Here is a 144,179-nt window from a genome sequence, read left to right on the forward strand (position 1 = left end):
TGTGGAAACATGCTGGACTCATGGCACATGGATGCCCACAAAGGGCTTTAGAGACAAGCTGAAAACACCATGCAACTATGGAACAAAATACCCAGGTTTTTAACTGCTGATATAAGCTTCACTAGACTAGTAAGGGTGGGGGATGGAGGTTAATCTGCCACAGAGACCCTCTGAGGAGTCCTGTGAAGATGGCCTTAGGCCTGAGCCTACACAACTCTATTTTAAAAATTCTAGTTTCAAACCTGCAGTCTCACCAGGCACACACACACACACAGAGCACTCCAGTATGGCCCCAAACAAGTTATTTCCCCTCAACCTGATAAATAGAGTGAAGCCCCTGGCAGGATCTCCTAGCCTGATAAGAGAGAAAGGCAAAAATATCAGGGTGGAGACCACCAGACAAGATGTTTCTGACTCCAGGGTAAATGATAATGAGAAACCTGGTAGAAGCTGAAGAAGATTGCAAGGGGGGGTCAAAAAGCCCAAATTTTTATGTAAATAATAGAGCTAATAAACAGGGATTCAGCCAGCCAAAACAAAGATGCACTTGAGATGGATAGCCTGATGAGGACCTGACACCCCATTAGTTGTCTTCATTTCCTGATCCTCTGCATAATACTCACCACTCTCCAAGTCTATGCCGTTTTATAGACCCTGGTGAGAGCTGCAACTTCTCCCTATCATCCTCTCCTCATCCAGTCATCTGCTCCACACCAGGAAAGCCCTGCCTTGGTTTTTGTCCTGATCACCCTGGTCTGAGTGACTTTGCATATGCTGGACATAAAGCCTAAGGCTTGAGACTTTTGAACTTAGCATGTAGAGGGAATGTCTGTAATTAGCCTGTCATTATTACGTGTGCTTTGCAGTGCTTAAAATTAATTTATAATTGTTAGCTCTGAATGGATTCTGTCTATTGCAGTACCTAGCATTAAGAATTGTTGTTTTCTTGATTAAGAACCTATAGAGTGAAATTATGTTGAGTAATTGAATGAATAAAGCGTTGAAAGGGACAGAAGTGCAAGGAAATTCTTTATTTCTCTCCTGTACTGCATATATCACAACAAGTCCCTAGCCACAATTTTCATTTTCCGCCATTGCCACTCTTGCCAGCTTCAAACAACCTACTTATCTAGTCTCAAGATAACAAGGCACACTTATCATTTTATTGCTTTCAGGGTTTTCAGAGTTCTCCCTGTGGTTTGTTTTCAGCTTCTTCTTTTTTTTAATATTTATTTTTTTAGTTATCGGCGGATACAACATCTTTGTTTGTATGTGGTGCTGAGGATCAAACCCGGGCCACACGCATGCCAGGCGAGCACACTACCGCTTGAGCCATAACCCCAGCCTCATGTTTTCAGCTTCTTCTTGGCACAGAAATTTAGGCTCCTGATCCATGACAGAAAGCCTACAAAATGATTAAAAGAATGGCACCTAAGAGACTGATTGGACAAGTCTTCAGGCACTGACTCAAACCTAAGCCTAGGGGGCCCAGAATCAAGTCCAAAAGGCAAGCTGGTCTATTTTCATTGTTAAAAGACTAAGGATAAGGGCTGGGAATATAAACTTAAATAAAAGAAATTAAAGTACTGCTTGTAAGATATCTGCTGTTTTCCAGATATTCACTGTACCACATATGATTAAAACCTGACATTTTCCCTCCAGTGGGTATATTGTTGTCTATAACTGTATAAGAAGTCACTCTAAAACTTACTAGATCACATTTGGTTTGAACTGAATTCATCTGCAATATTTTTGCTGCATCTGTTTAGCTGTTAAAATTACTGAACTTCAGAGGGTGATCTGGCTGCCAAAAAAAGCACCCTGAATCTTCTTCACATGATATATCAGAATCTAATAATGAAAGGGTAAAATTTATAAACTGGAAGGCTTGAATTAAAATATAAAAATTAGGTATTATTGAGTTCCTCTGTTACACCCAGATTCCTGAGATAGTTAAGACAACACCCTACTAGCCATTTAGCCTAGGGCCCTGTACAGTTTGTCACAGGGCCTGAACCAATCAGTTTGAATGTGTACCCCCCCCCCTTAGGAATGACCAATCACCCCTGCCCAAGCTGTTCCCACCAATGAATTTGTCAATCACGTCTCAGAGTTGTTGTTCAATGTCCCCGCGCCTCATGATGATTTGTTCTGATGTATGCAAAGCCCACCACCCTCTCCAAAAAGTGTACTTAAGCTCTGCTTGACCTTTGCTCTGGGCTCTGGGCTGCTCTCCCTCCTTGAGTGAGCACAGAGTCCCAGCGCACTGGAATGGATCCCCAATAAATATCCCCTTTTGCCAATTGCATGGAGTCAGTCTCTTGGGTGGTCTCTCCCTTCGACGTTTCACCAGACCCTTACAAGGGGAGGGGGGTTACACACATATGTACCTCATGTCAGCAATCTTAATAATTTGGGAGACTTAAGCAGAAGAATCACAATTTCAAATTCACCCTAATTAATATGAGAGGGTCCTAAGAAACTAAGCAAGACTTTGTGTGAAAACTAAAAATAAAATAAAATACAATTTAAAAAGCCTGAAGATATAGGAGTTTAGGAGAACTATCCTGGGTTAAGTATTCATTCCTCTCCCCTTAAAAAAAGAAAAGAAATTATAAAAAAAGAAAACCAAAATTTTTACATCTGATGAACTTTTTATTCAATGGGGATAATATGTTTGAGAAAAACGTCTAAAGCTTATAGCAGGATTTAAAATAAACTTGGGAAATTGCTGAAAATTGGATGAAAAATCAAGAACAAGCAATATTTTTAAAATTTCTTATCAGGAGAAATTTGAAAAGAACCATATTTTATTTCAGTCATGATGAAAATGCAGGATGCTATGGGAACTGCAAAAAAAGGACTGTATCTGTATCACAAAAGTTTTGTAAATGGAGAATATGAAACACTACATTAAAAAAGCGAGGGTGAGACAACATTAAGGCCATATTTGTAATCTAAAATAAATAATATACTAAATCACCACTATATGAATTTTATCTGGGAGTATGTCTACAAAACAACACAATACTCCTTGCATAAAGCAGAGGATTTGTGATAGTCTCAAATTAAAAATGATTTCACATCTGTGGCTATTGTGTAGGGGCTTATATCAAAAAAGCAGGGTTTGGGGCTCAAGCAGTTGAATGAAGATGTGAGAAACTTTTGGGATGGTAGGCATGCTACTTTTGAAGGCAGCAATAGCCCATAACCAAACTCTAGCTTCTATCCCTCAGCCCCCCAAATTATTAAATAGAACTTTTTTTTTAAATGCAGGTAAGACAAAGAAGGCATATCAACAACATTTTACTGATGTAAGAGCATGCTCACAAACAAAATGTTTCTGACCTTGAGTACATAGATTGAATATGAATGTTTATGACCTTGGTTACTTGCTAAAAATACAGCCCTCTGGAAGCCTCACCAGCTACTAACATACTTGGTTTTTTTTGTCCTTAAATGCCTCATGGCATTGAGCATTTCACAACTTCTACTGTAAGGAGCAATGCTAACCTCTCCATTCTTAAGGTGCAACACAGAGTGCTGTTTATCTCTATTCTTAGAGACAAAAAATAATAATCTTTCTCCTGCCACCTGGGTAAATTATTTTTAAAAGTCCACCAGTTCTGCTTAACAGGTAAAATGGGGTAAATTTGGATACCTAGGCTGGTCATGCCAGTTGTTCACTGGAGCCATTGGCTGCTGTTGTTTCATTTTATGCATCATCCATTGACTGGACTTGAAGGCCTTTATCCTTCTTCTTCTCCCCAAACTCAATCATCACAATGGAGAAGGTTGATGAGTATTTTCAAAATACAGGGATCTTACTCTACTGAATATACTTTGGATTCCTATACTTCTTGATTATTTTGCAATTTCTCATTCTGGTAGTCTCTCATACACTTGCATCAATTTTTGCTGTCAAATCTATAGAAACCATTCATCCCATGACCAGAGCAGATGCACATGACTCATTTGACTACTTCTCCAAATCATCTACGCCACTGCTGTCACTTTTTTCTTTCACCAGGGGCTGAGGCCTGGGCTTCAGCGGTTCAACTTTCAAGGTTTATTTTTGCACACAGTGCAGTCAAAATCCTTATTTTTGTTTATAAAGAACTAATCCCACTATGTAACAGCTCTCCACAGGAGTTCACTGCAATTGGACTGAGGCAACAAAATGTTGTATGCTTCTTCGTGTTCATAGTTGCCACTACTCCCCTAAAAATCTCCATTAATCTATCAGGACTGAGTTATCTCTCACCTGCAAACGTCCTAAAGACTAAACGAGTTGCTGTGTGGGTGTTGAGACCCAGGATGTAAAATTTTGGTCTCTAGCAATTGAGAGATGTGAGGAAGAGTTGGCATTGTAGTCATGCTTATGCAGAGGTAACAATAGCTCCCAGGTAGCCCAGAGCATTCAGCCCTCAGAATCTTGCATCATTCCATAGGCCCTTTCATATATAGGCTAGAAAACAAAGGTGCATGATCAATATTTTACATAGTGAATACATTCTCAGAAGAAAATGTTTATGACAATGAATGTATACACTTAATCAAGGTATTCATTACTTAAATAAATGATAATAATACTTATAATAATCATCATCAAAATAATAGCAATAACCTTTTGGAAGCATCAACAACAGAGTAGCTATAGCCATGTTTGGCCTTTCCAATGATCCACTCTTATAGGTTTCATCATCAAAAAATCTACACACCCGAAGTCTTCTGCAATAATATATTAGCAAGGAGGTAAGAGCTCTGCATCCACAGACCTCAAAAAATATGCTGTATTGTGATATGACTAGAATACAATCCCCCTGTCTAGGATTACTAAAAGCCATGTCCAGATGGTATCTAAACAAGCTCATCATTCTTCCAACGGGCAAAAACCATTCCTGTGCTGCTGATAACAAACCAACTGCTATGTGATTTTGCAACACAACTTTTTGTATTTGATATTTTTCTTTATTAACTAGAGTTATAGCCTGCTTTGAAAGATTTAAGGTTTGGTTGTGTACTCTGTATCTTATTCACCAAGGTTACATAAAAATAAAGAAAATACCTCATCCTCATGGGTTAAAAAATTTTATTTATAATATAGTCTTCTCTTTAGCTATAACCACACCATAATTTCCCATAGGGTGTATGGTTTTAACCTAGTATCCTAATAATGCCAGAAGAAAAGCCAGAAGTTCAAATATATGGAGTAACATTTTCAAATTAAATCAAAGTTTAGGTAGTAAAAAATTGTATGGATTAGATGGAGATCAACTGACTGTTGACTATAATAGATAATGTTACCTTCAGTATACATTGAAACATGGGTTTCAATATTTAAATCTTAGGAATTAAGCCAGAATTAATAAAGGGGTGATTATAACAGCTGCTTCTCTGCTTATCATTTCAATTTTACTTATTCATAAACCAGGAAACAAGAACCAATATTGTAATGCATGTCTATAATTTCAGTGACTTAAGAGGCTGAGGTAGAAGGATTTTAAGTTCAAGGCTAGACTCAGCAACTCAGTGGGGCCTTAAGCATCTTAGTGAGAACTTGGCTTGTCTTTAAAAACAAATGGGCTGGAGATGTGATTTGTGATAAAGTGTTCTGAGTCCAGTCCTTGGTACAAAAAAATATTCTGCTTTTTTGTGCCACTATCTAACTTCTAAGACAATAATGAAAGATTGATAATTCATGTAGTCTAGAGGATGTGAGTTGTGGCTTTGGGGTCACAGAGAATTGATCCTGAATTCCAGTAAAGTTGCTTAATATTCAGGAGACCTTTAAAATATTCTTTCACACTGAACAGCTATGTAAACCTCATCCATTACAAAAAGCAGAATGATACCGAGTGTCAACATATTAGCAATTCTTTAGCCCTATCTGTACACATAAATTTGACAATGTGTTTTTACTCCTCTTGTAGCTAAAGTGCAGAGTATATTTTCCAAATTTTGGATCTTAACTCTTATTTTTTGTGAGTGACTTATGTAAATCTGTGACTATGAAAGTGTATTAGTCAGGAAACACTGTGAATACTTTGTTTTTACTTTCATAACACTGTCACCTCCATGAGGATGATCCCACCTTAATTTATTTGATTCCTTACCTGGTATTTTAAAAATATTTATTTATATTTAATTTGTTTATATGGGGCACTGAGAATTAAGCTCAGGGCCCCATATATGCTAGGCAAGCACTGTACCACTGAGCCACACCTTTTTGGCAACCATATCTCCCTCTGAAGTTCAGTAACCTTACCAACTATCACCTAATGCAGTAAAAAGATCCCATATGAACCCAGGCTTAATTGATGATAAGCCCACACTTGAGACAATAATTTTTATATGGTTTTTTCTTATTCAGTGATAGATATCTAATTCACTAAACATAGGCTGAATGCCAGGATTTAATTACATGTAGAACAGAAGTTATGTGAAAAACATATTGTGCCTTATAGGTACTGGCTAAATTTTTATTAATTTAAATTTAAACTTTAATCTCTTGACAGGCTTTATTTAATTATATGGAAATATGTGTAGACTTCTTTGCCTTTAATGTTTGATGATATTCTCAGAATACCCCATACTAAAGAAGAAAATTGAAATCACAACCCTGCATTAGGTTAAAGACAAAACTGCAAAATAATTTTTTTTAAATGTTTAGACTCTAGTTTCTGGGTTACTGATGATCTGATGACCTAGAGTCTTCTCTCCAGTGATACCAATCTCTTTTGGTTAAAGTATGATATCTGAAATGAAAATGGATCTGTGCCCAGAATCCTGTGATAAACAGTTTCCACTTTTGTACACTTCTGAGTTGTAGATGGCTTCTCTCTCAAAGTGCAGAGTCTCTCCTTTTCTTTGGCCCTGAAAGAATGTTGTTTGGTATATTTATTCCATAACCTATGACACAGAACTGCGTTGTCAATTTTTTTCACCTTGCTGAGGTCAGGGTATTTATAGGTCTCAAACATGGAATACAGCTGTGGTGACCACAGATATCTCTGAGAGGTCAAGAGTGAAATTTGATGAAGCTTGAAGAATACATTTATTTATTTGTCAATTTATATTTTCAAAAATAATAATATTTTGGATATAGTGGTTTAAGTTATTAAATTGATTTAAGCTGTCCTTCTTTATTTTTATTATGAATACTAGAAATTTTTAAATTGTACTAATGCATTATATTGTTTTTCCCTCTTGGAAAATATTAATGCCTTAAGACATTGCTTAGAAGTTTAAAATAAAATTTGCTTTCTCATAAGACCAGACAGCAGAAAAGTTAAATGAAATTTTAAAGTAATTTTGATAAAATTTTTATTCATGATATTTTGGGTGTGTGGGAGATCTTGCCTCTCGGTTTTATTTTCCCCATTGAGTTTCTCCCCACTGAAATTAAGTTTTCATCACGTGAGAAGAACATCACATAATCTTTTACCTTTCCCCCTCTCACTAAGGTGTGGCTGTAGAGTTTAAGAGAGGTGAGGATAATACAAATGATGAGAAGTGATGAGATGTCTTTCCAAGTCCTCATCAGCCTCCCCAGCTCAAGTGCATTTTTTATTGAGCTGGCTGAACATCTGTTCATTTGCTGTACTTTTATACTAAATTTTGCAGCTTTTTACCCTTTTTTTCAATTCTTGTTAGTTACCACCAGATTTTTCCATGACATCATTTACTCTAGGACCAGAAACATCTGTTCTTGTGGTCTGCACCTTGGTCTTCTCACCCTTCCCTCTTATTAGGTGAGGACAACCTGCCAGAGGCCCCACTCTGTTTATCAAGGTGAGGGGAAGTGATTAGTTTATTTCTGAGGGCAATACTGCAGGGCTTCTTTAGGCATACCTGGTGAGGCTGCATGTTTCAAACTGAAGTTTTTAAAATGGAGTTTTTTTAGGCCAGGCCTAAGGCCATTCTCACAATAGTGTAGTTAATTTGTCCAAAATTAAGGTGGTTTTTTGTTTGTTTGTTTCTTTAATGTATTTGTCCTCAATTGAATTTTTTTCTTTTTTATTCTTTTTTTTTGTACCAGATATTTAACTCAGGGGCACTGAGATACATCCCCAGTCCTTTTTTGTATTTATTTAGAGAGAAGGTCTAACTTAGTTGCTTAGTGCCTTGCTTTTGCTGATGGTAGCTTTGAACTCATGATACCCATGTATAATTCTTCTGTGCCACAGGGGTTATGGCCTGTGACACCAAGTTTGCTCTCAACTGAGTTTTTAAATATGTAAAACAACTTTATTAAAGTGACATTTAGAAGCATTCCTAATATTCAAGCAAACTTCTTTGTCCTGGTGTGGCAGGAAATAAAAGTGGAACTGGACTTTAATTTAAATAACAAGAAAGTTCAATAGCAAGGGATTAATTAGAACACAGATAATTAGAAGGTTACAGGCCATAGCACTGTTGTACCTGTTTAAAATATTTTTTTCTTAGTTGTGGATGAACAAAATATCATTATTATTATTATTATTATTATTAATGTGGGTCCAGTATCAAACAGACTGTCTCATGCATACTAGTCAAACATTCTACTACTGAGCAACAACCCTAAATCCTTACCTGGTATTTTTAAAATATTTATTTATATTTAATTTATTTATATGGGGCACTGAGAATTAAGCTCAGGGCCTCATATATGCTAGGCAAGCACTGTACCACTGAGCCACACCTTCAGCTCTTTCCTGGTACTTTTTAAATACCTGTTTTACATAAATTTCAATTAGTAGCTTTAACCCTTTTCCAATATTTGTTTGGATTAAATCAGTAACCTAGAAATCAGTGAAGCAAAGTCTTCTAGTTTTATCTCAAATTCTGATTTTACTTCCTCTTTCTTCCCCAGACCAGACACCTTATCACAGTGTCTGAATTAAGATTCCCCCTTGAGGAATTTACTGTATGTTGTCCACATTCCAGACTCCAAAATTTACCTATTCCTTAGTTTTGGAAAAGTCTTACAGAATTTGTCCAGAGGTACCAAAATTTCTTGGAGTACTCAGAAGAATCCATATCTGAGTCTTGCCTTTTAGGGAGCAGTTTGAATTATAAGTATTCAGGCTTTAAGGCAAGTAGATGGATGATCTGCAGCTGGAAGAAACCTTTTCATCAATACCTTGCATCTAAAAGGCACTTCATTTCATTCCTTTTATTAGATACTGTGAATAAACCTACAATAAAAATGGAAGTGAAGTAATATCTTTAACAAAAGTGTTCTAATTTTTTTTAGATATTTATCCAGAATTATAATTACTGGGTTATAGGGCATTTTTTAAACCAAAAATTGTTATTGTTATTTATTTTTACTTATTTAGGCACTTTACCACTGTGTTACATCCCTATTTTTTAATAAGAAAGGATATCACTGAATCACTTAAGCCATTGCCAAGTTTCTGAGGCTGGTCTTGCATTTAAGTTCCTCCTGTTTCATCCTCCCAAGCCACCAAGAGTACAGACATTCACAATGATACCCTGCTTCAAAAAATTATTATTAGTGGATTACATGGAATTTTTATTTTGAGCTCTTAAGAACCATGATAGGGGCTGGGAATGTGGCTTAAGCTGTAGTGCACTTGCCTGGCATTCATGTGGCACTGGGTTTTATCCTCAGCACCACGTACAAATAAAGATGTTGTGTCTGCCAAAAACTAAAATGAATAAATATTAAAATTCTCTCTCTCTCTCTCTCTCTCTCTCTCTCTCTCTCTCTCTCTCTCTCTCACTCTCTCCCTCTCTCTCTCTTGCTCTTTAAAAATACATGAAATTTTTTTCAAAAGTATTATTATTAACTTTATATTGTAACCAAAATTTTTATCTATGCATATACACCTATACTCTGGAGTCCCTACTATCTTTCAGATATTTGTTTAGTTTGGTGTGGTTTGGTGCTAGGAATTGAACTCCCTGGGTGCTTACCACTGAGTTATGTCTCCAGTCCTTTTTTTTTTTTTGAGACAGGTGATATATCACTAATCTCTCAAGTTACTTATAGCCTTTCTATATTGTTAAGGCTGTCTTTCAAATCACAATCCTTCTGACTTGCCTCTCTAGCCTCTACTATATTTGCCACCACACCTAGCTCTTTCAGATTATTATAATAACCTTTTCAACAACACTGCCCAGGCTACAGAAAATCTCTTTGACTGATGCATTTTATCCTTGAGGAAAGTTTATATGAAGTAGCTAATGTAGGACTTTTCTGTAAAGATTTTTTGGAAGAAACAGGGATCATTGTTTTTTTAAGCTCCTTTCTGAACAGCTTTTTGGTATCATAGTTCATAAAAGTGTTGGGAAAAGAATGTAAATTCTTTTCTTTTTTAAAGAAAGAGTGAGAGAGAGTGAGAAAGTGGGAGAGAGAGAGAGAACTTTAATATTTATTTTTCAGTATTTGGTGGACACAGCATCTTTGTCTGTATGTGGTGCTGAGGATCGAACCTGGGCCGCACGCATGCTAGGCAAGCGCGCTACCACTTAAGCCACATCCCCAGCCCAAAAATGTAAATTCATTTGTTTGAAATCTACAGAGATTTACATAAGCTCAATCACCTTTTGTTCTAGAGTTTGAAACTTCAGGACATATTAAGGTAAATAAAATATGTTAAAGTTGAGATATTCAGTACACACATCCACACACACACACACACACACACACACACACACACACACACACACAAACTTTCTAGGAGAAATTGGTAGTTCTGGCATTATTACTAGTGTATCAGGGACATAGTAACATAAACAAAATATGTTAAATGTGAAACATTCAATACACACATACACCCCCCCCAAAAAAAAAAAAAAACTTTTTCTAGGAGGAATTGGTAGTTCTGGCCTTATTACAAGTGTATCAGGGTTGGGGAAGGATTCAGGAGGTGCTAAAATCTCACTCAATCTAAGAGTAGTTTACTGGATTTCTTCCTATTTCACCTATAATACAAGCTAGAGTGAACTTCATCTGTCAGCAACAGCAATAGGGAAAATATGTTGGCAGATTATTTTTGAGATAAATTGACAGCTTTGATATTTGGGTATTTTTGTGTCTTGGTCACAGCTGATGATACACTTGTGAAAAATTTTATGGCTCCTAGATATCACCATTTTTGTATCATTCCTTTCATATTTCCTTCTTCATTTGTGGTGCTAGAGATTGAACCCAGGGCCTTGTGCATACAAGGCAAGCACTCTAAAAACTGAGCTACATCCTCAGCCCCTCTCTCACATTTCTATTCACTAGAGGTGATCATGGTAATTGGGAATTTTGTCCCAAATATGGTACATTTCTTAAGACTGGACTGATATTCAGTGTATCTAAATCTCTCTATGTTGGGGTGCAGCGGAGCGTCGGAGGGGAGAAACCACACAAGAGACTCACTTCATGCAATTGCAGGGGGGAAGTTTATTGAGGATCCTGTTCCAGCGCGCTGGGACTCTGTGACCACTCAAGAAGGGAGAGCGGCTCAGAGCCCAGAGCGGAGGTCAGGTGGAGCTTAAGTACACTTTTTGGAGAGGGTGGGGGGCTTTGCATGCATCAGAACAAATCATCATAAGGCGCGGGAAAATTGAACAACAATTCTGAAACATGATTAGTACATACATTGGCGGGAACAATTTAGGCAGAGATGATTGGTCATTTCTAAGTGGGGTACACATTTAAACTGATTGGTTCTGGGGCCTAGATGCATACGTGTCATGCTACCTAGAGCCCTTAGCTATTAATCAACCAGGGAATCAATGGAGACATTTACTAGGCAGTTCCCTCATTGTTCTAACAACTTTACAGGGATTACAAGTTCCGGGGATAGCAGAGGAATTGTAACAATAGACTTGTATGATTGTAACAATTGTCTTTTACTTTTTAGCCCAGGCCTTGTAATCTAGAAGCCTTACAATGCCCTAGTCTCTTAGACTTTAACTCAAGCTCTTGCAGCTTGGAATCAGCTTAGAATTTTTACCTTTACATTCCCCACTCCTTTTTCTAACTACTTTTAATCTTAAAAGTACTGAATCATAATTATTGGAAGGTCTCATTTTCCATTTCCACCAGTGGAGCATATTGCTGCCTGATTACCATGAGTTGTCCTGCGTTTCCTGGAATCAATTTCAGCATGGCCTCCATTTTAGATTTCACTCGGTATTAGATCCCGATTTGTCTAGCTACACTGACTACCTAACTTTAAATCTGGCTTCATTCCCCCCTCTAATTTGGGAACTCTTTACTGCTGTGAGGAAGGGGGACGAAGAGAATCTTTCTGGCTTCTTCAGGCTGAAAAGGGACGGCGTGGGGCAAGCAGTTCGGAGTCCCCCCTAAAAGTATCGGGTCTATCGAGTGATCCATGATAAAAGTCCAATTGAGGAGTAATAGGCTGGAGGGCCATTTGAGTGATGGTTGGTCTACAAGAGAAACAAGAATTCATTAGTACTGGAACCATATTGATGCAGCAATGAATGCCATAGCACAGGAATATGCCAATGAGTATGATGGCAAAGACAAAGACTAATAATGTTTTCCACAGGAAGTACCAAGAACCAGGAGCTAAGATATTGTTTCCACGACAAAGTTGCTGAGGACATGGCTTCCATCTGAGCATATAAATCTTTAAGGATATTTGTCACATTGCCAGAAATATCAGGAATGTAAATACGACAACCAACATCTAGGGTTACAGATATCTTTTTCCTTAAGATATAGTCTAATAATTTAATGCCATCTGATTCTGCAAAATCCTTTTACTAGTATGACCTCTGTGTCTAATAGAGAAATCTTTAATTTTACTACTTAGGGCTGGGTATCCATATTAGCAAACATCAAGCCTACCTGCCTTGGCTAGAAATAAAGGCCTTAGACTAAAACTACTCTAGCAATCTCTTTGACAGTTATCAGGCATTTCTGTCTAAGAATCTTTTTTTGTAGCCTCCAGTTTACTTATTTTTGGAAGTTACATTTAACTATTATTATCATTTAAAATGTCCAGGAACAGCTGTGCTTTGGCTTTGACTGTCTTTGCTAAGTGTTTAAGATGAAGCAAGTCAAACTGACTTTGTTTCCACCTATTTATAACAGTCAGCTGAATTACCCTTGGGAGTCCTCGGGAACTTCACAGCAGCTTCTCAGTTCTGCTAGTGCCATTTGCGCTAGGATGGGTCCAGGCCTTGCTTGACCATGTGGCTTCCCTCAGAAGCATCAGGGATGTCTCCCTTTTTAATGACCCTCCTCTTTACAGCAAATGCACTGATTGGCTTTCTGTCCTCCACTGGTCTCATTAATCTCCCTGATCAGGAGGTTATGTGGCCTAGAGTTGCAGAGCCCTTTGGAAAAGTTCCCTATTCCCTGATTCAGACTGACTCAGAGGGCAAGAGCCAAGTTTTTAATTTTAAAACTTAATCTTAAACATCCAGCAAATAAGTCAACAGCCTTATATTAAGGGCACTGAACCTCAATATCTATCTCTCTATCTTGTAGGTGATAACTCCCCATCCTAAGTTAACCCAGGTTGTGAGCTCTTAAAGCAGTACCTCTTTAAAACATTAACAGGCAATCCTTAGACCATCTAAAAGCAAACTACAAAACAAAACTAACTAGGATAAAAACATATTTAGTTTATGTAATAGCTACCTTGAATTTTGGCAGAGTTATACATTATAATCCCCTGTTTGAGGTCCTGGCAATCGTGACAAAAACCAGCTTTTGAACACAACCTTAAATGCACTGAAATCTGGTCTATTTCTTTCATAGTCACTTTTACATGTAGTGAGATGGGACATAGAGTTTTATCTCAAGTAAGGCAGGGCTCTTTATAAATCTTAAATACTATAGTTCTGAAGCTGATCTTTGCTTTTAGACATCATTTTACAAAGCCTACATAAACTATTGCTCAAGTTTACATGGACATTAGCTACCACAACATAATATCACACCTAAAACATGAATTAAGGGAAGGCTGAAAGCTTTTAACCTCTTGTAGGAAAGTAGCAAATACTTCTGTGTTTTACAATAAAACCTTTACCCAGATTAGGCTCTCATTGTCTTAAAAATACATTTAAATTATATCTCAGTGTAGAAAGTAACATAGAACTTTACATATCTTACTGATAACAAGTCCAGTTATAGAACACAAATGATAAATAAATTTCCAACATGTTTTTTTCTTTGAGCCTAAAATTACCATTCAACTTTAGAACACCAGCTTGTAAAGCTTTTACCTTACAGACTTGTATACCTGGAAGATATGAACACATTAGTAACATCACAATTACATTGATGATTTTATGCTAACCAAGTTTGGCTTTTAAAGAAATGACTAAGGGGGAGATGGCAGGGCTTGGATAAATGGCAGGCAACCCGTCTATTGGCAAGTTTTTTTCAGATATCATCACCAGCACCTAAAGAAGATCAGAGCAAATAAAAACAGAATGAAGATAAAAATTAGAGCAAAGATCAATTTATGGCAGAAGTTCCGTGTTGGGGGGCTGACAGAAAAGAGACCAAGGACCATGAGGAAGCTTAAAAGGACATAAAGACTCATGAATCCAGGATGGCAGATTAAGAGGTTCTCTGAACTTGTTGTTTCCCGCTGTCCCATGTCTGCCGCATTCCATCGTGCCTGGTAGTGAGCTTCAGCACTGAGTGAATTGTTCTCTTGAAGATGCTGGGGGTCCATCGGTCGTCAGAGACTGGTAGTGCCTAAGCAGAAGCTGGTTGGAAGTTTAATTTGAGACTTTCTGCAATCGGATTTGAAGGAACTTCATTATTCAGAGCAAGAGAGCACAAGAAAGTATTGAAAAATAACAGTTGTTGTTTAACCATAGTTGTGTAACTTACTCAAAAACTTATACACATAACCAATTTACATAAACCTCCTTTATCCCTTACTTAAACCCTCTTGATTACTTAGTCACATAGACTCTCCTATCTAGAGATACAAATTTTTTTTATTAGATCCATACCTAGAACCTTTTAGTTTTTTTTTCTTTTTATCTATTAACCTCCTTTTGTTCACATTTTGAAACAATACTTGCCAACCTTTGAATTTAAGCAGAGTTAACATTTTATTAGGGCCTTTTTTGAACACCTAGAGAAACTTATAAGTTTAATTTTAAGGACATCTTTACTTTTATCTGTTTACCCAATCTAAATTGAATCATTTGAATCACGTGAATTAAAGATATTTGGATCTATTTTTAATTTTTTTTATGAGCGCTCCTCATCTGTCAATTGTCATATCACTGCAGGATATATGGACATACACACATACAGACATACCAACATACAACACATAACAGGAGTGTGCACACATAACAATGATAAAGGCCTCGTAGCTTTTCGCAGATGAAATCTCCATTGCAAGGTTTTTTTTGTTTTTTTTTAAAAAAAACTCCACTGATCAGAAAAACATTAACCTAGGTCCTCAGGATCAGAATTACGAGCTCAAAAAAATACAGAATCTAAGAAAAAACAAGAGTCCTAAAAAAAAGATGACTGGCCAGTAGTTAGTAAATACCATACAATTTACTTCTTGGTTTGGTCTAGTTTGAGTTCAGGTAAAAAGACACTTTTACTCTCTTTTTTTTTTCTCTTGGGCCTGAGCTCCAAGCTGCTTCTGTTTGCATTACAAATTTAAGAAGCAATTTCTAAAATTTCATATCTTTTTACACTAGAAAAACTTGTTCACATAAAACTAGAAATAGGATCTCTACCATCAGAAGAAATTTCTTTAGGACCTCTAAGCCACTTTGCTTTTTCTGAAGCTTTTAAAGTAGCATTAAGTTACATTAAATTTGCCCACACACTACCATGTATATCTAAAATTAAGCTTTGAAAATTTCTAAGACTGTTGGTATTTAATTATCTAATGTTATTGTAATAAGCCAGACCAACGTTTTAATTTAACACTTTTTCCTAAATCTTACACACTGAGAGAAACAAATACCAAATCATAATTTACTATTCTTGCTCAAATCAATGCACTGTATATCTAATGAAATCTCCTTAGGCTACCCAGTTCAAAAATTGAAACCCTTTAATTTTTTTTTTATCCCAAGTATTTAAGTTTTTTAGCATGAACTTTCTGAAATCAAACTAAACAATCGCTTAAACCCAACTTTTAACTGCAAGATAGTGCAATGCCTTAGAAACCCATTCAGATACCAGATTGTTACAATAAAAAATTAAATTTTTTTAGACACACATTTAACCTAGATTATCCCTAAGAAACAATCAGACAACCAGATAAGAAAATACCTCTTCAGGTTTTGAACTTTCATTTAATTATGACTCCCATCAGTAGCACCATAGACTTCCCCATAAGTGGACCAGATGTTTTCACGTAGGGGCAACTATAGGTGTAAAATTAAGGGTCTCAGTGTGGCTGGCTTTACTGCATTCAGTGTCCCTTCTTTTTAAGTAAACAGAGGTGGCTTAATCTTTAAGATGTAGATAAGGATTGAGGACACTCCCCAGAGCTAAATGGCTCTGGCAGCTGCTGGGAGTCCCTTAATCTTATCTCTCACCCGCAGATCAGCTCCTCCAGTTTGGTTTGACCTTAGGCACTAGGCATTTTTTTTTTCTCAACTTTTTAGTAACCAGCTCCCAAAAAGCTCATCCTCTGCTTGCAGTTGTTTCGAGTGCTAGGCTTCCCCAAGAAAGCAGAGTGGAGACTCCTTAAAAGTTTCCTCGGGAGTGTTAAAATTTGTGACTGAAAATTTGGTTCCTATCTCTAAAGCCAATTGACACCAATTTAATAATGAGGACAGGGCTTTGAGAAAAGTCAAAGCGAGATGTCAAAGTTGTTAAATCCCCAGCAGGCATCTCTATTTGCACTCAAGCTGGTTATGGGAGGGAAAGGAAACATTGCTTCCCTAGCCTCAGTATTTAGCCTTAGACGGAATTTATCACCCACCTTGGGCTGCATTTCCAAGCAGCCCAACTCCAGGAAGACCCGTTCGCTTCTTTGGCCCGTGATCACTGCGGCCGGGGAGGGCTGTAACACTCGGGGGGATTTGGGGACCTGGTCCCTTCTACCCCCACGAGGGAGGGAGAGGGCCGGTGCCCCAGCGCCGCTTTTTTTTTTTTTTTTTTTGCTTGCCGGGCGGACAGGGGTGGGGCAGTCCCTTGCGGACTCCGTCTCCGACCCCTCCCACCCCGCTGTGGTTGCAGTCGGTTGCCGGCAGAGGTGCGGGAGAAGGGGCGGTCCCCCGCCGACCTCACCCCTGATTCCGTCCACCCGTCTGCCGCACCTGCCGGAGCACCCCCCTTCCAGGGAGACGGCCAGGGGGTGGAGAGGACAGGCAGGTGGAGGGGCCAGAACAGGGACAGGACAGATCTGCCATACCGCCTGGTGGAATCCTCCCAACTGACTGCACGGACCCCACCCATGCAGGAAGAGATTCGCAGAGGTCCTGAAAGGTTAGAAGCCATGATCTAAATGGCCATGCGGCCGGGCTGAAAGACAATATCTCTGACTTTGCAGATTAGAGAGAGAGATGAAGGGACTCTCCTGGGGGCCATTCAACTCTGAGGGTGGGCCACTCTGAAGCGCAGAGAGACAACACAAACGTGACGCAAACACGGACACACACACAGTAAACGTTTAACACAAGTCCAGAAGCAAAGATTAAAGACAGGCAGTAAACTCAACCTGAGAGAAAACAAAAGAATTGCCGGCAAAACCAGACGGGTTGGCAGCACCGATGGGGGTGTTTTCACCCCCCCAGACGAGGGACCTCTGTCCCTCTGGGGATCGTGGCCCGTGACTCCAAAGACACGTCCGTCACAGCCAGCCACAGCCAGGGAAAACTCACGTTTTCCACTGGGAACCACACGCTACCAACCCAAAACCAGAAAGGCTCTGAGACCTCACGGTCCCTGGAAGCTCACGCTCACCATTGAGCCAGAAACCGAACCCAAATGCCCCCTGAGAACTCACGTCCTCCACTGGGCCAGACACCAAACCGAGCAGAAACCGAACCCGAATGCCCCCTGAGAACTCACGTCCTCCACTGGGCCAGACACCAAACTGAGCGATCGCAAAAGAAAGACAAGAAGGAGAAAGGGAGAGAGAGAGAGAGAGACAGAAAGAAAGGCGCCTTACTTACCCCCGAAGCAGTCCGTTGTTAGGGTCTCCCTGTCCGGCGATGCGCCTTTCCCGGCCAACGCACCAAATGTTGGGGTGCAGCGGAGCGTCGGAGGGGAGAAACCACACAAGAGACTCGCTTCATGCAATTGCAGGGGGGAAGTTTATTGAGGATCCTGTTCCAGCGCGCTGGGACTCTGTGACCACTCAAGAAGGGAGAGCGGCTCAGAGCCCAGAGCGGAGGTCAGGTGGAGCTTAAGTACACTTTTTGGAGAGGGTGGGGGGCTTTGCATGCATCAGAACAAATCATCATAAGGCACGGGAAAATTGAACAACAATTCTGAAACATGATTAGTACATACATTGGCGGGAACAATTTAGGCAGAGATGATTGGTCATTTCTAAGTGGGGTACACATTTAAACTGATTGGTTCTGGGGCCTAGATGTATACGTGTCATGCTACCTAGAGCCCTTAGCTATTAATCAACCAGGGAATCAATGGAGACATTTACTAGGCAGTTCCCTCATTGTTCTAACAACTTTACAGGGATTACAAGTTCCGGGGATAGCAGAGGAATTGTAACAATAGACTTGTATGATTGTAACAATTGTCTTTTACTTTTTAGCCCAGGCCTTGTAATCTAGAAGCCTTACAATGCCCTAGTCTCTTAGACTTTAACTCAAGCTCTTGCAGCTTGGAATCAGCTTAGAATTTTTACCTTTACATCTACTCATTCATGATTTTGCCAAAGAGATACTCATAGTAGTTTTTTCCTTAAATTTATCTATAGATGGAGGGAGAGTGTCTCATTTAATATTCTGCTTTATTTTCAACATTATTCTCTGTTTATATTTGCATTTTATAGTGTTGCTAAGTTTGGCACACTGACTGTCTTGCACATTCTGCACACACACTCTAACAGTGAACTTTGCCTCTATTCTAACTTTAGGTTGAATACATTCATTCGTTCACATCTAATGTTATTTTTCATATGGTTGGTTTTACATATGCCTTTCTATTGCTCTTTTTTTTAAAAAAAAGAGAGAGCGAGAGAGGAGAGAGAGAGAGAGAGAGAGAGAGAGAGAGAGAGAGAGAGAGAGAGAATTTTTTATATTTATTTTTTAGTTCTCGGCGGACACAACATCTTTGTTGGTATGTGGTGCTGAGGATCAAACCCGGGCCGCACGCATGCCAGGCGAGCGCGCTATAGCTTGAGCCACATCCCAGCCTTTCTATTGCTATTAACAATACTATTGATCTACATATGGTTTCAGATTTGATTTATATTATAATATATTGGTTTGTATTATTGCAATATAGTTTCATGATATACTTTAAATGTGTCTCATAACAATAACTATATTATTTGTTTATTTTTATTAAAGGTTTTGGGGTATTTTACATACATTTTATTTCTAAGAAATTTTTTTGTTCCCTTCTTTTCTTTTATTTTATTTGGTACTTGGAATTTGCCAGTGTCTTGACTGGGCACAAGAATTATGAGCCACTCACAGCTGTTTTTTTTTTTTTTAAAGAGAGAGTGAGAGAGGGGGACAGAGAGAGAGAGAGAGAATTTTTTTAACATTTATTTATTTTTTCTTAGTTCTCGGTGGACACAACATCTTTGTTGGTATGTGGTGCTGCTGAGGATCGAACCCGGGCCGCACGCATGCTAGGCAAGCGCGCTACCGCTTGAGCTGAAAGACCCCGAGACCCCAAACCAGAATGGAGTACACGAGACACTGGATGCAACCGCAGAGGATTTATTAATATAGGCGCCTATGGGTGCTCAGTAAAACCTAGGCCGGAGCTTCGGTGGCTTGCACACCCGGGCTCGGGGGTACAGAGTTTTTATAGGGAGCGGGGGTCAGTTTTCAGCTTAGCACAGCAACAGCCATTCTATAGGTTCCTCAGAATTCAGTCCTGGGGTCACCTGGGGGGTAAACTTGTTTTTTTCCACTTTACGTTCTCAGAAAAGAAACCCATAAATTACATCCCGTCCTTATTGTTCCCGTTTTTACCCTATTTCCTCAGGCTTGTCTTTCCCAGGATTATCTATATGGAACATCTGGTGGGAGCATTGTATAGGGCTTGGAGTATTACGTGCAACTGGTGGAGTTTTGACATGAGGGTGTTAACATATGGGTTACAAGGGGGGGGTGCGGGGTGAGGAGGAAGCATCTTGTAACTGTAGGGCAAAAGGTTGTATTTCTTAACATTAAGCTTCAGGCTTTTGGGCTGGGGTCTTTCAGAGCCACATCCCAGCCCCCTACCACTCACAGCTTTGTAGATTCAAACAGCAATTCTTTATTCCCGAACTCACACAGGCCTTCAAAAAACACGTTCTGGGGAAATCCCCGTTCTGCCGCCGCTCAATTCACCTACTCCAGGAGGTGTTTTTCCAAATATTTCTGAATCTCACGAGAACTCAATGGGAACTCAAGCAGCAGGAACACACTATTCCCAGCAGCAATAATATTCAACCTCCAACTTCCCTAAAACCCATATTGTCTTAAACTGGGAATGCCTTAAACTTGTCTTAAACCGGGAACACCCTAAACCCAAGGACGGGATACTCCCTAAAACCTGATCAGCTCTAAACCGGGATCTGCCCTGGTCCTTGAGCAAGGTCACCTTTCTCAAACACACATGCAAGGTCACAGCGGATTTCCAAGGCAAGTCCATGCATCATTCCTACTTGGCAATGGCCCTCAGCAGGAATTAAACTCAGGGGAATTGAGCCACATCCCCAAACATATTTTGTATGACATTTAGACACAGTATCTCACTAAGTTGCTTAGGGCCTCACTTTTGCTAATGCTGGCTTTGAGCTCACAATAAACTGCCCAAGGTACTGGGATTACAATTGTGCACTAACAGGTCCAGGTCTCTTCTTGTATTTAAATAAAAACATGCTAAAATTTTGATAGGAAAATATTATATGTTGAGTTAAAATAATTGTCTTTATAATGATTAGCTTTATTTACACACATACTTTTTTTGTGTGCTTTTGCAAATTTTTATTTAGTTTATGATAAGTTCTAAATATTTTCTTTTAAATCCATTAAACGGTGATATATTTAACAAATGTAACTTCAGTATAATACTTATGTGGTAATTTTGTTCTCAAACTTTATTATTTTTATTTTTCTGAATCACATCATCTTTCTCCTAGGCCACAGATTTCTACTGTATTGAAAAGTATAGCTCTAGTCTTATGCTATCACATACTTCTACACTGTCATTGTAGACACATACTATAATTTCTACAGGTCTAAGTTGCTTGGTGAGGAGTATTTCATATATAGAGAGAGAGTTTTCATGATGAAATAATAGCAATTTCTACTCCATTTTTAGTTCATGATAATTTGTTCTGTGTCCTCATCAATACATTGTATTCCTTTTGTTGTTGTTGTTTCTTACTGGAAATTTAAATCAGGGGCACACAGAGACTGAGTCACACATAGTTGCTTAGGGCCTTGCTATGTTTCTGAGTCTGGCTTTGAACTCAGGATTATCTTGTTTTAGCCTCACAATCCATTGGGATTAGAGGTGTGTGCCATGGAACCTCATTCTATTTTATTTTTATAATGAAATATATATTACTTATGAAGAAAATTTATTCTTGATATTAAGAAAGCATAGAATATTATTTTCCCCAACAAATAACTCCCCCTTTTTTTGGAAAAGTTTTCATTTTTTGGAAAAGATGTCAATAGTGCTAGATGTATAATTTATTAATGTCTAAATGGCAAGTTTATTATTATTATTATTATGCTAAGTATTAGTTACAAAACTTTATTTGTTCATATTATTATAAGGTATATACTCGTTTCTATAAATTTATAGCATACATCATTGTGCATCAAAATGACCTTTTGGGGGTTGGGATGTGAGGGGAGGGATCATGGGGTTAAAAATGATGGTTGAATATGATGTATATTGTTATATAACATAAATGTATAAAGAATTGAATTCATGTAAATATAATTTGTATAAAACAAGAGAAGTGAAAAATTGTGTAATAAGAATTGTAATGCATTCTGTTTTCATATATAATTAAAAAAAATTTAAAAATTAAAGATAAATGATGGCATTTTGTTCTAACTGAAAATAAATACTATTCCTTTTAAAAATTGAAAAAAAAAATGTCTGTTGGTGAGTTGTAAACTTTATGAAGTACAAAATTTATCTTGAACATTTGGTAATACATAAACCTAGATGTAGGTGTTTATAGTGTTGTCAGCAAAATTATAAAAAGTACTGTAGAGTTTATTTTTTGCAATGTATACTCATAATTATATGAGATGCATTTCGTGCATATACATGTATACTATCATTATATATAATTAATAAATGATTACTACATCTCACATTAACTACATTTATTTCAAATTAATTTGTCTTTTGAAAGCACTGGTATGTGACACTTTTTGATATGTACACTTGGTGTGTATTCAAATTTGTCAATTTTATGTATTATATTCTTTCTTTATTCTCCTTTTTATAGAATTTCTTTTTCCAAATTATTGAGATTAATAAATTTTATTTTATTTTTTTTAAAGAGAGAGTGAGGGGAGAGAGAGAGAGAGGAAGGGAGGAGAAAATTTATTTATTTTTTAGTTATTGGCAGACACAACATCTTTGTTTGTATGTGGTGCTGAGAATCGAACCCGGGCCGCACGCATGCCAGACGGGCGTGCTACCGCTTGAGCCATATCCCCAGCCCCGAGATTAATAAATTTTAAACAATTCAGTATAACAGTGCAGTCTGTAGATTTTTTTTAACCTAAGACAAAATACATCCCAATTTTAATAGGCTTATTGTTATGTAAATGACTTTTTAAAACATGCATATATAACACCCTTACCTGACCTTACTCTGGACTATTGATATCAGGGTGGAGGGGATCTCAAAGTGATCCATGGAAAAGGCAGAACAGGGATGGATCAGGATGTGAGATTGGTGGATACTGAGTATGTAGAAGTGAGTATTCACTAAAAAGTATTGGTGGAATAGGATGAATAGAGAAAAAAGTGCTGTGAAGGAAAGAGGGAAAAAAATGACTACCTCAAGAGTTCAGATTTAAAAAATCTAATGGTGGATCAATGATAGTATGAGGCAGAAATAAGGTAGAAGTGAAAGAAGAAGGTAACTCTGGCACAGTCCCCAAGAGAAAGAGTCAAATAAACACTACCCTCTTTCTCTCTCTCTCTCTCTCTCTCTCTCTCTCTCTCTCTCTCTATATATATATATATATATATATATATATATATATATATATATATATATATAATGCAAACTTCTATAACATTAGATTAACGTCAGCCAGCCTCAGCAACTTAGTGAGGCTCTAAGAAAATCAGCGAAACTCTTTTTCTTTATAGAATATTTTATTAAAGGCTGAGAGTGTTTCTTAATAAAAAACATATCTGATTTCAATTTGTCATATGAGAGAGAGAGAGAGAGAGAAAGAGAGAGCGAGATATCTTGCAAAAATTTTAAAAAAGTAATCAGTGACACTGTTAGTGTCAAGAATGTAAATAATTTAAAAGTAATAGTGAGGTAGTTGCTTGGGAAGTTATTCTACTCTCCAATATATAAAAGTGAGAGAGAAATCCTTTATTAAAGTGTATATAAGAAAAAAGAGGAGTTTTGACACAGCTTTTAGTTGACCTGACTGGGTCAACTTTAGCAGGTGATTAGGGATCTGCAAAGATGATAAATCCTTGAGTTATTTGGAATAATGTGATTTTATTTAGTCTTCATAAATGAAGATTGAGGTCTAATATAAATCAAGCTTGGCAAAGAAAAACATTTCAATGAAAAGTAAATGTATGAATAAACACATAAAACAATATTTAACCAAAAGTCAACATTCAGAATATTTATGCAATTATGTAATCACAAGTAATGTAAAAACAATGACAACCAAAAAAAGTGAATTAATAAAAAACAAATAAATAATGTAATGAATGAATTAATTAATGAATAGCTAACAAATGCAAAGATATATTGTGACTGGAATTGTCAAAGTCAGCTTGTAGCCATGAAAAAGTGTAAAGGTACATAGAAATGGTGTTTTACTACTTACTGAGAAATACCCTATGAACTAGAAATTCCACTCCTAGGTGGTAAGAGTTGAACACAGAACCCATTCACCTGGCTCTCTCACTTGGGAACTGTGTAAAAAATTACCTTTTTCTTTTCCTCAAATTATAATCCTGCTTCCAAGAACACTACCCTCTATATTCACACTATCATTGTAGACTCCTAGCATGTGAACCTCTCTACTGTTCAAGTTTTTTGTCTTTTTTCATTGCTCTCCTTTTCCCTACCCCAAATCATCCACCAATACTTACTTTGTATAGCAAAATCTACATAATCAGCAATCACCAGTCTTATATCTTTCTATATCCATTTCCTACCTTGTGCATGACCACTTTGAGATCCCCTCCCTGAAAACATCAATAGTCTTCGGGCAGGGGATGTGACTCAAGCAGTAGTGCACTCGCCTGGCATGCGTGCGGCCCGGGTTCTATCCTCAGCACCACATACCAACAAAGATGTTGTGTCCGCCAAGAACTAAAAAATAAATATGAAAAATTCTCTCTCTCTCTCTCTCTCTCCCTCCTCTCTCACTCTCTCTTTAAAAAAAATCAATAGTCCAAAGTGATCAGAATGGGGGTAAAAATTGCAGAATAGTAAAGGTCAGTTAAACAACAAGAAAGGTATAAAAATGTGCTTCATTTAAAGGTGAAAATAAAAAGAAAATCTTTAGACTTCATTAGTTAAAATAAGAGATCAAAAATTTATGGGTCTCAATAATTTGAATTATACTTTTGAGTCACTTTTTTGGGGGGAAGGGATATAAGAATATTGCTAAAGAGTTCAAACTGTTTTTTTTATGAGACAAAGAATAGAAAAATTAAAAAATATATTCAAGTAATTGTGATATCATTTTCATAAATATATATATATACATATTTATTCAAATTGCTTTAACCTTATAAACAATTATAAGTGTCAATACATTTCTCTCTGGGCTAGGTCCTATTATTGGAAGAAAACTTTGCCTTAGAATAACCCGATACAGAGGTATTTAATGCAATTAACAGGCCAATAATAATAATAATAATAATAAGTGAGGTGGGGAGGATTTCAGGTTGTGAAGCATACCTGTAATATAAGTTACTTGAAAAGACATCACAGGAGAATTTTATACATTGTCTGAAGACAAATATGTATATATTATTTATAAAAAGTGTTTATGAGTTCTGTAGTGAGGGTGCACAAGTTCAATACAAAGCCTTTTTTTTCCTTGAATATTTCTTTTGTTGTAGATGGACACAGTATCATTAGTAGTTTGTTTATTGGCTTTTAAAAAAATATTTATTTTTAGTTTTTGGCGGACACAACTTCTTTGTTTGTATGTGGTGCTGAAGATTGAACCTGGGCTGCCCCCATGCCAGGCAAGAGTGCTACCGCTTGAGCCACATCCCTCTCTTGGGTGGCTTTTTAATGCGGCGCTTCGTATTCAACCCAGTACCTCAAGCATGCTAGGGAAGTTCTCTACTGCCAAAGCCAATGTCTCGGCTTGGCACCAGAATCACGAGGCACTCACAGCTTTGTAGGTTCAAACAGCAATTCTTTATTCCCGCTCTCACACCGCCTCCACACAGGTCCAGGGGCAAACACGTTCTGCCGTCTCCCGCACAGACCACCTACTTCACGAGGCTCTCTCCAAATCCCATTTTAATCTCACGAGAACTCAACGGGAACAAGCAGCAGGAACACCCTAATCCCAGCAATAATCTTCAACTTCCAACTTCCCTAAAACCCATTATCTTAAACTGGCAACGCCTTAAACTCAAGGAGCCGGTTACTTCCTCAAACCTGATCAGCTCTAAACCCGGATCTGCCTTGGTCCTTGAGCAAGGTCACCTCATTAAAGCATGCATGCAATGTCCCATCAAATGTCCTCTAAGCAGCATGGGGTACGCTTGGCAAGGAAATTTCGATGCGTCATTCCTACTTGGTAATGGCCCTCAGCACTCTACCACTGATCCATAACCCTAGTCCCCAAAGTCCTTTACTTAATCTTTTTTTTTTGGGGTGTGTGTGTGTGTGTGTGTGTGTGTAGTGCAGGGGATTGAATCCATGGCTTTATATCAGCAAAACAAGAACTCTACTGACTAAGCTATATTCTCAGCCCTGATCTGTAGTCAGTTAACAATGACAATGGAGCAGCCTGTCATTCAGACTTTGATTCTGTGCCCACTTGGCTCAGGTTGGAGGCAGTGCCTGAAGCCTTGACCAATCAGTCACTTAGGTGAGAAGTGTCCAATCCTCACGCAGCCAGTGATGAGGGGAAGGGCTTTCACAATCTTCTGTTCCCTTTGTGTCTGGAACCCGCCATTTTTTCAATCATTTTGTAGGCTTCTGTCCTGGATCCGGAGCCCAGGTGTCTGTGCTATGCAGAATCTGAAAACAAACCACAGGGAGAACGCTGAGAACTCTGAGAGTCAGGAAATGGTAAGTGTGCCTTGTTATATTGAGACTGGGTAGGAAGGTGGCTTAAAGCTGACAGGAATGGCAATGGTGCAAATTGGCAGTAATGGCTAGGGACTCCTCGTGGTCCTCTCCAGAGTCTTATGGCTAGAGGGTCTCTCTGTGGTAGCTTAGCCTTCACCTCCCTCTGACTAGTCTAGTGAGGCTTAGATCAGCAGTTGAAAACTTGGGCATTTTATTCCATAATTGTATGGTGTTTTCAGCTTCTTTCTAAAGCCCTTCGTGGGCTTCCATGTGCCTTGAGTCCAGCATGTCTCCAGATTCCATAGTGAAGACTGAGATAATTACCAGGAGAGAACTACAAATCCATTTATTGTATTCATGCATAAGAGAGGCTGTTAATTTTAGGGGTTGTTACGCATGAGGGTTTGTTTTTTTGTTAATATGTGTATGTTGTGTTTCTTTTTTTTGGTACCAGAAATTCAACCCAGAGGTGTTCATTCACAGATTCACATTCCCACCCCTTTTTTAATATTTTTATTTAGAGATAGGGTCCCTTTGAATTTCTTAGGGCCTCACAAGTTTGATGATGCTGGCTTTTAATTCATTCTCTTCATGAATCATGAGATTTTTTTTTTAAAGAGAGAGTGAGAGAGAGGGGGACAGAGAGAGAAAGAGAGAATTTTAACATTTATTTATTTTTTCTTAGTTCTCAGCGGACACCACATCTTTGTTGGTATGTGGTGCTGCTGAGGATCGAACCCGGGCCGCACGCATGCTAGACGAGCGCGCTACCACTTGAGCCACATCCCCAGCCCCTCATGAGATTTTTAAATGTTGCAGAAGCAGTATCTCAAACCTAAAACAAAAATCTGAAATCCAGAACTTCAGTTTAGCTCTCCATAGGTCTTAGAATAAACACCTAGTTTTCTAGCACTCTGTTCACATATCCAAAACTAGGGTTCTCTTTTCACAGAAAATAAGTATAAAATAGAATAGATAGTATAATGACCATGTAATGTGGATAATGGGCCTCACTCAAACACACCTGGTGGCTAACCAAAAGATGTTAATGAGCACCATTAAGGCCTATTTCAAATTTAAAAGACCTTGAAGCCCACTTATAAGAACACCTTCAACAAAGTCCTTTGTCCCAGGGGTGATTCCTGATTGAATTTGAAGAAAAAAGGATGGGTCATGGAAAGAATGAAAGTGAACACATATGGTAGTCAGGATGCCTTTTACAAAGCCTATTCTAAATGCATTATGCTTCCTGTTCTGCCCAAAACCATCAGTAAACTTCTAAGATGGCAGGCAAAGATGAGGTTTTTTTTTTTTTTTCTGGTATCATTCCTGATACCACATGGTGGGCGTTCTATTTCTTCTTGCTTAAATAGATATTTTTTCTTCAAAATTTATGAGACAAGCACCCAGACAAGCACCCAAGCAGAATGAAATTAGGTGACATTAAAAAGAATGAATCTCTCCTAAATGAGGTTTATGTCCCAATTAAGGATTTTTAAAAACTGTAATGGGTCATCAATTGAGGGTTTATTTATTTATTAATTTGTTTATTTATTTATGGTCAGACAATTTGGGGTTGTGGCTCAGTGATAGAGCATTCACCTAGCACGTGCAAGGCCCTGGGTTTGATCCTCAGCAACACATAAAAATAAGTGAATAAATAAATAAATAAATAAATAACCCACACAAGCACTCCAAATATTTCAGGAAACTCTTTTATTCTGGTGTGGCAGGAAAAAATAAAAGTGGGACGAACTTGAATTTAAATTACATGCAATTTTAATCTCTCTGTCTCTGTCTCTCTGTCTCTGTCTCTCTCTGTCTCTCTCTCTCTCTCTCTCTCCCTCTGTACTGGAGATTGACCCCAGGGCTTCATGCTAGTAAGGCAAGCACTCTACAAGCTGAGCTATTTACTCAGCCACATTTTTGGGGGTGGGAGACTAGGGATTAAAGTCAGGGGCACTCTACCACTGAGCCACATCCCTACCCCTATTTTGTATTTTACTTAGAGACAGGGTTTCACTGAGTTGCTTAGTGCCTCACCATTGATGAGACTGGTTTTGAATTCATAATCCTTATGTCTCAGTCTTGTAAATAGCTGATATTACAGGCATGCACCACCATGCCTGGCCAACTTCAATCTCTTTTTTTTTTAAAGAGAGAGAGTGTGTGTGTGAGAGAGAGAGGGAGAGCGAGAGATTTTTTAAAATTTAATATTTATTTTTCAGTTTTGGGCGGACACAACATCTTTGTATGTGGTGCTGAGGATCAAACCCAGGCTGCACGCATGCCAGGCGAGCCCGCCACCACTTGAGCCACATCCCCAGCCCCAACCAACTTCAATCTTAAGGGCTAAAGTACACAAAATTTAGATCAAAGTCCATGTCAATATCTTGGTACTATATATATAAAGTTGTTAATAGACCTTATATTCCAGTGCCTCACATGTGCCAGACAAGTGAGCTCCACTGAGCCCCAGTCCCATCCACCTGGTACATTTTTTATGGGGGATATTGGAGACTGAACTCATGAACACTTGACTACTAAGACAAATCCCCAGGATTTTTTTTAAACTGTATTTAGAGACAGGATCTCACTGTGTTTTTTTAGCACCTCACTTCTGCTAAGGCTGGCTTTGAAATTTTGATAATTCTTCCTCAGCCTCTTCAGCAACTGAGATTACAGGCTTGCACTAACACACCCAGCCCCTGGTACATTTTTAATACCTGTTTTATGTAGATTTTAACCAGTAGCCTTAACTTTTTTTTCTAATATATATTTGATTTGAATCCATAACCCAGAAATCAGTGAAACAGAATCTATTTTTTATCTGCAACTCTGCTTTTGGTTATGTCAGTGTCTGAGTTAATATTCCCCATTAAAGAATTTACTCTATCTTGTGTTCTCATTCTGACCTCCCATCTGACCTAGTTCTGAGTTTTAGAATATCTGAAACAAGGTTCCCAGAGATTTCAAATTTTTTGGAGTATTTATAAAACACCACTCTCTGAGTTTTGCCTTCTAGGGACCAGTTTGAATTTTAAGTGTGTAGCTTCTGAAGGGACTAATTGGATGCTTTGCAGCTGGAAGGCATTTTCTGATATACTTTCTATCTAAAAGGTACTTTCTTTGTTTTCTTTTATTAGATACTGTGGATAAAGGTACAATAAAAAATAGATGTGTGGCAATATATTTAGCAAAAGGATTCCAATGTTTTTACATATTGAAAGGTTAAAGTTTCTAAGCTGAAAAGCTTGAATGTAAAAGATCAGGTATTAAGTTCCTCTGTTACACCCAGATTCCTGAGATAGTTAAGACAACGCCCTACTGGCCATTTAGCCTAGGGACCTGTGCAGTTCATCACAGGGCCCGAACCAATCAGTTTGAATGTGTAGCCCCCTTACGAATGACCAATCACCCCCGCCCGACCTGTTCCCACCATTGAATGTGCCAATCACGTCTCAGAGTTGTTGTTCAATTTACCCGCACCTCATGATGATTTGTTCTGATGTATGCAAAGCCCACCGCCCTCTCCAAAAAGTGTACTTAAGCTCTGCTTGACCTTGGCTCTGGGCTCTGGGCTGCTCTCCCTACTTGAGTAAGCATGGAGCCCCAGCGTGCTGGAATGGATCCCCAATAAATCCCCTTTTGCCAATTGCATGGAGTAAGTCTCTTGTGTGGTCTCTCCTTCCTACGCTCCACCTGACCCCTCTTACAATATATACCCAAAGTTATTATTACTGGATTGTATGGCATTTTTTACCTACAATTATTTTTTATTTATTTAAATACTGGAGATTAACCCCAGAGCACTTTACCAGTGTGCTACATACCCAGTCTCCAACACTTTTATTTATTTATTTATTTTCGAGAGAGGGTTTTACTGAGTTTCTTAGGACCTTGCCAAGTTCTTGAGGCTGGTCTTTAACTTGAGAATAAATCCCTAGTTTTCTACCTCTTATTCTCCTAAGCCACTGGGAGTACAGACATGTATGATTTTGCACTGCTACCCCAAATTATTACTAGTGTATTATGTGGCATTTTTATTTTGGGCTTTTAAAGAACCTTAACACTTTTATAAAAATATATTTATTAAATTTATGTTGTTTCCAACATTTTTACATATTTCTCTACTCTTGAATCCCTATTAATTATGAGATATTTGCTTGATTTTGTATGGTTTGATGCTGGGTATTGAACTCAGAGTTGCATACCACTGAGATACAGCCACATTCTTTTTTATGTTATATTTTGAGACAGGCTCTCATTAAGTTGATTTTAGCCTTGTTATGTTACTGAGGCTGCCTTTGTACTAACAATTCTCCTGTATCATTTTCCATAGCTTCTAGAATTTCAGGCATATGCTGCCACACATGACAATTTTAGATTTTTATAATAGCCATTCCAACAGCACTGCATAGGCTGAATAAAATCTATTTGATTAATGCATTGAATCCCTGAGGCAAGTTTATGTGAAGTATCCAGTTTAGGAGTGTTATGTAAAGATTAGCAAGGATTGTGGAATGTGATAGACATTATTATCTAAAGTATATACATGGGGCTGGGGATGTGGCTCAAGTAGTAGTGCACTTGCCTGGCATGCATGCGGCCGGGGTTCTATCCTTAGCACCACATACAAACAAAAATGTTGTGTCCACAGAACACTAAAAAATAAAAATAATAAAATTCTCTCTCTCTCTCTCTCTCTCTCTCTCTCTGAAAAAATAAAGTACATATATAAAGACCGGAATTGATGTGAACATACTTTATATACAAACAGAGGTATGAAAAACTGTTCTATATGTATAATAAGAATTGTGATGCATTCCACTGTCATGTATTTAAAAAATAAAACAGCAAAAAAATCTTTATATGTATTGCTAAGAATCAAACTCAGTGCTTTGCACATTCTAGCAAAGAGAGTCTACAAGTGAGACACAACTCCAGCCTTGTACCCAGCTTTTTATACTCTCTTTGTAGTATTCAGAAACAACTTTAAAAATTAAAATTGCATTTATATCACTTTTCCTAGTATGGTAATGTATTACTAACTAAACTTATTCTTAGTATTTTTTTAAAAAATAATCTAATGGATGACTTTTATTTTTTCCAGGGATTATTTTATCACTTCTTTAGGGCTTGGTGAAGGGTCTTTTTTTTTCAGAATATAGATTTCTTCTACTATTAAATGGGTCCATGCTAACTGTGTTGAAAATAGTGATTGTAAAACATCACACAATCCACATATTTGCAAGACTATAGGGGAAAGGGAAAGACAATATTCACAACCAAGAAACCATTTCCCATGGAACCATAGTATCAGTGTCCAACCTGGAGTGTAATCTAGATCTTTCAGTGGTAAGGTTGTTTAAGAACCACAACCATAGGTTTTTGGGATCCTCTAAAGTACACTGAATGGCTTTAAATCACTTACTCTTCTTCAAAATAAAATTTCTGCTACCTACTTAAATAAAACACTATGAATTGTAGAGAATCAAATGTAACTGTGTTACTATTACTGTTCTTCATGGAGTCTGCCTGCAAACGGGATATTCTGTCAAGGTATAGATAAGTAACAGCGGACATGCTTGCAAATGAGATGTCTGCTGTCCTTGGGAGGGCCTGCTCACAAACGAGAGGCTTCTTCAAGGTTTAGATAGGTAACAACAAACATGCTTGAAAACGAGGTGTCTGCTGACCTTGGGAGAACTTGCCTGCAAACGGGATGTTCTGCCAAGTGGGCTAGGAGGGCGCTGAGAAAAATTTTTTATCTGTTCTAAACAAAGAGCAGAGCTCAGCATACTCCAGGCCGAGAGTTGATTAGCCATGAGAAGCGGGTCACTTCTGATTAGAAAGTAAAACTTCTGTGTGCTATGTTTAATTAGCTGAAAGACCTGATTTATTGAAGTTGGAAGGCTGCCTTTTTTGTTCACAATACTATAAAAAGATTGCTTGTACAGAATAAAGGACTTTTTTCTGCTGCTGCTTTGCTTGCTCTGCTTCTTCTTCTTTATTTTTCCATGCTGACCTGCAAGTGAATTACTGCAACAATGAATGAGAAAGGTGAATGAAACTTAAGTTCTTTGGAGGTACTGAGGTTGACGTTTAATTATAGTTTGAGTTGGTGGTCTTTTGTGTTTTGGTTTAATTAACCTTTTTTTTTAACTTTACTGTAAATAAAACCAAAGAACACAACAAAACTCCTGTTGCATTAAAATAGTCATTCTTTACTGAATACACAGTATTCATTATAGAAATGATATAAGCTTAAATTAAGAGATATCTCAAACATCAAGTGAGTTTAGGAGTTAGAATTTTTTTCTTTCAGAATATAGGTAGTAAAATAGGACAAAAGAGAAAATGTGACGCATAAATATATTAAGTAATATGCAAAAAATCACCAAAATATTTATTACAAAAAATTATATCTACAGAAATGGTTAAAAATAAGCAGTCTTTTTGTCAGGAATAAACATTTGGACAGGAATGGAAGTTTTGGTTCTCTTTTTAAGTAGTTTTACTCCTAGTGAATAATCTTTACACTATTTCTGCATTTTACTGGTTGGAATTAATTATAATTCATATATCTGCAAAAAAATGTACTGAATGCAGAAAAATATTATTGCTCCATTATTTGATCTTTCCCTTTTTAAACCCAAAATCTGCATAAACCATCTTTTAATAAATATTTCTACCTGTGTATATTAGCAGCAACTGAGTTATCAAATTTGCTATGATCACTTGTCTCTTCATGTACTTAAAGAATATGAATTTCCTATTTAGCACTTAGGTATAATTGTCTATGATGTTCTCTATTTATGTCTCTATGCCAAGTTTTATACCAAGCTCTTAGTATGTGCCTTAATTACTCTGTGTAGCATTGTAGGATTTATGTCTTATTTGTGACACTTTGTTCCCAGAACTGTGTCCAAAGTGAAATATATACCAAATGATTATTCAGGAAAAAAAATTATCCAATATTATATTTTCTTTTATATTTATTTACATATTTATGTATACAAATTTTTATTATTTAGAAACACCCTTTGGTCTGAAACTACAGTGATACCAGTGTATTTTAGCTTAAATTGGTTGTGAGAATCAAACTAACAAGACTTTTATGTGTGTTGGGTGGTGATTTCTGCAACCTCGGCAACTTAGTGAATAATAGCAGAAATAAATAAATAACTCTTCAGTTTGAGGCAGAACCACCAAATTAGATGATGTTTTGCTTCAGCTTTCTATTTTGATTATTAGAAACATACCTTTAAATTTACATGGAACACTTTTGAAATTCTGTTCTGTTAGTTCTTCTAAAAAAATCAATGAAACTAAAAAATAATGCAGGAAAGATAAATAATTAATTTCAAACAATTCATTTCTTAAATAATTTTTTTCAATTCACCAAAAATTATGAAAAGTTAAAAAAGTTAAAAGCTTTAGAAATATCCTAAGGCAATTTCTCTTTTGCTCAGAACAGTAGACTATATCTCCAACTCATTCATCTCTAGAATTAGACTGTGTGCAAATATGAAAAAAAAAGTGCTAAGATTCCCCAAATGACTTATAAGTTTTAGAATCCTGAAAGGAGTTCAAATCTGCCATTTTTCTACTTTACAAAATACAAAATCTTAAATTTGTATACTTAACAAACATTTGCAGAAGTGTAATTTAAAATGACCTAAAAAAATGAAAAATATCATTGAAGGACTGACCCACTGAACGTGAGGGACTTATAATATTGAATCCCTTATATTAAATGTATATCATTTATCATTGTCAAAATTTTCCATATTTATATCATCAATATATTAATCAAAATTTTATGCATTTAATAACAAATATCTAATTTCCTATTCTATTCAGTCTATTAAAAATTAGTAGTAATTAATATTAATAATTTAATTCTCATACTTGTTAAAGTATGAAACATATACTTTAAAAGCTATGGCTATAGCAAGTGAAAAATCCAGCCTAATTTCCTTTTAAGATTGGGAGCCATCTCATCACAAAGGCATGAAAAGTTAATTTCTGCTTCATTATAAATTACTGTGATTTGCTTGAAATGCCTACTGGTGCCTTGAACTCACCCATGTCTGGTTTTCCCTGATGAGAAAACAACTCTCCCTGAAACTTTAGTGATGACTCATAAATTCTGGCTTTCCGTGACCAAATAAAAACACACTCTGAAACTTTAGTGGTGCATCATGAATTCTGATGGTGTGATCTAAATTTACTCCCTAAGTGCTAAACCATTTAGACCATTAACCTACTATGTGTCTTTGTATTATGTTTGTGAAAATCTTGTTATTCGTGTAAGTTCTCAAGTCACCCCCCCTTTTGTAACTTTTTGTGCTATAAAACTACAGTCCTAGAGAACTGCAGTGCTGAATTCTTTTTCCATGGGTTTCAAGAGAGACTGTTATGCTTAAATTTGGGACCCCCAAAAGAGCACTAGAGAACAATATCCATGTAAGCACCAAAGAGGTGTTTATTGCAAGCTAGCTCAGTCCTCCACGAACACAGAAACTGGTGGCTTAGAGGCCCTGAGCCCGGGTTTTGCAGCAGTTTTATAAATCTTTGTGGGAGGCAGGAACCCCACATACATCATAGCATCTCTTAGCAAATCATCACACACCTTGGGAAAATCATAAACAACTCTAAAATATGATTATCACATTCACTGGTGGGAACAAGTTGGGTAAGCATGATTGGTTAGTACAAGATGGGGATTCATTTGAACAGATTGGCTTAGGCCATAATGGGATTATATGCTGAACTATATAATTTCCCAAAATTTTATCAACCACCATAAACTACTGGAAGTTTCATTTGGAATCCCAGGAATTTTCCCTGTCTAATGCTGATTGGTGGCTGCTATGGGGTTTCTATGGATCCCCACCTAGCCTGACTGAGTCAGAGATACCAGGCACAGCTGATCTCTCCTGTTATTTGTAGATAAACAACTCAGCAAGTTGGGTATGAGCCTAGGAGTGCTCTGTGTGTCTTCCCAAAGACAAGAGTCATGCCCCGTTCTCCTTGGACAGTCTTTGCTCTGAGGTAGAGGCTGGTTTCTCATCTTGTACCTTATATTTTTATGTATTTTTTTTAGCTGTCGCTGGACAAAATACCTTTATTTCACTTCTTTATTTTTATGTGGTACTGAGGATTGATACCAGGATCTTGCACATGGGAGGTGAGCACTCTACTGCTGAGCCACAATCCCAGCCCCTTATGTGTTGTTTTTGTTGGGCATTTTTACTTTAGGGGTTTTCTTTCCAGTTCAAATTTCAATCTGTAACATAAAACGAACAGAGATCAAAAAATAAAGAAAGAAAATTTGATAATTATTGTCATTATTTTATATTAATTCCTGAATAATATACAAGCATATATAATTTATAAACTGAAATGACTTTATATGTAAGTTTAAATAAAAATGTTCTGTTGGTTGGGTTAGTTCCCACTAATAGGAAAACAACCTTGCCTTAAAATAATAGCATCCTGAGACTCTGGGGTACATTTCTCAGTTTAAAAACAACAACAACAACAACAACAACAACAACAAAAACAGCATTCAAGGACCTGATATTCTAGCCCTTATTCATGCCTGTATTGGATAATATTCCCTGTCACTCAGAAAAAGGGCTCACTTCTCTCAGATTCAATGTTCATGATCTGAAGCCCCTTCCAATCAAAAGCATTTTGTGGGAACTGTCCAATCCTTTGTCATCAGGGAGGAGGAGGGTAGGCTTTCACTTATCTTCTGAGTCCTCCATTTTTGCCATCTGTAGTCTCACACTTCAGAGTCACAGGTTGTTCTACTGTGAAGGAACTGTGGATCCCAAGTAGCCCTACTCCTGAGAACCAGGAAATGGTAAATGTGCATTGGCCTAGCAGGCTGAGGGAGGAAGACTATTGGAACCACAAGACTGGCTGTGTTGAAAACAGGAGCTCGCACATTGGGACTCTAGGCAGTCTCTTTTGTCTGCAGGCTTAGCTCCTCCACTTGGCCACTATGTCCTCAGTCCCAATGACCATTAGGTGGGGAACATGTCAGTGGCAGTGACTCTTTGCTGCCTTCCTTATGCTCAAAGGGCATTCTCAGAATCTGCATAAAATACTATGTGGCAGGTGTGTTCCTGCAACCCAGTGTCTTACCAGATGCTGGAGATTGACAGATGGAATAATTTTCAAAATCAAATCTCCAAGGTTCATTTTCCCGCAGGAAAGGAGCTGTCACTTTTGGGTATGTAAATTCCTTTTTAGCTAGCAAATTTTCATTTTGACATTCTTTTATTTTCACTTTCTTCATTATTATTTTGTAAAGGTTAGGTGAACTCAGGGATACTGTACTACTTAGCCATATCCTTGGTAGTGGAACCAGATTTACAGATAGTTAGTTAGTGTAGTTAGGTAAATTTGGTCTAGTATCCAGTAAAATCAAGAATAAACACCATATTGAGGATGGAGTCCAGGAAAATGGGAATTGAAAATGTCCCCAAGGCCCTGAACCCATCCCAAGGAAATTTTAATGAAGCAGCTCACAGCAAATATGGAGATGCTAATCCAAAAGCCCTTCCTGCCCAGATTACTCCTTCAGCCCACCTGTCCTCCACACTTTGGGCCTTCCCACCTATATTCCAACACTGAAAAAAAAAAACAGAAAAAAGGACACCAATGTGACAGGAATGCAGAATAGCTAAAGGAAGACCTTAGCTATAAAAAAAAAGCTAAAAAGACCTTAGTTTAAAAAAAATCCCTTTCATGGATTCTACCTCTTTGGTCCCCTTTTTCTTCTGGAGAGAAGTCTTTTCTACTGTCCTTTAATAAGCTTCTATTTTCCTGTCTAAACTTGCCTTGGCGCACTTCTCTGGTGTTATACTTCAGCATTGGGGAAGCAAGGACTCTTCACCAGTAAACAGCCCTAACAGGTTTAAATTTATTTTGAGAAAGATCCTACCTAAGTTGCTGAGATTATTTTTGTTATGGTTTCATTTATCTAGAATTTGCTATTGCAATAAAGCATAGTGTTTTTACATACATATATATTCATATGGGAATCTTATTTATGTTGTGATTCCTTATTATTGTAATATTATATTTTAACAATATATATGAATAGTAGGTCATGATAAGTTCTTTTTTCCTCTTATAATTGAAAAGGTTTTTGGCTAAAGTTACATATAACTTTGTAGATGAATTTTAAAAATGTATGTTTTGGTTTTCTACTTCATTTAAAGTAAAGCTTGATGATTTTTTTATTATTACATTATTGTTGTATTTAATAGTCAGGTTTATTTTGACATAACCATAAAACATAAAATATGAAATATAATTTGCTCCCCTTCAGTATCCAGTAGTTCCCCTTTCCCTATTCTCCAAGTTTCTTCTATCATATATTTATTTATAGTTTTTTTTAATTATTGCTTTATAGAATACACATAAAAGTAGACTTCACTGTGATATATTCATATTTGTACATAGCAGTTTTGGTGAGATATATTGTCAGTTAATTTGGGGGAAAATCATCACCTTTGTAATGATGAGTTTTATTATTTACATGGGATGTATAATTCAATCTTTTATGTGCTTTTTGTGACTTATTTTCTCATAAGTTTTACATATTTTGTTTTTAAAAATGTACACATGTGAAATACCACTTGCATAAAGCATGTATGTAAAATTTATACATAGTGTTTTATGCTCTTTTTTAAACTGGATATATTATGAAATGTGATTGGCCCCAGTGATCATTTTTTTCCTACAGATTATTTTTTATCTCTTCCAAGATGTACATTGTATTTAGCCATGCCCTTGGGCTTCAAGTGTTTGGATGAGTACCATTGCATACTCACATGTTATCATGATCACATATGCTCTAATTTCAGTAAGTCTCTGTGATGGGGAGTATCATGTATATTCAATAGCAAAATAGTTTCCACAAATAGACACTAATTTAAACTCCTTTTGAGTTAATGATTATTAATTTGTTTTAAATGTTCATCAATATGACTTAATTTTTCCCATGATGTGTTTTTATTTTCTGTCTTAAATTTCTAAATATTTTGAATTTTTATAGTTAATAAACATATCTCATGTATAAATTTGAAGTTCAGTCTTCTGTATTTTATATATTTTTGGCTTAAAAGGATCCAAAAATGCATCTAGAGATTGATTTCAAGAAAAAAAAGAAACAGGTTTAAATTATTTTTTAAAATTGACTTTTTTTCTTTACGCATCATTTATTTTATGTTTCTTGTATGATTGTAAATGTAGGTTATTTAAAGTAGATTCTAGGGCTTATCTTTGTTAATTACCAGAGAAAAAATAAATAAGAAATTTCTCTACACTATGGCTGCAGGAAAATAAATAAATTTCTTTAAAATCATATGGTAATAAAATTGTTAAACGACACACTTACTAAACATCCACTCCTTAAAAATTTTTTATCTGTAATATTTTTGGCAGTGAATCATAAATTCTATTATCTGGATTTTGGGATTTAATATAACATAATATGGAATAAAATTTGGCCAATCCTAGAAATATTCATACATAATTTGTCGTTTACTTATGACATGTTGTGGAGATAGCAACTAATGAACAAATTTATTTTTAGAAATAGTTACTTTTCTTGCTTTTCAGTTTCTAATAAGCCTTTTAGATTTATTTCTTTCCTGAGTCACTCAGGGCCAATGATGTTTTTTGTTGTTGTTGTTGTTGTTTGTTTCTTTTATTTTGAAATCTTCAGGCGTTTATCCTTCTAAGAAATCTGTCTTGTGAGCTCTGTTTCTGAAGACTTTCTTAAAATGAAAGAAAAAAAGTCTTTATGTTGCCCCTGAAATGTATTCTCAATGCACTCTCTTCAAAATGGAGAGAAAATAATATTTTCCCAGACTGATATCCCTGTGTCAGGAGCTAACAATACATTGATGGTCTTTGAAGAAGTTTTATACAGTTCTGTCTCTGGGTAGTTTTCTGTGGGCTGCTGAATTGCCATTTAATATCCAGATACCCATGTTTTTTCATGTGTACAATGGAAATAATTTTAGAGGGCAAAGATGAATAATGCTCTTAATGAGGCTATGAATACCTGTATGTTCTCTAGTGCAGAGCTGACAAAGCCCCTGGCATACACTGTGCACATTCTATTTGGTTAACCATTATCTGCCACTCACATGAATTTTCTTTCAAAAGCTTGTAATAACCTTTTCAATTTAGGCATCCATGTCATCCAGATTCCCAAGTATAAAAGTTTGAATCTTTCTTTTCTGAATTCCAGGTTCTGTTTCTCTTGTGGTTCAATGTGGTACAAATAACTGTGTTTTTTTTCCTTAGTTTTACACTGTGTTTCTAATAAAAATGTTCTCTGCCCCAAACCTATATTTCCCATGTCCAGCTATGTTTAGAAAATGACACAGATAATTTATTTGATAATTTATAACGGAGAGTTGAGAATAATTCTTGCTCGTGTTTCCCTTCCTGAGAAAGTGAACCAGAACTGTTCTTGGTCCTGAAAAGTGAGGACCATAACCAATCAGATATATAAAAAAAATGTTGACTGATTGTATATTCTCTCTTAAGAACTCTGTTCAGATCCTTGTCGCATTTCTTGATTGGGTTATCATCATCATCATCATCATCATCAACATCATCATAATAAACATGACTATTATTATTATTTGTTTAGTTTTTTTGAGTTCTTTATGTACCCTAGATATTGGTGCTCTATCTGATATGTGAGAGGTAAAATATTTTTCCTAAAATGTAGGCTCTGTCTTCACCTCACAGATTGTTTCTTTTGCTGAGAACAAACTTTTTAGTTTGATTCTATCCCATTTATTGATTATTTGTTTTAATTTTTCGTACTTTCAGTATCTTATTAAAGAAATTGGGGCCTCATCCCACATGATGAAGATTAGAGCCTGTATTTTATTCTATTGGACACAGAGTATCTGGTTTAATTCCTAGGATCTTGATACACTTGGAGTTGAGTTTTGTGCATAGTGAGAGATAGTGGTTTGTTGAAGAGTCTATATTTTCTCCAGTGCATGTTTTGACACCTTTGTCTAATATATAATAATTATAATTTTGTGGGTTAGTCTCTGTGATCTCTATTCTGTACCATTTTTCTGCAGTCTGTTTTTTTTTTCAAATGCAATGCTGTTTTTGTTACCAGTGTTCTGTAGTATGGTTTAAGGTCTGGTACAGTGATGCCACCTGCTTCACTCTTTCTGCTAAGGATTACTTTAGCTATTCTTGGTCTCTTATTTTTCCACATAAATTTCATGGTTGCTTTTTCTATATCTATGAGGAATGCCATTAGGATTTTGATCAGAATTGCAGTAAATCTGTACAGTGCTTTTGTAGCATTGTCATTTTGATAATATTAATTCTGCCTATTCATGAGCAAGGTAGATCTTTCCATCTTCTAAGATCTTTTTTGATTTTTTCTTTAGGGTTCTGTAGTTTTTCTTGTTTAGATCTTTCACCTTTTTCATTAAGTTGCTTCCCAAGTATCTTATTATTTTTTGAAGTTATTGTAAATGGGGTAGTTATCTTCATTTCTTTCTCAGAAGATTTTTCACTGATATACAGAAATGCCTTTGATTTATAGGTGTTGATTTTATATCCTGATACTTTGCTAAATTTATTTACTAGTTCTAGAAGTTTTCTGATGCAGTTTTTTGAGTCTTCTAGGTATATAATCATATCTGCCATTTGAAGGTAAATGGATAGCATTGGAGAAGATAATGCTAAGTGATGTTATCCGATTCTAAAAAAAAAAAGCCAAATATAAGGAGGCTGACTCATAATGGGGTAGGGAGGTGGAGTATGAGAGAAATAGATGGATTCTCAATAAAGAAGACGGGTGGGAGGGAAACAAATGGGGCAGGGGATTAGCAAGAATAGTGGAATGTGATAGAGACCATATCAAAAGTACATGCACGAAGACACAAATTTGTATCACCATACTTTATATACAACAAGAGATGAAAAATTGTGTTCTATACATGAAATAAGAATTGTAATGCTTCTGTTGTCATTTCTTTAAAAAATCGATAGAAATATGAAAAAAATGTTCATAAATTATATACGTTAAATATGTTATATATAGAATATATATGTTTATGTATAGATCTAGGGAAAGGCAAGTCTCTTTACTGAATTTTTAAAAATCAATTAATTTATTAATTTGTTCTAACTTGCTAATAGAGCAGAATGCATTTCACTTCGTAGCACACAAATGGAGCACAAGATTTTATTTCTCTTGTTGTTCAGAAAGTATAGTTACAAAACCCATGTAACTCTACTTTGTGTACAACAAGATTTTCATCTCATTCCACCATCTTACCTACCTCTATACCATCTCCCATCACCTCCCTCCCCTTTGTTTTATTCAAAGATTCTTCATTTCTTCTATGCTACCTTCCACATCCCTCATTGTGGATCACTATCCACTTAGCAGAGTAAGCATTGTCTTTGTTTTATGAGGATTGGATTACTTGCCTTAACATGATATTCTTCAACTCCATCCATTTAATTCCCAATTCCATAATTTTATTCTCTTTTAATGCTCAGCAATATTCCACTGTGTAAATAGACCATATTTTTTTATCCATTCATCTAGGGAAGAGCATAGAGATTGGTTCTATAGTTTACCAATTGTGAATTGTTTTGCTATGAACATCGATGTTGATATGCCTCTGTATTATGCTGTTTTAAGCTCTTGTTGGTCTAAACTGAGGAGTGGGATAGCTGGGTAAATTTTGGTTTCTTTTCAAGTTTTCTAAGGAATCTCTTTATTCTTTTCCAAATTGGTGTCACCAATTTAGAGTCCTACCAACAGTGTTAACAGTGGGCCTGTTTCCTCATATCCTCACCAACATATATTTTTGCTTGTATTTTTAATAATTGCAATTCTGATTGGAGTAAGATTACATTTTAGAGTGGTTTTGATTTGCAATTTTTATTTGCTAGATATGTTGAACTTTTTTATTGATTGATTGATTGTTTATCTTCTATAAAGTGTGTCTCTTCAGTTCTTTAGCCCATTTCATTTAAGGATTGGGAAATTTGTTTTTTGTTATTAAGTTTTTTAACTTCCTTATATATCCTGGAAATTAGGTTTCTATTTGATGTGCATTTGGTAAAAATTTGCTCCTATTCTCTGGTATCACTTTTTGACTCACTGAGTGTTTCCTTTACTGAGAAGAATCTTTTCAGTTTGAATTCATCCCATCTAGTGACTCTTGTTTCTATTTCTTGTACTTTAGTACTAATCTTAAAAAAGCAAAATTTCAAATCCCCTACTTGGAATTACATGTGTATGACATCTTCATTTCAAGCCCACTTTCTTAAGGGGCTTTCATCCTAAAAAGAAAAAAAATGTTATAGACAGGCCACTGGGTGTAAGGTCATGGCATAAAATAAGGAATATGCTGTTAATCAATTTAAATAATATACTCAAATCTTTGGATCTGGGGGAAAATATGTATATATATATATATATATATATATATATATATATATATATATATATATTACACACACACACACAACATACACTTTCTGGTTAAATCTCCTTGCCCTCACTATGGGCAGTTTCTCTCTAGTTTTTTATATCTCAGGAGAAATATTGTTAAAAAAATAAATGTATCTTTCACCTGTAGCATAAAATAACTGATCATGTCCTTCATCTTTCTGAACGTAGACAATTAGAAAAACCTGTCTCAAAATTTTAAAACATGGCTGGGTATGTAGCTCAGAATTAACATGCTGCTGTTTCAAATCCCCAGTACCATAGAAAATATCAAAAGCAAATTTTTTGTTGTTGTTTATGAGTATTTTACATGATTGAAAAGTAAAAAAAGAATCACTTGATCTTGGAAAAATTATGTGTTTCTATTTTTCCTTTGTGTCTACAAAGGCAGACAACCTGTCAGAGTGTCTTTATGCTCAGATTTCCCTTTGTGGAATGTATATGAGAGCATTCTCATTCCCTACTCTGGTATTCTCCTGGAACTGTGTTTCAGAACTATGTAATATGAGAATCCCACAGCTGGCACATCTAATGCCTCTCATAAATCCAGACCAGTACTTGGGGCTTTTCTTGTTCAAGAGCAATATAAATGTAGAGAGCTTAGTTTCTCAAAGATATAACTGAGAGAACTCTCAAATTCCATTTTTTAAACTGTCTTCACTAATTTTATAGTCTAGCACAGTGTTTCTTTCTTCCATAGTCATATAATTGGAGTACTACTTTCTTTTTTTTTTTTGAATTTTAACACTTATTTATTTTTTCTTAGTTCTCAGCGGACACAACATCTTTGTATGTGCTGCTGAGGATTGAACCCGGGCCACATGCACGCCAGGTGAGCGCGCTACCGCTTGAGCCACATCCCCAGCCCCTGGAGTACTACTTTCTATTCCACTTTTTGAGAGTAGCCATTCTAACAGCTGTGCTCATGCAGAAGATCTTATAGTCGGATGGTGCACTAAAATTCTGATGCAAGCTTTTTAGATTCCAGGGTGCCGTATGTTCACTGGAAAAAAAAAATTGATGTCCACCTATTTTAGAAATAAAGAGGGATCTGTGATTGTAACCATTTTTCTTCACTAATATTTGAGATTTTAGCCCATTACAATGTTTTCACACCAATGTGAAAACACTCTTTTTGATCTGGGGAGGTTTGCACCTGCACAGTTACTAGTGCTTTCAATGCTTTGAGGTTTCAGATGTAGTCCATGGAATGGAAAAAGTTAATATCAGGACAAATTACTTACAGAAAGAATTGGTTAGGTTTGGTGTTATTAGTAAGTGAGCTGGGTGAGAGAGATCAGAAAGTGCTAAACTGCCACTTTGGCTTTCAGGGGTGGTCTGCATTTCCCTGTTAATTTTTTGGTACTATCTAGATAAAAGTTCAATTGCAACAGCTATTTGCATTTTTAGAGAATGTTGACAAATCCCTGTAAAGAATTAAGGGATTGCCTTAAGATTTAACACCTCTTCCACTCTGGCCTAATGGAATAAAGCCCATGGATCTTGCATGGCCATAGAAAACCATTTATTCCCCCCCCCACACCCTGGAGTAAATACTCATGTATATCTTATTCCTTCCTCTGTGTGTACTGATAAATTAGCATTTAAACTACAGGCAATTTAGAGTTAAATAATATATTTCAAATGCAAATCAATCTTTCTTTATTTATATTAACACTGAATTTGGTCATTTTGTTCCAGTAATTTTGCATATTGCTCAAATCAGAAAACTCTTCAAGTGCATTCTACTTATCTCCTCCTGGTCAATATTTTTTTTTTCAGTTTTCCAATTTGTGTGCCTATAATTCCTTTACAGTTTTTACAAGGACTCAAAACAGGAGTATATATTTATTTGGTGTATCCATAAATGGAGGTAGGCTTATTCTGCTTTTATTTATTTTTATTTTATTTTTTAAAATTATCTCTCTTTATATCTGCTCTTTGGATGCTTGTGTATAATTCCAGTGTCACACACATTCTGCACACAAGTCACTTTTGTAATCTATGCCTTTTATCTAACATCTACCTTGAAGTTGGATTGTAGCATTCATTAACATTAAATATTTTATTGATATGTTTTGATTTATATACTTGTAATAATTAACAATAGAAAGATATTTGCATACATATGAACTGCCCTATGTAGTTTTCTGTATTGTGATTTCTTTATCTTAAAATTACTACACTGTTGTAATATTATAGCATGCATTAGTGCCAGGTAATGGTCACTAGTACATTTGTTCTTACATGTGAGAGAGTACTTGTCTAATTTTATATACATTCATCTTTCCAGGAAAATTTTAGAAGTTTTTGCTTTGATTCCTTATTTAACAAAATGTAAAGAATAGTAAAATTATGACCAGTTATTATTAAAGGTTACCTTGGGAAAAGTGATAATTTTCATAATAGTTTTATCCTTTGTAAATATGTTGAATATTTGAGATTTTTATGTTCTTTTTTGTATTTTTATTTTCTCAAATATTTCATATTCCTTTTGTAAAGATACATGCATATAAAATACAACATTCTTGTGACATCAGCATAAAACATACATGATATTTTATAGTATTTGTGAAACTGGATATAATACATCAACAAAAATTCTAGCTCCTAGAATTTACATTTTACAAAATTTAATAATTATTTCTTCCTCTCTAGCCATACCCCTTGGTTTCAACTCTGGAAGAATGTGGCTGTATTCTCATGTAAAGTTGCTGTCATTTTAGTCTCTGTTTCCTTTGTGGGTGTATCATGTACCTATGATTACAAAACAGTTTCTACAAATGGATAATAAAAGCTTAAATTTTTATTTCAAATTTTTATTGCATTTATTCCACATATTCATCAATACTATTTAATTCATCTATATAATGTGATTTTATTTAATGTTACCTAATATCTAAAGATTTTGAGTTTTCATGATTATTGAACACTTAGATTAATACTTTTTAAAGTGACTCTTCAAAAATGTTTTGTTTTTCTTTTGCGTTTTGTTGTATTTTTTCTTCTTATAAGTGTTTGATTATATGTGAGGAAATTAGGGTATTTTTACCTTTTGCAGCTTTTAATGTAATAATTTGAATAGATTTTTTTTGTATTGATATTTTGTAATTAATAAGTTTAAGTCTATTATATTGTATAATTTTGAAAAAAACTTTTTTTTGATATTAGGGATTCAACCAAAGTGTCTTAATGCTGAGAATATTTTCAGCTCTGTTTTAAACTTAATTTCCAGATGGTGTTTGATCAATTTCTTCAGTTGGCCTTATACTTTGAACTTCATGCCTTAGACTCGAGAATAGTATATATTTCAGGTGTGCACCACCATATGAACCCTATCTTTTGTATATAAACTTTTGAGCTTTGTACTTTCTTATATATTTCAGTATTATTTATTAATAACTTATATTCAGCATTTAATGTGTCAAAATATGTTGTTATGTTTTGTGAGTGAAGGGATAAAATAGCATTTTATTATCACACTCTTTCCCCAATATCCTAGCATGTTTTAAAGGTTTTGTTGGTGGTGTTTTCTGTAGTTCCACCATTTATTTTATTATGAGGTTTACCCTGATTGATTTTACTTCATAACATCAATGACGTGGCATCATGGTATTTTGGTCAGCAGTAGACTTTATGTACAACCATGGATGTAGCAAATATCTTAGCCATGTACTAGTCTATACCATCTAGATTCTGTCATTGCACTCAGAGAATTGGAAAATTGCAGAAGATTCTTAGGATAAATTTTCCAGAGTGTATTTCCATGAAGTGAGAAATCATTATATATGCCTCTATTTGCAATTATATACTGTATAATTGATACAATTTTTACTTATTGAATTTTCAAATTTGCTAGTGGTTTTTTAATTGTATCTGCTTTTTAAAAAATTTGTACTGAAGATTGAACCCAGGGGTGCTTAACAATAAAGCCACATCCTCAGTCTTTTTTTAAATATTTTATTTAGAGACAGAGTATTGCTGAGTTGCTAAGTTCCTCACTAAGTTCCTCAATACAATATATATAAGACAATATTATATATAATATTGTCTTAGAATTTATGATCCTTATTTCTTATCCTCCTCAGTCACAGGAACTACACTTGTCCATTACTAGACTGGGCTCATTTGCTTTTTAAAAGCACCAACATTGATACTGGTAACTCTGTGTTATGTTTCTCTTTAATAGCTTCTAATTTTGCTCTTTTGCTTGAGATTTCTTTACTTTTAGTTTTTTAATTAAACTGTTTATTGGGATGGATGATTTGATAATAAATTCTAGTCATTTTATGGCTTACAACTTTTTTGTATGTTTTATTTTCACCTTAGGTATTCATGAATTCCAATTTTTCCAGCTGTATGGAGGTCTAAGTAAAACATAATAATCTGTATGGATATTGTTAAAGAAATGGAAGCACAATTTTATGCAGTTTTTTGACTGCACTGTATATGCCCAAAGGACATAAAATCAGCATATTACATTGACAGAGCCACATTAATGTTTATAGCAGCACAATTCACAATAGCTAAGCTATAAACCCAACAATGCAATGATGAATGGGTCCATTCAATGATGACAGGATAAAAAAACTGTTGCTTATGTACACAATAAACTATGAATCTGCCATAAAAAAGAATGACATTATGACCTTTGCCAGGAAATGGATGAATCTGGAGATATTATGCTAAGTAAAACAAACCATTTTTTTAAAACCAAAAGTTGAAAGTTATTGCTGATATGTGAAATCTAAAGCTCATAAAGTGGGGAAGGGTAAGAAAAGAAGATCAGTAGATTGCACAATGGTAAAAATGAATGAATGAATGAATGAATGAATAAATAAATAAATAAATAAATAAATAAATAAATAAGACAAGGATAGAAATATAAAAGATATATATCTGTAAGTGAATCCTACCATTGTAGCCACCAACAAGAACAGGATTTTTCATAGGATAAGATATATCCCATGCTTGCATAATACCATAAAAATTGATTTTACTGTCAGGTAGAACTAGAAAGAACCAATAAGATTTTTAAAAAATTATATTTTTTCAAGAGCTATAAGTATATTCTATTATAAATATCATACAATATAAACATTGGTCAAAGTTTGTATAAAATTTTGTATGTTAAAAAATGTTGAAATTATAAAAAGGAAAATTCAAACAGTATTGTTGTTGCTATTTTTATATTAATAACATACCTAAAAACCATAAAATGTTTGAAATTAAACAAACTATTAAATATTTCCATTAAGTGGTCTGTCTACCTTGTTACATTTCAAAATTACTTTTATACCATTGATATTAGAATTACTAGAGAACTCACTACACATTCAGAATAGCCAGCTTTATCAGAGAAATAACAAATAAAATCCTACACATTAGTAATCTCTGATTAGTGGTTGTACAATTAAAATTTGAGGATTACCTTTCTTAATTACCATGATTTTCTCATCTGAAAAATATGTATAATTTAGATCAAGATATAAAAAATTACAAAATATATATTTTTGTGATAATGCCTGAGTTTTATATTGTGTTTTATAAATGTGGAGTATTTATATTTCTTTGAACTTAATTCACTTTTTATGCAGAAGTAGATAATAGTATTATTGTGTTCCAAAACACTACCTACATGATAGTCTACTAACTCTAATTTCAACTGTAATTACATTACAGACTGCAAATATTCCTGTATTCAATGTGTTATTTATTTACATATTCTTATTTTAGGAAATGTTTACATTTATGGATATAGCCATTGATTTTACTGAAGAAGAGTGGGAGTGCCTTCAGCCTGCTCAGAAAAATTTATATAGAGATGTGATGCTAGAGAACTATAGAAACTTTGCTTTCCTGGGTAAGTCTAATTTACCTTTAAAATCATTAATTACTAATTATTATTTAATTTACTTCTGTTGCAGAGTATCTTCTGGGAACTTCTCTATAAAAATGAGTTTTAGATTTGTGTTTCAAAGAAAAAGGGCATTTTTAGTACAGATATTTTACTATCTCTCTCTCTCTCTCTCTCTCTCTCTCTCTCTCTCTCTCTATATATATATATATATATATATATATATATATATATATATATATATATATATATATATTTCTCTTTAACTTGACTCTTTCTTTGTGTGTTACACATCCTATACTTTAGATAAGTAGTACCTAGTATAATTTAGTGATGTAAACTAATGTAGACTACACATAGCAAGGGACACAGTTGAGTCATTCAAATGTCAAGGAGAAAACCAAACTGAAAAATGTTGAAAGAGAAGTTATCCAGCAGAAAACATTTTCAGAAGCTTAGGCTTATTCATTTTGATTGTATTCATTTAACACATACTGCCCTATATTTATCACATTTTCAAATCTATTGTTGTTCTCTGTTTCCTTCTTTAGAGATGTCCCAGTTTATTCAGATTAACCATCAAAATTTACCTTTTGTTGTTAGGGCCAGCATGATCTATTTATTTTTTAGTTCTTGGTGGATACAACATCTTTGTTGGTATGTGGTGCTGAGGAGCAAACCCGGGCCGCACGCATGCCAGGCAAGCACGCTACCGCTTGAGCCAAATCCCTAGCCCTGGCCACCCCTCTTAACAGCTGCACATATAATACCCAGAAATTACATAGCTTCTGACACCATGACTACATTCTAACCCAGTGTTTTTTTAACCCCAAGTGCTAGCTAACCAAGATTAGGTACAGTTAATACAAATATAGAGCCCCTTTTTCCTAATGAAATTACCACAGAAACTAGATAGTACACCTGTAGAGTTGTCTTAATAGCTTCAGGGAGAAACTGCTGGGCATTACAATTGTGGGACTCAGGGTGCCAGTTACAACCACCCCCAAACTTTCCTGTCTATTTGAAGACCAGAATACCTAATACCTCCGCTCTTTTTTAAGGCCTTTTGAATAAATAATATTACTTATCTCCTTAATGCTGGTGGGGGCAAAAAAATAGGGCAGGCATAGACAAGAGCAAGTTCCAACATCAGTAAACATCCACCTATGAATATTTTTCACCCAGATAAAATTGAGTAAACATGAAGTTAACCAATCCAACAATTCCAAAATCCATCATCTTGTTGAACTTTATTAATGATATCTTTGAGGTAATTTAAGTCTTTCAAAATAAAATTACTATTATAACTTAAATTGAAGAAACACATGGTATTAAACTTCTGATATAGTTTATGATATAACAATAACAGACAATAAATTTCAGCATGATTGTCATGCTTGACATGCTTGACAATGTTGTTTTTTTTCTTCATAAAGCATATTTACATCCATGGAGGCATGATTAGTACTGTTTATTAAAGCATAGGCGAGTTTCATAGTAGTTTTATAAGCTGGTAGAGCTAGTCCAGGTAAACCCACCAAGGAGAATGTCAAAGCCTTAAATTCTGCCTTAGAGAGAAGCTTCACTGAATCATCACAGGTTTTATCAAGAGGAATAGATCTTTGATGAATAAATTGCACAGGATGGTGACCTATTAAATACTATGTGGATGGTAAGGACACATTCTGCTAAGACAACACTGAATATCATGAGATATTTTTGCAGGTATATCACAATTTTATGCAAGTGAGTCAAGATATTGTTTTGGGTTGTAGAAGTCCAGTATCTGACAGTACTGAATTTCCCAGAGCTGGTGTACAAAAACAGAGCAAAATTGTTATTAAGACCAAAGCATTTACAGAGTTTTGTTTGAGTTTAGCATTCAAAGCAGTAACACAGATATCTAGATTACATTCTAACTCCATTTTATCCAACACCTGTTGAGCTGAGGCTGTTAATGGTTTTTATCTCCCCAAGTAACCAAAATTCAAGTATCTTCGGGTCCTCTTTTATTGTTTCTCTTCTTTTGAGGAGAATAATTATTCTCTTGTTTGGATGAACTCTTATCTTCCAGGGTTAAATGAAACTTAGAAATCAGCATGTGAAGTCCCTGATGAACATTTATAACTGCTATTTTTCAAGCATGAAGCTAGAGTCCAAACAGGACATGTTGGCATAAGTGTAGCAGTGTATAATTTTCCCCACATGATCAAAGGCAATGGATCTTGTCATGCTGGTCATATATTACATAATTTTATTCGTAATGTTGGTTTGAGAATAAAATGTCTATTCAATGCAGATGACCAATTTTGAGTATTAACTTTATGTTGTATATTGAGCACCTTAACTGTAAATAAAACAATATTCAATGCATACTGATATAAGAGAGGGTAGATCTTTGTATGTTTCTGTATTAAAAGGCAAGTATTAGGATACAATTTGCTCACTCAACAAAAGCTTGTCCGAAAGAATTATGAGAAATTTCATGATTTAAAACTATATCTCATTGATTAAAAATTGTGCAAAATGGCAGGAGCATTATCCATCTTTAATCAAATAGGGCCTCTAGGAGCAGATCACGCTTGGTTTCTTTCCATGCTCTCTGCTGGAACTGACTTGACATTTTTTTAAGATTCAATTCTGTTAGTTAATTTTTTTCTTTTGTTTTGTGTTTTGAAATAGTGCACTAGTAATCATAAATATTTTGAAGTGAATAAATCATTATACTTCTACTTTATAATTTTTTTACATTTTTAATTTTTTTAAATTTTAATTAGTGATATAATTTCTGGATCTTTTTTTTATTGTGGCATGCTTGGATTCTTTTCATATATATATATATATATATATATATATATATATATATATATATATATATGATTATGAAGACAGAGAGAGAGAGAGAGAGACACAGAGAGAGAGTCTTTGACTATAATATCAATTCTACACAAAACACACTGTGTGTGTGTATATATATATTTCCCATTTCCCTTTATATATCCTATAGATTTTTAATTTTTACAGTATTTTACAAGTTGCTTTGACTTGTCTTAAACTTGGTACTGGTTGATAAGCCTCTTCCATATTTGTAGAATTTAAAATGTGCACACTAGGAATGCCCCTCTCATTTTTTCTTAAAGAATTGTTCCCATAAACATTGTGCTCATTGATGTTAATATTTTTCAATTTCACTCTCTAAATATTTTTACATAGTTATTTAGTGTTCTTTGAGTAAATCATAACTGTCAGTATCCTAATGTTAAATTCTTCATGTTTTATTTTTCATTTTTGTCACGTGGATTTAGTCCATGCTTCTCTTTCTTTATATTTGCTGTACTATATTTTATTTGTTCAATAAAGGAGCCATCAGTAGATCATATAGTCCATTTTCGGGACAAAAGTATAAAAATTTTTAAATAAAAAAAATAGGCAAGAACAGTGCTGCATCCTTGTAATATTTGCTAGTTGGGAGGCCATGCAAAAGTACTTCATGTTTGAGAGAAGTCACAGAAATTTAGAAACAGGATGGTTCAAACAATTTTAAAAAGACTTGTGTTGTAGTTCGTGATATAGAATTTTTGGGGTAATCTCAAGCATTACACATTAAACATTAAAATTTGGATGACATAAAGATCCAGAATTGCCAGTACTAAATATGAATTCATAAACAATTAAATCAGAAAATTGAAGAGATACCTCGGCTTTTGTGTTTAGTGCCAATATTTTTCTCAGTATTAAAGCTAGAGACTCAATTTGTGTGCCCATCAATGTCAAATGTTTAAAAATATGTACTTATATACTATTATTATTTAGTTATAAAATATTTTGTCTCTTTTTTAAAGAGTTATAAAAAATATATGGAGGACTTTGAATTAAGTGAAAGGTGGCAGGCAGATATTAAATTGTAGGAGCTTTTGATTCACATGTGGAAGTCAGAAATTTAGTGAGCAAAATTTTGCTCAGCAGGTACTGTGTTTTATGTAGGGTTGCTATTATAGGGTTGATATATAAAATATTTTTTATTTTATTGAACATAATAGGGTCAGAGTTTTATTTTACCACATATTGAGTGTATTATGTTCTTCATAAATACTAGTAGAAGGAATACAATACCTTGTAAAAAAAATTGATAATTATATAAAATAATGATTTTGTTAATTCATTCTATTTAGTCATTTTACCTTGTATATATAGTATAAAGTACTATGATATATTTATAAATAAACAAAGTTGTATTTGTCAATATAGAAAATTCTCATATCACACAAATGTAATAATATAAAAATCAATTTATTATACTTGATTGTCATGTGTTGAATTCATCCAAATATTATGGCCATAATCTATGCAAGGTTTTTACAGTCTTTTAAAATGTTTGTATGAAAACTTTTATAGATATATATGTGTATATTTCTTAGTAAATTTTTTGTTCATATTTCTTTTTAAGAGTCCATTGCCTCCTTACCTTGTTGAATATTTATGGTATTATCATTCAAAATCTGCTAGATATTTTCATGTCTCTATGTCATGGAAGACAAAAACCATATTTTGGACACTCTTTAAAAAAAACAGAAATGTTTGTATATGTTTTACATTTCTCTTATTCTACTTACAGTGAAGGTAGATGGTAGATATTTCCTAAATACACACTACTATCTTATGAAGTACAAAGGCTATTAATGATACTTTTCTACACTTAATTATATTACTCTTCTTAATTATGTTCTCCTCTTTGATACTGTGGTCTCTACAAAAATTTGGATAATATTCTCAAGGTAATTTTTTCTGTACATTTTCATTGAACTAATATTTTTTTTGGATTTATGGTGACTTTGGATTTACTAATCTGCTATACTCCTGATGTACTTATTTTACCTTAATTTCATGTTATGTATTAAAAATATATTTATCCCAGTCTAATAGGTATTTTTTTTAATTTTTGTTTTTTTTTCAGTCATGACTCCTAATCATACCCAAGAATATTCACCAGAAAAGGGCCTAAAAAATAGATTTCATGAAGTGATAATTGCAAAATATAAAAGTTGTGATCTTAACTATTTACCACAAAAGAAAATATGGAAAACTACAAGTGAGAGTGAACACCAGAAATCATATAAAAAATCAGGCCTTGTTCACCACCAGAGAAATTATACTGGAGAGAAGCCCTACAAATGTACAGAATGTGGCAAAGCTTTTGGTCACAAATCACATCTTATTTGCCACGGGAGAACTCACACTGGAGAGAAGCCCTACAAATGTACAGAATGTGGAAAAGCTTTTGGTGACAAATCAAGCTTTATTCGCCACAGTAGAACTCACACTGGAGAGAAGCCCCACAAATGTAAGGATTGTGGCAAAGCTTTTGGTCAAAAATCAGACCTTATTTGCCACAGAAGAACTCACACTGGAGAGAAGCCCTACAGATGTAAAGATTGTGGCAAAGCTTTTGGTAAGAAATCAAGCCTTATTTGCCACAACAGAACTCACACTGGAGAGAAGCCCTACAAATGTAAAGATTGTGGCAAAGCCTTTGGTCAAATATCATACCTTATTTGCCACAGGAGAACTCACACTGGAGAGAAGCCCTACAAATGTACAGAATGTGACAAAGCTTTTGGTCACAAATCACATCTTATTTGCCACAGCAGAACACACACTGGAGAGAAGTCCTACAAATGTAAAGATTGTGGCAAAGCTTTTGGTCAAAAATCACACCTTATTTACCACAGCAGAACTCACACTGGATAGAAGCCCTACACATGTAAATATTGTGAGGCAAAGCTTTTGGTCGAAAATAAGACCTTATTCGCCACAGTAGAACTCACACTGGAGAGAAGCTCGACACATGCAAAGATTGTGGCAAAGCTTTTGGTCTTAAATCAGACCTTATTTACCATAGAAGAACTCACACTGGAGAGAAGCTCTACAAATGTAAAGAATGTGCCAAAGCTTTTAGTCAAAAAGCAGACCTTATTGGCCACAGGAGAACTCACACTGGAGAGAAGCCCTACAAATGTACAGAATGTGGCAAAGCTTTTGGTCAAAATCACATCTTATATGCCACAGCAGAACACACACTGGAGAGAAGTTCTACAAATGTAAAGATTGTGGCAAAGCTTTTGGTAAAAAATCAGACCTTATTTACACAGTAGAACTCACACTGGACAGAAGCCCTACACATGTAAAGATTGTGGCAAAGCTTTTAGTCAAAAAGCAGACCTTATTTGCCACAGAAGAACTCACACTGGAGAGAAGCCCTACAAATGTACAGAATGTGGTAAAGCTTTTGGTCACAAATCACATCTTATTTGCCACAGCAGAACACACACTGGAGAGAAACTGTACAAATGTACAGAATGTGGCAAAGCTTTTGGTGAAAAAATCAAACCTTATTCACCACAGTAGAACTCACACTGGAGAGAAGCCCTACAAATGTAAAAAATGTGGCAAAGCTTTTGGTCAAAAGATAGACCTTATTCACCACAGCAGAACTCATTGGAGAGAAGCCCTACAAATGTAACGAATGTGGCAAAGCTTTTACAAAACTCATTTAACTTTAGAAAACAAGTAGTTGTCTTTAACTTTTGCTTAAATATATTAAGTTATTTTGTAGAAATATCAGTCATAAATACCATACATGAATAGTGAAGAAACTGCATCTTTGAAAGAATATCATTGTTTTTCTAAATCAAAAATTACTATTTTCATTTTGAATACTGAGAAAAGAATTATATGAAATCTATTTTTGATGTTTAACACTGAAGTGTAATATTTTAAACTTTATTTTTTTTGTATTTTAGTTTAAGATTAGGTATTTTTATACACTGAGCCATATTCCTAAGCCCACTCTCCACTTTTTCAAAATTTGAGACTGTATTGCTAAGTTGCTTGAAACCACACTAAGACGCTGAGGCTGAATTTAAACTTCTGAAATTTCTCAGCTTCCCAGTTTTCTTGGATTACAAGCATGGACCATCATGCCTGGTTTACAGTGCATTTTTTTAACCTATATTTACCTTATGTATGCAATATGTCTTTATAACTGAATATTTGTTTATATGTTAACCCTCATGTATTGCATCCTGTTGTTAAATGACAGACATCATAGTGTTCCACTTGACTAAATGTTCTATATAACAGTAAAACATACTGTTGAGTGAATAATATTCTAGCATCTATTAATACTTTTACACATTTTAATCAAACTTAATGTGAAATACAGTTTACATAAGTCAGATCATTATTTTTTTTCTGTTTGTATTTATGGTGAAATTAAGAGTTATAAGAAGGATATAGATATAGGAAAATAAGCCCCAGATTTTCATATCTTGATTTATAACTTAAAATTTTTACTTTTTAACATTTTAACATTTCCTAGTGATTTTAATAGACTAAATTTCCACAAACTTAAAGGTAGCTCTTACAGGAGAGAAGAGCTGTATCTTTCTTGTGTGCACAATAATATAGACATAAAAAATTGTAAAGACTGAAGTAAGAGGTAGTGGATGAAGTGTGGTTTCCAAATACTAGGGGAAAAATGGACAATCAGTTAAAGGTAATTGACGAAAGATAAGTTGCCCACTTTGAGCTACAACAGCATTTGAAAGAAAAAAAAGTGTCACAAAATAAGTAAAGACTATTCACTTCCATTTGTATGCTTTGTAATATTTTCCAAAAGATTTCTGCATATTTTATTGCAGTCGAATTGGGAAATAATCCAGAGTGTTAAAAAAGACAAGTATTGCTCCTCTGGTTTTAAAAGCAGGAAAAGAAATAGAGATTTATTGAGCTAGAAAAATTTGCTATTTAGAGTTAAAAAAAGAGAGAACTGAGATTACCAGAGTCTAAGTATAATGTATTTCAGCCATCCCTGGCTGCACAGGGCATTTTTGCTTAACAAAGAATTTGTTCACTTATGTATTCTTAAAGAACATTGCTGTTTTTAGTCACTCTTTCATGAATAACAATGATGTACCTTTCAACAGTTTGCAGCCCAAAAATACACAATTTCAGAAATCTTCTGTTTCATCCTTCATATATTCTGCCACAATGTTCACCAGGAGAAGATAATATAAACCTTTTGGCAGTCCCATCAAAAATTCACTTCTATTAATTTTAAGGCCAAACAGATACTACATAGAAAAGTATGATACATGGAACAACATAATTTTACTTAGTAAAAATAATTTTTTTCATGGAAAATATATCCTAACTCCTTTGTCTTGGGATTACATTAGAAAAATATGAGGTAATTATACTGTGTATTATGACCTTCGGCTATGAGCCTTAAAATTACCTTAAAATAAAAAAGAATATTAATGTTTATTTTTAAATATAGTTTTTATATTTCAAATATTCAAATTCCACAGCAATCAATGATACAAAAACATGAGAAAAATAAATGCAGTTTGATGTCTCATCATGACATTTCAATACATGCTGTAGATTGCCTGTGGCTTCCACTTTTAATTTGAACAAATAATAATGTTTCCATACAATTTGGGTGAAGTGGAGGACAAAATCTCCTGCATTACTTTCCTGGGAAAGCCATCATACTTGAAACATCTTAACCCCAAATCAAAATATGTTTACATTCTAATTATATCAGTTCTTATCTCATCTAGCATAAAACAAATCCACTTTCTTCTGGTTGAATATCTCGAGCTCAATGATATGGAACATGGGAGCTAAAAGAAGTATGACATAAATAATGAGATCTTTTTTTGCATGAGGCAAATTGCACTTTTTGTATTTGATTTTTCTGCCTGTGAAGATCTACATTTCTCTTCCTACAATGGTATTATGATTCATGGTGACTTTTGTGAGTACAGGAGGCTTAAAATTCACCTATGTGTTTGAGTCCTTTCACTGGTAAAAAATACTAAAATTTTCACTCTAATAGAAAACTCAAAATGGTGGTAGAAAAACCTATTTTTTAAATCTGCCTCTATTCATGGTTTTCTAATGGTTTTGATGTAGACAATTCAGACCATTTGTGATTAATGGGTGTCATCAAGATGTAAATTCTCTCTATAATCATTAGCAATGAGACAATTCTTCCCATTAAAAATAAAAACATTCTCATAGAGTCTTTGCTATATTCTAAGGAACCACTCTTGCTTTTGCTTTACTAAACAAAATAAATTCCACATATTTGAGTCCCAAAGTAAATGGCAATACATTAACCTAAGCACCATGAGTATTACAAGAAATACAAGATATCGCCTTTGAAATATAAAAATAAATAAGAATCAGAAATGCTAAGCCATTACCATCTAAATTATACCAGAGCTTTAAAAATGTAATCTTAAATGTTCTATTCACTCTTATAGTAAGATGCCTTAGACTCAAAGATGTTTAATCATTCACTAAAGGTCACTCAGTGAATGCATAGCAGTTCTTATTCTAAAACTTTTACAGAATTTTTTGATAATACATTGCAAAGTCTCACCTCTCTTCTATAGAAATAAGACACAGAGGTTGTTTTAGTCTAATTTATAATGTTATAGAAAAATACCAGAAACAGGCCAATGTATCAAAAGAAATATAAATGCATAAAAATATTTTCTAAGAGGCTGGGGTTGTGGCGCAGTGGTAGAGTGCTCACCTGTCACATGCAAGAAGCTGGGTTCAATTCTCAGCACCACTTAAAAATGAATAAATAAATAAAATAAAGATATTTTGTCCATCTACAACTTATAAATACATAAAAATATTTTGTGAGTACACAGTTCTGAAGATTTAAGTGTACTGTACCAGCATCTTCTCAGCTCCTGTGACAGTTCCTTCACCTGCATTAAACACGAGGTGGCATTATGGTGAGGGCTCATTTGAGAGGTAGAGAGAACATAATAAGACAGGAAGTCAGAGAAATTCAGAAAAAAGACTTGCTCTTTTGAAACAACTGGCTTTAATAAGAACTATGTTTTGCCCTATGAAAGTTACATTAACCCTCTCCAAGAACATATCTCCCAATGATCTAACCACAATTTAGTAGATCTCATTTCTTAAACATTCCACTATTTCCCAACTCTCTCCTTTTGAAACTAAGTTCCAAACACATGAGCATTTGGGGGACATACTCAAATCATAATGAAAGTAATATGAGAGAGACAATGGAAAAAATGAGACATAGAATGTCATTACCTTGTAGTTATAAAGATTCTAGATACTACAATAAAATGCTTTAGAGTATAGAAATTAATTTAGGTTGATATTTTAAAAACAATAGGAAATTTAATTAAATTACTTTTTGAAGAATAAATGAATTTGAATGTGACAAGACTAACGGGCTTTGTATATTAAAATAAGGGAAAAGTCTGTGCAAAAACTCAATGAATGTTTAGTAAACAATGCCTAGGTATAAAAAGAGAATGCTGGGCTTTCTGATTATGCTATATCAAGCCAAAAGTTTACTGGCTAAAATCTGGTGGCCCTCAAAACCAGAGCAAATATTCCTATAAAAGATGCAGTGGACATCAGTCTCAAGAGCTTTCTACTTAAAATATCTGCTTCCAAAGACTACATGATTTATAGTAATTCTCAGGAGTATTATTTTTCTATCAATTTAAAGTTTTAGCTTTCTATATAGTTACCACACCGTCTCATGGCCAGATCAATATTTTCTTGAACTTCCTCATATATTAATCTATACACTATCTCAGATATGTTTGTTTCTATATTGTCAGGGATCCCTCCTAGTGAATTCTGAGATGTGTGAGAGGTTGAACAAGCATAGAAATTTGCTTATAAAAATAAGTCATGTTGTAGGTGGGAAGTAAAAGGAGAAAAGAAGCAAAAGTCCTCATCTAAACTTGTAAGTGTTGATACTACACAAGGTTATTCCAATGATGTCTGGTTTGGGGTAGGGAAGCAACTTTTCTTATACATTATGACACAAAGTTCATCAAATATGGTTGTTACAGACTTTTGGAGAACACCTAAATTTTTCTTAGTAATTTCTACATTGAAAAACTACTGTTAGTTTAAACAAAACTATCCATTGCAATAAATCTGAAATGGTTCTTTAATATTTCAAAACAGAAAATTGATGCCATTATTCACCGAATGCTAATATTTTTCAATAACACCTCACACCACAATATATGTACCTCATATATTTTAACACATATAGGGATTCTTAACACAATGGATAGATAATTAAAATAAAGAGTGAAATGAGACTCAGAAACAGCTAATTATAGTAAAAATTATTATTACTTTATTTCAAGTACTAGTGCACCCTTTTGCTTTTTTTTTTTTTACCAGAAGTTAATATTTTTAACATTTGGTATATTTCACTTTATTTAAATAACATAATAAGTAGTATTTTTTTCATATGTACTCTCTGATGCATCTCAAATATATTTGCATACCCCAAGATCTTAGCAGATTTCTATACACATTATTCACTAGAGAAACCATAGTTACTTTTGAAATCTATATTGCTTTTTTCAAATGAGGTCCTGCAGTTTTTTTAAAAAAATCTGAGATAATTATAATGAACTTATTTCTAATTAGCATATAGTAAGTAGCTGATAAATATTTGTGAAAAGGATGAAGAAATAATAAGAGCATTTATATAATCTGTACAATGTGGTATGTGGTATTTCATGATTTTAGCTACAACTTATCGAATATAACAACAATCTTACTATGTGATTAAGATGTGGGTATAATGAACCAATAATAAATAAAAATTTCATGCTGCATTGTTAGTAATTCACCAAAAAAATTTTTCAAAACACTCTGATGTATGTTTTTTGACAATGATTATATTATGAATGAATGAAGCTCAGTAAATGAATAATTGGAACTACATACTTGCTTAGGGTGCCTATCATTCATTGTTAAAAAATTTTAGCTATATAAAATTTTAAAACTGTGTGTACCATTATGATATAATGGAATTTTGATAAAATGTACATTAATAATGCTGAAGTCTTTCATTGAGTCTTGTATCAGTTTATGAATAAAAGTAATTGTGACCAAGATCATAAAATATTTACCCTCTGACCCTCTGCAGAAAAAGTGAGCTTACCCCTCAGATAGACCCTGTTAATGGTAGTCACTAAAATAGTGCTCTGCTTGTAAAACCAGCCTATTAGTATACAGAATTCCTGAGTGGATTAACTTAGATTAATTCCTAAGTAGCTTCCATGACCACAAGTCAAAGTGACTTCCAAGAATTCAATTGAATTAAATTGACAGGAATTTATTAAGTTTGTGTTTTGAGATTCAGATTGGCACTGAACCTAAATGAAAATATCTAGTTATATTGTCATAGGTATTTTAAAGGCATGACTTTGAACAGCAGTTAACAACTTCCTGTCAAATATTTCTGTGACCTTGGTTTCTCCCTCTGCACTATGGTCCAGAGGCCAGAACTTGAAGTGCAGGTAAGGCTTTATAGATTCTTAGACAAATGTACTCCTCTGCACCCATGTCAGAGTGTGCCCACTTCAGCATTCACTGCCAATCTTTTGTGGATGGCCGCAGCAAGTGTGTAGTCAATGCTGGTGCGCTCTCATGCCCCAGTGGGACACTGTTCTCTTATTACCAGGTTTTCCACAAAACTGTCATCAAAACTGCTGAAGCTTGTCCTTTCTGATCACTGTTTCTTTTCTTTCTATTCCATTTTGCAGTAAAACACTAAGTCTGAATTCTGACTACATGTCACTGTTCATGTGTTTGCATTTTTAAAAACTCTTTGCCAAATTGTAATTTCTTCCTGTCACCCTCATGGATGTGCGCACGGATGGGGACTGGTTCAAAAATCCTTTGCACTTCCCAGGCAGAGAAGAAAAGAGCCAGAAAAGCTTGGAGGAAGTCCATTTTGAACTTTCCTGACATGTCAGGGTCAGTGCAAGCCCAGCTACCACTCTGATTGCATTTCCTGTCTTTCCTTTATCAGACACTCTCCAAATGTGGTCAAGGCTGCATCTCAGGTCCTAAACAACATGTGGCAGTACCAAGATCTGAGAAGTCTGTACAAAAAAGGTAAGGTTTGCTTTACCTACTTGGTTCAGGAGCATCACACAGGCTCTGGATTTCGATCAATATTTGGCCATAATAAAAGGAATCTCAGATATGGACAGCAATAGTCCAATAGCCTCAATAGCCAAAATGCTACTGACACAAGATCATCAATGAAGTTGCAAAAATAGGACCACTATATGTCCCCTCAATACACACCAAGATCCATGAACCTTTTGGAGTGGACAGATCCACACTCAAAGAGTCTTACCCAAAGTTTTTTTTTTTTTTTTTTTGGTTCCCTAAGGGATTGTGATTTTTTTACAGATTTTTAATTAATGCATAGTAATTATATGTATTTGTTGAGTACAGTGTGATATTTCAATATGTGTATACATAATGTAATAATCAATTCAGGATATTAGCTTATCCATCATCTGAAATATTTATAATTTGTTTATGGTGAAAAAAATCAAGATTCTCTCTTCCACCTATTTTGAAATATGTAATATTTTTAATTATGCTAAATCAACTTACATAATGAATAAAATAGACCTATCTTCCTACACTTTTGCATTCTGCAATAGACTAAAATATAATGAACTCAGGGATTTTTTTGAGGGGGAGAGGAATTATTGACAAGTTTCAACAAGCACTTTTGGAAAGAAGGCAGAAATAATTACAAAAAGCAATTTAGACAGTCAAGTGTCAGAGCCCAGGAACATGGGTGTGAGCTCAGTCCCAGCAGTGTGGCCCATCCCCCTGGCCCTAAGAACATCACCACTTTAGTGCCCAGAGGGAAGGAGACAATGGTCCCAGTGTCCACCAGAGAACTCAGAGGGGCTTGGCCTTTGGGGCACTTGATCTGTACACTTGTGCAAGGTAGTAATAATTCATATAATGCCTCTGAAGAAGTCTTTACACACAAAATTATTAAAAAATAAACCTGAAGAGAAAAATGCCACATCTATAGAGATTTTGGTTCTATACCTCATTTCAAAATGCTTCTAAATAGAGGATACTTTTTTTTCTTTTTTTTTTTTTTAGTGGGGAGAATACTTTAACAATATCTCCCATAAGTTGTTGTTTTGCCAAGCAAATGTGGGTAGTTAAAATTTGAGCTAGTGAATGGGAGTAGAGAAAATGGATATATAGGAAGAAAGCAGTGCCTGTATCAGATGGGGCTGGAGCAGGGCACAGGGGCTTCCATGGCTTCTGCCCAAAGCACCTTTTTGGCAGTGTAGATAGGGGAGAGAGCCAAAGTCATCACTGCCTTCCTTGCACCCACCAGCCTTGCCATGAAAACAGCTCCTTGGGCCAGGATGTGGGGACTCAGTAAGGGTCTCTTGTGGGGAGTGAGACCCATCTTGCCAGTAAAGAATTTCATCTTTTTCTAAACCAATGGGGAAAAGTAAATATTTAATAACTAGCTCTACTAAGTTATAGTCTATTTCTAGATTTTCTCAGGTCCTTCCTACTTCCCTTAAGCATCCATTACTTTGCACTTTAAATTGATAAAGTTTAGCTTACATATTTTTCTTTCAAAGTTTTCCTATTCCCCAAGAGGTTGTGTGTCAAAGTTAAACCACAGATAACAAAATTAAGAGTTGAGTGTTGAAGATTAATTGAATCCTTTTCTTAGTATTTTGCATGTTAGGAGGAGAAAATGTTTTGGATTCTGTTCTGTTTTGCTTATAATTCAGGTCCTAGCATCCCTTCTGAGTTCCTCCTTGGACTCCTCTAGGAGACAGACGTCTCTCCCAGGTAGGAGTCCTTGGGCTAACCAGGCAGCCAGACATGAAGAACATGTTATAAATTAGAACAAAGCTGGTGGTTCTGAGTTAGTGGTTCCAGAAGCTCAAAGAAGTATTACTGCCTCAAATAAACCACTTTCCTGGCATCCTCTGTGCCTCCTCTGTGCTGAAATGCACCTGCTCATTCTTTTGTGCACTGAAGGGGGACAGCTTTTAAAGATGCTGTACATTATTTGTTAAATAGAAATATGAGTTTTCACCTTAGTTTTTTCTTTGTTGGTAGTACGGTTCAAAAAGTGTAAATGTCTTTCTATTTCCGTGAAAATAAGAATGTATTAAGAGGAATTTAATTGACCTTAAATTCATGAGCTAAAGAAAGTTTAAAATGTGCTTCATGTGGGAAAATTCAAGAAAGATGGGCTAGAGAAATAAATAATGATATTTTTAGTTGACCCATTATTTAAAGATGTTGAGAAATAGCTGTTGTTAATCATTTCCAAAGTATGCAGTTGTGAAATGAAATGGGGACCTTGGTGCTCAATGTCATAGATGCTGTTAATAGCAAAGCTCAAAATTTAAAAAATCTCTCTATTTGAAAAAGTCTTTGGATGAGAAAACCAAGCTCATTTGTCCTCATAAATTGTTTCAATCATCAGGAAAGTGATCTCTCTCTTGTTCTTCATTGACAATATACATATAATCAGATAAAGGTCAGATTCATATCTTTTAACTACCCACACTTCAGATTTATTTATTAAACACCTTTTATGGGCTGAGCAAAGGAAGACTTCCAAAGGAAACTGAAGATATGGATGTAGCCACTGTGAGTAAAAATGAAAGATGGAACAATTACTGGAGATTTTGTTAAATCCTGAATTATATATTTCAGGCATTAAAGCATGAATTAAGGGAAGGAAAATTATAGAGCAAAGTCTCTTAATTAAAGAGGAAAAGTATGAGGGGGAGATGGAAATTGGAATGACAGCCACGTGTGTCCGGGACAGAACTCAGACCCATCTGTCACTGACATCTTCCCTTAGATCCAGGCACAGAGGCCAGGGACTTTTAGTTCTAGCTTGTCTACTTTATTATTTACCTCTTAGAGGACTATCAGGCTGGAATATTCCTCAGGCTGAGTGTTGTTAATTCCTATGTTTGGAGCCCAAACATTTGTATTCTCTGTCCCTCTACCTGAGTAAGACCTGGCCTTCTGGGTTTGTTCCCCACAGGGAAAATACACCATTGCAAGAACCTTATGACATGCAAGATAAATACTATGTCACCTTTTTGAAGTCTTTAAGTTTAGCTAGCCACAAATAAATCTGCATAATATCTTTGCCACCTATATTACCTTGGTGGCTGTTAGCCCCTTGAACTGTCTGCAGGTGGGAGCAAAGACGAGCAGGAATTCAGAAGAGCTTGGTTTTCCAGAACCTTAGAATGTCACTGACAACATGAGGTGCTTACATTTGACCATGGTTGGGGACTGTTGGAATGACTGGGTTAGTGGGAGAAAGAATATAGAGTTGGGGAAAGCACTGGTACCTGTCCTTGTGTAAATACTGCAATAATTAGTCAGATCATCAAGAAATAGTTCAATTGGTTGGAACCTATGTCACTCTAACAGAGTGACTCAGAACTTCAGAAGCTTCATCTAAACAGACATCTTTCATGGAACTCTCATAGAACTGCACCTGGTGAGACAGTGGCCTGGGGCCAGCAGGTGGTCTTTGCCTGTCTGGGTAGGAGAGGAAGAAAGGTGGGCAAGCAATGGGGAAACCGCCAAACTTTTGCTCTTGCCCCTGGGGCTAGATCTCAGCCCTGAGATCTAGCCCCGTAGCCGCATCCAGCTGTACAAGAGTGGCAGGAGACGTGGGCAGCCATGACAGGAGAAGGAAGGCCATCTCGGCTCCAGCAGTCATTTTGTTTTGTTCAAATATCTTTAATGCCAATTGCCAGTATGACCTAATGAGACATGTTATTTAATTTGAGGGTGACCATGAGAGCCAGAACTTCTTGCTTACGTTAAGCACTGATCTCTTTATCTGCAGATTTTCCCCCTAAAGCCATACTAAGCAAGTCTCATTTTCCTTCTCTGTGTTGGCCTTCATGGTTTTGAAGCTGACCTCCATCTCTACCAGGCCATTCCTTCCCAGATAATGCTGACAGTCTCCAGAAAACTAAATGACTTCTTCAAATGGCCTATGGAAGTTCTACAAGCAGAATCTTCTCTCTAGGTGACTGGACATGCCATCAGGGTCCTGGAAGTTTGGAGGCCTGGACCTCCATGACTCACTGCCTTCCTTCTGCTTTAAGAATCAGAGATATTAGCATTCCTCAATCCCTGCATCCAAAACCTCCCTAGCTTCCACAGAGACCAAGCATGTCTCCTCAACCTAGCCCAATCTCGGTGTCCTCACATATTAAACAAAAGTGTAGCACCTTCCTTGCTGGGTTGCTGATTGTCTCAGGTGCAGTAACAGCAGTCACCAAAGGGCCCTGTACACTGGGAACTCATGTGCCCATGGACATTACCACTGCTGATCCAAAACACTTGTCCATGCCATTTTGCTGACAAATGCTGTCCCTCCCATCCTGGAGTTTTGAAGCTGAGGATTTTATTTTGTCATTGTCACCATCACTATTCATTTCCACCAACATTTTTTTTTTTATGGCTTATTCCCCGTTTGGTTCTTCTACAGTCTCCTCCTGTCCTCAGACACTGGAACAGTGCCCCCTTCCCACAATCTGTCTCCTAAGCATCTCCCTCAGCCATCCATATTGACCAAAGTCCCAACAGGGAGAACTTTGCATGGTGAGGTTTAAGTAAAACAAACCACAAACAGGGTTTTATAACATAACAGCATAAATTGTTCCAGAAGTATTTGGTATGCTTCCATTCCAAATTAGTGCTGAATTTGTGTGGGGGTAGAGGGGAAGATCAAGTATGCTGAAGACTCATGTTAGACTGGGGATCATGGTGAGGTCTAGGGTTAAATAATTCACAAGTGCAAGCCAACAAGTTTCCTTAGTCAGAGCCTCTGCTGTGATCCTTTGTGCTTCTAGTTTGAACATATTGTGGCAAAATAGTGTCATTCACAAAAACAGTCTTCTCATAAGTACTAAAATAATCTATTTCACATAAGGCCTCAGGATCCCCATCCCACCTTCTTCACCCTTTAAGGGCTCCTCCCTGTTCATTTCTTGAATTTTGACATCCTCAGGACCTGATGCTTGGAATTTTCTCATATCATGCACAACTTCTTCCTGGGTTATCAGAACTTTCTCATTGATTCAATTATCAACTAAATGTTGAGGCCTATGCAATCTATTTCTCTAGCCCCAGTTGCTTTCTGAATCTCTAGCCCCCTGATAGAAAACATGCTCAGATGCAGCATCTATAGAATCTCCCTGAATCAGGTACCAGACAGGCCTGCTTCTCCTGGAGTCAGCTCCTCTTCTTGCCTCCCAACCCCAGTTGAATAGCAGCACAGCTAAACTGTATCTCCCTTATTCTCTTCTCTCCTTCCCAGATCAGCATCCAATCCACTAGCAAACCCCAGATTTCTGCTTCTGCCCTCCTCTTTCTGTACTCATGAACAGTTGTCTCCTTTCTCTGGATTTTGGTTCCAGTCTCCCAATGAGGCTTCTTATTTCAGTCCTACTCCTCACCAGGAAATTCTCCAAAGGGCAGTCAGTGTGAATTTTCCAAAGAGCAAATCTGAATTCATGTCTCCTTGCAGCCACACCATTCTGTGGCCACTGTGGTCCTCAGGACAGAGTCAAAATATGTCAGCAAAGCCCATGAGTCATTTTAAGAGTGGCCGTGGCTTTGTGCCAGCCCTTACCACCACCGCAGCTGATCTGCAACTCAGTGAGACCCTGTCTCCAAATAAAAAGCAAAATAGGGCTGGGGATGTGGCCCAGTGGTTGAGTGCTCCTGAGTTCACTCCCTGGTATCTGTATGTGTGTGTGTGTGTGTGTGTGTGTGTGTGTGTGTGTGTGTGTAAACTATGTATTTGATTAAAGGAGTGGTTATGTTTATCCTCTGCCAATAGACTGCAATCTCCACAAGAGAAGGAACAGGTGTGTTTTGTTTTCCACTGCCTTCCCCATACATAGCACTGAATACACACATAGTAGGTGTTCTCAAAATTTTTGCTTAGTGAAAGTAGGAATGAGACAATTAAGACATATAGGGAGACTATTCATCTGAGAAGAAATTATTCACATTTATGTGTTGTATGGAAAATGATGGGATCCTTATTCTGAATTTCCAAATAAATTTTATTTTACAATCCAATAAGGTCTGTGATATACTATCCTAATAATTGTTAGCATCTAATAGCAATTGTCAATGTATGTGACTATAAAGTCTTTTTTGGGCCATTATTAAACATGTGTTTTATAAGCACTAAGTGCCTTATTATTGCAGTATAAAGTAATAGTTACCTGTAAGTCAGTCATAATAATGATTCACTTAAAAGTTTCTGATGATGAGGTCACAAAGTTAGAGAGAAGTTCAAGTGCATTTAAATGCCAACAGAATGATCTTAATTGTTCTATACTCTTTTCAAATTCTTTATTCTGCAGTGAAATTTCGTCTCTCAAAAACAGAAATCATAGTACATTTTGAAATCAGTTTTCCTCTTTTCAACAACTGTGATAGTTAAAAAGTGCCAGAAAGTAATATTTTAAAAAGTATTTTCAATAAAAAGACAAATACTGGCATAAAGCCAGCTTTCAGATCTGCAAGGGAAGACACTATATTAACTTTATGAGGGTACAAATTATTGTTATTGCCATATTTGTTTATGTGTAAGAATATCAAATATAAGTGAATCTTATATAAATTAAATACCAAGGTACTCTTCTTTTAACTGTCTATAATTTAACATTTAGGCAGTTATTTGAATCCATTATAGCAATAATACAAATGAATTGCCACTGCACCCTATTGAGAAGCCTTGGTTCCTGAAGGTTATGATTAATCTGTATTAGGGATACATTTTATTGTGAGTGTAAGGTACAGCAGCATTGATGGAGTCTTTCCAGTGAAAGATATACTATATGACTCTACACTTACTTCTTTAAGCAGGGCTTGCTATATGGAATACAAAATGACATGCTAAAGCCCAAAATTAGAACAAAAAGCATTTTGCTTTTCCTTGGTAGTTTAGCCAGAGAAGAGGCTCCACAGGGTCTATTTGGATACTAAATAGGAATAGGTAAAGAGAAGACTTTTTGTTTTTTTGTCAGTTGTTCTCCTGAGCCTTACTTGGGTGTATAAAAAATAAGTCATCTGATTCTATTGTGAACAGATGGATGCAAAATCCTGGCCACCAACTGTTCCCATCCAAGTGAGCTTCTTCCAAAGTGGCTGCTTTCCTGAGAGGGGCACAGTGGGAGGATATGGGCACTTTCTAGCAGCAAGCTGGTGAATGCAGTTTTAGAGACCTGTTTATGAAGAAGCTGTTTGTATAGAAAATCATTAAGCCACCTTTTAGGCTTCTAGTCATTGTAGCCAAAATTTAAAGTGCCAGAACCATTCAAAATCTCTGGTAGTTGGTTTCTGGATGGTATCACCAATTGCAATAGAAAATAATGGCTTGCCACAAGTACATATAGAAAGAATTCCTTTGAAAACATCTTCCCATTAGTCAAGCAACCAAAAAAAAAAAAACTTCATTTCAGATGGTACACACTAATTTTTTATGTAATTGTTATTGACTTTAGTCTTCTAATATTATTGTACTTACACTCTTACTTATGAGGGTACTTATATATTTCAAGTGCCCAATCTCAGAGGCAGTTTCTCAAGAAGTCATTAGGCATTCAGAGCTCCATGTTTGTGGAGTGTTTTCCCTGTCCCTTCATGGTTGTGAACACCTGAGAATTTTCCATTCCAGATATGTATTCACAGATTTTTCTTCCTCTTATTCTCTAATTGTGTTTTAATTGTGGCAATGTTAATGTTATTCTAGATTAGAGTTATTCTAATTAGAGTTAGATTAGAGTTATTCTAATCTATATTAGAATGGGAAGATTTTTGTGTAGCACCTAACAGAAAAAATGTTCAGGCAATTCATATGAGGCATGGTGTATACTTGGACTTGCCTTTTGCTTTATCACGGCTATGTGTTATAAATCTAGTCAACTTTTCATTGTAATAATTCTCCATGAGTTTTTAAAGTTAACAAATATGTAAATTCCTGTCTCCCTTTCTCTGTAGCCTATTCAGCACATGTATTGTTATATTCATATATAGAATCCTGTCTGGTATCACATGTACATTCTTGTGAGGTCACTGACTTTGGCAGATACAAATTTTGAGAAGAGTTCACTCCCCATAAATGCTGATGGAACTGAAAATTCAACCTATGGGTGAGCTTCCTAGATGAGCAATATTATACATAAAACGATGTTCAGTAAAATGAATATTTTTGGATCTGTGGATGATATATATTCCATGATGAACTTCAATTGGCATATATATCGGTACATTTTGTGTGTGTGTGTGTGTGTGTGTGTATACTCTCCAGATTTTTCAAAATATGAAATATATGTGTCTTATTATACACTCCCTAAATTCATTCATCTTCATGTATGTGGATTTATAATCAACATTTCACAAGATTATTCTCAGAAATATTCATTTTCCTGAAATACATATTTGTTTCCTAGTACTGAAAACTAACTTCAGTGAGTGGTGCATAAAATTTCTAAAATTTCTGCAGTAACTGACCCCAGGTTACCATCAATGCAAGTAGATTCCTATGGGACATGATGTGTAATTTGATGTTAATTTTTATTCAACATTGGTACATTACTATTTCTTTAGTTCATGTACATTATAGGATATATCCTTTCATCCACAAGTTCACAAATTTATAGGCATTTGATTCACTTTCAAACACTTCCTGCTTCAGAACATATGTATTCCTCCATGTTTCTTGACTGGCCTTTTCATGAGACTTCTTTCCAAACACATTATTTTCAATTTCCATAATAATTTTTGAAGCAAAATCTCACACTCTTCATGATCAAGAGAAACCTTAATATTACTATTAGATGTATAACTGGTTAGAATGAATGTAGGTATGTCAATATGAGATTTCATATATATTTTAAGATATCAATTCAATCCATTATTTAAAGTTGGAACAATTTTTTTTAAAGAGAGAGTGAGAGAGGAGAGGGGGGAAGAGAGAGAGAGAGAGAGAGAGAGAGAGAGAGAGAGAGAGAGAGAATTTTTTTAATATTTATTTTTTAGTTCTCGGCGGACACAACATCTTTGTTGGTATGTGGTGCTGAGGATCGAACCCGGGCCACACGCATGGCAGGCAAGCGCGCTACCGCTTGAGCCACATCCCCAGCCCTAAAGTTGGAACAATTTATATTATTTATTCACAGTATGGTCTATTCATGCATCTTCTCTCTATTCATAGACACGGGGTACACCTATTTGTATCCCAAATACTAATTTATAGGTCTTCAAAACATTGCTCCCAGAAAGGGTGGAAGAAATACTCATGTCACCTGATCTACATAGTCATTTCATCACAGTAATATTCTGGACACAAAATGCAAAGGTCACACTTATGATTGTACCAAAACCTAAATTTAAGGTCAGCATGGATTACTAAAAACAACCATGTCCATATTGTCTAATGCTTTCAAATTTCAATCCTATTGGTTTCTTAAGAAACATATTTGTTTCTTAAGAAACATACTAGAAACCAGTATGTTTCTTAGAAAGAAACATATTTGTTTCTTTCTAAGATTATATATTCAACTTCCCCCTGTTGAAAATGTCTAATCCTATCACATACTTTATACTTTGCCTGATTTCCTAATGTCTATGTTGATATCTGCTTTTCTGCATATTTTTTCCAGTTCATCACTGTGACTGACTCTTCAAATGTGCTGACATTTACATTCACTCTCTTACTGAAACCCTATTATAAAAGAGCATTGGTCCAAATCCTATACTCACTCTTCTTCCTAAACCTACCAACTATCTTCCTAATCCTGCCGGCTGTCCCATTCTGACTTGATGTTCTCTACTACATTCAATAATCCAAGGTACAAGATGCTATGCCATTGTATATTGATTTATCTGATACATCTGTTAAGAACATAATTCAAACCTGTGTATCCCAATTAAGGGTCTAATGCCCTTTTGTGCTTCAAATCGTACCTAAATTTCTGTTTCCATACTTATATTTCACCTATATGTTCTTATAAATATCGCAGGTTTCCAATACCAGTATTCATCCAGCAGAATGATACCTAATCCAAATCGACCATGTTAGTAACCCTAACCATACACTGTTCCTCAATCTAACTTTACAGAAGAGCAGGTACAGTGATAATCTTACAATACAGTAATGTAGGGGATCCTACACCTGCTGAGAACCTCAAAGTTTGCTGCAGTCTGGCTGGGCACAATTCAGGAGCCACTTGTTAAAAAAAACAAATTTTATTTTTAGAACACACACACTGCACAACACAGCTCTTCAGGAAAACCCTCAGAGCACAGCTGCTACCACGGGCTTCCCACAAGCCTCTCAACCTCCCCCACCCCTCCTGCTCTTGAGGCCCAATGGCTGGGTTGCATGAGTGGAGCCAAAAAAATGTCCCCCAATGAGCAGCTCCATGGTCTGAAAGGGTGGGGAAACAGCCTAATTAGCATCACTTCGGAGGAGCCAATCAGTTGGCAGCTAGAATTTTGCTGGGGCTGCTGTGAGCCAATCATTAGCTGGCAGCTGGAAGTTTGATGGCAGCTGGAAATTTACTTGGGCCCCTTTGGCTGTGGCTCTCAACAGCTCCCCCTTTCTGTTTAAACAACAAGCATGTGGCTTAGGGAATGTGCCTGCCTTAGATTGTCCAATACTACATATGGTCCTTACCTGTCATCAGATGAGCTGACCTCAAGGCGTCAGCCTCTTGTCTTAGGTTGGTACCATTGCAATTGGATCTTACCTGTCATTGACTACTGTTCCAGCATACAGCCACACCTGTGGATAGGTCTTTGTACCAGCTGGGGGGGGGATGAGGTTCTTTGCCTCACCTCTGTTGGCCCCCAAATTTTAGCTGAATGACCATCACAAGCAGAAGGGAGGAAGATACACCAAGCCAATTGACAGCTCCTTTTGGAAAAATTGTACCACCATTGACACCATCAGCAAAATACCCCAACACTACCACAAGTCGCTGCACCAAAAGATAGTTCACAATGCATACAAGTGAGTTCACAATGCATACAAGTGATACATAGTCCAGGCAAGTTCTGCAAGCAGTTCAGTGATAGCTATTGCAGAAGCTGTAGATTGGTTTTATCTTTGTCTTCACTGGAACTGGGATGAAGATAGGAATTCTGGCAATAATGGCTAAAGAAAAAATTTATGTAACATTCTAGAAGGCACTAAAACAAAATTTTGACATTGTTTTATTATTTGTCTACCTTGTTCCTTAGGTATTTTAAAACACTTTTCAAAAGTATTAGCTTTGACATGGGAACCTTTTATGAAAATTTGTAGTTTCTTCTATTGTAGAGAAAATATGAAAATCCAACTTATGTCTCTCCGTTCCTTGATCTATTTGTATTGGTGCTGCTATAACTTGTTCTTGTTTTTCTAATATTTTTCCTTTCCTAAAACTTTGTCTAGCCATAATAGTGGGTACATTTGTATTGATGTTCATTGTTAATGTTAGTCCTAATTTATCTAGGACATCTCGTCCCCATTAATTTATGGGAAGATGATCCAATACATATGGCTGTATAGTTCCTTCACATCCTTCAGGATCCTTTCAATCTAATACCATTGCACTTCTATGGGGATTAGTCACCAATCATAGGCCTCGAAGAATTTGAGTGGCTTATTGTAATGTCCAATGTTTTGGCCATTCTTCATGAGAGATGATGCTAAGGTCTGTGCTTGTATCCAGTAGCCCATTAAATTCATGTCCTTGAATATTTAGTTTTAGTATGGGGCGATAATCTAAATTTAAATAAAGCATAGGCCAATCTACACCTGTGGAGCCTAATCCCCTGGAACCTCTTTCTACTATACAACTGGAAAATTTATCATGCAGGCTGGGTATTATTAGTAAGTGTGCTATTCTATCTCCTGGTGAAATTACTGATATACACTTTGGAGAACTGGCTATAATTTTTATTTCACCTTTATAATCAGGATCAGTTTCCCCAGGACTTATCATAAGTCCTTTTAGAGCAGAAGAACTTTGTTCCAATAATAAGCCTACTGTTCCTTGGGGAAGAGGCCCTTTTACCCCTTTGGGAATGATTTGAACTCCCAACTCTGGAGTAAGTACTCTCTGGCGGAGGCACAGATGTCCAATCCTGCACTCCCTCTGGTTTGTCTAGTGAGGGATTTAATGGACAATGTTTCCTGGGCACTACACTGATGGGGTTGCTGGATTCCTCCAGTGCTCTGGATATTTGTGGTCTTGAGCCCCAGAGCATTGGGCCCCCCTCTCCATTTTTGGCAATGGAGCCCGTTGCCTTTCTCCACAATATTGTGGATAAACACCTGGTCCTTGTCCGTTTTTTGATAATAGAGTACCCTCTTTGGTGGTTTGAGAATGGCCTTCATTAGCCTAATGTCTCCCTCTATGGAATCATGGGCAAATACCCAGTATTCTACTCCTTTGATACCTAGTTTTGTTAAACCCTCCTCCTATGAGGCAATTCCTTTTAAAATGTCCTTTTGTTCACAATTGTAGCATGTTTATGGCCTGGCATCTAAAACCTGTTGTACTGCAGCTGCCACAACTTGCCCTTGTTCATTAATGTCTCTACATAATTTAATCATGGTCTAATGACTTCTCTGCACTGATTCACTTGCTCATGAGCTAGTTGTTTTATTAATGGCATTGCTTGTTCTGTATTCCCAAAAACTCTGGTAGCTGTTTGAATATTCCTATCTACAAATTCAGTGTAAGTTTCATTAGCTCCTTGTATTACCTTAGATAATTGACCTTGTAAACCTCCATGTTCTTGTAAAGTCTTCCATTCCCTAACTGCATCAACAGCAATTTCAAGTATACGCCAGGATCATATGCAATTTGTTTCTGCTGATCCTCATAAGGTCCCTTTCCTAACAACATATCTAAATTTCTCTGAGGATAACCAGCTGCTGCATTTCACCTAGTCATCTCCTTGCAAAATTCCTCATTGGCAACCTTTCATAACAGGTAAGTAAAAGTAAATAAACAGATCGGTTAACCTCCTTTTTTATTCACATATTAAAACAATCCTCAACAGCTGTTTACCCAATTTAAATTAAACCATTTAAATCACGTGAATGAAAAAATATTCTGATCCATTTTTTCATGACCTCTCCTCATATATATGGACATAGGCACATACAGACATACAACACAAAACACAAGTGTGCACACATAACATACAACAATAAGACAATAGTAAAGGCCTTGTAGCTTTACACAGGTGAAATCTCCATTGCAATGTTTAAAAACTCCACAGACAAAAAATAGAACTGATCAGAAAAACATTAATCTAGGACTGTATGAGCTCAAAAAATAAAATAGAACTTCATGATGTGGGAAAGGGCAATAATAAAATAGATACTGAAAAAAGCATCCTGGTTACCACCTTCTTTTGATATTCCATCCTTCTTCCTGTAACTTGCATAATGGGTCTGAAGGTATTCACACAAGCAAGCCCCAAGGTTTTTTACATTTGAAATAGGCTTTAATGGTGTTCATTATTCATTAACTTCTAGGTGTGGGAGAACCACTGTTGCAGATGTTAGGATATAAGCTGTTATGGATTTGAGCCAAGTCATCTTCTTTTTGGTCTTTAGAAATCACATTAGTTAGTCTCTCTGGAATCCAAATTGGCTGCTCTTCTCCTTTTGGAAACACACAACAGACCCCCAACTCCAGACAATCACTGGGTCATGACCTTTCCATTGCCCTGTTAAAATATCCTCCCAAAGTACCTGTTCCCAGCAAGATCCACCCTAATCCCAGAGCTGCCCTAGTCCCAGAGCAGGGTCACCTTTCATCCATTTATTCTAGTAAAAATGCCAGGCATCATTCTGACTAAACTGTGGCACTCAACATCTTCAACAAATCTTTACAGAATAGTTCTACATTGGCTACTTCATAGAAACTTTTCACAGGGATAAAATGCATCAGTCAAAAAGATTTTCTGTAGCCTGAGCAGTGTTGTTGAAAAGATTATTATAATTATCTGAAACAACCAGGTGTTGTAGCAAATATACTAGAGGCTGGAGAGGTGAGTCAAGAGGATTATAATTTGAAGGAAAGCCTTAACAACATAGCAAGGCTATAAGCAACTTAGTGATGTATTAGTGATATATCGCCTGTTTCAAAAAAAAAAAAAAAAGACTGGGGACATAACTCAGTGGTAAGCAACCCCAGAGTTCAATTCCTAGCACCATATCACACACAAAAAAATTCTGAAAGATAATAGGTACTCCAGAGTATAGGTGTATATGTATAGATTAAAATTTTGGTTAAAATATAAAGTTAATAAAGATACTTTTGAAAAAACTCTCATGGTTCTTAAATGCTCAAAATAAAAATGCCATGTAATCCACTAATAATATTGTTTATAAGCAGGGTATTATTGTGAATGTCTGTACTTCCAGTAGCTTGGGAGGATGAAATAGGAGGAACTTAAGTGCAAGACCAGCCTCAGAAACTTAGCAATGGTTTAAGTGACTCAGTGATACCATGTCTTATTTAAAAAAAATAAGGATGTAACACAGTGTTAAAAGCCTAAATAAATAAAAATGAATAATAATTCTTGGTTAAAAAATGCCCCATAACCCAGTAATTATAATTCTGGATATATACCTAAAGAAATTGGAACACTTTTGTCAAAGAAATTACTTCACTTTCATTTTTATTGTAGGTTTACTCACAATATCTAATAAAAGGAATCAAATGAAGTGTCTTTTAGATGCAATGTATCCATGAAAAGGCTCCTTCCAGCTGCAGATCATCCATCTAGTTGCCTTAAAGGCTGCATACTTATGATTCAAACTGCTCCCTAGAAGGCAAGACTCAGATGCTGATTTTTCTGAGTACTCCAAGAGATTTTTGTACCTCTGGGCAAATTGTGTAAGACTTTTCTAAAACTAAGAAATAGGTAAATATTGGAGTTTGGAATGTGGACAACACACAGTAAATTCCTCATGGGGGAATCTTAACTCAGGGGAAAAAATAGGAAGTAAAATCAGAGTTTGAGATAAAACTAGATTTAATTCCAACATATATTGGAAAAGGGTTAAGGCTACTAATTAAAATTTATGTAAACCAGGTACTTAAAAAGTACCAGGAAATAGCTGAAGTGTGGCTCAATGGTACAGTTCTCACCTAGCATATATGAAGCCCTGAGCTTAATTCTTAGTACCATATATAAATAAATAATATATAAGTAAATATTAAAAAAAAAGGAAAGGGTCAGAGTTGTGGCTCAGTGGTAGAGTGCTTTGCTAGTATGCGTGAGTCAGTATGTTCGATACTGTATCCACCTTAACATAATAATAATAATAATAATAATAATAATAATAATAATAAAGATAATGTGTTCATCTACAACTAAGAAAAAATTATTTTAAAAAAATACAACAATGCCAGGGCCTGTGACCTTCTAATTAACTGTGTTCTAATTAAGCCCTTGCAATTCAACTTTCTTTTAATTTAAATTAAGGTCCAATTTCACTTTTATTTCCTGCCACACCTGGACAAGGAATTTGGTTGAATATTAGGAATGCTTCTAAATGTCATTTTAATAAACTTGTCTTACATATTTAAAAACATCAGTTGAAAGCAAAATTGGTGACAAGGCCATAACCCCTGTGTCTCAGGAAAATTTTACATGGGTATCATGAGTTCAAAGCCACCCTCAGCAAAAGCAAGGCACTAAGCAACTAACTGAAACCCTCTCTCTAAATAAATAGAAAAAATAATTGGGCTGAGGTTGTGTCTCAGTGCGCTGAGTTAAGTACCTGGTATTAAAAAAAAAAGAAAAAAGAAAAAAAAACAAACTCAATTGAGGACAAATACATTAAAAAAACAAACAAAACCAAAACAAAACACCCTTAATTTTGAACAAATTAACTACACTATTATGAGAATGGCCTTAAGTCTGGCCTAAACAACTTCATTTTAGAAACTTCAGTTTGAAACCTGCAGTCTCATCAGGCATGCCTAAAGAAGCCTTGCAGTATTGCCCTCAGACATACACAAATCAATTCCCCTTACCCTGAGAAACAGAGTGAAGCCTCTGGCAGGTCGTCCTCACCTAATAAGAGGGACGTGTGAAAAAAACAAGGTGCAGACCACCAGACCAGAGGTTTCTGGCCCTAGAGTAAATGATGTCATGGGAAAATCTGGTCGTTACTAATAAGGATTGAACAGAGGGTAAAAAGCCCCAAAATTTAGTATAAATAATAGAGCAAATGAACAGATGTTCAGCCAGCTCAATCAAAAATGCACTTAAGCTGGAGAGGCTGATGAGGGCTTGCAATGACATTTCATCACTTGTCATCATTTGCTTTATCCTCACCACTCTTAAACTCTACAGCCACATAATGACCTTAGTGAGAGTGGGAAGGGTAAAAGATGTTCTTATCATGTGATGAGAACTTAACTTCAGTGGGGAGAAACCAAATGGGGAAAATAAAACGAAGAGGCAAGGTCTCCCACACACCCAACATATATAATTATATGAATAAAAATTTCATTACAATTACTTTAAAATTTCATTTAACTTTTCTGTTCTCTGGTCTTACCAGTAAGCAAATTGTATTTTAAACTTCTAAGCAATGTCCTAAGGCAGTAATGTTTCCCCAGAGGGAAAACAATATAATGCATGAGTGTAATTTAAAACTTTCTAGTATTCATATTAAAAATTAAGGGCAGTTTAAATCAATTGTAATAACTTAAACCACTATATCCAAAATAGTATTATTTTTGACAATATAAATTGACAAACAAATAAATGTATTTTTCAAGCTTCATCCTACAATTCACTCTTGACCTCTCAGGGATATCTATGTTCACCACAGCTATATTCCATGTTTGAGATCTATGAATACCATGACCTCAACAAAGTGAAAAAACTGGACAACTTAGGTCCATGTCAAAGGTCATGGAATAAACTTACTAAACAACATTCTCTCAGGGCCAAAGAACAGGAGAGACTGTGCACTTTGAGAGACCTGCAACCTACAACTCATAATGTACAAAAGTGGACACTGTTTCTCATAGGATTCTAGGCACAAATCCATTTCCATTTTAGATATCATATTGTAACCAAAAGAGATGGGCATAACTGGAGAAAATACTCTAGGTCATCAGATCATCAGTAACCCAGAAACTAAAGTCTAAACATTTTAAAGAAAAACTTATTTTGCAGTTTTGTCTTTAGCCTAATGCAGAGTTGTGATTTCAATTTTCTTCTTTGGTATGGGGTACTCTGAGAATATCATCAAATATTAAAGGCATAGATGTCTACACATATTTCTATATAATTCAATAAAGCCTGTTAAGAGATTAAAGTTTAAATTTAAATTAATAAAAGTTTAACCACTACCTACAAGGCAGAATGTGTTTTTCACATAACTTCTGTTCACATGTGATTTAATCCTGGCATTCAGCCTATGGTTAGTGGAATAGTTATTTATCACTGAATAAGAAGAAACTATTTAAAAATTATTCTCTCATATGTGGGCTTATCATCAATTAAGGCTGGGTTCATATGGGATCTTTTTACATCATGTAATTAGGTAATAGTTGATAAGATTACTGAACTTCAGAGGGAGATTTGCTTGCCAAAAAAGCACCCTTCTTCTCAAAATCAAATAAATTAAGGTGGGCTCATTCTTATGGAGGTGACAGTGTTGGTTGTAGGATTAATTTGTTTCTTTTTTGTATTTAGAAAAATACATTGTAAGTTTCTTAGTAGGATTACTTGATAGGTTAAAATTTGTTTGCATTTATGATAATACTAAAGGATGGTCAAGAGAAAGCTTATTGATTAGAAGCTGGCTGGTCCAGCACTTTCCTTAGTTCTTGGTAATGATATTTTATAGCCAGGCTTAGGCAAGATAAAGCTGGTGACTAGCAACTTTTCACTTTCCCTTTAAGTGTTTTCCTTTTCTGGTAAAGCAATCCACCTCATCATCTTGTACATTCCTATTGAACTTTCTGCCTATAAAGGCCTGTATTTAGATAACTGTCTTTGTTAAATAACAAATACTATTTTTAATGTAGAATGTGATTTACTGATAATCAATTATGCCACCTGGGTTTATTGGGTTATTATACTCTTAATACTTAATGTCATGAGATTGCTTGGGGGACAATATGTGACAATGCATCCAAATTGAGATAATAATGTATACATTTAAAAAGAATATTTAATGTAATGTGACTTTAAAAGCCAGATTCTGTAGCAGGAAAATTTTATTTTCAATACCAGGCTGATATATGAGGCAAAAGTCCTAATTGCGTTCAACCCTCTGTTGAACAATTCCTCTATCTGTTATCTCAATTTTCAGTAGGATGGTACCAGAAATTTTCTTTGAAGGAATGGAAAGTACATCTTTTACTTTTTTACATGTATTCTAGTTTATGACATTTTTGAAGACATTTTTTTCTTCTTAATATTATGAGAATATTTTCTTGATGCTAGTAATGGCATTAAACATTCAATGAAGTTTTCTTAAAGATTTTATTCCTTATTTTTCCTTTCTAGACTAGAATTCTGACCTTTATTTCCATGTGGTCAACAGCAACAACAAAAAAAACCCTGGTTATTAGATTTCACTTTTTGGTGTCCATGGGCATTTTACTATTATTATTATTATTATTATTATTAGTAGTAGTAGTAGTAGTAGTAGTAGTATTTAGTTACACATCTGTTATAGCTGTTCACACATCTGTTATAGCTTGATTTTTGAATCCTTTTTGTATTTACTTTTTTATCTTTTTTTAAACTAGAGGATTATAGTTCTACATGGTAGTTGGAGACATTTTGACAAGTTGCATGGTGCATGAAATTTGACTTCAATCCCTGCTCCCTTTCCTTACACTCCTCTCTTCACTCCCCTTTTGCTCTTTCCTCTATTACACTACCTTCATTTTGCACATCTATTTATTTATTTATATTTGATTGGTGTTTTTAAAAAGGTGAAATTCCCTGTGGTATAGTCATATGTGGATATAATATGAATTTATTAAATTCATTTCATCCTTCTCCCCTTTCTCATTCCTCCTCCCTCCCTCTCAATGTTATTCTTGTACTCCACTGATCCTCCCTATTTTTTCCCTTATTTTGCTACAGCTTCAACATATGAGAAAAAACATTCAACACTGATTTTCTGAGTTTGGCATTTTTCACTTAGCATGATTTTTTTTTTTCATTTCTGTCCATTTACTGGGAAACCTCATGATTTTATTTTTCTTTATAGCTGAGTAAAACCCCATTGTATATATTTACCACATTTTCTTGATCCATTTGTCTATCAATGGACACCGAGGTGAATCTAGAATTTGGCTATTGTGAATAAATATAGACGTATGCTGCTTTTAGGTTTTTTTTTTTTTTGATAATTCTCAAGGAGGGGAATATTTGGGTCATGTAGCAGTTCCACTCCTAATATTTTGAGGTTACTGTATACTGCTTTTTAGAGTGATTATACTAATATGCATCACAATTTACAATGTATGAGTGTACATTCTCCACATTCTTGCCAGCATTTATTATTGTTTCTGTTCGTGAAAATTGTCATGCTGACTGGAGGGAGATGAAAGTGTAATTGTATTTACCTTTTAATGCAGTCCAAATTAAAAGGATTTATAATTACTTTCATGGAAGATGAAGATTGATGTAATTTGAAATGTTGCCCATTATTTTTACCTTACAATTTAAATATGTTTGTTTATTTTTAATTAATTAGCAAATATTTTTTGAATTTGTTTCAAAATAAAAAAATTGAGGTAATGGGAACATGAAAACTGCAGCTGATACAGAAAGAATGCCTGTGATATAAATAGACACAGTGTAGGTGGCAGAGAATGTCTCTTGGTTGGGAAACTCTAGGCGGGTAGCAGTAATTCTGTGCAGGGGAGAGAGCATCATGTGGGATCAGATATGTTGCTACTTTTCAACCTTGAGGAAAATTGGCTATTCTAAACCTCAGTTATTATCAGTAAAATGGAAATACAGCTTGCTCATTAGATTATTGTATTAATTTCCTAAGAGTGCTATAACTAATTACCACAAACTTGGTGACATAAACAATAGGGATGTTTAGTTTCACAAATCTGGAGGGTTATTTCCTGCTGGGAATTCTAAGGGGAATCTGTTCCTTGCTCCATCCAGACTCTGGTGGCTGTTTGCATTCTTTGGCTTGTGGTCACACCTCTTGAATGTCTGCTTCTGTGATCCCATTGCATTTTCTTTTTTGTCTGTATTTATTCTCCTCTTCCCGTGCCTTAAAAGGATGCTTCTGGTTCAATTTAGGGCCCACTTGATTGATCTAGAATATTCTCCCTAATTCAAAGCCCTGAATAACATCTGCAAAAGCTTTGCCATGTAGGGTAACAATTACAGGTTCCATGAATTAGGATGTGATATCTTTAGGGCCACTATTCATCTACTTAAAGGTGTTATAAGAATCAAATATAGCAGTAAAACAGCTCTCAGAGTGAGACATGCCAAAATACAACTTTTATTTCACAAAATGGAACTAATTTTGCACTCTGATTCTTCTGCCCTTGCAGACAATTTAGTTTTCTATTGTTTGCTTACTCTCTAGACTTGTTGGGATAAATAATAAATATCAGTGAGTTGTATACAGGTCTAAAATGTTCTGAGTTGAACATTGAGATCCACCTTTACATTTCTGACATTGTGGTGGGGCATGTAAGTCCCGAAGGAGGTACTTGTCTAATTGTTATCCAATTCTTTTTTGTTCTGGAAACTCTTGCTCCTTCCAAGATTACTGCCTGAAGCATAAAGACCCTTATATTCATGGCCTTTTCTTCGTTCTCTGTGTTCCTCCTCTCTGGGGCATTTGAGATGTCCATACTTTTTGATTAGACTTAACATTGACTCAGCAATTGCTTCTCGCTGTGCTAGATGCAGGGCTTCTTGAGGAGAGTTGTTTTGATTTGTTCTGTGCTGGTGTACATTGAACCCACCAGGCTTCACATGTGCTAGGTAAACCCTCTACCACTGAGCTACATCCCCAGCCCTTTGAGAATATATTCTTTAGACTATGGTTTGAGCCACATCACATGTTTAAATCTATTGGACTTTTAACAACAAAAAATCATTCTAGTGCTGGAAAGGGGCAGGATATAGAGTCACTTGAGACCAGCGCCATACAGGTCCTGTCTCTCTCTATTTTTTTCTTTCACTCCATCCCCTGTCAATTCCTTTATCCTAGTTTCTTTCCCAGGAAGCAGAGGGTGCATCTCTGTAAGAGAAAACAGAGGACTGGAATTGCTCTGATTCTCCCTAAGCAGTTGCATTTGCCAAATATCAATAAATCTACTTTGAAGCTCAAAAACCAATAAAATTCCTTTTTGTCATTTTTTCCTTTCTTTAAAGTGTATGTTGAAGACAGAACATAGCTATTACCTTGGTGGGAGAGAAATGGATGCAAAGAAACAGGTTTGCAAAGCAAACAAGCCAGCATGTTGATTCCTTCCTGAACATTCTCTCAGTGTAGTTGTAAGAATCATAGATACAGTTTCCAGCACTTACAGAACTTACTAGTGCATACCTGTTTCAAAAACTTTAAAATCCCAGCAGGGTTTGCATAAGAAATAGAGTCAAGTGGGGATTGGAAGATTGTTAAGGATGCAACTTCCCATTTGATATCTCCTTAATACAGCCCTTCAGAGTGCTTATACCCAGAACCTGGTGTCTTCTTTAAGTACACATTTTTCACTCCTATTTTATTTTCCAGCAAATTCTGTTGGCTCCATCTTCAAAATCCAGAGTCTGCCTATTTTTTTTGTTGTTATTTGTTTGTTTTTTACAAAATTGACTGTTGTTATGTTCATCTAAGCCACACCCTCACTCTGGGTTCATTGAAGTAGCCTATGAAATAGACTTTATTTTTCAACCCTTACAACTTTTAAAGTCACTTCTTCACTCAGTAGCGAGTATAATCCAGTTAAAACATGTCAGCTCAGGTTTTCCCTGAGTTCAGCATGATTTTCACATAATTCAGAGGAAAAGCTGAGTCCTTACTAAGGTCTGCAGGGCCCTATACAGCCTCCCATCTCATCTCCATTATTTCTCTGGCCTCTCTTCCTGGTAATGTCTCATGTGCTTACTCAGCATTAACCTCCTTGTCAAGCTCCAGAAATACCAGCCTTGGTTTTATCTCAGTGGCTTTGTTCTTCTTCCTCTAAGTATCCCCTGGGCTCATGCTCTCTTCTCCTTGGGTCTTGTTTAAAGACCCCCTTCTCAATAAGCCCTTCTGTTGTGAGTTATTGGGAATGGATTCCTTTCACCATTTTCTAGTTAGCACTAGTACTTTCTTTCTTCCATGCTCCATTTTTTTTGGTAGGGTTTATTGCCACCTTTTAAGATTTACCTTTTATTTATCATCAGTATCTTCCCCAAAGCCTCATGAAGGCAGTTATTTCTTACTTATTTATCCACTACAAAACTCTCAGCTCTAAGAGGAGTTCCAGATAAATTGCAGGCCTTTAGTAAATCTTTGTTCATTGAATGGATGAATAACTTACAGTTGCCAAACTACGTTGGTTTATCTTGTAACAAGTAGAAGTAGACAAATTTTTTAAGCAGGATTCACATTCAGACAACTATCTGGAGAGACAGGAAGTTGCTGTGATAACAGTGTTCAGGTTGGATTGGAAGAAATTTGGAGATAAGAGGCTTTACAAGAAAAAAATGATGGTCCAACAATAGTAGTGATGGAAAAGCTTGTGTGTGTGTGTGTGTGTGTGTGTGTGTGTTTGTGTGTGTAGGAGTTGTTGGTTATGAGTGACACTTGGAGTAAGAACACCTGATAGCTTGCAATATCAGGAGTAAAGGATTATTTGAGAGGAGGTTGAGAAAAATGAAAGTGTGACTTAATTCTACATTTCTTTGAGAGAATGTGGTAAAAATACACTTATCATAGTGGAGAAAAATCTAAGATATAAAAAGAAAGATGAATTTATTTTGCTTTAAGGTGTTTTTAAAAATTATGGAATGTGTATCACATAAAATTTACCATTTTAACTATTTTTAAATGTGCAGTTCAGCAGCATTAAATTCATTTGTGTTGTCATGCAATGATCACCACTATTATCTTTAGAACATTTTATCTTCCCATAATGAAACTCTATACCAAGTCAAGAATAACTCCTTGGCCCCCTCACCCCCAGTTCCTGGCAACTTCCATTCTACTTTCTGTCCCTGTGACTTTGGCTGTTCTAGGCGTCTTGTATAAATGGTAGCATTACAGTATTTGACCATTTCTGATTGTAGTTTTTCACTTATCATAGTAACTTTGAGGTTCATTCATGGTGTAGCATATGTCAGAACTTCACCCCTTTTTTTAAAGTGACTATTCCATTGTGTTTATGCATTCATCCCTTGATGAACATTGGGTTGCTTTAGCCTTTTGGCTCTTATAGATTGTGTTTCTGTGAACATTGTTGTACGAATATCTTTAAATCTCTGCTTTTACTTCTTTGGGGTACTCACCCAGGACTGGAATTGCTATATCCTATGGTAATTCCATGTTTACTATTTTAAAGAACCACTACACTGACTTTCATTTCAGGTGAATTGTGCTTGAGTTGGTGGAGAGTGTCAGAAGGTAGGACTGGACCTTAGCTGAAGGTACTTCTAGGCAGAGATTCCAGTTGAAGGAGCCTCCCGGATGTGATGAAAAAGGGGAGGTGGTGAATTAGTTTGAGGAAGGACAAAGGAAGGTATTGAGTGAAGGACTAAGTCAAGTCATAGGAAAGAGAAGCAGTGAGCAATCAATGAGACAGAAAAGGAGCAATCAGTGTTAAGAACAGAACCAAGAATGTTGATATACACTTAACTCAAACTCATCCATATTCATTGAGTACTCTGTCAAGAATTTCTTTTCAGATGAATAAGCTTCTATTTAAGGATGGCATTACTTTCAAGGGTTCAGGTCCAGTAGGTCACAGATCACTACTGAGTGTTGAATTTCTGAGGCATAGATACTTTTCAAAAAGGTCCTAGAAATACTAAAAAAGCAGAGAATCTCTTATTCTTTTGTTGGCTGTTCTCCGTTTCCTCTTTTGCATTAATAATTTTACATTTACATTTTTCCCCCAATGTTTTATGGAATTATGACACACATAAAGAAAAGTGAGCAAGCCAACGTGGATAACTCTGTGACTTCTCAGAGAGTGCAATGTAGCTAGGTAATCAACACCCAGATCAAGAAATACAGCACTGATCTTACCCCAGTGGTTCCCTGCATGCCTCATTTATCCTGTATTGGCATTTTTCACATTTCTGGCACCATAGAATAATTTTTTCCTGTTTTGAATCTATGTAAGTGGAATCATGCAGCATATACTATTTGGGCCTGACTTCTTTCACTTAATGTTTCTGAAATTAATCCACGTTTCTGGGAATGCTTTTATACAACTTATTTATTTTCACGTCATATTCATATGCAAATAACTAGACTTTCAGGTAACTTCCAGTTTGAGGCTATTATAAATAATAATATATGAACACCATTACAATTTCTTATTGAAATAGGAATTTGGTATTATGTTTTACCTATTTAAGTTGCCATTGCTTCAATCATTCAAGTGTCTTTTCTACCCAGTGCTTTCCCCCCTTACCTAATTATCTTTATTGTTAATACAAGATATGTTTTCCTTAATATTAGTTTTGAAAGTACAAAGTACCATAAGGAATTGAGTTTCTTTAAAAAGTCTGTATTTACTTTCATTAACATTTTATTTTTAAAGCATCTATTTTAATTTTTTTCTCATCTATCCAGATTATGCCTCTTAAATGTGTGTTGAATCTGTCAAAATTCTTCATCCCTTAATGAGGTGAATTGTTCAACCCTGAAACAAATATTTTAATTTTGACACAATGATGAGTTGGAGGAAGAATAGCTCTTGTATCTTAATGCAGTTTGTTATTAAATTTATATCATAATTTGCATAGCAATAAAAGGAAATTGAGAATTAGCAAAATGTACATTGTGATATGAAATTTTTCTTTTCAGATGACTGCTTTGGTATAAAAATTGAATTACTAATTCAAAATTGATGAGGAATTTTTATCAATCTGGATATTTAGGAATTGAGTTGAAATTTTCTATGCATATGAGACATGTATACAAAATCTATTCTAAATGTTTGTATAGTTATTTGTGTGTGTGTCTGTTTATCTGTTAACATATTCACTGAAGCATTCTTCACAGAAAGAACACTAGAAGACCATGAGTGGGTGACTGAAGTTCTGTCTAACTGGGGAATGGAAGAAGAAAATAAGCTGTACTTTAGGAAAAAATTATGAATTCTTTAAAAAGCCAATGGAAAGTGAAATCTTCATTAAAAGTCAGTGAAAATCAAATGAATCAGTTAAATTTTACATGAAGAATATGGTCACTATCAATAAAATACAGTTCCATTTAGTGATTCTGGCCCTTTAAACTTATACTCACATTTCTTATTCTAAAAATGATTAGTCACCATGATACAAGAATTTCAGACACATATAGAACATTTCTTTAGCCTTACTTGCAGAATCTCAATTGAGATGCATTTAGTCATTTAACTTAAAAAATATAGGTAAACCTACTTTGGAGGCCTTATTGCTTTTTTCTTGCCTTAGAGGAAAACTAGACAAAGCAACTGTACATTTGACTTTGAGATAAATTATTATATGTCCTCAAATGTATTCCAAAATGTAGTTTTAAGTTCTTTTCACAATATTTAGGAAACTTAAGTAAGAAATTTTCTAAAACAAAAATAGATTGGTAATTATTGGGAATGTATAGCTTAGCCAGAAATTTAAGTTTGACATAAATCTTGATGCTTCAAATTATTTTGTTTTTAGTGAAATAATTTTTGACCTAAATAGAAATGAGATAAAGAGTAGCATATTATATAGCAAATACTACTTTCATTGTAATTCTCTTTAAAAGAAAATAAATGTATGTCACATTCTAATGAAGACTAGGGATCTAGAGAAGTCAGAATAGCCTCTGGGCTCATTAGTTTAAATTGTTTTTGTCTCTGTAGCAGTAGCATATTTTTACACGAAGTTTTGGATAATTGGATTGAAATGATCCTTTATGAAAAATATATGATACACACCATAATAGAATATTTTCAAACCCTGAAAGATCTCTTACATTCTCTTTTATTTTAACCTATTAATAGAAACATAATGGGATGATCTTTGACAAAGAAAATAAGAGTTCTAACAAAAATTAAATAGATTTGAAGGAAAAGTGTTTTCTTGTTGCAAATCTTTATTAAAAGCTAGAATTTAAAAGTTGTATTTAAAGAAATATGGTTTGGTGCTCATTTCTGTTTTATTATTATTATTATTATTGTTATTTGTAATTTTAATAAGATGAGACATTCACTTTGTATAGTTGGAGCCAATGGTTCAACTGGGTGATCTGACAATATCTGGATACAGTTTTGGTTGTAGGACTGGGGGTGGGGTGGGGGTCAGCAGGAGCAGTGCCAAAGTGGGCAAAGTTTGAATTCTGCTGAACATCCTCTAAGGCTCAGGACAGCCCCACAACACAGGATTATTAGATAAAATGTTAATAGAACTGCTGTTGAAAAACCCTGTCCTAGAGGAAATATAGTAGAATATATTTTTTCAAACTTGTCTGTTCATAAAATTTACCTAAAGGAGTCCCAGTACTTATTAAAAACACAGACTCCAAGTCCTGGCCAGACCTATGGAATCAGAAACTCCAGGAATGAGGTCTGGGAATTTCTATTTTAAACAACTGCTGTGGGTGAATTTTATGATTAAACAAGTTTGGAAAAACAGTAGGTGGAAAGAATTGGACTTTTAGTTCCCACACTGAGTCCTGGTTTCCCTATGTTCTTGACTGTGAACCTGGGTACAGCTTTTGCCCTTGACTTTTGTGAGCCTTGATTTTGTAAAATGGGTCAGTAGTCTTTTCGTACCTGGTAGAGTAGTTGGAGGGTTTTGGGGAAAAGATGTGGGAACAAGCTCATTGTCAACTTGAGGGCAGTGTCCTATGACTCCAGGTCGGAGCATCTCTCTGCATCATTGTCATCTGGGCCCAACTCTACCTGGGAAGATGCCTGAGGGTACAGTCCAAGGACCAGCATTTTCAGAAGCACTTAATGTGGATTTTAGATACATTGGCTTAAGGATCTTCTGCTTTAGATTCTATACTGGTCATAATTCAAACTTTTCTAGCATAGGTTTAGCGATAATTTATCCTTTATTTTTTGCCAGTATTTTTTTTCCAGAGCATATGGTGTCTTTTGCAACTGAAACCAATGGTGAAATATCACCAACACAAATTTTACAAGTAAATATATATTTTCATTAAAATATGTAAGAAATTACATAATAATGGGAAAATTTTAGGTCCTTATTAGGCATGCTCATATTTTGACATGTTGAATGTTTAATTTTTTTGAGGGGGGTGCAAAAAGCTAACCAACCAACCAAACAAAGAAACAAACAGAGAACCAACCAAACAAAAAGCGGGGTAAAGAATGCCCTAAATCAATACATCCTCCTAAAAATATTTTTCTTCCCACTTCTGGCCAGTTGTCAAATGATTTTAAACATTTAAAAATGTATGTTATGAAAGGAAACTTTAGAGTTTTGCTTTTTGATGTGTGTATAGGTTATGTTATTCTTTTGAAAAATCAAAATTCTCAGTAAATTGAAGACATTTTATCAATAGATACATAGTATTAGCATTCATAATAAACACCTTCAATTCTATTTGTGATAAAATACTTAGCAATTAAATGAATGGAGGGATATTCAGATATATTTGTTTCATATACCATGCTATACCATGCTAGATCTTTGTTATTTTCTTTTCTGTCTTATTCATCAATGGTCTTAAGATCTATGGTCATTCATTAGATTTAAGTGCTTAAGAACAGAGACATACAGATAAATTCTTGCTCTTCTAGTTGTCATAGTTGGGAACGCCTATTGATAAATGACAATGAAATTTCTTTGTCTTTGGATAAGGATGCTAATATTGCTGAATATTTTCTCTCATTCTGTGTGTGTCTGTGTGTGTCTGTGTCTGATTTCCCAGAGAAGAAATACCTGTTCATATTTCCACTTTGCTATGAAAATCAGACACAGTCCACTGCCAGATAATTTCCCTGAGCTCAGCCATACGAACTTCCTTCTTGTAAAGCAAGATAGTCACACAACCCTTCTGGTTGTTTCCTGCTGTGTATTACATAGTACACAACTATGAGGCGTGGTTGTAGTCTAATAAAGCAGGACACATAGTCCCTTTCACCTTTTTCCTAACTTCTGCAGAAGCTCAAATCAACCTTCTTACCTTTATGGAGATACCATAATTTGAAACCTGGATTAGGAAAATGTGTTCAAAAGTCATTGTTTCCTACCTTCTCTCTCTGAATCCTGAAAATGATGAATAAAGAGAATAGAGAGTTTAAAATAGAATGTGTGTGTGTATGCCTGCACATATGCATGTGTTACATTATAAAGAAATTGTCACTTGTCAATTTTAATAAAACTGTATCAAGTTCCTGATTATTTAAGGGTGTAGTGATATACGTTTTTTAAAAATTTCTTTTATTTTTGTCATATTATATTGAAATTGTATTTAGGTAATGTTTGCCCAAGGAATACATTATGTAACATTATGAACATACAAAAAGAAATGTTGCAAAACATGTATTCATTTCAACACTCCTGTGTATTTTTTAAGGAACCACGGCATTTGCAGATTTTCAGCAATTTGGCACTAGTGATATTTATGTATCACTGGCGGGCAAAAAAAAAAAAAAAAAAAAAACCAAAAAACAGAGCACCAACTAACTATCTATTCTGCTTTAAGGTACAGGCTTAATATTTTGATAGATCAATAAAGCAAGCCTCAGCCTTTTAGGTAAGCTTGAGTTTCTTTTAATTTCTTGTAAAAAAGAGACAGCTTTCTCTTATATTTAGGAGAATTTTAGTGGCTTGTATTTCCACCGGTGTTACCTTCAAAATATGCATTAAAGATAAACAATATGCTGTGGCCCTTCTAGCCTAACAAAGCAGGAGGGCCCCGAGACCTGAAAATGCTCTGTGTAGAAGAAGAGCAGAGTAGGACATGCTGGGTTACAGGAATTAGATCGCTTAAGGTAATCTCACTGGAAGCATGGATTTCTATTAAATGCTGTGAGTACCATAAAAGTTTGAAAATATCTGTAGTTGAAAATGCAAAGAAGAGTGAATCCTAATATGAATCTTTGTGGCTACATGACAAAAAAGAAAAATAGCCACCACCAAATGCATGTATTTTTTTAATTTAAAAAATAAACATTTATGGAGTAAAGTGGAATGGGCTAATACTTTATCTTTTGTTTATGAAGTAATAGTCCATTTCTCGAAATTCTCTGATTTTTATTTTTGCAAGAGTATTATATCCATAGCCAGTATAACTGAATGGATGTCTCTCATTTACAACTTAGTCTACGTTTATACAACATTGCTTACAATTCAGTGGGAAGTGTGTTTAAAACGTGTCTACCTGGATATGTTTCATGCAATTATTTTATGTTCCATTTAAGTGTTTTATAAATTACATTCTAGCTTAAGAATTACAACTTACTTCTAGTAGAACATCAAAAAATATGTATAATTTTCCTATGAGCATATTTTTAAATCATCCACTTGGGTGTTAAATGAAAATTACAACTTCCATAAGCATAATTTGTTGATGAGCATTTGGAAATAAGTAAGAACCTTCTAAAGGCAGATACATGTAGAAAAGAGATATAGAACTGGTTTCTTTCAGAATGTATTGAAAGCACATGTTTATTTAATTTATTTTGAAACTTACATGCCAGTAAATTTACAAAACTTTACAGTTATAAAAGTAATCACTCATTTCCTTATAAAGACACTACTTTGATAATCACAATTGGGGTAAAAATCATGAAAAAATGTTTTTTTAAAGTAAAATACAGAGTATGTCTGTGCACTTTATTTACTATCATTTACTGCCAAAGTTGACAAAATATACAAATTACTATTTTTCTTAATTCTTTGTTTAAATTAGAAGTTTCAGCATTTACCCAGATATTCTTTATAATTTATGCCTGATTACTAATATAATTTATTAACTTATAGATTTCATATTCTATGCATATATGCTATTATTCACTTATTACCACATAAAGATTTAGATTATTAACAGTGTGTGTCCTAAAACTAGCTTTTTGATATATTTAGAAGTTAACATCAGAGAAATGGAGTCTTGTAGAATCCCTGAGTTCTGCCCTTTCTTTAGGCTGAAGAGTGTACACTTCACTTCATAATCGAGTTCTCAGCTTACATATTTTCTAGGTCCACTTTGGACCTAGAAGTTTTTCTGCTGCCATTTCCATATTTGCCACTTGGTAGCTCTTCAAAACATCACTAGCATCCTGGGTAAGAGAGAGATCAGGGTAAAGAAAGATAGAACAATCATAATCAGATAAGTGATCAGACTAGCTTTGAAGAAAATTTTCATTTAAAAAATTTTTAAGTTGAGGTAAAATTCTGATATTAAAAATTAATCAAACTATTTTTAATGTGAACATTTCTTTGACATTTAGTGCATTCAAAGTGTGCAACCATCACTTCCACCTAATTCCAAAACATTTTCATCACCTCAAAATGTACCCATTAAGCAGTATCTCAGAGAATCTCATGTGCCATTGATTTTACAAGGATACACTTTGTGATATTACAAAAAATAAAAAAAAATGATGCCAATATGACAATTGACTTTCACATCACTTTTGCCATTTGTTTTACTTTTATTTAAATAGTTATTATAGACTTATTTAGACTTAGCTAGAAATTTGCCATATTTCACTTTTGCATGCACAGACTTTCTTATATAAGTGTACATATGTCTAAATATGTAGACATTGATATATGTGTATGTGTATATATATATATATATATATATATGTATATATATATATATATATATATATATATATATGAAATGATAAATGAAATAAATTAGTCAAGATATCTGTAAAACTTCTTCCTGTTCCAAGTCTGGCTTTCCTGAATCATTTTCATCTCAGAGTCATGGATACCTGTTACTTTCCACATAATGTCTGGCTTTGCACCATCTTTGAAGAGACAAATATTGTATTCTGAAATGCAAGTGCAAGAACCAATGAAATATGCCAAAAATTTCCTTTAATTCTTCCATCTTGGAGATGCTTAGTTTCTGGAAGATTGTTCTCTTCTTGCTTTCTCCCCTCATCTGATTATTCTCTAAGACTCTTTCAAGTCAGATTTCCAGTTCAAAGATGGTTCATTGTGTTAGATTTTTATAGCTGGTATAGTAAATTACCCCCAATTTAGAGACTAAAAATAACACAAACTTATTATCCTATATTCCTTTTTTCTTTTTCTTTTTGACAGTATTGGGGAATGAACTTGGCAATCTACCACTAAGCTATACCCCCACATTTTTATGTTTTATTTTGGTCAAGCATTTTGCTAAGTTGCTCAGGCTGCCCTCAAACTTGTGATCCTCCTTTTTCAGCCTCTCTACTTAATGGGATTGTAGGCATGTGACACTCCTCCCAGTTATTCTGTACTTCAAGTCCAGAAAGAGTCTTACTGTGTCACAGTCAAGGCTTGGCATGGCTGCTTGCCCTTTGGAGTCTTCAGGGGAGAAACCACTTCCCTTGTCCTTTCCAGCCTCGTGAGGCCACAAATATACCTTGGCTGGTGGCTATTCCTCCACTTTCAAAGACAGTAGTATCACTCCAAGTCCTTCTCTTGCTACCAACTCTCTAGCTCTGTCCCTTCTGCCTTTCCCTTTCACTTATAAGCTCCTGGTGGTTGCATTGGGTGCATGTGGAGAAGCCAGGATAATCCTCATCCCACAGTCAGCTGGCTAGCAACCTCAGTTTCCTTTTTCCATGTAGCCTAACATATTCACAGTTTCCAGGGATTAGGATGTGGACATCTTTCTGGGATGGTTATTCTACCTATCATATCAGTGTTCCCTGTTCATTTCAATGACAAAACTTTTCCAGATGATGCCAGAAAAGGAGATGGACATCCAGGAGTACCTTTAACCTGTAGCCAAAGAGAAACCAGACATGAAAGTGACACAGTCTGTCTTACATTTGAATATTAACAGATCTGGCCTCTCTTTGGAGAAATTCTAGTTACATATAGAATTGTAAAACATCAAAGACTTAGAAAAGTGGATTGCTCACATAAAATGTCCCAGTTACATATTCTCTCTTTCTCTTCCTTCAGTTAGAACTCTGACGGCTTCTCTGTTTTGGTATTTCATTCTTTTATCTGCCCCTCCATAGGACAGAGAAATGTTAAATTTGGCCCATGACTACCCTTGACAAGAGTTAAATGCCTACTAAAGGTCTTCAATGGCACCTAGGTACCTACCTAACACTGCAGGTGTCAGGAACAATACATCTAGGTAGATAACCATCTTATTAGTGGGCAGCAGGTTTTTCAATGAAGAAGGTGGTCAATCCTCATGTTCCTTGTGAAAGTGTTGGTTTGAGGTTATTATCTATACTTCATAATGAACTTGACTAGGAATTAAGCCATTCTGTCTTCTTTTTAAAGTTATTGTAGGGTTAGAGTTAATTTAAAGTGAATTTCATTAGGTCCCATTAATGTCATTCAAACCTTGAATTAAATAATTTTTAAAAGTTGGGAAATAATTGGATAAAGAAGTCAGCACAGAGAATTTTAAATGAGTGTGGGTTTGTATTCATGTTAGAAGCAAAATCTTGAAATAATAATTCTCTTAATCGCCTCTCCCAATTTTTTTTTGTTTGCTTAATTACCAAATATATCCACTTTGTTAGAATTGGTTTCAAGGAACTAGTAGAGGAAATAGCACTGTTGAACTATTTATATAAAATTTATCCTATGGGTAAGATTTGATTTCATGGTGTCATTCAATATTTTTTATGCAGTACTCTTTGTGTGTGTGTGTGTGTGTGTGTGTGCACGCATGCTCATGCATGTCTGTGAGTGTGTGTGTCTGTGCACCTGTGTGGGTACATGAAGAAAGCCCATTTAAGGTGGACACTCAAGTAATTGGCAGAGAAGGTGTTGCTCAGAAGTTGTGTAGACAGATATGTGGGTCACAGACCCATACCTGGTGCCAGAGGGGATGCAGGTCAATAGGGGCTGGCCTAGGTGGGCCAAAGGGAGGTGCCAGAAGGGTGGCATGGGCAGGCAAACCCACCGGGAAACCTTGAGCTAGGTGGTGATGCTTAGGCTAAAGCTTGACCCAGGAAGCAGTGTTGTGGCCTGATTGGGGTTTTGAAGAACCTAAGGGCTGGCACCTTTAGGGGGGTGCTTATAGACCTGCCACTGAATTGCCATCTTACCTATCATTTTGACTCTGGCAGCCCCTGGAGGCAGGCATGGAGATGGTCATTCTCCTCCAGGTGATAAGGATAGTTCATCAGGGCCAACATGGAATCAACAGCAGCACATTCTTCTTCAAAGTCATCCTCCACACCTTCCATGTATGCTTCCACTGTCAGGCCCATTTGAGACCCAGCACCTGCTGGCTCAGGTGCTGCTGGGGCCACGAGGTGACAGAACACAATGACCACCCTGCCAAATGCCAACATCATGCAGGTGGAAGCAGTAGACGGAACAGGGCTGCTGAGACCTAACATGAAGTTCATTATATCTTCATGAAATGGAAAGAATTATGGAGTGTAGCCAAAATGTAAATAAATATGTATAAATATAAATAATTTAAAATCATAAAAATTTAAAAGCTGTCAATATAATTGCTCCCCCCCCTCAACAAAATAACTTAAATCTAAAGAAGTAGTTTCCAGATTCAGATGAGGATTTCTTCAGGACAAGTTTGCTCATGACAGTTAACAGTCTTAATTTTTCTCAAACTAATAATCCCATTAGAATCCAGACCTCCTACTTTCCCATTATGGCCAGCTGGCTCAGTCTGTCAGATGCTGCCTCCTACAAGTTAAGACCCCACATTTTCTAATCTGCTACATTGTATTTTGAAACTCTGAAATCAGCTGGACTCCTCAGTGTTTTGGTTTTCTGAATGTGAAGCCCAAAAGTATTATGAGAATAATTATTCTTGGTTATAAGAATATGTAACCAAGAATGATATAGAGCCAAGAATTTTCCAGATAGGGCCAAATTTATAGTTTTACCAAAGAGACAAATTAATTCATCAATCATCAGAATGACAGTGAATTTTACAGTGTTGCTTAGGACATATGTGAGGTTTTTTAAATCTTTGGAATGTACAGCATGACACCTTTCCCAGATGAGCTTTCTTTTCACGAGACAAGGTACCAGTCCAAATGATTTTGCTGTAAACTATGTAAATATATAAGTAGAAACGTAAGTCTCAGTATAAAGTAATACCAGTATAAAGTAATACTAGTGAGCAAGACCTTAATTTGGGATCCTCAGTAAAAAAAACAAAGTAAAAAACATATCTTTTTAAATGCATTGTTGAAGGGCATTAAAAGATTTTCTGTCAAAATTTTGGTTGCTTTACTTGTCTGTTTGAAGGAAAATCACAAAATTATTTTTTATACTGATAACATATGATTAATGAAAGAATATTTTAATTGAATTACCAGTGTAGTAAAGTAAAAATTGTAACATTGTGTTTTTGTTTATTTATTTTGCAGTATGGCATGCAGCTGTACCAGAATTATGTGCCTTCATATCAAGGCAGAAGTGGCTGCAGTTCTCAGAGTATATTACCCATAGTAAGGATGGATTTTTGGAACCTACATTTTATTTTATATTTATACTATGTTATTTTGCTATTACATTACAATTATATACTAAAATATATTTACCATTTCCTTTTGTTAAGTAAAGTTATACTTTGTATGTATGATGTTATATTGAATTTTTTATACTTGGATAGCATATGTGTACGGTCTATGATAAAAATCATAGGAAATATATGAAATATTCAATTATAATACATAATTTTATATGTTAGTAAAATATTTTAAATATTTGAAGGAATGTATATTCTATGTCATTACATCATTTCAGGATTAGATTCTTAATAAGATAATTTGTAGAAGATTTTCCTTGGCATTGTGTTTTTTAATTAATTTTCTTTGATTGTGGGTTTGTTATTTATTTTAATACTGATTCTGAGATTGTTGTAGCCTATTATAGAGACGCCAATGATTTCAAATTTTAAAAACTGTAATATACCCATGTGTAGGTTTTTACTTTCTGGCTTTCTAGCAGTAATTTTTTTTTAAGTTCCAGGTCCTTAAAAAGCAGACTGCTTTCCAGGAAATGCAAAAACTACAAGTCAAAATATAGGTCATGTATTACATTAACAATGCAGTGCTTCTCAGAGTTTTACCAAATTTAACTTGGATATTTATTTGCAGACACACACAGGTACATCTTTTACCTTCTTTAGCACCTAATTATAATTTCCTGTGCATTAACACAGAAATTTATTTCTGAACTTAAAGTTTATGTTCTGCAATTCTTCCTGCACTCCTTAATATTGAGTATATTAGAAATTCAGATGTATGTGCCTGTGTTACAGAACAGTTAATTCACATTTCTGAAAACTGTGTTTCCACTTAGGCTAAATATGTGTTCTTCCTGACTGTGACCAAGGGAGGTACATTTACCAACATGTAATGTGCCAGATGAAATGCTCAGTTCCAGGAATGTGGCATGAAATAATGTTGATTACGAAGCCCAATAGATGATATAGAAAAATAGCCCCTATTTTGCAGTTATGTTGCTTTAAATTATGGAAGAATAACTTTTCATCTTTGTATCATATTACTTTTAAGCCCTAAAATAAGAAACTAAAGAATGTAATGAATTTTTATAGTAGAAATCACTTTAAGGTGAATATTTTCTACAGTTTGTCAGCTTACTCTTATCTTTCAATCCATCTATATATATAAAACTAATGAATTTTATTATCTTAATCCTTTCCTAAATCCCTCCAAATTTTCTTTTAGAATCTAGAGTTATTAGCATGGATGTGTTAATAGCAGCCAAACATTTGGAAGCAATTATTATTTAGTGTCCTTTTAATCATAGAAAAAAATTGTTATAAATAAAGTCCTTTCTATTTTCATTACTTTTGTTAGCATACAAGTGTGATATTATTCTTACTTTTTCCCACTGAAAGTCATTCTGCTGTTGATCATGGCATATCTGAGTTTGCTTAGCCGGTCTTTGCTTATTCAACCCCATCTGTAAATGGAACTGCTCCTTGAGTGAATCTAACTGGAATCAGGTGTGATAGGGGAAAGAGGTCCCAATGCCTCGTGGTAAGGGCTTGTTCTACACAGGAGTTGTGATCATAGAAAGTAGCACCTGAGAACTGTATCTATGCTATTCTTAATGTCTGTGAAGGAGACCTAGATGTTTGGGGAGGTATTTGTGTTTACTTTTGTGTGTATGGAGAGACCCACTTTTCTAGATGATTACAGTGGGATCAGTGACCTGAATGGTGCTGGTGCCCTCATCTGTCTCTGCTGCTTTCTACTCAGGAACTATTTTCAGTGAGTTACATAGAAAAGTTAGAATAATTTAGTTACCTTTCTCAAGTAACAGTATTCTCTTTTAAACTTGTCCATATTTTGAGAAGAGAAACAAAACAACAGTTCTCATACCAAAGGAAGCACCTAGCCATAATACCATGTGACAGCCACTCATATCAATTTTTGAAATGAGAATCATCAGCAGATATTTTAGGAAGCCAGATAGATTTGGTTCATTTAAGGGTAAAGGAGGAATTCATTTAAAGGACTGTCTGTTAATATGTTCCTGGCTAGAGTGAGGAGATCCAGAGAAAATGTCTGCTCAGTTCTTTTTAGTCTTTATTTTTGACCCTGGGATAGACATGCTAAGCTGCAGTTTCTTTCCTATACCTCCCACTATGTGACACTAGAAAAAAACCCTAGAAAGGACATATTGGTTGCTATTTTTACCATAAGGTGTGTGATCTTGGTTGGATCTCTGGTGTCCTGCAGTGTAAAAGAAGGGGGTAGTTGCATATCTCCTGACTCTTACATCTGGGGTGTCCTTTGGCTCTGTATGAAGCAGATGAGAGAACGATACCTGGAGAAATTTTTTGCCCTTTTTTTCAGTCATTCTGAGCTGCAGGTTTATCAAGATCCTTCAAATAGAGTGACAGAGAAAGCATGGCTAGTTGCCATGTAGTTATATTGCCTAAAAACCATTTTACATGTAAACCTCACTAAACGTGGATACAAGCAGTCTCAGAGTCTGGCCTGGGTAATCCAGGGTACACCCAGGCTTCCCTTCTTAGAGAGAAAGGCTATGCAATTAAAATAATGGCTCATTTTGCTAGGGCCTACCCTGTTCATCCCCTAAGAAGAGCTAGAAAAATGAACAAATATTTGAGAAATACAGCCAGTTCTGAATGTTACCAGCATTGCTTTCCTATGTGAAAGAAATTGAGCTGAAAATGACCTTTGGGATTAGTCAGACTTTGCTTTACTTCCACTTCTTTGTCCACCAAAGGTAAACTATTAATTTTTCATCCACCACCTGCCATTCAGTAGACAACATTTACTACACTCCTATTTCCTCTTAGTGTAGTTATTGTAGCAAATGGAAAATTTCTTTAATTGTCGTGTATTCTCTGTTTGTCAAATAATTATGGAACATGGGATCTTATTGAACATCTGGTCCCCTGTAGGGAGAGAACAAAAGCTTGTTTATTTGTTTTTTCCTCACAGTATTTTTATGTTATCAGGAGCTTCTCTTTATAGAACCCATCTTGGCATGTGAAGTTAAAGATGTTATAAAGATAAATCTATCATTAGGATCCAGTTAGATACTTTGATTTGGGCAGGCGGACACTTTCCATTAATGTTGGGAAAGCAAAAGTATATCCAACTGGTCCACAGCCCAGCACGGAAGATCACGGGGTGAGAAGGGCAAAGTAAGGCATGACAGCAAATAGAGATTACTGAGACAGCATCTGTCTGGAAAGAGCAGCTGTCAGTTATAAAGGCTTCTGTAACAAATGGAAGATTGCATGCCAGATCTCTAGAAATATAGATGGACCATGATAAGATTGTCGGCCATTATCACATGGTTTGAAGAGAAATTAACAGATGCTAATAAAATGAGATGTGTGAGGCAGTGATAACGAAACTTATTTTTTTTCTTGAGGATAAGATTTTGTTTGAAGCCCACATTTGACTATAATATCTTTTCCAAAGGTAGAGAGAGAGTGAGTGTGTGTGTGTGAAAGCCACAAGTCTCCAGATGCAGGTTGGCTCATAATTTACCAGTGTAATTTCACTTTGGGTTTTGTTCTTTTAGTAATTATTGAAGAATAAGTGATACACACTTCGATTTAGTTTTTTTTTTTTAATTTTGCTTAGTTTTAAGTTATCTTCCTAGAGTATGAGACATGTGAGACTCTTAACTAGAGCATTTGGCAATTTTCTCTTTTTTTAGTACTCATGACTTATTGTGGGATAGCATGCCTGTTTCTTGAAAGATGATTGCAAAATAGGACGCCATTTGGCCACCCATCTCTTCAAAAATGAAAAAGTGTTTATATATTACATCATAAATTTTTTTAAAAAAATTTAGTTTTTGACAGTCCTTTGTTTGTATGTGGTGCTGAGAATCAAACCCAGTGCCTCACACAAGCCAGGCAAGTGCACTACTGCTGAGCCATAACCCCAGCCCCATCATAAAAATTTTAATATAAAATCTAATATTATGTATTATTATTCTGCTAAATTTCATTTTCCAAATAAAATGAAGCTTGACATGATAAGCTTTCAAAACACATATTTCAATTTGCTCCTTTATAAAACATGAGTACTATTTCTAAGAAGATGTGTATCAATCAAAGTAATAGCTTTTACATATTTTGAATCATAAAATCGTGGCTTCAAAGTTGGTGGATTTGACATAAAGTTTAATGCAGAGATGAGTTCAGAAGTGGTAGTTCTTTATAGCCAGTAGGAAGGGTTATTTCTTTCTCAGTTAGAGATTTGCCATATTAGGAGATAATGTGAAAAAGAGGTTTGTTATAGGGGAAAGACACACTTTCAAAGATTTTCATCACATTACTCAGCACTTAATTCAGTTATCCTAACAAATAGCCATTGAACTTATTTAGCAAAGTTCTCCAAAGCATCATTTTATATTGAATATGTACTTTTAACTTTTTAATTTCCTGATAGCCACTTTGGGAATTCCAGTCTCAAATTGAAGCATATTGCCAGCAAAACAGTAAACAATTACTTTTGAAGATTTTCACGACTTGCACGTGTTTTCTGGTTTTTTTAGTTTTTCAAATTTTTTTTTCAGAGAAGTATATCAGAGAACTCCCTGGTAGCAATGGACTTCTCAGGTCAGAAAAGCAGAGTTATAGAAAATCCCACCGAAGCTCTTTCAGTTGCAGTTGAAGAAGGACTCGCTTGGAGGGTACTCATAATTTCACTTTCTTGAAAGGATTTTTAATTTGAATTTGTTTCACCCTCAAAACTGAGATTTGTTTTCCCATTCCTTGCTCAGAAAAAAGGATGTTTCTACCTGGGCAGTCACAGTAGCCCCACTACCTCCTCACAGACCTCTGCCACAAACATGGGTATGTCTTCTCCTAGCCATGGTCACTGACCTGATGGGCATCTTGACATGACTTTAGTGACATGTGTTTACTAAGTGATGAGGGACATATATGTAGTGAAATTGCAGTCACTGCAAGCAAACTTTTGTATTCATTCGTTTTATTTCTTTAGCCATCCATTGGTCCCAGCCATGGTTTCACCACAAGATTTCCAGAGATGAAGCTCAGCGATTGATTATTTAGCAAGGACTTATGAATGGGTAAGTTTGATACTTTTAGTGTTGAGTAGAATTTGGGTTTTGATTTTGGATTTGGTTTGGATTTTGCCAGTAAATAATAATCATTTATTCAGTGGACACCAAGTGTTTTTAATTTTGCTTATCATAACACAGAAGTGACTTTGTTCTGTAAGAGTGACTATCACTGAATTCTAGCAATATCTGTATAATACCCAGTACACAGAGTGTGCTTAGTATTTGTGTATAAATTAACAGAGAAGAGAATAGTATTCTTTGTTCTTGACTAGGAGCACTAATGTTATACATTCTGTGCCAATTCTAGCATTTTAGATATTAATTCATGAGAGGAAAAAACTAACCTTGTTTTTGGGTATCAATGCTTCAATTTGAACAAGTAATTAATATGATTCTAAAATGATTAACATTATGACATTATCCTATACACTGTAATTCTTTTTAGGTATAATGCAGGGTATATTAAGTAAAAATTTTTTTCTGATGTTTTCAAAATTTGCTTTTATTTCTGTTTACATCTCTATTGCTTTTTCTCTAAATATTTACAGCTTAAAAATATGAATCTATTAAAATAGTACTTTTTGATGATTTTTTGTGTTATCTTTTAATAGGATACCATGGAGTAAACAAGAGAAGCATAAAATATTTTATGAGAGATTTATAATCTGAAGGATTTTCTTCTCACATTACTCAGTTTCAGGTACTTTAATACTGCTAAGTTCCTTCCCAAATGCAGTACAATGAGAACATTTTATTGAGGATTGGATGAGAAATGAAACCATTGTCAGTTTAAACAACTGGAGAAAGAATCTTTTATCTTCAAAGGTTGACTTAAGATGATGACAAGGGTTTGAGGAGATTTAATACTGACATTTGGGTAAAAATGCATCTTCACATGGAAGATTATTAATAACAAGTCAACATTTCATCAGAGTCTAAATAAGAAAGGATTTTAATATACTTCTCTGCTTGGAGCATGGTCAATTTTTGGATATAAATTTGAACAGTGATCACAGTTACAATCCAGTGATGTCAGGAAAAGAAAAAAAACAAGAAATAATGATTTAAATGTTTTAAAGATTATAATTCCCTTTATTTATGAATTTGTAACCTGGAGAAAATAGTTGTACAGAGTAATCATGCCTGTTTCTATTATTTTGGTATTCCTTTGGAAAGTTGTGAAGGTGTCAAGTAGTCCACCAGGTGGTAGTGGTGATCTGCTTGAGAGAAGGAAGACTTACTGCTCAATTTTTCCGTGAAATGCCCTTTGTCCTGTCTCCCAATGATGTAATGTCAGAGTCTCACAAATAAAATGGATAATTTCATCAGACATCTGTGATGCCTCAGATTTGGCTGCCTCTTTGCCCAGGCACAGTGAGATTAGTTTTGAAGTCACCAATGGGGACCACTTACACAGTGTTTTTGCCAGTAATTAATACAAAACTGGCTTTTCACTGAATTGACAGTAAATAAGAATCCATACCCAGCAGCCTTTTTCTCTGAGACCATTAGACCACGTCTTCTTTTTGTAACCTGGCATTAATAGAGGCTTTCCCACTGCATTCTTCAAGGTTAAAGTGCACGGTTGGGTATATTTTTTTAACTTGAAACATTTTTACTTAAACATTTAATAAACAATTTTAAAGATGGATTTTAAGGATATAGCATTTCTTATTTTCTGTCGTGTAACAGTAAAAGCCAGAATCAAAAGAAGAAAGCAGACCAAGTGTAGAAAAGAGGGTAAAAATGATTTTACTGTAAGTCATTATGTCTTACACACACACACACACACACACACACACACACACACACTCATCCGTTATTCGTTTTCATCCCTTATTCTTTCTGGTAGTTACATGGCAATACCCAATTTCCCAGTGGAAAAAGGACAACATGAATTGTTGATGCCAACGAAATGTTTTGCTGGGTATTGTAAGCAAACAATGTCACAAATAGACTGTGTATTTATCATATTAAAATTACATTAGCACTGATGACAGTTCTGTAGTATGAGATTATGTTGTAACATATCATTCACCACGTTGAATAATCATTGCTGAGGGCCATTACCAAGTAGGAATGACGCATCGAAATTTCCTTGCCAAGCGTACCCCATGCTGCTTAGAGGACATTCGATGGGACATTGCATGCATACTTTAATAAGGTGACCTTGCTCAAGGACCAAGGCAGATCCGGGTTTAGAGCTGATCAGGTTTGAGGAAGTAACCGGCTCCTTGAGTTTAAGGCGTTGCCAGTTTAAGATAATGGGTTTTAGGGAAGTTGGAAGTTGAAGATTATTGCTGGGATTAGGGTGTTCCTGCTGCTTGTTCCCGTTGAGTTCTCGTGAGATTAAAATGGGATTTGGAGAGAGCCTCGTGGAGTAGGTGAATTGTGCGGGACGGCAGAACGCGTTTGCCCCTGGACCTGTGTGGAGGCGGTGTGAGAGCGGGAATAAAGAATTGCTGTTTGAACCTACAAAGGTGTGTGGTGGCTCGTGATTCTGGTGCCAAGCCAAGACATTGGCCCTTGGCATTTTGGTGGCCCGTACGGGGAACGTCTGAAATTTGGAGGTGAGTAAAATTGCTCGCCCCTGAGGGAAGGCGAGAGAATGGGTGACCATTTCAAAAAACAATGTGCTCTTTTTTTGATTTATTTCATTTTTGTTTCAAGCTGCCTATCCCTAGAAATTTCTCAGGCAAACTGGGAAAAATGGTTGGCTCAAGGTTTGAAGTTTGTTAGCCCCGAGAAAGAGAAAATTGATACAGTGAATTTTTATTCAGTTTTTGTTTCATTCAGTTGTGGTTTTGTTTTGTGTTATCTTATTGGATTGCATTATCTTTATAGAAGATTAGAAATTATTAAAAAAGAAGCCGAAAAAGTGTTAAGTAAATTGTTAGAGATTCAGACCATGGAGGAAGACATTTTAGATCAAGCAAAAGAGAAGGTCTCTCGAGCTAGTCAGAGAAAAGGAGAAAATTTAAAGGAAAAGGGGTTATTAGGAAAAAGGCCACAACAAGAGGCTGTTACTAACTCCGTTTTACCAGAGGGTGTAATTCAACCAACAGCCCCGCCGATGGAGACAGCTGAGTGGCCCTCAAACCCCGTAGTTGATAGATGGGATCCTGAGACAGGACCTCAAAGATTAGCATGCCCTGTATTTGAACAGGTAGGAGGGCAGCGAATTCACCGTGTTTTAGAATTTAACACAGTGAAGCAGTTAAAGGAGGCTGTAACAACCTATGGTCCTCAAGCCCCCTTCACGGTAAGCATGGTGGAGTCCATTACTAACTTGGACATGACACCAGCAGATTGGGCTAGCATGTGTAAATCTGTGCTAAATGGAGGACACTATTTGTTATGGAAGGTTGCCAATGAGGAATTTTGCATGGAGACAGCTAGGCGAAATGCAGCAGCCAGTTACCCTCAAAGAAGTCTTGATATGTTATTAGGAAGGGGACCTTATGAGGGTCAGCGGCAACAAATGGAATATGATCCTGCTGTATATGTACAGATTGCTGCAGACGCAGTTAGGGCATGGAAGACTTTACAAGGACATGGAGATTTACAAGGTCAGCTATCTAAGGTAATACAGAGACCTAATGAACCTTACGCTGACTTTGTAGATAGGCTTATTCAAACGGCTGCCAAAATTTTTGGTGACACAGAACAAGCAATGCCATTAATAAAACAAATGGCTTATGACCAAGCAAATCGTTGCTGCAGAGAGGTTATTAGACCATGGAGACATGAAGATTTAAACACATATATTAAATTATGTAGAGATGTTAATGAACAAGGGCAAGTCTTGGCAGCTGCAGTACAACAGGCTTTAGATGCCAGGCTAGAAACATGCTATAATTGTGAACAAACAGGACATTTTAAAAGGAGTTGCCCCATAAGAGGAGGGTTTAACAAAACTAGAAATCAAAGGAATAGAATACCGGGTATTTGCCCACGATGCCATAGAGGGAGACATTGGGCTAATGAATGCCGTTCTCAAACCACCATAGAAGGTACTCCCTTATCAAAAAACGGACAAGGATCAGGTATTTACCCACGATATCATGGAGAAAGGCACCAGGCTTCACTGCCAAAAAACGGACTGGGGGGCCCAATGCTCCGGGGCCCACAACCACAAATATACGGGGCAGTGGGGGAACCCAGCAACCCCATCAGGGTGGTGCCCAGGACACATTGTCCATTAAATCCCTCATCAGACAAACCCGAGGGAGCGCAGGGTTGGACATCTGCGCCTCTGCCAGAGCAGTATTAACTCCAGAGATGGGAGTTCAAATCATTCCCACAGGAGTAAAAGGACCTCTTCCCCAAGGAACAGTAGGCTTATTGTTGGGACGTAGTTCATCTACATTAAAAGGACTTATGATAAGTCCTGGGGTAATTGATCCTGATTATGTAGGTGAAATAAAAATTATAGCTAGTTCTCCAGGAGGTATATCAGTAATTTCACCTGGAGATAGAATAGCACAGTTGTTAATACTACCCAGCCTACATAATAAGTTCTCTAGTCTTAATGTAGAAAGAGGTTCCAAGGGATTAGGCTCCACAGGTGTAGATTGGGCTATGTTGTCTTTAAATTTAGATTCTTGCCCAATGTTAAAACTAAATATTCAGGGTCGTGACTTTAATGGACTGCTGGACACAGGTGCTGACCTTAGCATCATATCTCTTCAAGAATGGCCAAAACATTGGCCATTACAACAAGCCACTCAAACGCTTCGAGGCATAGGAGTGGCGACTAATCCCCATAGAAGTGCTATGGTATTAGATTGGAAGGATCCTGAAGGATGTGAAGGAACTATACAGCCATATGTTTTGGATCACCTTCCTATTAATTTATGGGGACGAGATGTCCTAGATCAACTAGGTTTGATGTTAACAAATAACATCAATCCTAATGTGCCCACTACTAGGGCTAGACAAGGTATCAGGAAAGAAAAAAGATTAGGAAAACAAGAACAAGGTATAGCAGCGCCAATTCAAATAGATCAAGGAACAGACAGACATGGGTTGGATTTTCAGAAAGGGCCACTGAGACAATCAAAATTACTTGGAAATCAGAAAGACCAGTGTGGGTTCCTCAGTGGCCCCTGACTAAAGAAAAGATACAAGTAGCCCATGATCTGGTCAAACAACAATTAGCGGAAGGACATTTACAACCTTCCGTATCTCCCCATAATACTCCCATTTTTGTTATCAAAAAAAAATCGGGTAAATGGAGATTATTACAAGATTTAAGAGCAATTAATAATGAAATGGTCATTATGGGACCTGCTCAATCAGGGATTCCTCAATTGTCTGCTTTACCAAAAACGTGGCATGTTTTAGCTATAGACATTAAAGATTGCTTTTTTTCGATTCCAATTCATTCCGAGGATAGTCCACGTTTTGCATTTACTATCCCTGCATTAAATCATGAAGGTCCTGATGAGAGATATGAATGGAAAGTACTCCCTCAAGGAATGGCTAACAGTCCAACTATGTGTCAAATATATGTTAATAAAGCAATCCAGCCACTTAGAAATCAAAATCCTGAACTAAAAATATTTCACTATATGGATGATGTATTATTGGCACATAAAGATAAAAACACATTGCTGGAATGTTATGCCACACTTACAAACTTGTTAAAAAATTATAATCTAGAGATAGGAATAGACAAAGTACAATTAAATTTTCCAATTAATTATTTAGGAGTTCTATTATCCTCAACCATGGTCCGTCCACCTAAAATTCAAATACAAGTAGATCAACTCAAATCACTTAATGACTTTCAAAAGTTGTTGGGAGATATAAATTGGATAAGGCCTTATCTAGGCATACCAACAGGAGAGTTGGGACCTTTATTTGATATTCTAAAAGGTCCATCAGATCCAAATTCACCCCGAATGTTAACTCCTAAAGCTAGAAAGGCATTAAAAATTATTGAGACATATATGGAAAATATGCATTTAGATAGAATTGATATAAGTTTGCCTTTATTATTTATTGTACTACCAACAAGAAATATTCCTACAGGAGTATTTTGGCAGGAAGGTCCATTATTGTGGATACATTTATCTTATTCTCCTAACACTACTCTTACTAGGTATCCTGAGGCTGTAGGACAATTAATACTCAAAGGTATAAGAGCAGCAAAGGCAGTGTTTGGAATTTCTCCCAATAAAATTATTACTCCATATACTATGGAGCAAATTGATGAGTTAGCTAATGAATTAAATACTTGGGCAATAATCATGTGTAAATTGAATGTTTCATTTGATAATCATTTACCATCTAATCCTTTGTTGTCTTTTTGGTCTAAGCATCCTGTAGTTTTTCCTAAAATGACAAGAAAAACACCTATCATGAATGCTCCAAATATATTCACTGATGGGTCTAATAATGGTACAGCTGCAGTAGTTACCCCTGATCAAACTTTTACATTTTTAGTTCCCAAACAGTCAGCTCAAATGGTAGAGCTTAATGCAGTTCTACAAGCTTTTGTGATGTTCAAAGATTCTGTATTTAATTTATTTTCTGATAGTCAGTATGTAGTTAATGCTATAATATCCCTTGAAGATGCTGGTAGGATTTCCCCTTCCTCTACTGTTTTCTCTTTGTTTTCCACTATACAAAGTCTAATCTGGGATAGAAAAGATCCATTCTTTATAGGACATATCAGGGCACATACAGGATTGCCTGGAGCCCTTAGTTTGGGCAATGATTTAGCAGATAAAACTACACATGATATACATATTTTTTCTACTGTAGAAGAAGCTACAAATTTTCATAAAAGGTTTCATGTTAATGCTAATACTTTACAAAAGCGTTTTAAAATAACTAAGGAACAAGCCAGGCATATAATAAAACAATGTCAAAATTGTGTGACCTTTTTACCACAAGTTAATCTTGGAGTCAATCCTAGAGGACTGATACCTAACCATATTTGGCAGATGGATGTCACACACTTGCCAGAATTTGGAAAATTAAAATATTTACATGTTACAGTTGATACTTCTTCCGGATTTTTGATGGGCTCCCTTCATGCCGGAGAAAAAACTAAAGATGTTATAGCTCATTGCTTACAAAATTTTGCCACTGTGGGTGTTCCTAAACAGTTAAAAACTGATAACGGTCCTGGTTATACGTCTAAATCTTTTAAACAATTTTGCTCATCATTTGGTATTACTCATATAACAGGAATCCCATACAATCCACAGGGACAAGGCATAGTTGAAAGAGCTCATCAAACTATTAAAACGTACCTATTAAAGCAAAAAGAGGGAATTGGAAAGGGGTATATATCCCCCAAAGATAAACTTAAAATAACCCTTTTTACTCTAAACTTTCTAAATTTGGATTCATCAGGACTTAGTGCTGCAGAAAGACATATGTATCCGAAAAATGTACATAAGCCTAAGGTACTTTGGAAAGATATTCTAACAGGACAATGGAAAGGTCCCGACCCAGTTATTGTCTGGAGTCGGGGTTCCGTTTGTGTGTTCCCACAGGGAGAACAGCAGCCGATTTGGATTCCAGAGAGGTTAACCAAAACAATTTCTACAGAAAAAGAAGATGATTTGACTGAAATCCATAACAGCTGAAATCCAGAGCTCTAGCTTGGCTATTCTTACATCTGCGACAGTGATTAACCACGGTGCCTTTTTTTCAATATCTATTTTATTATTGCATTTTTCCCACATCGTAAAGTTCTATTTTATTTTTTGAGCTCATACAAACCTAGGTTAATGTTTTTCTGATCAGTTTTGTTTTTTGACTGTGTTTTATTTTTTGACTGTGGAGTTTTTAAACATTGCAATGGAGATTTTACCTAGGTAAAGCTACAAGGCCGTTATTATTGTCTTATGTGTTGTATGTTATGTCTGCACTGTTTTGTGTTGCATGTCAGTATGTGTGTATGTCCATATTTTTATATGAGGAGCGCTCATGAAAAAATGGATCCGAATTTTTTTTTTTTATTCACGTGATTTAAGTGGTTTAATCTAATTAGGTAAACAGCTGTTAATGATTGTTTTCAAAGGTGGTTAATAGATCTGTTTGCTTACTATTGTTTTTAAAGGTGATTAACAGATCTGTTTGTTTACTTTCACTTTTCCTTTTCATTATATTTAATAATTCTGTTCAGGATAATGTCTCTTTAACATCATTACCAGAATTCCCATCTCCATCCCAGTGCCGGTGAAGACTAAGAAAACCAAACTACAGCTTCTATGATAGCTACCACAGTAAACTGTATAAACTGATGCATCAATGAATATAACTCAACAAGTAATGCTCAATCAAGGACTTGATTTACTTTGGGAGAAAATGGACATATTGATAGACTCTTCCACTTTGAACTGCCTGCAGAACTTGCCTGGACTATTTATCAGTTGCATGCATTGTGAACTATCGTCTGGTGCAGTGAATTGTGGTAATGCTGGCATATTTTTGCTGATGGTGTCGCCAGTGATGCAATTTCCTTGCCAGCGCACCCCATGTTAATTGTGGTAATGCTGGCATCTTTGCTGATGGTGTCACCAGTGATGCAATTTTTCCAAAGGAGCCGTCAATTGGCTTCGTGTCGTGGCATTTCTGTATCTTCCTCCCTTCTACTAGTGATGGTCTAAAATTTGGGGGCCAACAGAGGTGAGGCAAGAACCTCACCCCCCCACTGGCACCAAGGTTAAATTTGGGGGCCAACAGAGGTGAGGCAAGAACCTCACCCCCCCACTGGTGCTTAGGCCTATCCACAAGCATGGCTGAATGCTGGACCGGTAGTCAGCGACGGGTTGATCTGATTGCAGTGGATTCAACCTAAGACAGGAAATTGACGTGTAAAGGTCAGTTCTCCCATGACGGGTAAGAACCACATGTTGAATTGGACAACCTACCAGGCACGGTCCTAAGCCACATTGCTTGTTGTTTAATTAATCAGAAGGGGGGAGATGCTGAGGGCCATTACCAAGTAGGAATGACGCATCGAAATTTCCTTGCCAAGCGTACCCCATGCTGCTTAGAGGACATTTGATGGGACATTGCATGCATACTTTAATAAGGTGACCTTGCTCAGGGACCAAGGCAGATCCGGGTTTAGAGCTGATCAGGTTTGAGGAAGTAACCGGCTCCTTGAGTTTAAGGCGTTGCCAGTTTAAGATAATGGGTTTTAGGGAAGTTGGAAGTTGAAGATTATTGCTGGGATTAGGGTGTTCCTGCTGCTTGTTCCCGTTGAGTTCTCGTGAGATTAAAATGGGATTTGGAGAGAGCCTCGTGGAGTAGGTGAATTGTGCGGGACAGCAGAATGCGTTTGCCCCTGGACCTGTGTGGAGGCGGTGTGAGAGCGGGAATAAAGAATTGCTGTTTGAACCTACAAAGGTGTGTGGTGGCTCGTGATTCTGGTGCCAAGCCGAGACATTGGCCCTTGGCAAATCATACCCACTGAATACACAATTAAGGAGATCCAAGCTACAGCTTTTATGAGTACACATCCTGGGTTTTTTACATACTATGTTTCTATGAAATCTGTGAGTAAATGTAGAAACATATTGAAATTCTTCCTCTCTCTTTTTATAGTTTTCTTGGTAAGGGGTAGTCAGAGTAACCCCAAAACTTTCATCCTGTCAATGAGTCATGGACAAAAAATAAAACACTTTCAAATTATACCACTAAGTAATTTGTGATTTCACATTCGTATATTGTATATGATCTTAATGCATGAGCTTTTGGAAACTTTGTTTTTCTATTGTTCCTTTTATTAAATATAATGTTAGGTGCTTGTGCTTTGACCAGAGTTAAGTTTGGCAGAAATGGTTTTATGAGCCTAAATTAATATAAGAAATACAGGAATTGTAAAAATTAAATTTATCTTTTTTCCATGAAATAAGATTTAGCAATATTGTGTAGACCCCATGACATCTATTGTTAAAAGACCACTAAAGATTCTTTTTTCTGAGTTTTAACCATTCTTTTAAAAAACATTATTTTAAAACCTTTTCTCTTCTCTTCTCTCAAAGACATTTTTGCTATTATTGTTAGTAGTTCATTTGTTTTAAATTATTTGTATAGAAACACAGGAACTGTGAAATTGGTGGACTTTAAATAATCCTGGGAACATGTTTAAAATATCTGTGACTCTGATTTTGGCTGGCACAACTTGCTTTGTGTTTTTGTTTTTGTTTTTATTTTTTATTTTTTGCTTCTGCTGTTGTGTGTCAGCATGTGCACATTTGTACATATGTGACATGCACATTGAAATCAGGCAGAGTAAAACAGATTCAATCTACTTTCAGGAAGGTCTTATTTAAATTACTAATGCTTCCCTTTGAATTTCTTCTTTTTTAAATCATCCAGAGGCCATATAGAGTACCAACCCTGCTTCTTTGATTATTTGATCAGTGTCCCCAGCAAGTATGAGCTTTTAATGCTAGAAGACTTCTCCACAAAACAAAAAAAGTCAACTGACATTTCTTTAGCATAATATTTTATTGCTTCAGAATGAATTTGCTGAAAAAAATTATATGACTAGTCATTTTTAATATACTGAGGCATTAAGTAGACAATGTTTAGAAATAGAAATTAATTTCTGTACATGGAAGCATTAAAATCTCCTGTCTACTTTTACACTGAATAGTACAGATTTCTCTCTGTTCATTGTCTCAAAATTGTTAAACTCTCCTAACTAAACAGAACTCTGGGAGAATTAGATGCAGAGAAAATGGAGGCATGTTTCTTATCCAAGGATCATTTGATACTTCTTTTAAATGTAAGTGAAATTAAGGAAGTGGGAATGCCATGCTATTCTCTGCACTTTCCTTAGTTTTATAAAATTGTCATTTTTGGCGTGAAGACATAGATTGCAGTGGAACAACCAATATCCTTCTGGATTCTTTACCCTCTTTACCAGCTTGTTGCTTTTCCTATTGCAGGTGGAAGATGATGGTGAAATGTTCCACACGCTAGATGATGGCCACACTAGATTTATGGATCTAATCCAGCTAGTGGAGTTCTACCAACTCAAAAAGGGTGTTCTTCCTTGAAAGTTGAAACATTAATGTTCTAGGATTACTCTATAGCTGAACCAGGAGTTACGTGTTAAACTGTTGAAGAAAAAAGACTCAAGGGGGAAAAATATTAAAAAGAGAGAATAAATAAGGGTAAAAAACACTGTGGTAAAAGGAATATTTCACCTGCAAGTTATAAAAAATATTTCGTGCATTGCAAATAAGCAAAAACTTGGATTGGCATTACAATCATCATTTAAAATTTGTAAGTTGAAATTAAACCTTAGGAAAACATTATTTGGAGTGTTCTTTTGTGGTTTCATATATTACTGTATTTTCTTCAAATATGAATACTTCAAACATTTATCTGCTCCTTTTTAAAATATGACAGCCCTAGAATTCTCAAACACCAAATATGAAGAAGAAATCAGGTTTCAGTTTTTGCAAACTGAATTCCAGTTATACTACTTTTTTAATATTAAGAAGCATGACAAAATCTTTAGCTATTAATTAAAAGAAACCATACATTACTTGTTAATAAAACTAAAAACAATTTTCAATTGTATGTTCTCTGGTTTTATTATAGCCAAAGGATCAAATCATACTTTGTGGTAGCAGCTTAAAATTGTTTTGAAGTAAATTGTTTTTTTGTCTATAAAACTTTCATTAAAGTCATTGAATTACTAATTGTACCATAAAATCTATACTAGTATTGAACATATTAGTGGCACATTGTTAATTGCACTTTTTTCATTTCTTAATAATTGGCTGAGATTATCTATTTTTAAGAAAATTATCAAATTATTAAGAATTTTGATAATTTGCACATACTTTATGATATATAAACTATGATAACATAACATTGTCACCTTGATATTTCATGTTTAACTCATGCTTTTTCAGAACATTTGTTAGATCCTTTCAATAATAAGTCAGTAAACCAATTAAAATAGATAGAAAGAAAGATTCAAGATCTATGAGGATCCTAATAGGTAAACCTTTGTTCTTCTCTTTGTGCCCCTTTTAGTTTTTTTAGCATGGTAACATCAATATAGAAGCCAAAGATTTTGAAAACTTGAGACAGTAACCTGCCTGTTACAACTCCAAGACAATCTGGGATGTTTTTACTTTTTAGTTTTGTTTTTTTGGCTGGGTTTTGACATTTTTGCTTTTGTTGTTGTTGTTCTATGTTTCTTGTTCCCAGTTTGGTGGGAAGAATAATCATTGTTCTTTAAAAAAAGAGGGGAAACAAAATATCAAGTAAACCTCAATGTTATACAAAATATTGCCCATCCTCTCTAACTGAGCCATGTAACAAGCTTGTGGGAAAGATAGTTTTTTTAATCAATATTTCAAAACTGCATAATTTACTTTTAGATTTAAAACTATACATTTTTGTTAACAAAGCATAGAACACATTCATGAAATGTGAATAAAATCAATATCACTGAAAAATAATTACTTATTGAATTTTTAATATTCACTTTACTTCTCAGTGCAAATCTAACTCCTAAAACAATAAAACTTAGAACATTAGTCTACTATTATAAATTACTGGCCAAGGGGCTGGGGTTGTGGCTCAGTGGTAAAGCGCTTGCCTAGCATGTGTAAGGCACTGGATTTGACTCTCATCATCACATATAAAAAATAAATGAAAAAAAGGTCCACCAATAAGTAATAAAAAATTAAAAATAAATAAATAAATTACTGGTCAGGTGTCCACAAACCCTAAAAGACACAGGACTTGCTGGTAGAATACTGGGAGGTAATCACACTTGCCCCTTTCAAACTTTCATCATGGGCCTGGGTATTTCTGATTTATTTCCAATTTATAGAAACACACTGTGTTATGAATTGGAATGCACTTTCTCGTGATATCTCCATTTCAAACAAATATCATAAAATGTAATATTTTAAATATTAAATTCTTATAATTTGATTAATTTGTGTTTGTATTTGTTATTTGTGTTTCTAACTTCATTGCTAATCTAAAGTTACTATTGGGGAACTCAGATTTTATATGAAATTGCTTACTTTAATTTTAAATCAAAAGTCAAAATTACTGAGGAAAGAGTCAAGGAGTGTTTTAGTCAGCTTTTTTACTGCTGCAGCCAAAAGACCTGACAAGAACAATCAGAGGAGGAAAAGTTTATCTGGGGGCTCACAGTTTCAGAGGTCTCAGTCCATAGACAGCTGACTCCATTCTTTGGTGTCTGAGATGAGGCACAACACCATGGCAGAAGTGTGTGGTGGAGGAAAGCCATGGCCACCAGGAAGCGGAGAGAGAGCAGAGCAAGCTCTCCTCACCAGGGATAAAATATAAACCCCAAAGGCACATCCCCAGGTACCCACCTCCTTCAACCACACCTTACCTCACTATGGATAATCCCTGTCAGTGGATTGTTGCAGTAGATTAGTTGAAGACTCTCATAACCCAATCATTTCACTCTAAATTTCTTGCACTGTTTCACACATGAGCCTTTGGGAGACACCTAATATCTAAGCCATAACGCAGAGGGAAAGTATTGTTTTCTTAATTTCTTTTAAAAAGGGGTACTTGCCTCTGTGTCGCTGTGTGTGTGTATGTGTGTGTAAATTTATTATGACGTTAAATCTGAGAATGTCAGACAAATTCACAGGCACTCCAGTGTTGAAATGCATTCTCCAGAACATGTAAATTACCTTTGGAATCCTTTCCATTGTGATTTAGCCATGTTATATTATTTTGCCCCAATCTGGATGGAAGTGATGACAGATTAGCTCGGTTTTCTTCTATTTCTGTTCATATATGAGTGTTGGCATGCCTCACTCTCTCAGAAAGAAGGGAGTGCCGCAGACATCCAATCCTTGATGTTCTTTTTTATTTTCATATATTGAAGGAATAGGTAATTGTTTTGAAACATTTGGAAGAACTAATAAAACAAGACTAAAATAATTAGGGTGCTTTAATTTGGAATAATTACTTGTTTCACCTGTATTAGGAAAGTCCTGATTTATATGAGTAGACTTTTATTTCACTCTGTTTCAGGGTGTTCAGCATCAATTAATTCATGTGATCTCTGTCTTTTGAATACCAACAAGGATAACTCTACTCGTGGTGGTTGTATTCTGGTCGGCAGATCACACTGTTCCCTGGATCCTAATTACCCTGAGGGGGAATGATTGTCATTGGCAAACGTTACAGCTTGGCATTCCAAGCTGGCTTTACTGATTTAAAGCTGTTCCATTGCCAGGAGTTCTCATGCTTTGTGGTGCCTTGGTTCCATTTGGTGGTCTAGTAAAGCCTATTGACCCCTTTGATTGAATATTTTTAAATATGTAAAGTAGATAGAATTTCAAAGCACATGAACTATATAGAGACATAACTATCAATGTGATGGAGACCCTGCTGTGCTGTGCCTTGTTGTGTCTACTTCTGGTTGTATTGACTCTTGTCCATATATGTCTTACAATTTTCTGTCCTCATAATACTAATGGGGCACAGAGTAGTTTTTGAAATGTAGGGTTATTGTAACATTCACTGAACATTCCCTCAGCCAAACCTCCATGTTTACCTCTTGTAGAGTATGTCACGTTGTGCCAGTCTTGGATCTCACACTTAGACCTCCTGGGACCTTTAGGAATGCTCATAATTGGGGTACTGCTTAGAATGTCACTAATTGCATGTTCCTCGGGTCACAAATTAGAGGGATTTTTTAATACATTATTAAAAAGGATTTTAGTGATGGACTAAAGAAAGTCCAACCTTTTGGAGGAGCACAATCACAATAATGACCTAAAAGCTCATAGCAGAAATCCCCCAAATGAATTTCTCACTGTCATGAATATTTGTTTCTCAGTTGGAGTATCAAGTGTTTAGTTTTTTCCCATGCCAATATCCTTTGTAAGTATAAATAATTTACCTCCTTCTAATTCAGAGCCACACAATACACAAGGTACCAGGAACCAGGTTGAGATGATAGCTCTGCTGTCACACTTTATAGATTTGAATTCTAGCCCATTCTGAGTAGCTTCATAGTTTAGTTGAGGAGTGTTTTGGGTTTTTTTTCCCTAGAGGGGACTACCCCCACCACTAAGCATTACTATTTTCATCATCACCACTACTTTTGAAGTTGTCTTGGAAATTAAATGAAATCATTCAAATAAAACACTCAGCACATTGTCTAGAATTCTAATGTATATTATTATTGCATTAGTCATTGTATGTTTAGATCCTTCACCTTGCAATATTTTTCTTTCCATGCAGTGCAGTTTTTATGCTACCTCTCATCTACCCTTCCTACAGGAGCAATACACTGTACTTTCCATGTTGTGCCTCTGTCCTTGTTTTAGTCATTTTGATGAGTCTTCTTTGATGAAAGTACCCATGAGTACTACAACACGGTCCTGCCATCCATTTGTGGGACTGAACAGACAATCAAAGTGTGCCTACCTATACTAGATTGCTACACTTAAAGAACTCTATAAACTATCAGAGAGGTGAGTTGCAATGTGGCATCAACCATGGTGTTATTTGTTTATTTATTTATTTCTGTTGTTTGCTTGCATTTTAAAATTGTTTTCTATTACCTGATTATTTTTCACTTGAATAACAATATTACTGAAAACTTTCAGTAGCAATAAATTACCTCCATATTTAGTAATCTCTAAAAATAACAAAGCATTTCATTAGTTAGAATGATCTCTACATTTTTCTGAACTTTATATTAGAAAAGCAACAAATGAATAGCTTTCTTCACATGCCTCCTATGCTACTATTATATTGAAAATAATGAAGTAAATAAAAAGAATCAACATTCAAAAAGTGCTTTGGTTGCATTCTAGAAAAAGAATTTAGACAAAATTGTGGCTTTTAATGTTTATTGATATTAACACTGTCTCATTCTGTCCTCTTTTGTTCCTTGTTACACAAAAGGGGGCTTCATTGAGAACCTACATAGAACCTAACCAACTAAAAGTATGCTTTACAAAAGAATAAAATTTAAAAATGTGAATAATATATGATTTTTAAAATATTTTCACGGCACTTTCTTCTTACTTCCTTTAAAATGCAGGTGTTGTGGTATACATGTTTCTATATTATTTTTTGAAAGCACAGATATTTTAAAGATTTTATTCTCCTCTGAAACATTTCTAAATGCTTATGTGTTACAATATTCAAAGCCTACTAACCTGATTCAAATAAAAAGAAATCTGTTTGGTACAGCAGATATATGCTCACAAAGTCACTATTTGAGAATCAGAAACACATTTTAGTTTTCAGAAAAGTAGAAAAAGCATTTTAAGGAGCTAAAGTATTCTGCCTCTTGCTCTCTCTTTCTCAGAACCCCCTGAAATCAACACTGCAGCTGAGGGGATTTCATGTCAGAAAGCTGTCCTAAATACACACTGACAAAAGGACCTTGTGAAGGGATGCAGAGCTGTCTGCTCTCTCACACATGCCACCACATGCTCGCTTAGGTTCTGCATTGTTTAAGAATACTATGCAAGAGGCCCTTAATCTTATTCTTGAAATACCATGTAGTTAAGATAAATGCAGATTCATGCACATACAGGTATTTCCTGATAGTTTTATGTGTATTAGAAAATATAGAATCACTGTTGGCATCTTTGTTGGTTAAATAGACATTCTGGTGAGTATTGTGATTGATTCAGGCCCCCAAAAACGAATGGGGGTGCTTTAACTGGGTAGGGTTGGTTTGCCAGGTGCTATCTTAATTTCCTTACATGGTAAAATGAAGTGCTGACAAGAATAAATTGATATAAAGAAATAGAATTTCTACATATTTTTATTGGATATGACACAATATAATCAAATAATGCACATAATTAAGTGCTATAGCTCAAAGCATCTTTGAAGTAAAGATTCTGCTGATCTTTTTATTTTATGTGACTGCTTACAGATTAGTCCTCTATTTGCTCCTAAAGAATATATTTAAACACTCAATCAATGAATAATCTACAGCAGTTTGTTGTAGAATAGATAATGGGGAATGGTGCATTGTACCAGGATAGTTAGATATACCCATAGGGAGTTTCAGTGGTCAAAATGCTTTCATTGCCAGAAGGTAGTCTAAAAATGGTCTAGAAATTCAATACAGCATTGACCCTTCATTGTGTACATGATCCACAGTAAGTTTCTCAAGCATACTTGAAGTTTTAAAAAAGAACAATTAAAAAAAGCAAGGAATTATTTTAAAATCTATTTTTAAATAAGATTTTTTTGTTGTGTGAAATAATTTTTAATGTATTAGTTCAAATGATTGAACAGCAAAATCTAATCATGTTTGTTGGAGGTTAAATGCATTTAAAATTACTGTATTTAAAAAATAATTTCTAATATTTAAAGTTGCATAATATTTCTATTTGTGTATGCATAGTTAAGTGCTCATCTACTTCACTCTCCTAAAATCTGGTTAATGAACAACAAGTAACCATCCATAAACACACAATTTGTGATGTCTCTCTTATTTCTATTACATTGTTTTTATTCTTTATTGTATTATTGGATTAAGAGCAAGTTAAGTGGCAAGATTTCTAAGTAAACAGATTAAAGCCATTTACCAAATGTTACACAAGTATGTTTGATTTTTACTGCATTATGAGAATTGCCAGTATATTTTCATCTAAACACATATCAACATTATACTTTTTAATTATTAGGTGGTTTTATTTGTTTAGTTATTCCAGATTGCTTGAAGATGACAATTTTGTAGCCTAAAATTGGAATGAGATTAGAAATTAGATTTCCTACCAACAGAAAAAAAACACAAAATGAAATATTCTTAATGTGGCAATATAAAAATTTCTTGTCATCCTCATTCACAGAGTTTTTTAATCACAGTTTTAATGCATTAAAATATGTGCATTTAAATGGCACTTTATTAGATAAATTTTAGCACCTAATTTGCATGTTTTAGGTTTCTAATTTTCAAAATTTTAAGGGTAGAATCATTGATATTTTAAGGACTACAAGTATACTAAAAATACTATAGTAAATATTATACATACATATGTATAAAGATACTTTCAATGTTTCATAGGTAGATATATATATGAGACAAATTCATTGAATGTTAAAAGCTGATTCTAAAATTTAAGTTTGTATTTATGCTAATTTGGTCAAATTATATGGATGAATATATATATAACAAACATGATATACTATGATGTTGACAATAAAATGCTCTGATAAGCCTTGCACAGCATCTGGTTGATATTTTGATGAACTTTGTTTTTTATATTTAAACAATACTTGATGATAATGTGAATGTTAATTTTCTTTCCATATTGGTTGATATGCTTACTTTTTAAAGATAAAGGCTACTACTTTTGGGAAGTTGTATTAAATCTCATGATTTATTATTTAATAATTTATTAAGACCCTCACAAAATCTGCATAAAAATGCTGTCTATCTAACTATAAGTGTAGAAATAGTGGTTTTACAAAGTTAATTAATCCACACTGAATTAATTTTAAAGATTCATTGGTTGTTCTATTGGACTTTCTTCAATGTTAAGATAAAGACTATACTTTTCTATAAAACAACTTAGTTGATTCAATCTGCTTATGAAAGATGTGAATGTTTGCAGTGAAAATGTTAATGCTTGCATATTGTGAACATGTCTGTGTGGAACATATGCAAAGTGCCTAGAAGTGGGATCATTAGATGGGTAACAAATGCTAACTCTTTCTTTCTATTCCACATACTATATTCATTGTAAAGATTCTAAGATTTTGTGCCTTTCTATGAGAGAAGACTACATTTTCTAATTTAGGCAAACCAGCTGGGGAATTACAGTGTACCTTGAAAATAACACAGGCTATAGAAAGAAAATTTGCATAAGAACTGAGCTCAAGAGTATTTAAGGACTAAGGGTACTAGAAAAATTTCACTTCTAGACTGGCTCACAATCATAACCTGATAGTAATGGTCTTGAAGCTGGGTTTTTAGTTTGAAACTACATAGGTTTCAAGAGGACATAGTTGTGACTTTGTCTTGCTCATAGTTGTTTTTCTAGCTCCAAGTACATAACAGTTGCCTTGTAAATATTGGCTACATAAATGGACAAAGAGATATAATTTTATTTTATTTCCATCTTCTAATTTATTTGAAACTTGATTTAATGATCTTGTGATTAAAAACATAGAACTTTCTATTTCAAATATAAATATTTGAATAAATTTTCTGAGTACTGTTTTTTTTTTCTGTGATTGAAGCTAAATATTCTAAATATCCAGACTCCTCATGTCAAGGAATCCCTAATCTTCATTTCTTATTCTCTATATATCCTTGCTGAGTGGTATTACACCTAGCACAATATTCCTTCCTCAACTGTAGAATCTATGGGAGCTCAATGATGTAAATTTAGAATCTTCATTTTAAAAAAAATAACTTTGTATATTTCTAAGCAAAAACTTTTATCATGATGTTTGGGAGGAACCTGTGAAAGGACTTTTCATATGCCTAGAAATTAGTGCATGCTCTATCTTCACTGATGCAAATATTTACTAAAAAGAATGGAAAATAAAATACCCTTTCTTTGTTTTTGTTCCCCTTTTATGAAACCTAAAAGCATTTTGTTTTCCAGAGCTCTATAAAAGTTCAACACATAAAAGGTTAGGAGCCTGACTTTTTTCTGTTGTGTATATCTTTGAAAAATTGATTTTTGAAGAGTCATACATCATGTAGCCAGACATATGGGAATAGTTAAAGATTAAGGTAAATAGACAAATTGAACTGCTTTAAATCATTTTCTTGGTTTCAGTTTTATGAAAGAGCTTATGAACAAAAGCTGACATTAAGCAATCACAATGGGCTCTTCTATATGTTTTGGACAGTGGTAAAGACTTTAGTGTCAGAAAGTGTTGCATCACCAATAGCTACATCAATTTGATTGGTGTCCAGATTTCAAAAATGTTACCTTGTCAAACCATAACCTTTTCCAAGTCTTTCATTTGTCATTGTTTTGTAGATTATATCATTTATTTTACATTACCTGTATCAGAAAGCATGGATTATGCATTATAAGATTTTTTTTATTACATACTGGTAGTTTTTATTTTTTTAATTAAATTAATACCATAGGCATTTGTGTTCAAAGAGACTAATCAAATATTTTGGAAGGAAGTTTGATTTCATGTAACAAACATTACTGTCACTTTACCTAAGGAGAACTTTGGTTCATTTTTTTGCTTTGGAAAAAGATATATCAGAACCATTAGGAGAACATTTTTAATAAATTGAGTAAATATACTGAACATTTCAGGGTATTTAATACACTAATATCCTGTGGAGAAAAGCTAGCTGTTGAACTTTAAGGTAGTTCCTAGGAATTTGCACAGTGGCATGGTGACTAGCCCCTACTCTTATGAAAACTGCTATGGGATCTTTAATGTCCACACAGGAGAGAAAGAATTTGTGATTTTGTGGTCTCATTTGAAAGACCCCTACATAGTAAACTGCATAGAACTCAATTTAATTTTTTTTTAAAGAGAGAGAGAGAGAGAGAGAGAGAGAGAGAGAGAGAGAGAGAGAGAATTTTTAATATTTATTTTTTGGTTTTTGGTGGACACAACATCTTTGTTGGTATGTGGTGCTGAGGATCGAACCCAGGCCGCACGCATGCCAGGCGAGCACGCTACCGCTTGAGCCACATCCCCAGCCCCGAACTCAATTTATCTACCTCAGAAAGGAGAGAAGTCTTTGTAGCGCCCGTAACCTATAAATCTAAGAAATTCTGTGAATATATGCCTTCATGTTTATGCAGCACCAATCTCCTTAAAAATAATAAAAATAACAACATCTATGATCATCAAGTTGATGTCGATAAAAATCCATTAACTTTTCATCATTATCACAGCTGTCATATCAAAGTAAAAATGTTCGTGGGGTGAGCTCACCTGCCCTGGTCACTGTGCAGAGGTAGATGACAATCTTTTACATACCTCTTTGTTTGTTTGCCTTTTTTAGAGTATGTGCTTGATTTTGGTACCACAGATGGTAAAAGTGTCATTTATGAAGACTATAAATATTTGCGCACACATAGGTGAGCCCAACTTATAAGACATCCAGCTAACAGCCTTTTCCACAGTCTGAGTAAAGTGAGTGATGGAAATTAAAAAGCAAAAAAGAAACTTCTAGGAAATGTTGACCAAGTATTTTTTTGATCATGATCTTATTCTACATGAGCTAGCACTTGCATTTTTTCCTCTCCTGGAGACTGATCCTTTATAAATGCATAATGTTTTCTTATCATTTCAAATACTCTAATTGTTACTAGAAATATGTATTAGAAATAATCTAGTGAAATTTGCTGAAACTCCTCAGGATATAAATGTATGAACTATTTCTCCTTAAGAAATTGGGGTATAAAGGAGAAAAACACCATCAAGTATATTTTGATGAATTTCTAGCATTTTTGTGGATTGGAAATCTCTGTGGAATTGGATACTTCCAGCAATTTTATCCTCAGTCTTTCCTTATTTTCTCTCCAAGCACAAAACTATTTTGGTTTGACACTTTTGATTCAGTTAAAAGCTGAGATTTCTATTGTTTTTTTTTTTTTTTTTAGATCAGGTTAATTAAATCGCTTTTTTATCTGAATACAGTATGCTCGTGCATCAAAATATTATTATAAATTCATGCTCTCTTATTCCTTCATTTTTTATACAATTAGCCCATCAATTCAAAAATACATATACATCCTTTAATATTGAATATACATCTTCCTTGCATCTGTTCTTTTGGACAATGAAATCCTATTTTAAAATGCCTCCATACCCAGTGTTTTGCACATCTCCTTTAATTTTTCTCTAGGGGGACCATTTTAGTCTGATATACTCAAGACTGTAATGGGATTTATTTGTGAAATGGAGGTAGTTAAAACAAGAAAAACTTATTTAATAATTTGATTTAATAATTTTTTACTCATCTTTATAAATTTTCTTATTATAACATATAAGATTCATTAAAAGTTGTGATTCAAAGATAAAGTTCTTTTCCCCTGTTACTGGAAACAATGTAAGTTCAATATTTCATTGTACATTTTGGCATCAAGTGTGAAATAACCTTTATCTTTAAGGTGTTGTCAATAGTTAAACTTTGCTCAGTTATTCAAGAAATTTAGACAATTAAAATATATCCCAAAATATCCATAAAATTTGACAATGTAAAACTAAAGCAATACCCTAATAGTGTTAATGCACTATTAGAACTAAAAAAAAAAAAAAAAACCTTGAATCATTTTAAATTTTTCCAGTATGCTTGATCACAGAATTATATTAAAACATTTTAAAGTTTAAGAGCACCTTTTAGGTCACTTGTGATGATAGATAAGCTTTTTAAAGTTTCTTAATATTGGCCATAAAGCAAGTGTCAATGAGCTTGAACTGCATGCAAATGACTTTTTCCCACTTTCTACAGGATACTTCTAATCTATGGGCACTAGAGGGTGCTCTTGGAACTGATACTAACTAGGAGAAAACTAAACTTGTTTTTTTAAATCAATACTATCAAGATCCAAATGTGTTTAGAATGAAATACTATATTATTATTAGTTTTTGACATTGGGCTCCATGATTGTCTTTTGTATAACTTCCAAAATAAATCACAAAAACAGTAATTCAAGCTGAGAGCTCCACACTGAACTATTATTTGTTATTGAAATCAAGATTCTCCTCCTCCTCTACCCTTTTTAGTACTTTCCCTCCCTTTCTTCTGGAGATACAGATTGGTGATACATTGTTGTTAATGGTAAGGAAAAGGAGCTTGTCAGGCAATTAACGTTTTCAATGCAATTTAAAGGCAAACAGCCACAAAATGTTGTTTCTTAAAACAAATGTGTCTAGAGACTGTGGTTCACCTTTTCCCTAGTGTTTGTGAGACACTGTGAGGCATGCTTGTATGCTTGCACATGAGTATACACCATGCTTACATTGAAAAATATTGTTTTAAATGAAAATTTAAGAATCCTCTCCCTTCCCCTGACCTCCTGTGGTTATTTATAAAGGCGTCAGTGGTAGTTGCCTTTCTTAGACCTTCCCTGCAGGCATGATCAGATTCAAGCAGGTAGCTATTTTCCTTTAATTTTCCACAGCAAGCCAGTAATGCTTATGATTATTGTGAAGTCAGGAAAAGTTTAGTTTCATCAAGTGACATGTAGTGATACAATTATTTACTTAAGCACTTCTCATAAAATGTCCCACCGTAGAACCTAGTTTGTCAGATGCAGCAAAATATTAGCATCTCATACGAAACAAGAGTAATGTGGCCTAATGGAAAGCACAGCTGACAGCTCTCGATATGAGCAGAATGATCACTCTCAATTGTAATAGATTCTGTAAGTACTGAACACAAACCCCCAGTCAATTCAAGAAAATAGAATGATGAAGGACTGCAAACTAATATGTTACACATCTTCAGTGATTAGACATTGATTAAGCATTATTTTCCTGAATTACAAACAGCTAGTGGTAAAGTAACTGAGGCTTGTGATGTTTTTTTACATCTTAGACAGAGATGACCTCTTTATTCAGCTGATTGTGAGCTAATGCTAAACCAGGAGACAGCGACAGTTTGAAAATCCAGACTGGTGTTGCTTTTTTTATTTTTCTTTTTTAATAAATCCTCTCTGGTAGACTTCCTAGATTTCTTGTGTGTTTCTATTAGAGACAGATTTAACTAAATTTAAAAATGATCAGTCAACTTCCAAAATACGGAACATGTACCTGTGGCATAACTACACTTAAATGGAAGATAATTTTATGGACTTGGTATTTACAAGCATATTGATCAGTGTTTATTGAAATTTTAAGTTAATTCTCTCTCCTCTTCAGTGCCATATTGGCAATTATAGACAATTTTAGAATGAACTGAATAGGAGTTTGTGTCTGTGGCTTATGTAAGCATACTGTTTTAGAAATATGTGAAATATAAATCATGGGAGGAAGAAAATGTATAATTTAATATTTGGTTCATATATACTGGAATATTATGCACAATATCAGATTCATGTAGTGAATTCTTACAGAAGTATAGTAAAATTTCTTAAATCTATTTCAGAACATCTCTAATAATAAGCCCAATGTAAAAATTCTACATTGGATTTTCAGGTAATTTTTTCTCTACTGCAATCAATAATAAAAAAAAAAGACAGTTGATGAAGTAAACTGGATTATTACTACATAAAACCAAATTACAATGAGACTAGCATCCTTTTCATTCTAGAGTATTCTATGCATTTTGAAGATATGTGGGAAACATTATTTATAAGCAGAAATAATTAATTTGTTCTGGCATTCTTCATAATAATAGTCATAAAGACTTTTGATGTTCCAAAAAGCTTAATAATTTGCTTCTCCATTGGAATTTGATTGTAAATTAGCACTAATTAATGTTCACTTATGTGTTACAGATGTTTGATATATCTAGTTAGTTACCAAATGAGTAACTGTAGAAAATTTGTTCTGTGAAATTATATGAATTTAGATTAATTATTAGAGTGTCATTTTTAAAAATAAGATAAATTCATTATCATTTCCAGTGTTGCAAGTCAATTTTAACATGTACATATTTTAGGGAAAAAGAAATTAGTAACCTTATTATTTAAATTAATACTGAGATGCATTCAACACCAGTCTTATTAGTTATTGAATTATTAGAGACATAATTGTAAAATTTAATTGTCTTTTGCCCTCTAATGCAATTGTAACTCTAGGTTAATAAATCAAATCTGTTCTTTATGACCATTGACAGCTTTAACATAATAAGTATATTAAAGTACTTTTCCCCAAATAATTTTTGTTTGTCTCACCTAAGATACTGGGCCTTTGTGTATGTACATATTAACTCAAGGCTTTTAGTTGAAGATATGCTGTATGCTTTGGGATTTTAACTATGGGGCAGAGAGAAATATGTGAAATTCATTTCTAAATTTCAAATTTTGACCATTGAAAAGCTAGTCTTTGTTTAAGAAATCTGGCTGCACTCTAAAGGAAACACATGTTATACTTTAATAAAGGAAGAATATCTAGTGAAAATATACATGTCTGCAACATTTAGGAAAGAAACTAAGCATAACCTTGACTCACTGAATTGCCCTTAATTTAATGTACATCAGTGGACACATGCTAATTATAAGTTGCCTCCTTAGTATTATTTTTGAGGGCTGATAAAAGTTTCCCCTTTGCTTTATATGGTGCTTAGAACTTAGAAAAGGGAGTGTTGAATGGCTAGTGAAGCGAGAAGAAAGAACAAATGGAAAACCGTTCAACATCCATATATTCCAGGGGAGCTCAAACTCCAGAAAGAAGTCTAATAGTGTGCTGTTTCCTTGTCCATCTGTGTGCAGGTGAGAGCGCCATGGCAGGGGTCAGTGTGTAAATTTAAAAACCAAAAGCCTGGAGTGTAACAGAAGCAACAATGATATGATATTTCCACCTCAGCTACCTTTTGGGGAAATAAAAGCACCTCTGTTGGTGTTGGCTCAGTGTGTGTGCATGTGTGTGTGTATGTGTGTGTGTGTATGTGTGTGCATGTGCACATGCTCATACACATGCATGTGCCTTTCTGTGGAGCTGAGTATGCTCCACTTTCTTCAAGCATATTTAATATCTTTACATTTTTAAATGAAAATGTAGCTGTCGATTTTAAACTGATTTGGATGGACAGCAATAAAATGCAAACCTCACTTCAAATTAGAATTTTCAGTGAGGATTTCTAATGCAAAGTAATTGCTGACTATAAGAAATGACAAATTACTAATTACTTACTTCAATTAGACTTTTGTGCCTTTGGTCCTAAGTGGCAAGCATACAGCAGCTCTTGCACTTTTATAACAATTAGTGACACTAAAATTATTTAAACTGCCAACAGATGTGAGTAAGAAGACATGAATTGAAACTTACCTAGTTTACATACTATCCCTATTTTATATCAAGTAAATGGTGTTTATTTTTTATGCTACAATTAAATATTACTGGTACAGTGCAATTTTCACATAACTTCAAAGGGCAAAATATAACTGTTCAAAAGCTGATCAGTGTTAATGCTCCCTTTTCTCTTATCACAGCAGTATTTCTCTTTAGAAGATTCTTAGAATATGAATTTCTAGCTATATTATATCTGCAGTTATACATCAGTGTTAATTGAATAGCTGTACTTCTGCTTTTTGTTTTTTCTTCTTTATTGCCTATTCTGTTCATCTTTAATTTCCTAATTATCTATTTAGCATCCATATATTTTCTGCTTCTCTTCTTTCCCATGAGGCTAATTCAGGTGTATAAAAGTTTTTTTGTAAGTTCAGCTCAATTTACTGTGTCTGCCCTGATATCTTCTGGTTATAGCATACAGAGAAATTAATTTGACATTCCTAGTGCTTTCATTTTTGGTTATTTTGATTTATTATATTATAAATATAATATATATAAATAAAAATATTATATATTTGCAAATATAGAATTTAAAAAAAAAATGTTTCCAGTTATAATCAGAAAGATTTTTGTTTTCCTCTGTGGGTCAGCAGGTGAATAGACTACTGAAGATGCATGTAGAGTAAAAAAATAAGAAAGGCAAGGGATCCAATTATGTTTGTAACGATCAATTTCCCTATTAAGACTTTAAATATATTAATTCTTTTTTCAAAGCATGTAAAAATCCTATTCATCTGTGAAAAGAAAATAAAAATTCTGATCAGTACTGAGGCAATTCACATGGTACCTTGTGCTTACAGAGTAAGGAAAATGTTTTTAGGTAATTAATCCAGCCATAAAAAGAAACACAAAAGGATGTTATAGAAAAACAAAATACAAAATACAAAACAAAATACAATTAAAGTCTTTCAAATCAATTAATATCTAAGCAAAGAACTGCATCAAAGATAAAAATGTTAAACTGGCTATTATTGTCCACTAGGAGTTTCTTTACCCCATAAGATTCTGCACGTGTCACTAGGAGTTCAGGCATCAGGAACTTCATTTCTTTTCTCAGTGTTTTGAAGAAGACTGCAAACATCCCATTAATTTCAAATTAAATGTATTTTTTTATACTTAGTACTAGCTGTTTAAGATGGCATGTGTTTTGTCCTATTGCTACTAAGAGTTAATTGTAATTGGGTGAACAGAAATATTTTTATTCAACTGCCCAGTAAGCAAAAGGAAAAATGTAAATATGTCTTGTTTTATCATATGAATGCCGGCATGGGGCAATTGAGTGACCCTAAGACTTAAGAAGAAACAGATTACTAGTGTTTTTTCCAGGGCTTTTACTTGATTTTTGCATTTCTTTCCCCCCTCACATCTGAGCAATGAAGCTGTTGTTTAGAAACAACATAGGAAACTAGATCCAAATAACCAAGGGTAATTTTTGGACAAACCTCTGTTGTTTCACCATAACTGTAGTTTTCTTTTTTCATGAGCTCTGTGAACTTTAAGTGCTAGAAATATAACAGAGCATGTACTAGATAATAGAGAAAAAAGAAAAAGCTTAGGCAGGGGTAGGAGGCCTGGGCAGGGACCAGAAACAAAGACTTTCACGAATCACAAGAAAAATGGCACTGGCATTGTTCCTAAAACAAGATAATGTGGAAAAGAGGCAGTAGCAGTGATGGACTTAGCAAGTATATTTAGAACAAGAATGATAGAAAGAAAGAAGTGGCCTAATTAGAAGAGAGGGAAAGAAAAAGAAAGGGAGGGGGACAGAGACACTGACAGAGGGAGAGGGAGAAGGAGAGGCAGGAAAAGAGGGAGAGGGAGCAGGAGCAAGTGCCGAGAAAATGTCAAGGAAGAAAATAAAACAAAAATCAGAAAGCAAAGGACCTAGGGAAATTAGCAAAACACCACTTGAATCTAAGGATACATCTTTACTGGAGTCACAGTGCACCATGAGAACAGGATCTTTTGGATGATTTAAAAATCCATGGAATGAATAATTTCCTTCCTGTTTTCTATCATTATCATTAAGACACAAACAACAGAGAGTGTCACTTTGTTAATCTAGATTATTTTTTTTTCTTTTTGGTGGTTATATAAGGAATTGAAAGGTGTATACTATCTTCAGGAAATACATAAAAGTGCCATAGACCTACTTGCATAAGATTTGTTTTGTGTATTTTGTCTGACCTGTGTTTTGTACTCAATGAAATTTTGAGGTTTTTAGGCTCTAAGAATTTTGAACACAATCACTTTTTATATAGGCAAGCATGTTAAATTCCTCCAAAGGTTTTGAAAGAATTGTGGGTCATATGTTTTCTTAGTTTGGGTATTTTTCCTTTTTTTAACTTAATTTTTACATTTGTTTTAGTCAGTTATGCATAATGATAGAATGCATTTATGCACTTTGATATATCATACAAAGTTGGATATAACTTCTCATTTTTCTGAGTGTACATGTTGCAGAATTATTTTGGTCGTGTAGTCACATATACACATACAGTAATAATGTCTGTTTATTTCTACTATCTTTCCTATCCCCACATTCCCTCCCCTCTTCTCCTATCATTGCCCTCTACCTAATCTAAGGTAATGTCATTCTTCTCTAGTACTCCCCCTCACCTTACTGTGTATTAGCATCCACATATTAGAGAAAACATATGGCTTTTAGTTTTGTGGGATTGGCTTATTTCACATGATATTCTCCAACTCTATTCATTTACTGACAAATGCAACATATACACGTATAGGGTTAGTATGTTGCTTAATGGTAGTGTATTTTTCTAGTATATGTGAGTGCTAGGTTCAATCTCTAGCACTGGAAAAAAATACACACACATACACATTACATACTATACAGGTTTAATGAAGAAAACTTTGAATTCCACTTTCTTTATGAAAACCTTATTTAGATGATTATGCTCCCTATTTTGTTGATTACATTTCTGCTAAGGAATCAGAGGTTGATTCTGGTCATAAGTGTCTTCTTTTTTTGACATACAGAAGTATTGGAAGACTGTTGTCATTTCCTTCCTTCTACCTTCTTTCTGGATGTATAAGGGACTCTAAAATGACTGGCATAGGTTTAGTTGGATTGATTGCCCATTGAATAGATTAAATAAATATCTATCAACAAGTAAAAAATATTTTAAATAGTTAAGTGCTGGGCTGGGGATGTGGCTCAAGCGGTAGCGTGCTCACCTGGCATGCATGTGGCCCGGGTTCTATCCTCAGCACCATATACAAACAATGATATTGTGTCTGCCGAGAAATGGAAAATAAATATTTTAAAAATTCTCTCTTTCTCTCTCTCTCACTCTCTCTCTTTTTTAAAAAAAAGTTAAGTGCTTATTATAGCTATTAAATATCATAGTAAAAAGTTGCCCATCCTGAGGCAAATTTTTAACTTACATTCATTTCTTTAATTTCTATTAGGGGCTGAAGGCTAACATAGCAAAGTTAAGATACCTAACAAATGGTTAGCAGTTTTGTTTATGGACAGACTGATATCTACCTTCTACATATTGATTTTCCTTTACTTGGATTTTATGTAGACCCAAAACAGAGGAGGAAAATCTGAGAGACATTATATATATATATATATATATATATATATATATATATATATATATATATATACACCAGGCAATCACTGAGGATACCTTGTAGTAAAATGTGTTTTCTACTCCAATTCCACATGTCCTTACAAAGTTATTGTGTCCAATTCAAATTTTCTCTACTAATTTCTTCAAATAATTATCTATATTTTTGGGAGATTTGGATTTAATGCATGATAATGTATATAGTTATCAGGTTTAAAATTTATATTTCCATTCCTTTCATATTATGAGGTTAAAAAAATACGTTGCTATTGTGATACAGATATCTTAGTAGAAAAATGTATGAATTTATAATAAGCAAAGCAAATGGAATTTGAAATCATGAGACATATATGGAATATTTTCATAGTTTCTAAAATTTCCTGAACTTCAGAAATTAGTCCTCAGAGTAAACTTATTGTGTTAGCAACTTATAGTTATGGCTTTCTTTTATTTTTGCTAATAATTACTGAAATATATGTAGTAACTTGTCTTATTTTACATTAGAAGAAATGTCATTGTAGTTTTGCATAACAAAAAGCATAAAATAACTAGCCAATAAATGAAGTGCACTATTTTGGCTTTAAATGATTTTAAGTTATGTCAGATTCCTTTAAAATCAAGAATATACTGATCTTCTGACAGAGGGAATTTATATTTGAAGGCATCCTATTGGAGATGAGTAGAAAGTGAGAGAGACTGATGGAAAAAATATATTAGTGGAGTACTGTGATTCAAGGACAGATTATTATATTAATTCTAGGAGTCTGGTCTGAGCTTTTGGGTAACTAGTAAATTGAAAATTTTTTAGTTAAAATATATAGTATATTTTCATTATTTAGTTTAAGAAAAAATAAAATGGAAGTTTTCTTTCTTAAATAAGTTGAGGAAAATCTTGGGTGAAAAATAAAAAATCTTACCCATCCATCAATTAATGGTTAAAATGGGGAAAAAATTCTACTTTGAAATTTTCCCTGACATTCTATATGACCTTGGAGAAGACATTTAATCCTTTGCATGCTAGAATACACAGCATAGAATGAAGACAGCAGCGTCTTTTAGAAATGCAAAATATTTTTTGAAAACTAAACTTAATAATGTAAAAAGTAACATGTGACATGAAAATAGATTGAACTTTAAATTTAAATTATAGCCTGCCTGGCATAGTAGCACATGCTGTATTCCCAGTGGATCAGGAAGCTGATACAGGAGAATCTGGAATTCAAATCCAGCATCAGCAAAGGTGAGGTGCTAAGCAACTCAGTGAGACCCTCTCTCTAAATAAAATACAAAATAGGGATACAGGAGTGGCTCAGTGGTTGAGTGCACCTGAGTTCAATACCTGGTACTTAAATAAATAAATAAACAAATAAACAAATAAACAATATTTTTACTATAAAGTCATTTAGGCTATTTGAGCAAATGTATTCAGTATAGATTTACATTTAACTTTGTGTTTAATCCTAAAGTTGGATCCAAATTGTACTAAATCAGGATAGTATAGAATGCTAAAAACCTCAGAGTACCATAAATTTAAAAACAGAAAAATTGGAGAATGAGGTACTAGAATTCTACAGATCCTGCAGGAGGGCTTTCCCAGTATAATTCCCTTTGTGATCTGAGAGTCTTTTACCCAGATCCATGAGCACTGGCCATTCAAGCTCTCCTTACACTCCACATTCAGACTAGAGTCTGAACATATTACAGAGCCATGCTAAAAGAGGATTTATTCCACTTAATAACCTGAGAGATTTCATTGAGCAATTGAAACCTATGATGAGTAATGAGAAGAAAGTGACTGTAGGTCAGAAAAAAATGCATATACAGAGTCACTGAGTCCAAATAAGCTGTGTGTGGAAAACTGCAAAAGAAGTCAAATAAAGTTTTCTCCTTTATTTTTGTGATAAGTTTTTGAAAACAGCTTTATTGTGGTATTTTTTATATACAAAACTATACGTATTTAATGTGCATCATGTGATGAGTTTGAACTGAGCACCTCAATCAGGGCAATAAACATCACATCCCAAATTTTCCATGTGCTCTACCTTCTTCTGCTAATATGTGGCAAGAATATTTAATATAAGATCTACCCCCTTAAAAATTTAAGTGCATTACCCAGTATTAACTTACAGTACCATGTTGTACAGCAGATCTGTAGACCTTATTCATCTTACATAACTGAAACTGTATATCCATTGAATAGCACCTCCCCATTCCCTCTACCCCCCAACCCCAGCAACCACCATTCTATTCTCTGCTTCTATGAGTCACATTTATGGATTCTTGTGGTGTTTTCCTGTGACTAAATTATTTCACTTAGAATATTTTTATCCAAGTTTATCCATGATTTTTGCATCTAAATGTAATCCATCCCTGTTTGTTGAACTCCTCATTGAATGAGTGACTATTGTAAATGAGTGTTGAGTGACATTTCCATGTCCCAGTTGCTATTCTAAGTACTGAGCACAGAGCAAATAATTAATCTTCTCTTATTAGGCTCACATTACAGTGGGGGCAATAAGCAGAGTAAATAAATGAGATATAAAATGTAAACAAATAAATGTTAGGGAATGTAATGAGAGATAGCACTGTGAGGGAAAAGGAAAGGTGTTAGAATTTTAGATATGTTGTCCAGGTATGGTTACCATGTAAAGGAAACAGTATAGTGCTATTTAACTTTTTGAGGGGGTTGATCATTCCTGGATAAGTCTTGAGGGCAAAACCTCCCTGGTTTGTTCAGGAAGCAAGTCAGGGTTAGTGTAGATGAAGTGATATAAAAAAGGAGATTAAAATGGGATCAGAGGAAAAAGAATGACTTTATACATCACTGCAAAAGATGTGAGCTCTTACCATGGGGAGAAGTTAAGTAGAGGATTGACATAGTGTGACTTACATTAAAGCAGGATTATTTTGGATGTTCTTCTGAAAATAAACAAAAGTTGGCCAAGAGCCAAAAGAAGGACCAGGTTCTCTGGGGATAGGAAGAGGAGTTAGAGATTTTGGTGGCTTGGATTAGGATGTAACCGTGCAAGTAGTAAAGATCAACTATCTTTTCTATATTTTTAAGGAAAACTAGGAAGCATCAGCTGAATGATAGAATGCAGAATGTGAGAAAAGTCATGGATGACTTAAGAGTTTCTAAATGGAGAAGTCTTCTAAATGGAGAAGACTACAATAGAAGCAAGGCAAGCAGGAGCTATCAGCAGCTTCTAAGTTTGAGAGATAAAGTGAATATTCAGGAAAAACATGTTGACACATGAGTCTAGAGTTCTGGCAAGAAATATGAGCCAGAAAGATAAATAGGTTTGGGAGTCAGCAGCATATAGTTGATGCTATTAAAAAATCATAAAACTAGATATATGATCAAGAAAATGAATGAAGATATAAATAAAAAGAAATCTCATAACTGATCTCTGGGTCACTTCAGCATTTAGAAGTTAGAAAAGAGGTGAAACTGGCCAAGAAGTCTAGGAAAGACTGAACATAGATAGCAGTGGAAATGTGGTGAAATGTTTTCCTGAAAGTCCCAATAATAATGGGGTCAAAATGGACAGGGAACCCAAAAGATGCAAGTGCTGCCACTAGACCAAGATGAGAAGTGATGATTGTCATCAGAGTTAACAAAAGGAAAGTCATTGTTGGTTTCTATGGTTTGAATATTTGTGTCCCCTAGAAATTGTTAGGATGGCATTCTAACTCCCAAGACGGTGGTATTAAGAAGTTGAGCCTTATAGAAGTCACTAGTCACACAGCAGAGCCCATATATTGATACACTATAAACCTTAGGGAGCTAGCTCAACCCTCTCCACTATGTGACAATACAGCAGGAAGGCACTTTTCCATAAAGCAGAAAGTAGGCCCTTAGCAGATATTTAATCCACTGTGATGTTGATCTTAGACTTCTCAGCCTGTAGAACTGTAAGAATTAAATTTCCATTCTTTATAAGATACACAGCCTTTGATATTTTGTCACAGCAGCTCTATGGACTAAGAAAGTGATCTTGGTAAGAGGAGGTTGGTAGAGTGACTGGAAGGAAGACACCTAGTTACAATGAGTTACAGAGATAATGGAAGAAGAAAACTGGGAGCAATGAATTTAAATAGGGTTTTACTTTTTCCTTGTGAGATTTGGTATGAAAGAAAGGAGAGAGATGAGGATGTTAATGAGAGAAAAATGAGCCCATATTTTTAAGATAGGAGAAATTTATGTAAATAAAAATGATTCAATTAAAAAGAAAGAAAGAAAAAACACTCAGGAGGGAGAAGGGAAAATTATTTGTGCAACATTATTGAGTAGGCAATAGAGGACAGGCTAAAGTAAATATATAGGTTGAGGGGTTGGCCTAGTTAGAAATGAATTCTTCATCTTTTCTCAAATTCATATGTGTCTTGAGAGAAAAGTATCATATTTCTCTTTTGTTCTGGACTATTTTTTCAAGGATGTTTGCACAGAAAGTTAAAATACGTTTTCTTACTGTTTAGTATAATACAGATAATGTCTCCCTATGAGTACAGGTCAAGAGAAGTTGTTCATATCCCATTATAAAATATTCAGGTTCCCTAAACTCAAAATTCCTTTCCTGTAATGCAACCCATTGCATATACAGATGTTGCTTATTCTCAATACAAAGCCCTGTGGAAATCAGGGCCAAGGGAACTATATTAGTCAGGGTATAAAAAAAAAAACAGAGGGCTGGGGATATGGCTGGAGTGGTGGCGTGCTCGCCTGGCATGCATGCAGCCCGGGTTCGATCCTCAGCACCACATACCAACAAGAATGTTATGTCCGCCGAGAACTGAAAGATAAATGTTGAAAATTCTCTCTCTCTCTCTCTCTCTCTCTCTCTCTCTCTCTCTCTCTCTCTCAAAAAAAAAAACCAGAATTGATAGATTTATTTATTTATTATAACAAATTGGTTCACACAATTATGGAGGCCGAATAGTACAAGATCTGCAGTTGACAAGTTAGAGACCTAAGAAAGTTGATGGTGTAGTTGTAGATAGTAAATTGGGAAAAAAAAGAGAATTCTTTTTGACTCAGACTTTTATTCTATTCAGGCATTCAACAGATTGGGCAAGACTCACCTACATTGAAGCGGGCAATCTGCTTTCATCAGTCTGCAATTGAAATTACTATATTTACCAGAAAACCAGAAACACCCCAAAATAATTTTAGACAAACATGTGGGGCCCCTATGGCCTGATTAGGATGACACATCACAAGAAAATGTATGTATAGTCGGTGCTTCATTTTCTTTTTTAAATAAAATGTGTTCTTTTTAGTTGTAGATGATAGTAGAATGTATTTTGACATATATACATGGGGTATAAGTTCCCATTTTTGTGATTGTATATGATGTGGAGTTATACAGGTCATTTAATCATTATGAACATGGAAATGTTATGTCCAATTCATTCTACTCTCTCTTTTATTCCCATTCCCCTTCCCACCACTCCCTTCCCCCCATCCAATCTGGTGAACCTCCATTCCTGCCCCTGCCTCCTGATGCTATTGTGAGTTAGTATCTGCATATCAGAGAGAACATTAGGCCTTAGGTTTTTTGGGGGGATTGGCTTATTTCACTTAGCATGATAGTCTCCGGTTCCATTCATTTACTAGCAAATGCTATCATTTCATCCTTCTTTATGGCTAAGAAATATAACATTCTGTATATGTGCTATGTTTTTTCTTTATCCATTTATCTATTGAAAGGCACCTAGATTGGTTCCGAAGTTAGCTATTGTGAGTTGAGCTGCTAACAATATTGATGTGACCACATTGCTATAGTATGCTTATTTTAAGTCTTTTGCATAAATGTGGATGAATGGGAAAACTGGGTCATATAGTGGTTCCATTCCAAGTTTTCTAAGGAATCTCCATACTGCTTTCAAGAGTGTTTGCACCAATTTGAGGTCCTACCAGCAATGTATGAATGAGGTACTGAAATTTCTAAGAGTACTAAACTGAGCTTTGTATAAAAACCAAGACTCTCATGGCTTTTGGTAAGCTAACATTTCAGGCTCAAAGTAAAATAAATAATTAAACTTAAATATATTAAAATTAAAACAATAAATTTAATAAAAAATAATAAAATAATTATAATAAATAAATAAACTTCATAATTCTTGACAGTAACATCTAGGATCTGGGCAATTTTCTATGTTAACAGAAGGGTAAGTAGGATTTATAATCATAGATGTGAATAGTTGTGATAACTCCAGTTATCTTAATTCAATTGGAGGCAAGTTTATTAAAACATAGCAAGGATGGAAGAAAACCTATTGATGACTGGAAAGGACAAAAATATCTAAAACTCTTATTAAAGAGAGTGAGAATGTTAGCAAACAAGTATTTGTACAAATATTGTGATCTTTTGTGGTACTAAAGAATATGTGTTCATGAATTTAAAGTGATACTGGATATGTGATTGAGACTAGCTCAGTTGTAGTCTTGTTAAGATTCAATCATAGATGTAGGTGTAGAGGGTGGAAGTTCAGTAGAGAAATCCGGCAAGAGCCAAAGGTGCTAAGGACCTAGTAATTGGTACCTTAGGATTTCTTCAGGATATATACTTCATAGGATATATCCTTTCATCCACAAGTTCACATATTTTTATGAATATGATTCAGATTCAATTGCTTCCTGTGTTAGAACACATGTATTCCTCCATGTTTCTTTACTTGCTTTTTCATGAGACTTCTTTCATTACCCATAGTTTTCTATTTTGATAATTGTTTTCAAAGCAAAATTCACACACACTTCAGTATAAATAGTAACCCAAATACTAGCACAAGATGTATAAATAGTTGGAATGAATGTATGTATGTGAATACCAGATTTCATGTATATTTTAAAATACCAATTCAATCCATTATTTAATGTTGGAACCAGTTATATTATTTATTCCCAGTATGGTCTATTCATGCATCATGTCTACTATATTCATAGACACAGGGTATACCTATTTGTATCCCCAAATACTAATTTAAGAGTTTCAAAACATGCTCCTACACATGGTGGAAGAAATACTCATGCAACCTGATCTACATACCTCTTTCATCACAGTAATATTCTGGACACAAAATGCAAAGCTCACACTTATCACCTGATTCTACCAAAGCTTAATTTTAATAAGAGCCTGGATAACTAAAACATCCATGTCTACATTGCCTAATGTGTTCCAATTTTAATCCTATTTGTGACTATATATTGAATTCCTTCTAAGATTATATATTCAACTGCCCGAATTTAAAAATATTTCTAATCCTATCACTTACTTTACAACATGTTGCCTTATCTCCTAACTTCTATATTGATATCTATTTTTCTACATATTTTCCCAAGTCCATTCTTGTGAATGACTATTCAAGTGTGCTGACAATCACACTCTCTCTCTAACAGAAACGCTATTGCAAAAGGACTTTTTGTCCAAATCCTAAACTCACTCATCCTCCTAAACCTACACTGCAATCCTACCTACTAACTGTATTTCTCGGGATTTCTCTTCTACATTCAATAATCCGAGGTACTAGATTCTATGCTATTGTATATTGATTAATATGATACATCTGTGCAGAACCTAATTCAAAACTATGTATCCAGGTCAAGGGCTCAGTATCCTTCTGTGCTTCAAATCTTACCTAGATTTTTGTTTTCATACTTATATTTCACCTTACATTCTTATAAACATCAAAGTTTTTCAATACCAGTATTCATCCAGCAGAATGACTCCTAACCCAAATCGAACATGATATTAACCCTAACCATACTCTGTTCCCTGTATCTCATTTCATATAAAACCAGGTACAGAGTTTTTCTTGAAATTCAGGTATGTAGAAGATTCTACACCTGCTGAAAACCTCACAGATAGATGCAGAAATGATCCTTGGAGAAGATGTAGGCAACTATGTAGGATCTGAGAGGCCTAAAGTCATCTTCCATGGCAAAAACCTATCATCCTGATTCATCTGTCTGAATCAGCCTCTCTCTTCGCAATGCAGGTAAGATGGACCAAACCAGGCCGGTGTGGATAGCTGATCCCGGGCACCTATAGTATGTATACTTTTCTAACTTGTGAAAAGGTTACAGGAAGATGGGGTAGCCACCATCTCATGGAACCCTTGGAAACCTCTGTTAGGACAAACTGGTTGCCAAGGCAGTGACCTCATTCACTTCCTTGAAGGAAGTGACCTCACCTCACTTCCTCTCTAACTTTGGATCCAGGTATCCAGGTACCCAGAGCCAGCCCCACTCCCAGTGGGCTCACTGTTTTGGATTTACCAAGGACAGAGTCATTCTTCCTTGGCACCTACTGATGTGGTGAAGGCCAAATGCCAGGAAAGCTCTGAAGAGGGGTCTCTTCTGATAAATAAGGTACTGGCTCATTGTTGGTTCCTGACAACTTCACAGTGTTGTCCAAAGAGACCAGAGCTGAGACAGGACAGGCCACTCCTGGGGAACATAGTGTCCCCCACCAGTCAGAGGACAATTTGGATAGATGCAGATCAACTCAAGATGGGGGGGGGTGTTGTGTGTGTGTGTGTGTGTGTGTGTGTGTGTGTGTGTGTGTGTCCTTGTGGTTTTGTCTCATGTTCTAAGAATATGGAAAAAATATGAATTGTTCAGTTTGGAGTGGACTGCTTATTAGTGAGTCCTTTTGCTCAAGGCGAGTGTTTCTAGGTTGATGTATCCAAGTGTGTCTGTGGTCAAAGAAAGCAGAAAAAAGAATGTATCAGTGGATGTGTCCTGTGTAGTGGAAAGCTTTCCAGCACTCATCCTGGCCAATTTAGGAATGGACTGCTGCTTGCCTTGCAGATAGGCAACACCTACTATGGTCCTTAGTTCCTGTAATCTTCCTGAATTTTGGCCACTCTCCAGAAGGGGCTTGTGGTTTTGCATACAAGATATGTACCACCTTCAAGCTCTGTGACATGGCAATGAACTTGATTGCTAAAGAGAATGCCAAGCATCTCAGAAAACTCAGAAATCGGTGTGAGCAGTAAGGCTCTGAGTGGAGAAACCCTGCTTGGCTAGATAGCAACACAAGTAGCATGATCAAGAGCTCTCAGTGCCCTAGTGTTAACCTTGTGGAAAAGTCTGCCCCAGGGCTTTTATCTTACCTATTGTTCTGTTCCCCTGAATGTCAGGAAAGTCTTTGCCTCAGGCAATCCCTTTGTGAAGCCTCAAGAAAACAATTTCAAAATGAAATAAAGGGGCCTCACTGTGGCTCTTTGGTAAAGTGCTTTGTAAAGGGATGGGTCTGAAGCAAACTCTTGGCCCTGTGTGAGGCTGTGCCTTAGATTCTCAGCACCCCATGAAACTAAATAGAGATCTCATGAGTCTATCCAAAACTAAAATGACCAAAAGAACAGTAATTTTAGATGAAGTCTCTTGCCTTCCTCTGGTAAGTCTCCTGACCTCCAGGGATTCTTTGGGTTAAATGAGTTGTTCCAAGCCCTGCAGTAGCTAGCACAGGGGTGGTTGGGTTTTTTCATGACTCCGGGACACATAAAGAATCTACCCCCGGCAGTCAGTAGGCCTCTAATGTGAGAAGCAGAGCAGTATTAACTGCAGGCCCATTTTATCTATCCTGGTTCTCAGGAAGGGTGTTCAGGCCACCATGACATTAGGCAAATGAGGGGCATGGGAGCTTACTTTGGACATCATCTAGGACTGCTCCCATATGGGAACTTCCAGAGAGAAGGTTATGATGAGTTTCTATATGGAAGAAGATGAGGGACATGTAGGAGTGTTTTTGTTGGAATTGTGGTCATTTGTGAGGTGGTTGGAAGAGATAACTGGGTCAATCTCAGAATGAACTCTGGTGTGATTCCCATTAGAGACTGAGTTCTGGAAATGACCTCAGGAAGTATTGCCATGAAGACTGTTGGTATTTGAGGAGGCCAAGCATGAGAGGTGCCCTTAGAAACTGAGATCTAGGACCAGGGTGGCTTTCTCCACTACACTGAGAATCTCAGCCATGATCTCACATGATTTTCTTTGAAAGCCTTGTCAGCCATAGTTGAGAGCCAAAACACATGGACCTCACATTTTGCACCCCAATGGGCCTGGCTTCCTGTGACCTTTTGGCCACTCTTTCAAAAGACTTCCCTGTGTGAGTTTTCCAGAGCTTTCTTTGAATGAAAGGATATTCCTCACCACTTAATGGTTACTGAAAGAATCAAAACCCACAGTGCCACCTACTTCATTCTTGAGTGATTGATAGACCAATAGCATGAAATATTTGAAATTCCCATGACCAGAAACCACTGGAGAAACTTGTTGGATCTCTTGTTGCTCATCATGGCTGAACCAGAAAGTGCCTTTATTGACTAGAATTCATGAAAAGGTTTAGAACAGAGATTTCGTTGAGTTGGATTCTGCTGGGAACTGGGTCTGGAGCAGTGGAGTGCAGGTATTTGATAAAACATCTGTGGTAGGGCCATGTGGATCTGCCATTGGCTTCCAAATAACATGTGACTGACATGGGGCAGCCATCAGACCCTTATATGTAATGGCATCTTGTTGTGGGGAGATGTTTTGGGGTAATGCTCAGAATCAGGTTGCTATGCTCAAGTGGGCAAAATGTATGGGATAGCAGCCCAGTTGGTGTTTTCTCTTGCAGACCCTGACTCACCACATGTGACAGAACCCCTTCCAGCAATATGTCCCAGTTTGTTGTAGGGACAAACAAGGCATGGCACTGAACATAGCAGGAAACAGTTTTATTTGACTGCAGCCAAGTTCAGAGGGCACAACGTTTGTTTGTAATCAATCAATTTCCTGAACCCTGGGTTTAGGGAGTTTCAGATATTTATACCCAGCATGTAAGGGGAGAGGCTTAGAAGCTCACAGTCTGCAGAAATTCACATAAAACCAGCTTTTTGTTTCACTGTTTTGGGCAAGTTAACCCTTCAAGTACAACACCTGAGAATAGGAGAGCTTCTTCTCCCCTTGCTTTTCTCTTCCTACCAGCTGTTACCCTGGAGTCCATTTTTAACTTATCTCAAAAATGTAGACATCTCTGTGAAGCCCAGCTCAAGGCCAGAGGCCTTGTTTGCACATTTCTTCAAAGTACTATAGTGGATACCTTTGTGAAAAAGTAGTAAAGGGGTGTCCAGCACCTCGAGTGCTGGTATCTTCCCAGCCAGTCCAAGTAAACATGGCAAGATGAAAATGGAAAGTTTATCTACATTGATCTCTTTTGCAGAGACCCTTTGGCTGAGGATCCCCAAATCAGCCATAGAGAAGAGGGAATCTCTGGAGAAAGGGGGTGCCACTCCATTGGTCCCCTTTTTCCTCCAGGGAGATGTCTTTCCTGCTGTCCTTTAATAAAGCTTCAACTTACCACTCTAAACTTGCCTTGGCGTACTTCTCTGGTGTTATACTTCAGCATTGGGGAAGCAAGGACTCATTACCAGTAAACAGCGGTAACAATAACAGTCAAAGTACAGATATAATGCCAAAAATAAAATCATTATTAAGAATTGAAGATAAAAATAATCTTTAGTGATAAGAATTCCTTAATTTGATACTTAAAAATAATAACAACTCTGTCCAGGGGGCAAATTTGTGACATATGCAGTCAAGGGGAGAAATAAAGAATGTAAACATGCTTCTGCCCCTTTTAATTATTTATTTGCTCAAATTAATACAATTTTACTCTATAGGTTCTTAATGAAGAAAACAACAATTATTAATGATAGGCACTGCAATGGAGATAATCAATTAATAGCAAGCAATTCTAGATTAATTCACAAAAAACAATTTTAGATTAATTCTGAGCATTGCAAAACACATTTAATCATGACAGGCTAGTGATAGATATGTCCTCTGAATGCTAAGTTCAAAACTCTCAAGCCTTAGGCTTTATGTCCTGCAGATGCACACTCACTCAGACAGCAGCGATCAGGTCCCAAACCAAAACAGGCTTTCTCTGGTGTGGAGTGGATGACCAGTTGAGGAGAGGGTCATAGGGAGAAGTTGCAGCCCTCACAAAGGTCCAGACAAGGCAGGGAGTTTGAGAGCAGTGAGGATCACACAGAGAATCAGGAGAATAATGGCAAGTGCTGGGATGTCAGTGCAAGTCCTCATCAGGCTCTGCAGCTCGAATGCATCCTTGTTTAGGCTGGCTGAATCCCTGTTGATTAGCTCTGTTTTTATACTAAATTTTGGGGGTTTTTGACCACCCCTTGTAATTCTTATCAGGTGCCACCAGATTTCTCCATGACGTCATTTACCATGGGGTCAGAAACATCTGGTCTGTTGATCTCCATCCTGATATTCTCACTTTTCACTCTTATCAGGAGAGGAAAGCCTGCCAGAGGCTTCACTCAGTTTATCAGATTAAAAAGAAGTAATTTGTCTGAGGCCATATTAGAGGCTCTGTGTGTGTGCCTGGTGATAAATGACCTCTAATAATATTCTCAGGTTTCAAACTGGAGTTTTTTAAATGGAGTGAGAAACTGATGTGACTCCATTTTTGAGAAACCAGCCTCTACCTCAAAGCAAAGCCGGTCCAAAGGGGGGAGTTACCCTTTCCTTGGTATGTGCTCCTAGGCAAATAGCCACCTGCTGAGTTGTTCATCTGTAAATAACTGGAGAGATCTTCCATACCAGGTGACCCCGACTCAGTTGCACTAGGTTAGGACCCATAGCAACCCCTTAGCAACCACAATCAGTGTGAGACAGGAAAAATACCTGAAATGCCAGGTGACCTTCCCAGTAGTTTTGGTGATTGGTAACATAATTAGAC

General features: G+C 35.4%; 1 pseudogene; it reads left to right on the forward strand.

Annotated features, from left to right (window-relative positions):
* Nucleotides 1-61,386: 61,386 nt before the first annotated feature.
* On the forward strand, nt 61,387-101,906 carry LOC144371419 (growth factor receptor-bound protein 14-like; annotated as a pseudogene).
* The last annotated feature ends 42,273 nt before the right edge of the window (nt 101,907-144,179 follow it).

This window comes from Ictidomys tridecemlineatus, chromosome 16, assembly GCF_052094955.1.
Source record: "Ictidomys tridecemlineatus isolate mIctTri1 chromosome 16, mIctTri1.hap1, whole genome shotgun sequence".
NCBI classification, from domain to species: domain Eukaryota; kingdom Metazoa; phylum Chordata; class Mammalia; order Rodentia; family Sciuridae; genus Ictidomys; species Ictidomys tridecemlineatus.